Source organism: Diceros bicornis, chromosome 18, assembly GCF_020826845.1.
Source record: "Diceros bicornis minor isolate mBicDic1 chromosome 18, mDicBic1.mat.cur, whole genome shotgun sequence".
NCBI lineage: Eukaryota > Metazoa > Chordata > Mammalia > Perissodactyla > Rhinocerotidae > Diceros > Diceros bicornis.
The window spans coordinates 49,782,305-49,885,632 of NC_080757.1; the positions used below are offsets into that span (position 1 = coordinate 49,782,305).

Sequence of the window (103,328 nt, forward strand, 5' to 3'; positions counted from 1 at the left end):
CATTTTTGGTAAGAAAATTGTTCTAGCTTCATGTAGTTCTATTTCCCTTTTGTTTATCCTCCAGGATTTACTACATTTTCATTAATTATTCAAACCTTCTCTGCTTTGTGTTAGAGAGTATTCAGTTTTGTTCAACAAACCTTTATTGGGCACCGTTTCTGGGGTAGGAACTGTGTTAAGCACCCAGGTATAAAGGTGAATAAACACAGTCCTGCCTTTAGGGTATTTCCAGTAGGAAAGAAAGATATAAAATATAATTCTGAGATAAAGAAGTAGATGATAGTGGAGTATGTGGAAGGCAAAAAGAAAAGTAAATAAAGGAAGGGTGGTGAGAGCCTGCTCAGAGGCATAGAGATAGGAAATGATAATAGCAGTACACGACAGGTATTAGCATACCTGCTTCATGCATTTAGTCCTCACTCCAACTCTATGAGGTTGATATCTATTATCAATATCCCCATTATCAATATCCCCATTCAACAAACAAGTAAATTGAGACTCAGAGAAGATAAAAAACAAGCTGAAGTTCATGCACCTATTAAGCAGCAGAGCCAGGATTGGGACCCAGGCAGCCCGGGCTCTGACTTCTTACCTTACCTCCATGCCCCTCTGGGATATTCTGATTGGGCAGGCCTGGGTCACGTGCCCATCCTGGAAGTGGATTGAGAGCTAGCTGGTTTCCCACAGAAAAATCACCGCGTTAAAATGAGAAAAAAGGGGTCGGCCTGGTGGCCGACTTAACAGCGGTTAAGTGCCCGCGATCCGCTGCAGCGGCCCGAGAGTTCGCAGGTTCAGATCCCAGGCGCGCACTGATGCACCACTTGTCAAGCCATGCTGTGGCGGCATCCCATATAAAGTAGAGGACGTTGGGCACAGATGTTAGCCCAGGGCCAATCTTTCTCAAGAAAAAAGGGGAGGATTGGCATCGGATGTTAGCTCAGGGCTAGTCTTCCTCACAAAAAAATAATAAATAAATAAAATGAGAAAAAGAAAACTGGATATTGGGCAAGCAAAATCAACAGTTGTCCATTGTAGAATCACTTCAGAAATACAGCTTTTCCTTTCTCTTGGATTATTTGTTTAGGACAAATTTTCCTGGGTACGCACCATTACCATAGCTAACTCTGGGTATGGATAGACTGGGAGGGTCCTTGCTAAGCCCATTCTTATCAAAGCTCTGAAAACCAAGTAAAACTATAAGTTACCCTTTGTAAGAGACATTTACATTTATAAGGGAAATCTCCATTTCTAAAGGTATCTCTCTGTCTGTACCAGAAAGAAGGGGGGATGACCTTATCTCTAGAAATTCTTATCAGTGTGGAAGGCGAGGACTTAAATCTGCATACTCTTGTTTACTGTGGTTTCCTGGTAGTCTCCCATAGCTGACTCCCCGCACCCCCAACATCCTCCTTTGACTTTACCTGAACATGCTATTTATGACGAGATAAATAGCATGAGAACCTCTGCCATTTGTGGAGTTACTCAGTTTCCCTGGGTCACTCCCATGTATACATGCTATTAAACATTGTTTTATTTTCTCCTGGTAATCTGCCTTTTTAATTATTTGGCCAACCATAAGAACCTTAAAGGAAAGGGTGGAGGGAGGTGGGGGTGGGTATTCTCCCTCTTCCCCAACAACAGATTATATCTCATTGGTCACAACCTAAACAAGTTTAATGAGTTTTGATATCGAATGCCAAGTAGTTTTTCAACAGGATTGCGTATTTACATTCTGTTAGCCTAGAATGAACTAATTTCACCACACCCTTATCTGTATTGGATGCTATTACATTTTTTAAACCTAGACAATTCTAATTTTACTAGACTCTGTATTTATATTTGCATAGTTTTCCCTTTCTCTTTTTAGAGCAGAAAATCCAAATAACAGAGTACATAAAAGTTGGTAATATGAACTTCTGAATCAACAGATGAGCCAGTTGGGGCCCCAAAGGTGAGGGGAAGAGCAGGTGTACCCATCATCCCTGCAGTATTAGGCGACAAGAGAGCTGGGTCTGTGCGAAGTGGCAGGAGCAGCAGGTCCAGCCCAGCCTGGGGTTCAAGTTTAAAAGGTACTTCAAATGCAAAGCCTCTTTTGGGTCATTTTAGCAGTGTTATTGCATGAAAGTTAATAAAAAATGTATGTGTGCAAACACTAATTAAAAACGGCTAAAAAAACTCTTGAGGAGTTTTGGGGTGTCCTATTGTGTTCCTGTATCTCCATTTTCAAGAGTCTTGAGGAGGGTAATTTCCGACTCTCCGCTAGTAGTGCTGCCAAGTACACACAAGTAGAAAAGCGTAGCAAAGTGTCCCGAAGACACTGACCGGCGCTCTACGCCGTCGGCCCCGGCACCAGCTTTCCTTCCCGGCGTAGGGCAGCGCGGGGTCCAGACCATAGAGGTGCGGATACCTCCAAACTCCTAGAGAGGAAACGCAGGCTCCCGGGAGACGGGCTTCCGCTGGCGGCCCACTTCCGGCCCCGCCCCGCTCCCCAGCTGCGACTGTCTGGGCGTGATGGCTGGGGGCTGTGTCCGTATTTCGGGTCTTTTGGGAAGGGTGCGGGGTGGGCGCGGCCCCAGAAGCCGGGCTCGGGACCGCGGGCGGCGCCTGCTCCACGGGACCCGCACGCCGCGGAGTTGAGGGGCGGGGAGGGAGGCTTCACGGAGGCGCCACCTCGAAGCCACGGCCGGGATCCTTTTTCCGGGAGTGATGCCCCGGGATCGGCCTCTGAATACTCAGAGCTGTGGACTTATTTCCGTTTTGTAACTGCTCGAGGCCGACTGGCTCGCAGAAAATAATGGCGACACCTCAATTTAAAAATACGTAATTTAGGGCCCGTTTTTGTGTATCTGGGAGAACGACCGACTTGCCCGTTTAAAAGCCAATATGACCTCAATAAAAGAAAGAAAGAAGAGTCAAGTAACTGAAACAAAAAAATGTACCGTAGTATTTGATTGCGGCCAGATAAGGGAGAGCGGAGTTAGGTCAAACGAAGAGAAACTATGGCCCTGGCAGAAGAATGGGGTAAAGGGGAATACGCAGAGTGCAATTTGAAAAGAGGACAGAAGATACCTGGGTGGAAAGGGTCGGAACGCCCTCCCTGTGGATTAAAATCAAGGTCTCTCACCAAGGAGAAATGGGATCATCGCAATTTTAGGTTACTTGCAGAATACCGGCCTGGGTTCTTTGCCTTGTAGGGCAGCCACTTGCCACAGGCCCTCACTGCCTAAACTTTTTGAACTTGAGTGCCCTCAATTGTATAAATGAGGATAATGTCTGCCATCCTATCCTACTCTGTGTGATTGTACGGTGGTATATGTTCTTTTATAATAAACGGATTTACCTTCTCTGACACTATTTTATAAGATTGTGTTGGGGAATATTTCATACAAAGAAGCTTTTACCATCCTGTGTTCCTGAGGGGAAAATAAAAGATGGACAAATAAGTGTGGGATTTGGGCTATGGTCTCTTAGCACAGTTAATAATAGAATATTAAATTGTTCTGAGAAGCCCTGCGGTTAAGGGAACTCGCCTAACTTTGTTGAGCCTGGTGTTGCTCAAGCATTTTGACCACAGAAACTTTTGAGTAACACCCTATTAATATCTCGGCTACTTGGTTTTTCCCAGAACACATTTTGGGAAATGCTCACATAAAGAAATCATTCATTCCTTTGGGCACAGACTTGCTCAAAAGGCACTCTCACTTCTCACAAGACATTTCAGAACTACTTTTTGAAAATCATGCGACTGGATTTCAGTAAGGATAGTTTCAGTTTTAACAAACGTTAGAGAAAATGGTATATAATTAATGAAGCACTAACAAGCCATATAATATTTGGAAAGGGAAGTGAGCCCTCCTTGCTGTTCCTCCTGTATACATCATGGACAGTAGATGATGTCTCAATATTGAGCAAATATGATCAATATATAATTATTTATAAAACAATTGAAATATTTGGAAAAAAAATATTAATTATTCCAAGTGGATATTCTACAATTCAGGGCTTCTAATGACAAACGTAGGAAATTTGTTCATGGACTGCTAGAAGGACCTACAGGAGTAAGACATGATTAACATTTTCTCCTATAAATAGAATGTAGCTAAAAACTATTTAAGTGTGTTGTATGTTTGTATTAAGTGACATTCACTGGAAACTTGCCCTAACATCATGAAATAAAATTTAGTAAAAGGATTATCTTGAACTTCATTCAAGATCGCTTAGTTACTGAAGTAACAATAGAAACTCTTACTGAGATAGTTTCACATGCTTGGCACAAACTTCTGTCAAGGAGAGCTTTGAAGTGACTTCCTAGTTTGTTACTAAACTTAGTTTCAAGCAAGACCTGCCTGAGGATGACAGTAACGTTGGAGCGCCCTTGTTCCAGTGTCCGATCATCCATTCTACAGGGCTGGAAACCTAGTTGCATTAGTTCACATACGTAAGCAGGCTTCAGAAGACACACTAATGCTAACCAAACTCAAAAGGGACTAATGTATAAATCTAGAGTGTGAATTAATTCTTTTCTAGTGAAAAATACAATTGTCAGTCAGCTGGATAATTGTATTTGCCAACAGTGTGTTCCTTCTTGAAGGAAGATCTACATGGGAGTCCAGAGTCTTATACTATGGTAGATTACATTGGAGACACACGGCATGGAACCAGAACAGGGAGAATGATAACCAAGTCTAATGGCATCAGGTGTCTTCACTCTACAGATGTACCTGTCAGTTTGGCTACATATTCATTTTCATGGGTAAAAAGAGAGGTGAGATAAGTCATTTTGTCTTTGAACATCCCTTTCAGAGATGCTCTCCCCATATTCTTTCTCAAGCTAGGGTACAATGCAGTTGACTTAGTTTAACCTTTTCTCTTTACAGCCCCTATCCAGCTGTGCCTCCCTGAAGGTCACCAAGTTTGGATCTGGGGTGTTCACAGACAGTCTCTTGGGTCCTTTCTATTGATGACTGATTTCATTCTATATATTTGGTCTCTTTCTAAAATTTAAGTATCTATGGGCCCATATAACCCATCCAAGAACCAAGACCTGTATTAATCTATTTAATAATCTCCTTTCCTCTGTGACATTGTACTTGATGTTAAGATTAGCTGCACATAACTTTGTAATGAAATAATACCCTTCAACTCCACAGGACAGATGGTCAAAACCCATTTTGTTCATTGTTGGGATATTATAGCTATCATTATTTTGGTACCTTTTAGGTATTTTCTCCATTTCTAATTATAAATTCCAGTTGTGACTGGCTTTGTGTATATTTTATACGTGCCCCCAACAACAGTTGTCACTTATCTATATTGGTAATAATTTATTATATTTGAAGAGTGGCCCAAAAGAGAAGTCACCAGGAATTTGAAGAACTCGTGGGGTTTGAGCTCAGCAGAACCCATCTGGGACAAGTGAATAATTCAAGGACCCAAGAACCTGGGATCCCCTTGCTCCACCTGAGAAAGAGGGGCCTGGTATAGAGAAGATGGGAAAGGACGACAATTGGGGGCAGAAATGCAGCCAAGAAAATAACGCCAGCCAAGAGATCTTATGTCAGAACTTTAGGAAATTCTCATAACAGGTGATGCCAACATCCCATGAGATTTTGAGCAGACTCCAAGAGCTGTGTCATGAAAGGCTGAGTCCAGACATTTATACAGAAGAGCAGATACTGGAGCTGCTCACACTGCACCATTCTGCCAAAGGATGCCAGACTCCTGTGGAACATCATCAAGCAAGTACAGAGGGAGCTGTGATTGTGTTAGGAGCTCTGGGGAGATGCAGCATGATGCAGGATAGTGGTGAAAGGCAGGAGGTTTGAGCATGTGGAGAGTTAGGAAGGGAGGGGGTGCAGGGAGCTCGGACCACCAAGCTCGAGCAAGGTGCATAGTCCCAATAATGAGAGGAGAGATGCTAAAATGGTCTCTGCTAGGCCGGACTGAAAGTATTGGTCTCTCTGATCCCTTAAAGCTTGCCCTAAAGCTTACTGCCCTTGGAAGTTAATGAAGATTCTGACTTCATTTTCTTTTTTCTTGTATCCTTGGAGATATTGTGTTTTCTTCTAGAGTTTTCACTACAATTCTATGCTGATTCCTTTACAAGCACAACATTACTACCTGTTCACAGGTCTCCCTACGCATGGACAAGAAGTTGTTGCTTCTGGAAAAGACTCATGTGTCATCAAGTATGTGTCCCAAGCCAATGGAAACAAGAATTTCAGGACCCCCAGCTCTATCTAAGCATTACAGATAAGAAGCAAAGACTGCTTTGAGAAGAGTTAAGGTGAGAGACTATCCAGTATGAATACAGAGAACTCCATCCAGGTAGAAAAAGAAGTAAGGAACAATATTCTCTCTAAGGCAGAGGGTTTCCTAGACCCCACTCGTAGCACATACCTTTGTGTCATTGTCGTGCCAGTCTCCCCAAAGTTTTGCCTTCACATTTCTTTCTCCTTGTGAAAACACTGCTCTAATATACTTGTCTATTTTCTTAGTGGGGAAAAAAAAAAGCTGAAAGCCATATCAGGCCTCCAGCACATCCTCACAGATACTCTTCACTCCAGTCATACCAAATATTTGTAGTTCCCTGAACATGCCATCATCATCTTCGCATACGCTGTTCCTTCTACCTGGAATTCTCTCCACCTCCAGCCATCCAGCTAACCCCTGTCTAGTCCCACAGGGCACACTCAGTCCTCCGTGATCTGGTCACTGATGACCTCGCCAACCTTCTCTCTCACAATATCTCCCCCATATCCATGTGCCAGCCACCCCACTACACACACTTCTCCAAATGCATCGAGTTCTCCCCACCTCTCTGTCTTTGCTAACAAGGCTCCCTCTGCCTAAAGCCCCCTTTCTCCTCTCTTCAAGCTGTTAATTATCTCTTTAGCTTTCAAGGTTCATTCCAAGCATCATTTCCCTCTAAAGCCTTCCCAAGCTTCCACCACCCAGAGGCAACCATTTCTAGTGTGCAATTTCAATTAATGGGTCCTGAAATTAACTTGGAGCCAGCATTTGTTAATGGATTGGAGTGTGTCACATGTAAGTACATCAAAAGTATTATTTCATAAAAGCTTTGTTTCAATTTTATGTGTACTGGATGACAATGGAAAATGTATTTCTTGTTGTAAAAAATTTGAAAAATAAGGTATTTGAATATGATAGAGACTGAACCCTTTTTCCATTGGTACAAAGAGGATAGTATCACTTTCAATATTTCACTTTTACAGCTCTTGTCAAGCCACAAAAAGTATTATTGCATAGAATAACTTGCTGGGTAATTAAGCAAAGACCAAGTAATTCTGGTTTGGTTGGGTCCTGTCAGGCAGGCCTTAGGAACAGGCACTCTTGATGGCAGCAGCATTGCAATCTCAGCAACTGCCAGCAAAATGGGGGAGGCGCCAGCACCCTAAAGAAGATGAGGACAGGTGACATCCCAGGGAGAAACTGCAGTCCCCACCTCCATTCCTAACCTGGCATGACCTGGAGTCCAGAGCTGCTGGGCACACTTGAAGTTCAGTGTCAGAGAAAGGCAAGCTTGGGTCAAGGCTGCCATCTTCACCCCATCCTCTTGCAAAAGAGGAGAAAGGCAGTGGAGAAAGCCAAAGATGGGGTAAAAGAAGGTCACGGTCAGGGCTGAGCACTCCAGCTTGAGAGTCAGAGAAGCAGCCATTGCACTAATGACCCAAGGTGAACAATTATTGACACCCTTCTGAGTAAGGAAGTGAGAAGGTGAGATAGAGACTGACAAGCTTCCTGTGCCCTGGGAATATAATTAGATCCACAAAGTCCCCAATAGGGAAGTAGTCGTCCAACAACAGCCACCAGGAGGAGAACACAACTGAGAGCAGACAAGAAGGGTGTCCAGAGAGATGGGGACAGGCCCTGCCGCTGTCTGCAGTGTGACCACGGTCAGGCCGCTGACCTGGTCCAAGTCTCAGTCTCTTCCTCAGTGAAATGACAAGGTTGGCCTGGATGACCTCTGAGGTCCCTTTCACTCCTGCACTTCCAGGGAAAATGTCCAGGGAGTGTGACCACGGTCAGGCCGCTGACCTGGTCCAAGTCTCAGTCTCTTCCTCAGTGAAATGACAAGGTTGGCCTGGATGACCTCTGAGGTCCCTTTCACTCCTGCACTTCCAGGGAAAATGTCCAGGGATAGCTGAGTCAGAGTGTCAGCAGCTGAGATACAAGTGGAAGACATAGCTAGACATAGAGCAAAGAGCAGGAGTTAGGCCTGGTCCAAACGCTCCCTGCAGTTTACTGGGTGTATGACCTTAGGCAAATTACTTAACTCCTCTGAGCCTCCATTTCCTTATTTGTAAAATCGGATAGTAATAGCATTTTCTTCACAGAATTGTTGTGACAATTAATGTGACACCATACATAAGTCTCTGGCAGAGAACCTAACAACAGTAGGTGCTTAATGAATGCTGAAATTTTAATATTCAGTCTTCCCTCCCAAAGAGCTTAGAGCTCTTGTTGCCAAATTAGTCATCAGTGTCACCAGCCTTTCCTTCTAGCCCTTCTCCACAGGAGGCAGAAGCACAAGGGACAACAGTGCCTTCAAAGGGAGGCCTTGCTGCCATGACTAGGCAACTTCTCAGAGCAGCCCCGAGAAGGCTCCAAATTGACTCTGGGAAGAGCATGCAGAAAGAGATGCTACTGGGGGTCAGATGGAGACTTTCCTCCCTAGGAGCAAAGGAAGCCAAACGCTGACTGGGAGACCCTGGCTCAGTTTACCTGAACCAGAGGTGAATTGAATTGTGGAAGGCACCTTGACAAGAAGGAAGTGGAGGGAGAGGAGAGGAGGGGAGGGGAGGGAGACTGTGACAGGACAGTCAGGGAGGTCTGATGAAGACAGCCACATAGTGCAAGTTCACACACATTTCTTCAGGAAGCCATCGGCTTGAACACTAAGTAATGTGTTCGTGCTATGCAAAATTCTGCTTCTTTAAACGGAATTTAATGATTTAAAATACATGTGCCACATTCTGTTTATGAAAAGCATGTTTGTGCAAACATGTACAGAAAAATCTGTACATATTTTCTTTTCTGAGTGAATATTATATTTCAATAAAAATATATACATACATACAACATATTAATCCTAATGCATTTTCCTTTGATCTCCCTCGCCTTCATTCAGGATTCTCAATGGATGTTTTCCAGGCCCTTTATCCTTACCCCATAAGAGGCTTTACACTGTTCCCTAATTTTATGATTGAGAATGATGTGAATAGGGAAGGGGATAAGAAAAGGGTCAAATATTTTGGCCAAATGTAATTTTTCTGATAATTAATTTCATAAAACAACCAGCAAAGATTTTTAAAATAATTTCCCAGTCACAGCAGGCCAGAGAGAATTCATTCTCAACAGGTCTGCAGAATGAAAATGAACGATCCTAGTCAGAAACATGGAAATGCAAGAAAGAATGGAAAATATCAGAAAGGACAAAAATATGGGTAATTATTAATGAATATTAAATGTCAACCCAACAATTATCATGTCTTATGGAGTTTAAATATATGTGCAGAATTAAAAATGTATGACAACACCACAAAATGAGGAAGAGGTTGAACTTTCAGGAAGCTAAAGTTTTCTAAGTTTCTAGCAGTAGTGGGAAACTAATAAAAGTATTCATTTTATTAGACAGAAATAAGACAAGATTACATGTTGTCTAATCTCTAGGATAACATCTAAAAGAAAATAATGTGTAACAACAGAATATTAACGTACAAGTTTAGGGTGGAGAGTAGAGTAAGAGAGAATATTGTATTAATCCAAAAGAATGCAAGAAAGAAGGAACATAAAACAGATGAGTCCAGGAAGTTAGTGTCAAAATTGACTTGTTGGACACCCAGTTGGTGTCAGAGAATGGAGACTTGCTTGGTGTCAGGAGGAAAGAAAAAAACCTCACTCGTGAATATAAATGCAAAATCCTAAATAAAATATTAGCAAATAAAATCAAGCATCCAACTAGGGTTTATGCTAGGAATGCCAGCGTGATTCAGTATTCTAAAATCAATCAAAGTAAGTCATCACATTAGTAGAAAAAAAGTAAAATCATAAAACTATCCTGATAGATATATGAAAATGATGACCTCAGGGAAAGTAGTTTCAAGAAGTGACAATGGATTCCTCTTTCCTTCCTCTCTCTGAGTTCTGTCCTTCTAGTTTGAATTAATTTGTGGAAGACCGTAGTCTGTTCCAGGCCTGGCCTGAGCCATAGGCTGTACCACGTGTTATGTTGCAAGGGCGCCCGATTCTCAAATCACAGGATCCTCCGGCTTTGCATTTTGATCCCCATCTCTGGTCAGCATGTCTTTTACTGATGCTTGAATCTGCAAGACAAAACAGAAGGAGGCTGGCAAGCAAGTACTATTGAACAATTAATTATTGTACCAGGTACTCTGGTAGGTACCAGAGGGCCAAATATGAACCAAGGTCCTGGAAGATTAAGTAACTCATCAAAGGTCCCGCTGCTGAGAAATGGCAGGGCTGAGATGTGAACCCAATCAGTCTGGCTCCAGAATTCATACTCTTCATCATTCTGTGTCACCAACTCACATCTACATAAATAACCATAATACTAAGCAATTAGTGTCAAATACACATAAGTTACATGCTGTGAAAGCAGAAAGGAAAGAGATTAATTCTGCCTGGGGATGGGTTGGTTCTGGAAGGCTTTTAGAGAAAGAGGTAGCATTTAAACTGGGACTGAAAAGATGAAGATTTTAACCGGCAGAAAATGAGAGTATATTAGTCAGGACAGACTTGGTTATGCCACCATAACAAAAGTTTAACACAACAAAGATTTATTTCTCTTATGCAAATGCTAATTCAAGTGGAGCAATGTCCAGGGCACTCCCTCAGTGTCATGACTCAGCCACCCAGGCTGCTACCACCCCTGATCCCTCATTCCATCACATGCTTTCACCGTCACTATGCAGGGGAAGGGACAAAAATGTGGAGAATTCGCACCTGTCTTCCAGTGCCTTCAGCCTGGAAGCCACACCCATCACTTATGCTCCTGACCTGTTGGTTCTAGGAGAGCACATGGAATATTTGGTGAGAATTTATTGCCTCTGCCACAGAGAAAAGGGACATTCCAGACTGAGGAGCTAACGTGCAAAGGCATAAATGGATAAAAATGCATTATATGCCTGGGGAAGAGCAAATAGATCTAGAACCCAACAGGCCTTGAATGTCATTTCACAGATGTCTTAGTCAGTTCGGGTGGCCATAACAAAATACCACAAATTGAGTGGCTTAAACAACAGAAATTTATTTTCTCACAGTTCTGGAGACTGGAAAGTTCAAGATTAAGGTGCCAGCAGGGCTGGTTTCTTCTGAGGCCTCTCTCCTTGGCTTGCAGATGGTCGTCCCTCTGTGCACATGCCCCTGGTATCTCTCTCTGTGTCTTAATCTCCTGTTCTTATAAGGACACAAGTAAAAGTGGATTAGAGCCCACCCTAACAGCCTCATTTTACCTTAATCACCTCTTTAAAGGCTCTATCTGTTATGGCGAAAGTTTGCATCCCCCCAAAATTCATATGTTGAAGCCCCAATCCCCGTTGTGACTACATTTGGAGATGGGGCCTCTAAGGAAGTAAGTAAGGTTAAATGAGGTCCTAAGGATGGGGCCTTGATCTGATAGGATTGGGGCTTATAAGAAGAGACACAGAGACCCCTCTCTGTCTGTGTATACACAAAGGGGTCATGTGAGGACACAGCGAGATGGCAGCTGCCTACAAGCCAAGGAGAGAGGCCTCAGAATGAAACCTACCTTGCTGGCACCTGATCTTGGACTTCCCAGCTTCCAGAACTGTGAGAAAATAAGTTTCTGTTGTTTAAGGCACCCAATCTGTGGTATTTCGTTATGGTAGCTCGAACAGACTAAGACAATCTCCAAATACAGTCACATTCAGAGGTACTGGGAGTTAGGGCTTCAACTCATCAATTTGGGGGGGACACAATTCAGCCCATAACAATAGGCAGCTGTCAGAGACAAGCATGATAGTTTGCCTTGTTATATGAGATTATAGATGGTAGCGAAAGGGAAGGCATGCAGAGTAGGAGCCCAGAGAGCTGGTGACAGTGACCGTGCAGGCAGAAGCAGTGAGAACAGGAGAGAATGGAGACTAGGAGCACCGCAGATGTGGACTCTTGTGCTCGATGACTGGATACGATTCGGTGAGGGAAAGAGATCATAATTCCAAGGTTTCCGGCCTCCCTGCCGAGCAAAGAGTGGTATCAGTATCCAAAATAGGAAACACAAAAGCAGCAGCCTGTTTGGGAAGAGAAAGACTTCTGTTTGTGCCCTGCTGCTAGAACATACACTCAGAAATGTCTGGGAAACAACTGGAAATACAACCTCAAGCTCTGGTGAGTGAGGAAGGGTAGCCCAGGATGAGGGCACAGCTGAGGGACAGGGGCAAGAAACACCAGGGTACGTGCAGACAACTACAGTAAGAACAAAGGTCTCTCCTGGCCTGTGACCTCAGCCCTTCCCGCCCTCCTCATAGCCACTGCCTCCTGCCTGCTCCATATCCACCTGGAGGGCCCTAAATGCAACCAACACCCTGACTCTTGCCAATCAAACCCAGAACCATCCAAACAGATTGCTGCCTCTTCATTTAACTGTTTCCATCTTACAGGAGCTATTTTTCTGCAATTTATCATAATTCTATGCGACACTGTATGAGCCCTCGTTCACAAAGCCCTTTTACATGCATGAATGTACCTGTGGTCTGCATGGGACCACTGGTTTTCCCAGCATCAGGGAAGCTTTCTGTGTCAGCTGTGTGACCCTGAGCCAGTCATATACCCTCTCTGAACCTCAGTATTTCCATCCACCAGGGAAAAAAATGTAATACTTTCCCCATCTATTTAAAAGGGTAGTTGTAAGAATCAAATGAAAACATTGAATGTGAAACAGTTTATAATCTCTAGGGCAATATAGGAACGGTGACAGCTGGGATGGAGGTGGGAGTGATGGAAGTTATTGTCACAATATGCCCTTTAGGGGCCAGTCAATAAAGCTACATAACAAAAACTCAGCTAGATAACCTCATCCAAAGAGAGAGATTTAGTGGAATGCTTCTTATGGATCCAATTCTATGATTGCTACAAATAAACAACATAATCTTTGTCCTCTGGGAGCCGGAGAGGCCAAGTATGTAGACAGACAGAGATTAACACACAGCCCAGGATAAAGCATGCCCCATATGGGTCGTACAGATCTGAACTGCACAGGAGCTCAAAGGGAGCAGAGATCATCAGGATGGTCAAGAAACGCTTCCTGGAGGAAGTGGACTTTGAAGGGAGCCCATGATGTAGGCAGGTAGAGAGGAAGGAGGTGTACACTGACCTGGCTGCATTGGAGGTGAAGGGTCATGCAGGGGAGCCCTGATTTGGAAAATTCTACCTGCCACCTCCCACTCAGCCAGCCTGCTCCTGAAGCTGGAAGGCTCCCGCTCTCCCAAGGAGAGAAGGGGTGAGGGACGATGTCCTAAGTCAGCGCTGAGGGCGGGGATTCCTCTTTCAACCTCTGCTGCTAACCCAGCCTTTGCAGCTGAGCCACGGTCTCGGGAACAGCCGGGCTCAGGTGCGCGGTCGAGGCCGCTCCGGGCCCAGCGCCAGCCGCTCAGCCCACGGGGAGACCGGCCGGGGCTCCTCGTGCACACTGACCGCGAGCTTCACCCGCACCGACACTCTCTTGGCTCACAGAATAGTTCTGGAACAGAAACTCTCCACTCGGAGCTGCAGGCCTTGGCCTTCTGAAACGTCAGGGCCCGGCAGCGTCTCGGGCCCCTGGGGCAGCCGAGAGGCCGCAGCAGCGAGGGGGCAGAGACGACCCCAGCAGGGTGTGGGGGGCCGGGAGGCGGCCCCCTTCTCCTGGACCCGGCCAGGGGACCAGGGAGCCACGGGCTGCGGGAGTCACTCCTTCCAGCAGCAGCCAGCTGTCCCTTCTTCCCCAACACACACACACACACACACACCCTGTTATGCTAGTTTCTGATGACAGGGTTTAAAACTTCCTCCTCTTTTCACTCGTAACTTTTCCGGTTATAAATAACGTTCACTGAAATGCAGTGCTTCACTGGGTGAAACGACCATCTTCTCAGTGGGGAGTCAAGGGAGCTAAACAGTGGAGGGAGGGGTCTGAGCTGCTCTGCCAGTTAGAAATTCAAACTTCTCTGATAAAAACATCAGTACGTTCATTCCTTTCCCTTTGTGTTAAAACATATCAACCTATGAAGAATTTGAAACTAAACTAACCTTCAAAGGAGATCAAGAAGAACTATTTTTAAAAATACAACAGAGGCAGATTTCTTTCCAGCAGGGGGGATTCCACTTTGTACAAAGGAATGTGTTGCCAGGAAGAGGGGACATGTGCGCTGTGTATGTTTATAGGGGGTGGTTATGTCTGAATGTTCGTGTCCCTGAAATTCATATGTTCACACCTAACCTCCAATGTGATGGTATCTGGGGGTGGGGCCTTTGGGAGATGCTTAGGTCATGAGGGCAGAGGCCTGTGAATGGGATTAGTGCCCTTATAAAGGAGACCCCAAAGAGCTCCCTGGCCCCCTCTACCATGTGAGGACTCAACAAGAAGTCTGTGACTGGGAGGAGAGCCCTCACCAGAACGTGACCACCCTGGATCTCGGACTTCCAGTCTCCAGCACTGTGAGAAATAAACATCTGTTGTTTATAAGCCACCCAGCCTGTGGTATTTTGTTATAGCAGCCTGAACAGACTAAGACAGGAGTCTTCCTATCACGGTACAGAACAATTTTCCTCAGACTTATTCCCATGTAAATTCACTGAAGTGGTTCGCTAAAAAAACATAATAAATCTAAAGTGCAAAAAATATGACTGACTCGTAGGGTCTCGAAGAGGTGATCTTGGCCATCTCCTTGTCTTACACGGAAACCCCGTCCACCTACAACAGAAAATCTACCATGATGTTAGAGCTCTCCAGAAAGGGGGCTGCTGTGGCCTTTCTCTGGGCCCCTCTCATCTTTGTGTTCTGTGTGCATCCCTCCTGAGGTATCTCCTTTCATCAGACCCAGTGAAGACCCCCTGGCCCTTCCGCACTGTCACCCCCCCGACACACACACACACACACTGTTGACCAGACCACAGCCACAGCTTCCTGGCTCTCTCGGAATCCCAACTTCTTCATGACTATTTCCTGAGGCCACAAACAAAAGCTGCAAGGAAGAGGTCATCGTTGGCCCCCACAGCAGGCCTCGTGTTTCCCCTCTCAGATTCCAGCTGACTGAGGTGTGACATCAAGCATTTCAAAGAATCCAGACAGTTACTGAAAGTATCAGAAAGCGATGGCTCCACATCCGGTCCACCCAGGCTCACGGTTTCTTCTCACAATCAGTGACTGTCACTCTCCATAAGATCTCAGGGAGCTGAGCGCTCCTGCAAACCAGAGGGGGCTCCCTGGGGACAATACCAATCGCATGCTTTGCTATGCAAAGATGTGACAGCATCTAAAACCACTGCACTCTCTTTCCCAGGAGGACCTCATGTCCCAACTACCAGTCACAGTCCAAATGCCCAAGTCCCATATGCCCTGTTGGCTGTGTCCAGCCTCAAAAAAGTCCTCGTTTTTGTTCCATTCTCAATAACCATTGAGAACCCTTCTCAAATCTTCCAGAACATCCCTCCAGAAACAGAATTGCCCATTGGCCATCACCACCCGGCTTCAGTCAACAACTGACACACAAGAGATCCACTGGTAAATGCACGTCCCTCCTCCTGTGTCTAGGCCCTCTTCCAGCACCCCATGTGCCTCAAGAACACCCTCACATCCTTCAAGACCCAGCTAAACCACCACCGAAACTACCAGCATTTTTTCATCATATTCCACCCAGGATAAAGTGAATGCCCCCACTTAGGCACTTCCTCTACCCTCAGGTGTCTGTCATGGCACCTGTGACGTGCCAGTGGGTTGGGGTATGTAGCTGTCTCCCACTACTAGACTAGAAGCCACTTGAGGACAGGGGCCATGTCTTGAATATATTTGTTATCCCAGTGTTTAACAATGTCTGACACACAGTAGGTGCTCAATAAATGTTTGTTACATGGAAGAATGTATAAAAATGATAGAAGAAATTCTAAATGCGCCCAAGCCTCCTGAAGATCCCTATTCCTTGTAGTCCTCACTCAGGCCCAACTGTTTCCTCAAACGGAAGAGGAAAGCATTTTAATTTTATTTATTTATTTTTTTATTTATTTTTCCCCCCCAAAGCCCCAGTAGATAGTTGTATGTCATAGCTGCACATCCTTCTAGTTGCTGTATGTGGGATGCGGCCTCAGCATGGCTGGAGAAGCAGTGCTTTGGTGTGCGCCCGGGATCCGAACCTGGGCCGCCAGCAGCAGAGCACGCGCACCTAACCACTAAGCCACGGGGCCGGCCCGAAGAGGAAAGCATTTTAGAGGGCTGGAGGAACTTCTATCCCACCTCACCCCTAGACGGTCAAAGCTGCCAGGACATAGGAGATAACAAGCCAGAACTGGAACAGAGCCAGAGGCCACAGCAGGCTGTCTAGCCATTCTCTTTGGTCCACTGTGTGTCATCAGCTAACTTCTCCGAGGCAAAGCTTCTGGACTATGGACCCTCCACCTCTGTCCACCACATCTTAAACAAGCCCAGGACCCCTCCTGGTGGGGTGCCAGTCACCAGGCCTTGCAACAGAAATCAGAGATGGTGGCAGTGTGGCTGGCGGGCCTGTCTACCCAGGGTTGCACTGGGCCTGAGATAGAGGCATAGGAGTCACAGGAAAAGAAGGGCCCTTCTGACCAGCACCTCTCCCAGGCCCTGTGACAAGCCTGTCATTTCCTAGGCAGCTGGAGTTGTAAAGGACACAGGAGGACCCCGAGTGAACTCTCTTAGCTCAGGGAAAAGAAGACACCCATCCATTCCTCCTGCTCACATCAGAGTGGTCTTTTGAACTTGAATCTGACCACATCACTCACCTGCTCCAAATTTCTCAGTGGCTTCTTTGGGGAAAAATCAGATGACCTTTGTAAGGCATAGGGGATCTTTATGACCCATCCTTGCCTGCCCGTCCAGGCTCACACTCCTCCTGTGTAGGAAGCTCAGCAACAGCGAGTGGCTTGCCTCCAACACACCAGACTCGCACACACCTCTGCTCTGGCACGTGCCGCTCCCATGGCCGGGTCTTCCTTCTGCCTTTTCCCAGCCCAGCGGAAGCCCCGGCACACTTCAGTCTCAGCTTCAAAGCTCTCTCCTCCGGGGTGCCTCCCCCTACTCCCCAGGTAGAATGGTAGAATTGGAAGCTCCTTCCCACTGCACACTGTACTTTATGTTTCTACCACAATAGAGACCAGCTTCACTGTATCACACCGACAGTTCCTCTAGGGTTGGCCCTTACTAGCCTCAGTTTCCTTTCCTGTAAAATGGGGGTAATAACTGAACTTACCTCATAGTACTGGTGGCAAGATTGATCCTGGGAAGCAGTAGTATGGGGTTGGGGAGAGCCAGGGAAAGAAAGGAGGGCAAAAGAGGGTGCACTCACGAGCAGGTTACCCCTGTGGGCCACTGGAGTTCTATCCTCTTGGGGGCCTCTGAGAGAAACAGAGTGGAACACCCTCAGAACAGTCCCACTGAGAGAGGAGGAAGCTCTGTACTGAGCGACTCCCTATTGCTGTCAGCTTCAGGCTGATGGGCAGGGAGGGGCAGCATCCACTTCCTGGCACTCTGGCCACACACGTGCCAGTCACGTTCCTATGGGCAGCGAAAAGCCCCTGAGCAGAGAGGCTTGGGTGCTTGCAGTGGAAGTATCTGGACCTGGGCAGGATGCTAACAGCATCTGATACCATCTCCCTCCAGCTCTGCCAGTGGCCGGCTGAGTGAGCTTGGCTCCTCCAGAAAGTCAGTGTATCTGATGAGGGGTGCCCTAAGGTCCCTTGTGATGGGTCCGGTCCTCAGTCAGCCCACATCCCCCACAGCTGGGCAGCCCTCGGGTGGGTCACTGAGCCTCAGGGGCCTTTGAGGGCAGGGCCATGCCTTCTTTGTTCATCACTGTACCCCAGTACCTAGGGCAGTGCTCTGCGCACACTAGCCTCTTAGTACCCATTGGTTGACTGACCTGCTGCCTGAGGGCAAATGATGCAGAATGAAGTCATGGACAGAGAAACCTGACATTTAGACTCAAACTCAACCATGGCCCCAGGCGATGGAAGATGAGAAGCCTTTTGAGCTGCATGTATGCTGTGGCCTATGTGTGTGAGATAAGTTTCAACTTTCAAATATCGCACTTCAGATCCAGAAATGGCAACATATGGGAGCTATGAAGTTAATATCTGGCCCTCCAGTTACCTTTCATGGCTCAGAGCTGGAGTGGGCCCAGCTGAACTGCAGTCCCCGCACCTCTGCTCCTGGTAACAGGCTCTTCATCCTCCAACATTCTGCCCAAGCAATGCCGATTCTTCAGGACCAAGAGGCAGCCTGGAAACTTGAACAGATATTGTTATCACAACCCATACCAGTCGTTTAATAGCATAAATAGCACTAACGGACCACAGGGGATGCCCTCCACTCCTCCACTGCTGCCCACACGCTCCGAGCCTCCCAACATCTCCTCGGACACTTCCCAGAGTTGGGTCCCAGCGCACCTCCCAGGGTCCCGGGGAGGGGACCACGCTCACCTTCTGGAGAAATGCCATCCTCGGCCTGTACTGCTGGCCCTGGTGTCGGATTGTCATCCTGGACCCTGGATGAATTCAGAACCAGAACACAGACGGGAGAGGAAAGGAAAAGCCCCCAAGTGCAAGAGCCAGCGAGCCCGCACACGCCCTGGCGTCCGGGGGGAACCGGCTGCGCGGGGCGGGGCGGCTGCTGCTGTCGGCGCCCCCTTTACTCCCGCCCGGCACACGCCCCCGGAGAGCAGCTGGAATCCGCGCCAGCCAATCAGCGAGCCGCGCCGCGGGCTTATTAGCATGCGCTGCGCTTGCGCCCACCTGCCGCCAGGGGGCGGCGTCCGGCTCCGCTCGGACTGGGAGCCTCAGGTGAGACCCGCGTGTCCCGGACTCGTGAGTGAAGGATCTGTCGCAGAGGGCGAGCCTTGGCCCGCACCGCTAAGCCTGGGGAAGTGACAACAGTATACCACGGGCTTTGGATCGCTGGCTAGCCTGCCACCAAGTCACTGGATGGACCTTAGCAAGTTGCTTCAACTTGCTGAACGTCCGTTTCCTCATCTAAGCAGAGAAAAGCAAATGAGTGGATGGGAAATGACTCCTGTCTGTCAGGTGCTGTGAGGCGGCAACGAATAACCGAGGCGACTGGCAGTGGAGTGTGGTTGGGGGTGAAGAATGCTGCTCACCTGCCAGGTGGGCTGGCTCTGAACCCCGCATTTGCCACTAGCTGTAGGATCTCAAGCGAGTTACGGAACATTTCTGGGCTTCGTTTTCCCCATCTGATCAATGAGGATACTATACCTCCTCGTGGTTTTTTTTGGGGTTTGGTTTTGGTTTTGGTTTTAAGATTACTGAGCTAATGCATGTAAAAGCATTTAGAACCATGACTGAGGCGAGGTGAATGTCGGGTAAATCGTAGTTTCTCTTATGTCTCTCGGGACTCTTAAAAGTCGACCCATGCCTAGTGAGTCGTTGTATACACAGTCAGAATAATATGAGAACTATTGGAGTAGTAAATGGAGATAAGAGTGTAGGCTCTGCAATCAGATTGCTTGGGATCAGATCTCAACTCTGCTGCTTACTAAGTAGCTGTGTGACTTTGGGCAAGTTACTTAACCCCTCTGTGCTTCAGTGTCTGTAAAATGGAGATGGCGCATTGACTGCCTACCTCATACGGTTGCTAAGAGGAGATAACAGAGTAAACAAATCAATAGATATCAATTGTTGTTACTGTTATTAATATTAGTATCACTAAGGATGGTGTCATAGAAAGAGCACAAAACCTGGAATGAAAAGAGTCTCAGCTTGACAGTTACTTCCTTCCCCCTGTTCTCAATTTCTTCATGTACAAAAGGAGGGGCTAGAACTAACCAGTCTCTGACAGGTTGAGACCTCCCAGGTTGAACACTCAGGATTCTCAGGTTCGGGGATGTGCCTGTTTCTCATTTCTAGACCTGGGCAGCCAGAGTGTGGAAGATAAAGCTGACGTCAGAAAGGGGAGTGTAGGGGGCATTTGCCATAAGAGGTGCACTCAGGCAACAACTCTTTTGATAATCTGGTTCCCATCCTGGTTGAAGAGCCGGGTTCCTGCCGAGCTACCCAGACATCTTAACTCTGACTTCAAGAGCCGGAGCAACAGTTTCAGAAACCGAACTCTGAAGTCTGGTTGACTCATAGGGAAATGACTTGGAGGAAAGCCATGAAATGTAGCTTCCAGCCCCAGCTAGGCCACTGCAATGGTGTATGACAGACAGCAGGGAAACCACTCATTTCTTCCAGGTTTTCAAATTTATTGGAATAGGTTAAGCAAAGTAATTTCAGAATCGTTTTTTTTTTTTTTTAATATAGGATGGCTTTATTTTATTTATTTATTTTTCCCCCCAAAGCCCCAGTAGATAGTTGTATGTCATAGTTGCACATCCTTCTAGTTGCTGTATGTGGGACGCGGCCTCAGCATGGCCGGAGGAGCGGTGCATCAGTGCACACCTGGGATCCGAACCTGGGCCGCCAGCAGCGGAGTGCGCACACTTAACCGCTAAGCCACGGGGCCGGCCCCAGAATCGTTTTAAATGTGTGTGTGTATCCGTGGTTGTTTCCCCATTCTCTTATTTCATTGATTTGGGTTTTCTCCCTTTTTTCTTGATTATATTACATTGTGATTTATTTATTATAATGAGATAGTGTGTGTGTGTTTTTACTTGAGAACCAGGTTTTATTCAATAGTTAGAACTTTATTTTTTGTTTTAAAGATTTTATTTATTTATTTATTTTCCCCCCAAAGCACCAGTAGATAGTTGTATGTCACAGTTGCACATCCTTCTGGTTGCTGTATGTGGGACGCGGCCTCAGCATGGCCAGAGAAGCGGTGCGTCGGTGCGCGCCCAGGATCCGAACCCAGGCCGCCAGCAGTGGAGCGCGCGCACTTAACCGTTAAGCCACGGGGCCAGCCCAATAGTTAGAACTTTAAGATCACCTAGTCATTGGATATTTATGCTGCTTACACTAGTGAACAGTTGGGAGAGGGCCTATAAACTAGAAAAAAACGTTAGGAATGTAGAGTGACCCCCTGTGTCTCTTTGCACCTTATCATCATGAAGTAGTTGACGGCATCCTCTTGCACTTGTATCCATTTATTATTGAATGATAAATCATATGGTCCCCTAATCACATGTCAATTTCCTGTTCTAACAATAATCTAATCAAGCCTCCTTGTTTCCTAGGTGAGGGAGACATCATGGGGTGGTAGAAGGAGAATATGACTAGGACCCGGGACACCCAGATCCTGATCCCAAATCTATTACTGACGCATTGGGGGACTTCAGGTGAGGCACGTCACCTCTCGAAGCCTCGATCCCTGGTCAGAGTTGTTCAGCACTTCCCAAAGTTTGCTCTACAAGCCGAGCTTCTCAAACTGTAATGCACAAACCAGTCCCCTGGGGGCCTTGTTCAAATGCAGATTCTGATTCATGAGGTCCAGGTTGAGGCTGAGATTCTGCATGTCTAACAGTCTCCCAAGTGATGCCCATACTGACCTCAATCTGAGTAGCAAAGGTCTAAAAAGACTTATTCCACAGAGTATAAATCAATATGACATTTAAAAAAAAAGTGAGGAGGGGATTATAGTGAAATACATTCAGAAATCCATACGCCTAATATGTTTAAAAGAGATTGTTTACTGCAGGGCTCCCCAAAGCCTCTAACATACTTCCAAAGAGAGTGACTTGAGCAACTCAGAAGAAAAGTTTTTCAGAAAGACAAGGTCTTTGTTTTATAAACGGATGCAACAGAGGCAAGAGGGCAGCTAGCTTTCCCACACTTGTGCTCAATCCCTCTCCCAGATGAGTAGATGAAGTCTCTGATTGCTGGCCATACTTAAGCCTCATTGCAAGGTTTCACCCACAGCTCCCTGCACATCCCCACCCACCCCTGGCTCGTGGTTTGGGTCATGTGCTTGACCCTCTGCTAACTGACCAGGGACACTGGAGTTGCTGACCCAGGCCACCAGTCCATAGACTGGCCAACAACCTGCAACACGGCCAGATATAAAAGGATGAACTGGAGCAACCAGATTATCACTCTTGGAAATAGCCACTTGAGCCGGCTGGTACAGGTGGCCAAATTTGAAAAGAAGCCCCAACGTGGAATCAGGCCCATGATGAGGCAAAGCCATAGGGGAGCTAATGTTATGAGGGAGACAAAGACTGAGCGGGTGGTGGAAGCCCGGAGTAGAAAGGAGAATGGAACAGCAGCACAGAGCGCTGCAGAGATACCCCAAGAGCTCTCACAACGGAAGTGGAGGCCCCCACCAGGGGTTGTTGTTGGGTCACAAAGAGCAAATTTTATCACCCTTAGTTGGTTTTCCTGGTGGGGATGGGCTACAGATTAGAGAAACGATGGAAACATAGTATAGCTGTGTTTCAGCAAGACATATGCGGACCAGAAAGAAAAAAGTGAGTGTTGCCCCATCCCCTCCAGGAAGCCCAAAGGAAATCTGCAAATTTGTGGCAAATGTAGGACTTTAATGCCACCATATCTGTCCAACCTCACCCTATACTCACCCTGGTCTTGACTCCATATTTAATTTGTTTTCCTTGCCCTGATTGTTAATTTATAGTATGCCATTTTATATTGTGCATCTCCTGTATGCCTGATTGATTCAACTGTGAAAAGAGACATGGTATAAATAAATAAGCAGATCAGATGAGAACTAACTTAAGTGGATTCGTGTCTGAATAATCCAAGTGGAGACATAGAGATAGGTCTCTAGTTGCATGTCATAATATTCGCTCCAAATTGCATCCTGTTAAAAATCATAGTGATTTGGATGACAACTTTGATGACACAGTGTTTACATTTTCAAACAATGATGCAAAAGAAAGGAATGGTTAATACATTAGAAAATAGCAACTGCATCCAAAAGTTCTTGCCAGCCTGAGCATAATGCAGTGTGCTTTCAAGAACTGATCAAATGCCTGCACTGAATCAGCACCTCTGGGCCAAACTTCAGTGTCAGGATTTCTAACTATTATCAAAAGTCACTGTAAGAACTTATGTGAATTTCTTTATAAAAAAATTCTGATTTGAACCAAAACTGTTGTCAAGATATAGTCCATTCTATGCCTCTACCGTGTACAATAGGAGAAATTTCTTTCAAAGTTTAGTACCAACAAAAATTTAGTCTTCCTAAAACAGGAAAAAAAAAACCCACAATGCTTCCTTTCCCCTGATCAAGAGAGAGGTGTGTCATATTTCTTTTTCATTTCGACCAGCAGACCACTTCAAATCTGGCATTAGGCTTCTTTGGAGCAATGGGAATGAACATTCGATTTCTAATTTTGTCTCCACTCTTTTTTCCTATTTGAGTTCATATACCATCGGTTTTATCATCTGGGCTTTTTTCTTTTGGTAAGCCACCACAACCCCTTTTTTGGAATGGCTAGGATATAAATAAATTATATTTGAACGATGAGTGGGAGATGGCTTGATGAATTGGACAAGGTGAGGGAGAAAGGAAAATATGAGCAATCTCAACAGTCTTCAAGATAAGTAACTATATTTATCGGAATGATTTTTTGAAACCACATTGTTTTGTTTTGGTCCAAGATAACTGCTAAAGGGAGAACAATGTGGTGAAAATATACTCAAGTTTGGTAAACATTCTGCTCTCTTTACAAGACAATTGATTAGAGCACTCTGTCCACCTAAATTGATCAGCTCAACTTAGAAGTAACAGGATGTCTCATTCCCTCAAGCCTGGATCTCTTCTCTCCCCAATGCACCTCCATCATTTCCAGGAGAGGTGGGTGAGTGAGTAAGTGAGGAAGGGAGGAAGTAGGTAGGAATGTGGATGGGTGCCGGGACTTCTGGGATTTTACGTAGAATGACCTGATGTAGGTGAGACCTCCTAGCCCTCCCAGTATGCTGTCCTATAATAAGAAATGTTTCTCCTCCATCCTTTCCATCCTAAGGAGTGGAGTTCCTGCCATGAGTCCAAGGCAGAAAATTCCCAGAAACACTTTCTAGAAATTATCAAAGGTGCATATGACAATACTGTGCCATCTCTGTCCTCCTGAGACACCACACTATGCCTCCTTTAAATGGAAGTCAAATGGGTTCTGTATAATAATATCGACATCTTTGCTTTTATAAGTTTAATTTTTCCACTGTAAAACATACACGCTAACTACTTAAAATTTAGAAAATAGAGAAAAGCAAAATTTTTTAAATGTAATAATATCTAATCTGGGAAAATAAGTTTGAATGACTTGAAATGGAATGCATGAAGGAAAGGGACGTACTGGAAGTCTGGAGACTTGGATTCTGATTCCAACTCTGCTATAACTGGGGTGGTCTTGGGCAAGTGACTTATTTTAGGTGATTTTTTTTCACTTGTAAAAGGAAAAGTTTGGGCCAGCCACACCCACTCTTCTAGCACCTCAGGATCACAGAATAGTTAAATAGGCAGGTGCTATAGCCTGACTGCCTGGGTTTACATTCCCAGCACTGTCATTTATGAGTTGTTTGAGCCTGGGTAAATTTCATAGCCTATCCATGTTTCAGTGTCTCCAACTGTAACTGCAGATCATGATAATATCTCTCACATATTAATGATTCAGTGAATGTTGGCTACCATTATTATCTTAAATATGGTCCAGCCTGCCTTTCCAGCCATATCTAATGTCACACAAGACTTCTTTTCTGAGAGCCACACGTCCAACGTGGTCCACTCAGCATCACCAAGACCTCACATGTCATTTGGGATCTCCACTTTGTGATGTCCAAACCTGAGGGAGTAATCCCTGTGCATCTCAAACCTATGCCTCCTTCACTGTTTCCTGTCTCAGCAAATAATACCAACATCCACCCGCTTGCTCATCCCGCAAACCTGGGTGTCAAACAGATACCTCTTTCTCCCTTTCTCCTGAGATCTAATCAATCATCAAGTTATGTTGACTCTGTCTCAATATTTTTTTAATACATCTACTTCTGTCATCTCCACTGCTACCAGATAAATCCAGGCTACCGGCATCTCTTGCCTGGGCAACTACAATGGCGCCTAATTGGATCACATTCGTTCCTGCCCCTCACCCCCTTCCAAGTCCCAATTCATTCCTCCCAGTGTGACTGGAGTGATTTTTTTAAGTCTATATTTGGATATTTCACTCTTTTGCTTAGAGGGCTTCAATTATGCACCACAGCTCTTAGGAACAAGCCCACTTGTAATGAGTCCTACAAGGCCCCTCAGACCTATCCCATGATCCCCTCTCTCTTCATCTTTATGCCCCCACCACACTGGCCTCCTTCATTTCTGGAGCAACCCAAGCCTCTTTCTGCCTCGGGGCTGTTGTGTGTCGCCAAAACTATTCTTCACTTACTTTTTACCTGGCTAACTTCTCATCCTTTGGGTTCCAACCAAATCGTCACTTCCTCAGGTGAAAATCTTCCCTGACTCCCTCTCCAAACTGGGTTAGGTCCTTCCATCATGTCTTTTCTGGGTCCACTTTCCTTAATTATAACTTTTTTCACTTGTAAAAGGAAAAGGTTGGATTTGTGCACCCATGTTCATAGCAGCATTATTCACAGTAGCCCAAAGGTGGAAGCAACCCAAGTGTCCATCGATGGATGAATGGATAAATAAAATGTGGTATTTGTATACAACAGAATATTATTCAGCCTTCAAATGGTTGCTGATTGGGGCTGGCCCAGTGGTGTAGTGGTTAAGTTTGGGCACTCCACTTCAGCTGCCCGGGGTTCGCAGGTTTGGTCTCGGTGGACCTATGGACCGCTCACCAAGCCACACTGTGGTGGCGTCCCATATACAAAATGGAGGAAGATGGGCGAAGATGTTAGTTCAGGGCTAATCTTCCTCAGCAAAAAGAGGAAAACTGGCAACGAGTGTTAGCTCAGGGCTAATCTTCCTCACCAAAAGAAAAGCCCCCCAAGAAACAAATTGCTGATTATTATGTGAGTCTCTCTGTATTGTCTGTCTGTCTTCCTAACTGGACCATCAGTCCCATGAGGACAGGGACTTGATCCTCTTATTCACACGCTTTTCCCAGCACTTGGCAGCTGCCTGGGGTAGAGCAGGCTTTCAATCAACACATGAGAGCAGAAGGAGATTTGGAGACATGCAGAGAACAGAAATGAGGGACCACATGGCCCCAGGAGCCTCAGTTTCTATCTGTTCAGCTCCAGCCCAGCTGTCCATTGACTTTGCTGCCTGTCCTTGTATGCATAGACATGTCGTTACAATCCCTTTACTGAAGGCGGCCTTTCTGTTCCTGGAGTGCTGGAACTGTGGCTTCTCCTTCAAAACTCCCTCAAGGCCTTTCAAATAATAATGATAACAATAACAAATGCTCATATCATCAACTGATTATGAGCCAGGCACTGTTGTAAGTGTTGTAGAGACCACTCACTTAATCTTCATGACGACCCCCGGCGGGAGGTACTGTGATCCAGTTCCCAATGTTCAGGTGAGAATCCAGAGGTGGTGGGACATGGCATGAGACTAGGAAGTAGCAGAGGTGGGATTTGAACCTAACAGTCCAGCTTCAAAGTCGTGTGCGTAACCATTATACTGCATTGCAAATCCCCACTGTAAGTCTGGCATAACTGTCTGTGGAATAGAGACATGAGAGACGTGGGGTAGCTGAATGGTAGGGGAAGGCTCATTTTCCTCCCCCGATGTTTTTTCCCGGAGTATGGCCCAACTAGCTGCAACTCTCCCAACCTGGCTCTGCCCCTTTGCTTGCTCCGTCCTGGAGGAGGTGAGTGACTCACTTGGTTGGCAAATTTGGGAAGAACTATTGCCCCCTTCCACTTAGACATTAAGCATTACCCCACCCTAAGAAGCCCTGCCCTGGGCCAGCACCACCGTGACCAGTGTGAGGTCCTGCCTCCTTCGGACTTCAGCAGGCCCATTTGACTCTCAGACTGGGCTCAGGTCTGCAGCTCAGCCTTTATCAGAAACAAAAGTGCTGTTTCCATGCTCAATCTATCCAATTTAGGCAAAGGAGAAGGCTCTGCTGGATGTCCCATCGGAGACCCCACACTGAGTAGGATGTTAAGGGTGTCCTGGGTGGTCTGGGTGGAGGAGTGGGTTTTAGTGCTAAGCCCCTCTGAGCTTAGGCACCATAAGCTGAATTCCCAGTGGCAGGCATTTCAAAACAGGGACCTCCATCCCTGCACACACTGCCCCAGCCTCCCTCGCCCAAGAATGAAGAGGGCCAGAGGTACTGCTCTAAGATGGGAAGTGGACAGTGCCCTCATTGCACACGGGGAACCCAGGCCTGTGGAGCGGCCTCCACCTTGACCTGGGGCCTCTCTGCTTTGTCAGGGCTCCCTGGGGCAACACAGATGGTGCTGAAGGAGAATACCCCTCCTTTACTGGATTTCTGCAGGGTGCCTAGCCCTTATGCCTTTCAACCCACTGAATCCTCATGACATCCCTGTGGGGAAGCTACAATAATGATCCCCCTTTTACAGACGGGGAAACTGAGTCAAAGAGGCTTTAGGTAACTAGCCCAGGTCAGGTAGCCTTGAACGGTACGTGGCAGAGCTGGGACGTGGCCCCAGGAAGGCTGGTTCTGGAGTCCACACTCCAAAGTCTGTCCTGGGCTGCTTCGGCCCAAATGGACACCAGCTGATGACCCTCAGGGACGCTGGCCACCAAGATCTCCCCCGGGGTTTTGGCATCCCTGGTGTTGCTGCGACAGGCTCAGGCTCAAGCTCACCCCCTCCTTCTGCTTGAGCAGGCACCATCTTTCCTGAGGAACAGGAGCAGGAGCAAGTGTGTCTGTCCTACTGGAACTTTCCAAAGCAAGGGGCTTTCCAAAGTTCCCGCCCTGCTGCTCTCTGCCCCTGATTTTCCTGGGAACGGGCAACGTCTGGAAAGGAGCAGGAAGATGACAGATCCAGGATACACAAAGGAAATGAAAACATGAACACCTGCGAGGATTTTGTTTAACATCCACAAGTTTCACTTTCTTTATTAGACAACGAGTTTCAAATTCCGTCTCCCTCACTCTTATGTCTCTTTGCTCCCACGTGGGTCTAAACACTGCTTTTCTTTCTCCCTTCTCTCCTCCCCCGTTCTCTCCCTCCCTTCTCTTTCTCTTTCCCCAGTAACAGCAGCTGGCACCTTCACCTTGGAAACAGTGGCTGTGCCCTTTTGCCTTCTCTCTCTCTTCTTTGACTGGCAGCCCTTCTAGGTTCAAAGCCAAGGCTGCCCTGCAGACACCAAATGTTTTTTTTATCCAAGCACAGAGAATTTCTCTTCCTCGGGGATTGCTAGCATCCCTTCTTCCAAGATATTCTGTGACTCCCAACTGCCTCCCAGATGAAGACCGCGACCCTCATCCTGGCCTTCCAAAGCTGGCCCGAGCTGCTCTTGTTTTCCCTAAGAAACACTCCCTAAGACCCTCTTCTTCAGCCCGTTCAGGCAACTTGCCTTTTCCTGCACACATGTTGAACCTGCTTTTGGCTCTTGCCTCTCCCTCTGCCTGGAGCCCCTCCTCCACATCCTTGGCAGTTGATGCAGCCCCAAAGCCCCCCTTCCAGAAAGTCTCCCTGTGCCCAGTGCTTCCTTCCTCTTCCTTCTTCAGCCCTGGTTCCGTGCTTGCTTGTGACACTCACTGCTCACAGGGGCTCCATGACCCCTCTGGACTACAGGCATCCACAGGAGTACAGCCAGGGGCTCAGACAACTTCCTCACACCCCACATCCTGCCCCTCATTGCACACTTCTCCGCCCAGCCTGCTCCCTCCCCATCACATCTGCAGTGCCCCCCGAACCCCCTTCCTAAACAAACCCCCTTCTGTCCTCCTAGAAGCACTCTGTTAAGTCAGCAGCCCTGAGGGCACCACCTCCCTAGCCTCTACCCTATCTCCCTCTCCCACACCCAGAGCAGTGGCTTCTCATAGCTTCCTCCGACACTCACCCACTCAGATGCTAAAAGCTCTCCAACTCTGGGGCTCACTTCACCCAGCTTTGCCTCCTTCTACTCATCTAGGTATCAGCCTCCAGGTTTCTTCCCTGTATTCAGTCTCTTGATTCTATCATGCTCATCTTGGGTGACTTCAGGGTCCCCCTGGGTGACTCACCCGACTTCCCAATCTTAAAGATCGCCGAGGACCTCTGCTGCCCCTTCACTTCAGCCACCCACGCCCACAACCACTCTCTGGACTTTGTCCTCATCCAGAAATATGCTGCCTTCAAAACCTGGATTTCAGCTCCTGGCCCTGTGAGCCACCTTCCGGTCCCTCCAGCTCTCTCTCCCTCACTCTGCTCTCAAGTGCCCTTCACTGCTAGGGCCCACCCCTCCAGGCCCTCCAGTCACCAGGCCCTCCCCAGCCGCACTTCCCACCCCACTCAGCCTGCACTCCAGGTCAGTCACGTGAACTAACCTCACAATAGCCTCTTTGGTCCTTCCCACACGACCGACTCATCCTCAAATCCCCCAGGAGTGGGGCAATTCTATAGGCAAGTGAATAAGGGACACTGGCGGAAAACACGACTGTGAAATCGGGTCAGTACCATCCCAAGGTTACCATCTAACTTGAGTCCTCAAACTACACGTCCCCTCCTTGAACTTGGCAGCTGCCTCTGCGGCTCTTCCACACATCAGCCCTCTTCTCAAGTCCCCAACCAGACTCCACCCCCTTCATTCTCCGCACGCAACATGGCATTTACTTGGCTAAGCAGCTGGCAACCTTGACTCCCATCCCCCCACCCCCCAAACTCATCTTCATTCACTCCCGTCAGAGAGTGAGGTATCTTTCCTCCTGTCCGTGGCCACCACTTCCAGCTGTGTGTGCTCTTGAGTGTGTTTCCTGGTATCTCTTCCTTGACCTTGCTCCGTTCTGTTACTCTCCTTTCTCTCTCTGTCTGTCTCCTTCTCCCTTGGCAATGGACCTTGCCAAGAATAGTCTGGTGAGGCTGTTGATACAGTTGAATTGTGTCCCCCTAAAAGGTATGTCCTAAGCCTTGACACCTCGTACTTCAGAACGTGCCCTTATTTGGAAATAGGGTCTGTCCAGAGGAAATCAAGTTAAAATGAGGTCAAGTGGGCCCTAATCTGATATGATTAGCGTCCTTATAAGAAGGGGAAATTTGGACAGAAGGAAGACGATGTGAAGACACACAGGGAGAAGACAGGCACGTGAGTGGAGTGCTGCGTCTATGAGCTACGGGGTGCCAAGCAGGGCTGGCAAACCCCGGAAGCTAGAAGAGGCAGGAAGGATTCTTCCCTGGCACTGTGAGAGAGAGTGTGGCCTGCCCACACCTTGATTTAGGACTTCTGGCCTCCACAACTGAGATAATACATTTCTGGTATTTTAAGTCACCCAGATTGAGTGCTTTGTTATGGCAGCGCTGAGAAACTCAGAAAGCTGGGGATGCTGACCCTGAGAAGGGCTTCAACACCTCCTTGCTTTGAGGCCAGGGTCTCGGGATGCCAGCTGAATGTGGAGTCTCCTGGGGCCTCTACTGGGAATATTGAGTACCTCCTGGCAGTCACCAACTTAAAATTGTGCTCCCAACTGGTTTTAGTGACCCTGGAGGTTTGTGATGCGAGGCATCTGTAAACCTGAGGCACCCCCCAAGGACGTATCCTAAGTACCTTCAAATCCCCAGCTCCTAATGTGGGTCCTAACACCCCGCAGGCTTCCAGTGCCATGGACTGAGTCAGTGAATTCTGCTCAGCTAAGGTAGCAGGAGTCCGTGCAGAGTTGGGGGTTTCAAGGGGTGTCCACAAGCCGGGCATAGCTTTTGTGCCCATTCACACAGGCCCACCCCGGGACACATTCGGTCTCGCGCCAAGGTCAAGACAACCAAGTAAAGTTTTGGGATGTTCTGGTGGGCTCTGCAGACTGTTTCCCAAGGGTGACTCACAGCTCCATGGAGAGAAGCAGACTGGGACTCAAGACCCTGTGCTTTCTTTTCCTTTCTTCTGTCTTTCCAGGAAGCCTTTGCAACAGGATGTAAAAGCAGCTTTTTCCATCCAGCCTGGCATCCTGCTTCCAGATGCAAGAGGCTGAGCAGGCCACTGGAATAACATTTAAGTGGCTGTGACCACGATGTCTCTATTTGAAAACTAGAGCCAGGCAATCGCCCTCCCCCTCCCCTATCACGGCCTTTAAAGTGGTCTGAATAATATATTACACTTTCATCCGTCTTCTTTGCTAGCTGTTAGCACTTTGAAGCAGGGCCCCTGTCATAGTCATCTTTATGGTCTGGGGCTCTGTTCCCGGTAGGTGCTCAACAAATGTTTGGTAAAATGAATTTTTTAAAGCAATTGTGGAGTCATCAGGCCAATGCTGGCATAAATCAGTCAGAGTGAGACTCTTCACAAGTCTATCTACAAAATACATTTCTCCATACAGTGCTGTTGTCTTGGTCGCTCGGTGCAGCAGCAGTTCTGCTCATGCTTGGAAAAAGCTGTCCTGTGTTTACATGTGATAAGTGCCACAATCGACCATTTGAATGATTGAGTGTGAGCTAAGGGCTTCGGTAGATTTGCAAGCGTTTATCGAGCCCTTATTATTGCACACTGTGGTGAGGGATCAAAGTCAAAAGACACGGTCACTAGAAAGAGAGTTGGCTTGTCTTGGGAGCCAAGACTCACACAGAACAGCACAACAATATAGGGAAGAGTGGTCAAGGCACAGGCTTTAGAGCCAAGCTAGGTTCCAATCCCAGCTCTGCCACATCCATGCTGTGTGCCCTGGAAACGTTACTGAACTTCTCTCTGTCTCAATTTCCTTAAATGTAAAATGAGAATGATACTAATGCTAGTACCTACTTCACAGGGCCACTTCTGAGGATTGAATAGAATATGTGTGAAGCACTTAGAACAGTTTCTGGCACTTTATCAGTGTTAATTGTTGTTCTCATTATTATTGACTATACTGTTAAATGAGATATTATATATAAAGTACTAAGCAGTGCCTGGCACTTATCAAGCACTCAGTAATATTAACTGCTATTATTATTATTATCATTTTTATTTTTAAGTTCTGAATTAGTTACCTATTGCTGCATAACAAATTACCCCCAAATTTAGCAGCTTAATACAGCAATAAACATTTATCATCTCATATAGTTTCTGTAGGTCAGGAATTTGGCAACAACTTATAGCTGCATGGTTCTAGCTCAGGATTGCTCCAGGGTTGCAGACAAGCTGTTGCCTGGAGCTTGACTAGGATCTGTTCCAAGATGGCTTACATGGCTGGCAAGTTGGTGCTGGCTATCGGCAGGAGGCCTCAATGCTTTCCCACGTAGACCCTTGCACGGGGCTGCTTGAGTGTCCTCACAATATGGCGGCTGGCTTCTCCTCTGGTGAGTAATCCAAGAGAGCAAGGCAGAAGCCACAATTTCTTTTATCTTAAAACTGTGTGCACAATAACTGATTAGTTACTCGGGTCAGCCCTGTCCATTTTGGGAGGGGCTACACAAGGGTGTGAAGAGGGGCTACACAGGAGTAGAGACTCACTGGGGGCTGTCTTGGAGGCTGGCTACCAAAAGTCCTAAACTGTGTGGCTGAGACTATGAGTTCCTTTAGAGTTCAGAAGAGAGGGAGAAAAATGAAGGTTAGAGTGCTCAGGGAATGTTCTGATTTTTTTAAGCCAGATCTTAGAGGGACGTCCTTCACCATTTCTTTTTCCTCACATTCTTGACTTCTACAGCACTAGGAAAGAGAGGAAGGGAGGAGTTTTACAATCAGAGGGGCAAGAGGGAAGCAGGGGAAGTATGAGGAAAAGTGTAAAAGAGGTGAGCAGGACCCATTTGAGGGATAGTAAAGGGGAGACTGACATTGGGAAGGAAAAAAGTCTGGAAATAGGGTGAAGGAGGTAGCCTGGGCCTGCTCGGGGAGAGCCCCCAAAGCAAAGTGAATACGTTTAAACTCGCTGAGGTAGAAAGTAAACATTAAAGATACCCGGCTTTGGCAAAACACCTTTTCAAAATGCCTGCAGCCTTGTTTGATGTGGGGGATTTGAGGCTGGGTAACGGATTTTTGAAGTTGAAAAATATTCTCCTCTAAGGGACATTCGCTTCAATGCAAGCATGCCCTGGTGAGGTCAAGGCAGCACCAGGAAACGGACTTTAATAGCTTCCTTATATCAGGGTAGGAAGCTCAAGTTGATAAGAAAGTTGGAATCAAGTATCCCCACTGAAGGAGGAGCCTCCCCAAAGGAAACGTTGGAGTGGGAGATAGTCTGTGTTTACACAGCACGCCGGCAATGTCTGCAGTTTATACAAACTGCATCCTCGGCCCGGCTGCAGATAGAACTGCCTGACCTAGAAAAACCCAGAGCTGGTGCCCAGCCAGCGCAGGGAGGAAATGCCTGCCCAGACCCACCCTGCCAGGGGGCTCAGAGCTGCTTGGACACATTGGAGGCGGGGGCTATCCTGCACACTGCTGCCCTGATATTGGACACTGCAGTGCTGGGCAGAGCCACGACGGTCACTTAAGTATCCCCTCCATGTCCTGCACGGACTATGTGTTCCTACCTGTTCAACTCTTTCAATTATTCCAGTCAGTAACAGGGAGCACCTCATGACGCCCCTAAGACATGACTGTGGTCCACTCATCAAGACGATAATAAACCCTAATGTTTATGCGTCTCTGTGGGGTCCCCAAGTGCTCCCAATGCAACCTGAATGATTTGCAGACCCTGGAGTGCACTCTGCTGCTGAGCGGTGTGGCATGAAGCAGGCATTTCTGGATTTGAGTCAGCACCATCCTTCGAGTGTGACTTTGTCGAGTGACGTTACTGCACAGAGCTTCAGTTTTCCCATCTGGGAAATGGGGAGAAGGCTAACAGATAAAAAGTCCTTGGACAGTGCCTAGCGCATAGCAAGAGCTCATAGACAACGACTATCACCACAATCTCATTATTATTCCATTACTATTCCATGCCTCCCAGTCTTCATTCATTCAGCCCAGGATGCCCTCCTTCCCATGAGCCCCTTCTCTTCTTTCGAAACTCAACTCGAATACCACCCACCTGCTTTCAGAGAAGCCCCACACCGAGCACCCAGGCTGGTTGGGATGCTCTAACTCTCACGGCCCTGGGCAGCTGTCCCTGCTCCCATGATGGCACAGAGCACTTAGCACAGTGATGGCTGGTTGACCAGTTGGCCTCACCCACTGTAAACTCCCTGTAAACTTATTCTGTTTTGTACTCCCCAACACGTAGCACAGTGCCTGGCCCAGGCAGGCACTCCCCACACATCCAGACAATGCAGTGTTGGGCTTGTTTCACAGTCCATAGGTCAGTCCCTGACTGTGTGCCAGCAGCCCCATCAGGTTTGCTTTTGACCTGGACCAGCTGCACGTGGAGACTGGAGACTATGATGACTCAGGCCACTGGAGGATTAGAGGAGCCTGGGTGGCGTCAGGGAGGGGTGAGCAGCTTCCTTTCCAGCAGAGCCTTCCTCCTTACAACACAGCAATACCTGCATTCGGTAGCACTAACGCTTTTTCTAGGGCAGATATTAGGGGCATAAAAAACTAGCCAGGGAGCAGAGGATTGCAGCCTAGACCTTTCCTCTGACTTCTGAGGAAAAGTCAGCACCTACAAGGAGTTCCCTAGAACTAAGGAGTGTCTTCACAACCTCAGAGACTCTGGGCAAAGTCCAGGGTCACCGTGTGATTCAGAGGGTGGCGCAGGTGTTATAAATTTGCTTTTTAAAAAATCCTTGAAAAATACAGTCTCCTGGGCCTGGGTTCAGCCATTTGTCTTAGGGGATTTTCTTTCTGAATAGCAGACACCTCCTGGTCCCTTAAACCTTTCAGTGTCAACCCAGCCTCCCAAGCATGCAGTCCCCAAGCATCCCACCATCTCTGCCCCTTTGCTCGCCCTCACTCTAAAGAGCCGCGTTGCTTTCTAAGTCCTGTAGAGTCGGGATTTGTAAAGTCTCTGGATGGTTCTATTCACTCTCAGGCTAACCAGGTCCTATCACTGCACACCTGAATCACTGCAGCCACCTCCAAGCTGTTCTTCTTGGTTGCTGTGTCTCCCCCTTCCTTCCCGTCCCGGGCACCAGGGCCAGATGGATGACCTAAAGCAGTGCCCATGTCTCCCACCATCTACTCAAAAATATTCCAGTAGTTCCTGTTTAGCGACAGAATAAAGTCTCAACATCGTAACCCAGAACACAAACCCTTCCCAATCTGACTCCGTGTGCCTTTTCAACCTCAGCTAATTGGTTCCAATCAAACCGGCTCCCACGTTGTCCCGGGCACAGAACGGAAGCGTGCCTACTCTCAGGCTGTTCCACCTGCCTGTAATGCCCTTCCTCACTCCTTTCCTTGTAACCAATCATTCAAGGCTTCTGTCCACTTCCCATGGATTGGTCCAGGAAATACCCACTAGCTCCATGTAGCTATTGAGCACTTGAAACGTGGCTAGCAACACTGAGGAACTTAATTTTTTATTTTATTTAATTTTAATTAATTTAAATTTAAAGACTGATACTTGACTCGGTTATTGGAAAATGCTTAAGTATGTTGGAACAACTTGGTTTTGTGAATCTTTTTCAACTGTAAATTTTATGAAATCTAAAGACAGACCAGATATCTCTGAGGAAAATTCAGCGTCTGAATTGAGATTGTTGCAAATATAAAATGCACACTGGATTTTGAAGACTTAGTACAAAAAAAGAATCTAAGATATCTCTTTAATAATCTTTGTATTGATTACACGTTGAAATGATATTTTGGATATATTGAGTTTAATAAACTGTATTGTTAAAAGCAATTTCACTTTTTTTTTTACCTTTCTAATGTGGCTACTAGAAAATTTAAATTACATACGTGGCTTGCATTATTTCTATTAGACAGCCATGCTCTAGACGCTAGATTGTGAAGCAATGATCAGTTTAGTTCATTGAAAACTTCACAAGTGCAACTTAGTATGTTTTTAAATCTTTATATGTATATAACAAAATCATTTTAACTGCTTTTAATCCCCAATGCGCAGCAGCAAATGCTACTGTTTCCTGACATCTATTTTGAGCCTGGTTCTAGGTGCTTTGCATATGTTATCACACTTAATCCTCTCAGCAACCCAGTGAGGTGTGGGCATAACTAGCTCCATTTTTCAGATAAGGAAAATGAAGCTCAGAGAGTTGAGGTGGTTTATGCCAGATACATGAGGTAGCAGAGCTGGGATTCAAACCCACACCTGCCCAACTCTCCCTGATGCTCTGTGTGACCCTGGGTCGTGCCTGATCGGAATGGGCACTCACTAAGGATCTGCTGTTGAGAAGGATGGCTCAAGTTCTAGTTTCTCCTGGCCCACTCAGCCAAGCTCCACTGTCCTGCTACTTGATTGACTTCCATTGTGTGATGGTGTGCCCTATGATGTGTGTCCTAATCGTCCCCACCCCACACATGCTCCAGCTAGTTCAAGTCAGTTAATAACCCACAATGCGGTATTATCTAGCCATTCCAAGTTAGCACCGTGTGTAGCAAGATCCAGGACCCTGGTTCTGACAAGTGGAGCTGAGCCAAAACTTTCCTCTCTAGTTACTGCATAGGTCCCTCCAGTCCTGGAGGGTTGCAAATCTAGCTGGCAACCCTTAGAAATGCAGGAAAACGATTTGGGAATAGGCAGATGGTGCATACTCATTTAAATCATATTTGATTAGCCTTTATGATATGCCCTGCTAGCTGCTCACTGAGCCTTTACGATATGCCCTGCGAGATGCTGAAGATATAAGGTAAGTTAGCTGTGTCCCTTGCCTCAAAGTTCCCACGTGCTGGTGCAGGAGGTGAGGGAGGGGACAATTAGTCTAGCGTGACCTGCTGTGATGGGGGAAAGTGAGGATGCTGCAGGACCTCAGAGGCCAGGTACCTTGACCAGCCTGAGGAGGGAGAGAGGGGAGCAAAGGAAGGGATGGGGCTGGGGGAGGGAACAGGAGAAGGAAAGGAGCTGGGGAAAGAAGGAATGGGAGATAAGGAAAGAGGTCCAGGGAACCAAAACAGGGATGACTCTGGGTGTTTCCTACCACTGCTGGCCAAACTAGAAAGATGGCTGGCACTGTTGGAATAGGCATGAAATTCACCAAAAGAGTAATTTGTCAAAAGAAATGTCTATCTAAAAAAATGCTATTATTCCATGAAAGGATTATACTAGGGGGGAGGAGTCTTTTCAGAAACACCTCCTAGTTGCTGGCTATTTGATAGAGTGCCCACTACTATTATTCATTTCTTCATTTATGGAGAAGAGTCAATAATTAAGAATAGGGCGGGGCCAGCCCAGTGGTATAGCAGTTAAGTGTGAGCGCTTCGCTTCAGCGACCTGGGGTTCACAGGTTAGAATCCCGGGCGCGCACTGACACACGGTTTGTCAAACCATGCTGTGGCGGCATCCCATATAAAGTAGAGGAAGATGGGCACAGATGTTAGCCCAGGGCCAATCTTCCTCAGCAAAAAAGAGGAGGATTGGCATCGGACGTTAGCTCAGGGCTGATCTTCCTCACACAAACAAACAAAAAAAAAACGATAGGGCCATGGAGGTGCATGTCATACCTCAATTGTAGGTATAGTTTGTTTAGAGTTTCCAGCAGAACCCATTGGCTTTCAAAGTGAGTCTGTGGATCAAGTACGTCTGTCCCAGGGGGAGTTAAATAGCCCCTCAAATCGAAATTCCTTAATTATCGTAACAAATTAGCCAAGAGTCTCTGTGATTTGCTGGATTCTTAGAGAGAAAACCGCCTAAAGCAATAGGTGTCATAATCTGAGCATCCAGCCCCTCTGCCCTCTGAAATGCACACCCAGCATAGAGCTCCTCAGTTACAGAGGAGCAGTTTGCCTTCCAGGCTTCACACCCTGCCCTGCCCGAGGCAGTGCTGCAGAATGCTACCTCCTCTTGGAGCTGGGTTTAGCTTCTTGTGGGTAACTTCCTTCGCTTTCCCTGAGGCCCTTAACAGAAATCCTGGGTTAAGGGATAGCTGAGGATTGGTCCAAAATGCATTATGTGTCTGCTCTTCTATAAAATGCTCATTGACTTCTTGCCCAGGGTTGCCTTGGGAAGGCTTGCCTAGAGCCTCAGCAAGTTCCAGAGGGCCACAAAAGTCCAAGGAAGAACTGGCTGATAAATGACTTAAATGCAGTGTTTCAGTCAAACATTCAAGTTTCCCCATTGGGATCCACTTCAAGAGCCCAGGAAGTAGGACGTTTTTGAGGTCTAGTTTAGGCCCCATGTTTGTAAAATGAGGGCAAATTAGATGTTATCTCATTACATCCTGCCAGGCGGTACCAGCCTCAGCTCCAGGCAAGAGAAGGCCCTGCCTCTGCCTGTGATTTAGAGGGTCCTGCTCTGGCCCTCTCCTAGTTCTGTCCCTACTCCTAGGGCAAGGCCAAGGGAGCCGCCCAGAGCCTGTGCTTCCCTGCAGTCCAAACTCCAGGTACCGGGATTCCAAAGTTCCTTATTTAAGCAGGCCAAGCCCGTTTCCCTAAGGGGGGATGTGCCACAGGCTCGAGGGCTGTCCAGTGGTGGCTGTTAGTGGGGGCGTCACACAGCATGGCCGTGTGGACTGAGGTATCCACATGCTTGATGATGAGCCATCCCCTCCTCACCCATGACCTTGATGACATAGATACCAGTTCGTCAGTTAGACGAGTAAACACTTTGACAGAAGGAAACGTGGTGACATAGACTGAAAGCCTGCTCTGTCATCTTATATAACTCCCTTAAAATACTCTGAGATGATTATACCCACTTTACAGATTAGAAAACAAAGCCCATGCTCCTAATTCACTATGCCAACATCTCCACTTGAACCTCTGCTCTCTGGCTGAGGTGCTTATGCTCCGGGTGCTGGTGGGAAATAATAAATCCCATCCCTCTTCAGAATTCAGATTTGGGGGACCATCCCTAATATGCACGTATTTTTCTCATTGTTATATATATATATATATATATATATATATATATATATATATATATATATATAGACTCTTTCAACCAGAAACAGATCCTGTTGGGGGACACGTCAGCTGCCATGAGTGAACTCAAGCACAGGAAAGAGAAGAGATGCGTTTAAACCATAGAAGTAAGGGCTCAGGAAAGGTACAGGAGAACATTCTGACCATGATGATAGTGCTAAACCTTCAAGGGGCTGGTAAAGAAGTTTGGTTGCTCCTTCCTCAAATAGTCTAAAACTGAACTCCTCATTTATGGACAGACACTGAGTGCATTTCTTCTATAATTTAATCCTCACGACAAATCTTTATGTGAGGATTAGTAGTAGTAGTGAGGATATAACCACTCCCATTTTACAGATCTGAAAGGCAAGGCTCAGATACGTTAACTGACTTCTCACCAAGTTTCCGCCACTGTACCACTTTCCCTCTCTGGAAAACAAAATGACTAGCAAACAATCTGATGCGATTAATATGGTTTAGACAGAAAAGCAGATTACTTCACTATTAAGGGAACTTTTCCTATTAGATTTCTGTTTACTAGCAAAGAAAAGGAAAACACAATTACTTGACACACACGGAGCAGCTTCTCTTTGCTTTTATTCCCTCCTCTCATCTTCTCATGTGTGGGCCTGGCATCACCCTCCCACAGCCAGGAGAAAGCTAATAACTATAGTAAGAGAGGACCTCGGCGACAGTGCCTCATCTTCTAGACCTCCAGTTCTGTGATTCTGACTCAGCAGTTGTTGCCTTTCCCTGAATCCTACCAGGAGCTAGCCATCTTTTCCTCAGCAGCTGACTCAGGAGTTTGGAGACAGATGGTCTGAGGACATTATTGGCTCCGGGAACCAGGCTGCCACAGTCTGACAAAGGCTATGTGGACCATTTCTCAGGGCCCCTGGGTGAGCTCTTATGCTTAAGGGTCAACTTGACCAGCTGACACGCCCTGGCATTTATACTGAGGCAAAGGCTAAGTCTACAGGCCGTGACGTGTGATGCTACCTGCCAGCCAGCTAGCTAGGAGTGTGGCTCCTGGAAGTGGCAGGTCCACGCCTGCTAATCCGGTGTTCCAAGGGAAAGAAAACCCATACCTCCGGGTTGGGAGCAGAGGATTTTAAGTTGCAGGAATAAATTGAGACTCTGCAGACTTAAACTTCCCTGGAGAAACAGAACTTATGTTAAAGAACCCTTACTGTTTCTGGCAAGGGGCAGCCCATTTACGGGCAACAAAACATAAAAAGTATTTCTCATCTTTAAAAGCTGGAAGGGAAAATAAAGGAGAGAGACTGAGCAGGATGTTTTGAGTTTCTCAGAAAGAATCTCAGATTTACAGGCAAAGCCTTGTGTTTAGTGTTATATAAATAGATTGCCCATAAACGAGTCCGATGCAGTCAGCAAGGTGTAAGAGTTTATATACGCGTGCTGGTGTGTGTCTTTAAGATAGCACAGGCTTCTGACTTTGGATAAGCTGAGTGAAGTCACAGCTGGTCAACGGCAGCTCATGGATCTTTCTCAGAGGCTGAGAAAAATACAACCAGCAATTAAAGTCATGTTTTCCATTAATAATAATAACAAAAAACCCACCAACAATGCAATTCCACATGTCTAGTTTCATAAGAAACTTTCCACATGAGAGGCTTATTCTGGTAAGGGCACCATCAAACTTCATTACAAAAAAGGTGCCTTTTCATATCTAACTCACATTAAGGAAACGTCTGGGGCTTACACACCATGTAAATATTGCCATAAGCTTGGCTCTTCTTTTATTTCTGCATCAGCCACCTGGAACATTTTACAAACCAGAGGCTGAGCTCAAAGTACAGAATATCTTACCAGAATCAGTCTAAGAGCTGGTAAACTTGGAGATGGCAGTCAGTCCAAAAGGGGCTGGAAAAACAGACCAACCCACCAATCAACAAATAAACAAACAAAGAAAACTACTGGACTCTATGGTGACTCACAGTTAAGTACAGTTAGCTACTTGTTTCTTAAGTTTGAACTTCATACACGTGGGCATTAGGGGCCTAACCACCATTTTGGCAAATCAGAAAGAGCACTGGATTCAGAGTCAAAAGAGGGTGCTCTGTAATTGGCCAAGCTGAGTTAAACTTTTCTTCCTCTCAGCTTCCTCCTGTGTGATGGAAGCGAGGTTAATGATGGGTGTTCCTAGTCAGGCTACTGTGAGCAGAGAATGAGATAAAGTAGGTCAAAGTGCTTTGGGGCGTTTAAAACATTACACAAACGTAAGGGATTTGTATTACGGGAGGGCTAGGGAATTCCCTTTCTCTTCTAGTATGGAAAGGAAGGAAGATAGAAAAAAATCCATGCCTGTTTTATCTGTGAGAAAGGATTAGAATCCATCTATTTTATATGAAGATGAGATAGAGCAGAGTTGTGTAACAAGAATGCTGGATGTGTCATCATTCTTACTAGAAAATTAACACAAGGTTTAATAACATCAGTAATGTGACTGATTTTTAAGTAAACATATCCAAATGGGTGTTGTCCTATCCAGAGCAGTGAGCAGTCATCTTGGCAGGTGAAATACTTATTTAAATTATATTTCTCATGATTCAAAGAAAAATTTTTTTAACTCCTCTTTTGGAATTATTCCTAGAGCCTCTGGCACATTCTTTTGAATATGTCTGAGGGTGACAAATTTTTGTCTTTTGTGGCTAATACTGATTTCTGTAAACAGCCCAAAGTTATTTCGCATGAAGACAGTAAGTGACCTAAGCAACACCATTTTTTTTAATTGAAAAAAAGCTATGACTATAAGATAGGAAGCTGATCTTTCTTTCAGTTCAAACAGAAGAGTTAAAAGTAGTAGATTTCAAGAATTGGCAGTATTGTTGGGAATGGCTTGTTCCTTCCTAAGGTGACCACATCAGAGGAGAAAGGCCATTTGGAAATGTCCATTTCTACATTTTTAGTCACACATTCATTATTTATCTTGCAGGACTGTTTGCCATTAGATCTTGAGTTTCCAGAAAGAAAAGAGCATAGGAACAAATCAACCATTCAATCATTTTATCACAGCTCCTTGGGGCATCTGAAGCCCTCATTTGCACATGGATTAACTGGCTAGCAACAATACAGATGTTTCCAATGAATTAACAATGAGTCTACTGGAAATATAGCACTCAGCAGATCCAATAGACTCTCTACTCTCTTAAAAAGTTTGGATTTTTTTTTCAGTTATGAAACAACCTATCTGAAAATTAAAACATCACTAATATCATTACACTGTAACAATGCAACTGCTAGGGTAGATTTGCTTCTGGTGCAAATAATTTAAATTGTTAATGTTATTTCAAAATAAACACAATTGTACTTTCATTTATTGAATATTACACATTGTGGGTATTTCAATGTTAAATGATGTCAATGACATTGCTTTTATGGAAAATATTATTTTCCCTACCTCATTTTTTATTGTGGTAAAATTCACATAACATCAAATTCATCATTTGACCATTTTAAAGTGTACAGTTCAGGGGCATTTATGTTCTGCAACCACTACCACTATCTAGTTCCTAAACATCTTCACCACCCCAAAAAGAAACCCTGTACCCGTTAAGAAGTCACTCCCAATTCTTCTCTCCTCCTAACCCCTGGCAATTATTAATCTGTTGTTCCTATGGATTTATCTATTCTTGACATTTCATATAAACGGAACCTTACAATATGTTGCCTTTTATGTATGGCTTCTTTTGCTTAGCATAATGTTTTCAGCGTGCATCCATGTTGCAGCATGTATCAGCACTTATTTCTTCTTAGGGCTGAATAATTCCATTGTATAGATATACTACATTATGTTTATCTGTTCCTCCACTGATGCATATATGGGTTGTTCTCACCTTCTGGCTATTCTGAATAGTGCTGTCATGAACAGAGGTATATAATTTTTTGTTTGAACACCTGTTTTCAATTATTTTTGATATATACCCAGGAGTGGAATTGCTGGGTCATATGGCAATTCTATGTTTAACTTTCTGAGGAACCACCAAACCTCTAACTCATTTTTATGCTTACAATTTCAAGGTGGCCTGATTACCAGACAGTTAGAAGCATTTGTACTACTGTAGCCAAACCCCAGGCTGGGCCCAAAGAGGTCTCTTTTTCAGAAACGCTGATTAGAGCAGCTAGGCTTGATCCGAGCCAAGCTGTTCCAACACAAGGTTACGGGCAGGGCTTTGAACAGCTTTCTCTGCTGCTCTACATGTCACAGCATGAACTGGCTGGGCAGGAATATCTTCCTGCCTCCTAGGCATCCTTGGTTCTCCATTATGTTGCACACGCTTTGGGTGGAAAAAAAAAGATGTTAACTACCTAGCTTACAGGCTTCGCTCCTTCTCTTTTTGCAGAAGAGTTCAGATTAGCACCAGGAGTCCATGTAGGAATGGTGCTTCGGAGGCAATGCTACACCTCAGTTCTGAGCAGAGATTCGTCCTTTCATGATGGGAGAACAGGGCCTCCTGAACACTAGTTGAGACTAGAGAGAGATCTTCCATCCATCCGGGGTAGACTTGTACCATACATTTTGCTTGAAGGCACTGCCCAATGATTCTGACCCTATCAATCTATAGATACTGAAGTTGAACCTACCCTACTCTGTATGTTGTACATGGTCCACCCTATGGTCTTGGCCAGGACAACAGGAGATAATCTTACTACATGCATTGTTTACTGCAGCTAATTTACTGAGTCATGAGTCTCCTCAACCATTAACCCAACCCTGACAGTACACTGATGAGCACTGATTTTTTTTATTTAAACCTGTTCATGAGCCTCAGAATGCTGATCTCTTAGCTCCACTGCCTAACACATAGGTAGTTTCTGAGCTACAGGAGCTCAAATCAAGAAGTATTATGATTGCACTGCCAAAAACAGACATGGACCAAAACGGCTTTTTCCCCTTGAAACTAAATATTAAGAATGAAGAAGTTGGCTTCCGGGGCCCTTGCTAAGCAGTCTCTCTTCCAACTCAGCTGTCACTTGTCACTTGTCTCCTGGCAGCCCTTTCAGGTGTCCTGGCCTGAATCTGCTATTAGAACAGAAAAAAGTCCCTTGGCTGGTCATATCCTCTGTAATCTGGCAGGAAACCTAAAATTTGCCTGCTCCCGTCCTCGGTCTGTTTGCTTATCTGCTTCCTTGTAGGGAAGAGTCTGCATCACAGTGTCCGGTTCAGGGGGATTTTCACCATGACCTCACCCTCCTCCAGCTACCATCCACTGATTTCAGCGCGGCAGCTCGGGGATCCACATTAACAACCCCTCCTTGCCCATCTCAGATTAACATCAACTCGAGTTATTTCTCCTCAACGGAGGGTCTTTGCAGAGGTCTGAGAATGCCAAAAAGAGCTGGGGGCGGGGGGAGCTGGGGCGGAGATTGACGACGTTTGGTTATCATTCTGGGCTTGGGAGAGCAGGATGTCAAGGGAGCCACCTTAAGAAAACGCATCAGAAGTCTTCCAGGCTTGCGCCCACTGTTCGAATAACTTTCGATCCAATGGCCTCGAAGTAAGGCGCGCGAACGGTGACAGCAAGCGGCGGCGGGCACGTAACCCGGGTGTAAGAACGGCGGGAGCGGTTGGGAGGCCCAAACGGAGTGTCCGGGATCCGGTCTCCGGCCTCCAGAGCTCGGGGAAGTAGCCTTTCTGCCCCTAAGTGGGCGCAGCTCATTAAAGGTAAACAAAGTCGAGCTCCGCAGACTAAGAGCGCCCCCGACCTGGCGGGAGACCACGTGACCGCTCCTAGCGGGGGCCCCCCCCCCGCCCACCGCCCCCGCACGAGCCCGCCGGCGGCCGCGGGCACGCGAGCTAGAGCGTGGCTCGCCGGCCCAGAGCGGGAGGCGGGAGAGCGGGCGCGGCGTGCGTGCGCGCCCCCGGGAGGCAGCGAGCGCGCGCACGCCCCTGGGGCCACCGCCCCTCCCGGGCCCGCCCTCTTACCCTCCCTCCCCGCTCGCCTGGCCCGCCCTGCGCGGCCCGCCCTGCGAGTCAGTCGCTCGTTCCCTCCCTCCCCCGGCGCGCTCGGGCCGCCGCAGCGCTCCCCGCCCTCGAGCCGCGGAGCCGGAGCCGCCCGCCGCCCGAGGAGGAGGTGGAGGGAGCCGGAGGGGCCCGCCGAGGCGGCGGCGGCGGCGGCAAGATGGCGGACTTCCTGCCGTCGCGGTCCGTGCTGTCCGTGTGCTTCCCCGGCTGCGTGCTGACGAGCGGCGAGGCCGAGCAGCAGCGCAAGTCCAAGGAGATCGACAAATGCCTGTCCCGGGAGAAGACCTACGTGAAGCGACTGGTGAAGATCCTGCTACTGGGCGCGGGCGAGAGCGGCAAGTCCACCTTCCTGAAGCAGATGCGGATCATCCACGGGCAGGACTTCGACCAGCGTGCGCGCGAGGAGTTCCGCCCCACCATCTACAGCAACGTGATCAAAGGTGCCGGGCCGGGGTCGGGGGGCCGAGGGCGGGGGCCGGGGGCGGCCGGCGCGGGGCCGGGCACCGCCCTCGTTCGCTCTGTCCCTGGCGGAGGAGCGGGCCCGGCGAGCGGGCGGGAAGGGGGCGCGGCCAGGGCACCGTCCCGCCTGCCCGGGGTGCCGTCGCGCCCCAGGGAGAGGATGTCGGGGGGCCCCTCGCTTCGCCCTTCCCGTCGGAGTGGGGGTCACGGCCAGCCCCTTACCCCCCACCCCGCCGTTGGCCTCGCCCCCTCCGAGGGGGAAGTGAGGCGAGCCCGGTGCCCGGGCTCCGGGGCGACCTCTCCTGTCTTCTTCCCTCCAGACGAGGCGGGAAGACCCGAGAGCCAACCCCTGCACCCCCACCCCCTGCTCGGGCGCTGCCTGCCCAACCTCGCCGCCCCGGGTGGGTGACCCGAGTCAGATGGGGTCGGGTCTGCTCCCAACTCCCCGCTTCCTTGGCCGCCTCCTGAGCAAGGGATTTCTGGAACCGTTGCGATAAGAAAACTTTTGCCTGAGACTCTTGTCAAGGGCGAAGAGTGACAGGCCCTGGGGCATTTTTGGGCAAGGATGTGAAACTTGAGGGTGTCATGTTTACTGTGCTGGCATCAGGAAAGGGTAGACCCATACAGTTCGTCTGAAAAAATTAGCATCAGTGGTTTTTCGCCTCAGTGTCACGGTCGGGCAGGATGTTTGCCTGTAATCACTATGCAACACGTTCCACTCTCCTTTTTGCTTAATAACTGGGGGCGGGCGGAGGGGAGGGGGTACCCACCACTTGCTTCTACTATTTAAATGAAGTCGTGCTTTGATAGGAAGAATCTTTGGCCTAAAAGTGATGCGGAGCCTGTACAGGTTGAGTCAATGAATCGTCGGCTTGAATCATAGGCTCTGCTTCTGACAGTATTTTTAAAATTAAAGGTAAACTTTGTCCTTGAGTGAAAAGTTAACAAGAATTTTATGTCTGGGCTTTCAAAGAATTAGAGATGATGGTTTTTATTTTGTCATTTGAACAGTAATTAGAACTCATTTTTCTTAGTATCAGATGTTTTCTGCATAAAAGGCATTTTCGCAAAATTGAGATGCAGAGCCTGGTACTTCAGGTGCATCAGGATTCTTTTTATTTTATCTGGGTAGCAATTACTTAGGAGTTTGCTACAGATTTCGGGTGTTTTCAAGCAGTGTTTTTTTAAGTGGGATTCTTTTATTCTGGAAGTACTTAAGCAACTCCTTTGTGTGGCTTTTTTTTCTCCCAGGATTGGGTAGAGGAAAACTGCTTGGGCTGGGGGGAGTACTGGGGGGTAATGGAGGGGAGTAAAACACAGGGCCAGGAGTTCACAGACCACAGCTAGCTCTGAGCCCTAGTATCGCTGCAGTTAAGCTGTGCGAAAAGTTGTGCTTATCCTATCTTAATGTTGAGCACAAAACTAAGGTCCCTTTCAAGGCCGAAGACTCCGCCTTGCCAGTCTTTAATTGAAGGTACCTTTGTATCCTGATGCAGCTGATCTTATGGAATTATGTCAAAGAATAGAGTCAACATGTTAACTGATTATGAGCCAGGTAAACACCTGGTTCTTAATGTGCACTAGGTCCTAAGTGTGACCTACTTTGAGCATTGTTTGTGAGATGAAGTCACTAGACATCTACTTTTTTTGAGTTGGCATGATGAGAAAATTGACAGCAAAACAATTTTTCAGTTGTCCAAACAAATGACTTAATAGTCATGTGACTATTAAGATGGACCAAGGTAACAGTTTAGTGATAGAAATATTGAGTTTGAACTAATCTCTGTGAGTGGAAATCTCTCTCTCTTTTGCAGTTGATCTTCCTCCCTTTTAGGGAAATCGAAGGCCATCCTGTGACTTACACTGATTTGAAGCTTGGTATGAGAGAAGTGTTTGAGTTTTGAATGTGATCCTAGAAGACTCAGTGTTGGCTTATAAGCAGGGTGCTCAGGGAACAAACAGAACACAGCGATAATGTTTGGTTCTTGGCGTTTCATAAATAAATGTCTTTGAGAGGCTCATAAAATCTTGGTTGCAGCCGTTTTCTCCAGAGCCTGGACATCGGGCTATGCAGTATAATTTCTTTTTCCTTCACTAGTTTTAGTTCTCTTGTGACTACCTTCTACCCCAGAAGTTATTTTATAAATTAGAAATGTGAAAAGTCTTCAGAAAGAACAATTATGTTAATAGTATTTGCTTTTCAAGGCTCTAATTTTATGACTCTGAACAACTGTTAGTTTTTTTAAGCTCTGAGAAGTTATGGTGTTTGTTTTGATGTTGGTCTCCATTTTGGAGGTGGTGGGCCTGGAGCAGTTAAGAAGTTTAAGAAAATAATACTGGAATAGAATCTATGAGAATATCTAATGACTCCTATCACACTTTTTTTTTTCTTTTTAAACAAAGGTATGAGGGTGCTGGTAGATGCTCGAGAGAAGCTTCACATTCCTTGGGGAGATAACTCAAACCAGCTCAATGGAGATGTGATGATGGCATTTGACACGCGGTCCCCCATGGCGGCCCAGGGCATGGTGGAAACCCGGGTTTTTCTACAGTACCTTCCTGCTATAAGAGCCTTATGGGCCGACAGTGGCATACAGAATGCCTATGACCGGCGTCGAGAATTTCAGCTGGTGAGAGATTTGTTCTTTTAAGATGTGATTTTATTTTAATGACATTTTTTAATATCTGATTCTGACACACCATTTTTGCTGATTTTCACAATATAATGTATCTATCTAGAATTTTAGCCTCAGAAATTTGGATTGCTATATAGATGAGCTTTTTAAACCAAGCAAGATAAAAATAAGGTAAACCCCGTAGATTTGATGAAGCTATTATATTTAATTGGTCCTTTTTCCTTTTTGAAAGTGAGATTAGAGTGATTTTCTTAGGCACTTCTAATTTTGTTCTTTTGAGAATAATTTCCTCTCGATTACAGCAATAATATTCATCCTTCTAGAAAAATTGACCTTTTACTCTTGGACTGAGAGTTCAGTAACCAACTCTAATTGTTCAAATGTGCTATTTAGTCTTTAGAGGTACTCGTTTTATGATACAGATTAATTTAATATATAGAGAGATTAAACTAATGTTTAACAGTCATTGTGCTTTTTATATATTTGCATTCTGTGTTTTTTTTAAGGCTTCTAACCACACTGAACAAAATGTTCCTTTTTAAAAAACAAAATAATCTTAGTTACTTTTTGTACCTCTGTTTCACATGGGAAGCACCTAGAATTTACTTTACATTTATTTTTTCTACTTTGTCTTAAACCCATAAAACTTTGTAGCTGTTACACAGCATTGAAGAGAGGGTGAAAAAGAAAAGATCTGATCTAGGTTCAAGGTACAAAAATAATAATTGAAATAGAGATTTTTTTATCAGTGTTTTGTAATTTAATTGTGAACGCTTTGATTGTATTCTTGGTTTTATTTGCCAAAGACCGGAGAGATCCCAGGAATGATAGCAATCTAGACTGTATGCAATTTGAAGGTAGTTCAGATCAGAAGTGTTTTACTGTAATATGATCAAAGTAAAGTGACAGTTAAAAGTAAAACTGCTTAGAAAGTTGTTTGATGATGTCACCCGTGTTAAAGTGATGCACATTTATGGGTGTGGCTACAAAATGATGTGTAACCAGCAGTCTTTGCTATTATAATTTGTACTCAGAAGCAGTCTTGGCTGTAAAAGTTCTAGAAAAGTGTTCATGATAACCTTTTATAAAACTGACACAGAATCTTTACTTTGAATTATGGCTCTCATGTGTACCATACAGCCTAGCACTTCATTGTGTACTGTCTTATATAGTTCTCTTCTTCTGTGTGTGTATCTTGTCAAATAATTTGTCCATTAATGAAAGCAGAAACTATCTCACATTATTGCTAAAATTGAGTAGCTGGCGGCATTATATTTTGGAATTATGCATTTAACTTGACAAGTGACCGCCATCCAATTCTCAGACATGTGGTTAATTTTTGTCCTTTGGTCAGTGTTTGTTATTTTATTTTTGGTAGTCTCGCTTGCATAAGTTCCTCCATACATCCCTCCTCCGTCTCCATTCACCCTCCCTCATGTTTTTAAGTGCTGCTTATTCTCCCTTTTTCTTAATTCATTTTCTCAACAAACCACACTTTCCATTCTGAGTTTTCCGTTCTAAGTATTCATTCTTCTAGGTCAAGGAAGAAACATCCACCTGTAATAGCATCCACTACACATTGATTGAGTGAATAAACAGATGACTGTATAGTCACACATCACTTACAATGGGAACACATTTTGAGAAATGCATTGTTAGGCAATTTTGTCGTTGTGTGAACATCATAGAGTGTACTTACACAAACTTAGATGGTATAGCCCACTACACACCTAGACTCTATGGTACTAATCTTGTGGGACCACCGTCATATGTGCAGTCCGTCCTTGATCCAAACATAGTTATGTGGCCCATGACTGTACTCTAAAGTTCTCTGTAGGAAGGTTCCATGAGTCCATTTAATTGAAGTTGGGCTTCACTGACTCTTCTTGAATTTGGACATTCATGTCTTATAGTCTCATATCAAGACTGTCATGTCATTGTTGAAAAAGCATTCCTAAAGGTTTATTTGCCATTAAGAACAAGTAGGTACAACCTCTCAGGATGAGGACCTGCATGTTCTTGACTTGAGCCAGCTGTTGCTTTAAGGGCAAAGAAAGCCTGAAGGGTGAGGAGAAACAAGTTCCAGAAATACTTTTTTTCCTGATAAAAGGTAGGGACACAAGAAAAGAGGAACAGAGAGAGATCTAATTTTAAACTCCTGGAGGACAGGAATTTTTTTCCTGTGTGTATGTTAATGGTATCTGGCATGTATAGTAGGTGCTCAGTTATTACACTGAATTAATGACTCTTACTTTTGAATGCTCTGTGGTGTTTGGCATAGTATTGGACCCCGAGAAGGCACTTGGCTTATTTAAAATTTTCCTCAAAGTCATCTTCAGTTCCTTCTCTTGTTTACATACGGCATATCCCCAAGGCCAGTCTTTTCTACCCCTGAAAAGTCTCTTGCATCCATTGCCTCCTTTCTTCCTTTACATTGTTGTCCCAGTGCCTTTTGCTTGGACTCTGAGGTAATCTTGTTCAAACACAGCATAGGTTTGCTCAAAACACTTTGCTATTCTCCGTTGCCTCCAGAACAGAGTTCAGCCTGTCTAAGTGAGTCAGTCTAGCTAGCTTACCCACGATGCCGACAATGTGTTTCATTAGACCACTGCACATACCCTGTAACTTCTCAATTCCCACGTAGCCCGATTTTCTACTTCATAGTTCTTTTCACAAAGTCCTTCTGTCAGGGTTTTCCATTACCATATCTGTTCATTAGGTCTTACCTTTCACTTAGAACAGTGGTAATCAAGTTTTAATGTGACTAAATGTGGTCCATGGACCCCTTGCATCAGATTCACTGGAATGCTTGTTTAATACAAAACAAAGATTCCTAGACTCCAACACAAGAGGATCTGATTCAGGAATCTGGGATGGGACCCCATGATCTGTATCTGTAGCCGACAGCCGTAGGCTATTTGGGTGAATTTGCTCCTTGGTCACACTGAGGAACAGTGTGTCAGGTCAGAGCTTTCCCCAGTCCTACCGGCTGGAATGCACTCTCTGCCCTCCCTGCTTTCTAACCTCGTCTAGTCGCCTGTGTTCAGGTTATTTGCATTCGTGTTTGGCTCTCCCACTAAAGTAGAAGCTCCTTTGGTATGCCTTGTTTGTCTTTTTCTCTCTCACTAGCATAGGGCCTGGCACTTATTTTATTTCCTCACTTTTTAGACATTCTGAATTATAAGATTCTTCTACAAAAAAAGAAACATCCCACATTAAGTTCCTTTTGGGATGAAATGTTTCTACATGCTTGTTTGTTAATTTTCCAGGAGATGGGAAGTCCTTGTATCACAGAATCTTAATTTTTCTTTTTTATTATGTTTAACAATGTATATTCTTAAATCTTGGATAGAAAAAGTAACATCGGGAAATGGGAAGAGTTAGCAGATAAAATAAAATTAGCCTTTTTTGTTTCAACTAACGATTGATTATTAAACTTAATGCAAATTGAAATGCAAAAAAAAAATGGGGACAGTTTTAAGCCTCTCTGTGGCTTTTTTGCTTAACGTGAATGACTGCCCTGTAATTGGTCTTGGGGACAAGGGATAGGGTAGTGATATCACAACTTAGGTTTTTAGCAGGCCATTTGTTTGTTAGTAATAACTTCAGATGCAAACATGAATGTTTTCTTTCCCAGTTCCCAAAGGCAAACATTTCCTTTTCTGTGTAGTTTCATTATGGGTAAACTAAATAGCTACTGTGGAAAAAGAAAAATCTAAGCTTCACGTTGTTGTGATAGCTTAGGGTACCTTCCTAGTTCTTATAAACTAGCACACTGCAGGTAATCTATCCTAAGAAGTGGTCTCTGTTAGTACTGGATTAAATATTTGTACTGCCCCGCTTTGACTGTACCTTCACTGTAGCCTGCCACTGGGCTGGTGAGAGACTCTCTCTTTAGAAAAACTTCGTATGTGACTATAGCTACAGAATCTGGTAATTTGGATGATTAAAGAGATGGGAGTCAAGCATTGGCTGGGAAATGATACAACTGGAGATATGTAGCAAAAGTAACAAAATGGCTAGGAATCACGGCGAGTTAATTTTTTTTAATGTTAGTATAAACATTATATATGGTTGTATTTATTATACATATAGTATAATGTATATTATATACGGTTACTTATTCAGAAATATAAGCAAAATTTATTGAACTGGTTATATAGGACGGGAAAGTGTGTGACAGTGGGAGGAACACTCCAGAGCGTCTTAGTTTCTATAAACACTTAAGCATTGTCAGCATTAATACTGCTTCCTGTAGTGACCAGTCTTTGCAATTCCTGAAACCAAAACTGTTTTCTTTGTTATCATGGTACCTTCAGTTAGACTTAATTTTTCTTACTCAAGTAGTACAGTTTGTACTTGATGATAGTTACAGTTCTCCAAGCTGATGAGGTAGTTTTTCATTAAGACAGAGCTTCCCTTACTCCGTATAACAAAGTAACTATTTAGCCTCATGCGTTAGCTTGTAAAAAGGAGCTGAGTGGTAAGTAAAATAGGAACTTCAATTTGGGCTACGATACTTATTTCTTTTATTTGTACTGCAGCGTGGGTTTGAAATTATAGTCATTGGTTTATTTAACACTAATTTGGATTTGCTTTAAAATGAATCAGTCACTACTTTCAGTTGTAAACTGTTATCATGTTTCTAGTTGAAGAAGGATTTGGTCCATTTTCTCTGAATAAAATCGAGAAAGGACTTTTACTTCAAGTTGTTAAAAACGTATTGTCTACTGATTCTAGGGTTAGGGTAAAATATTTCAACCTATATAACATAAGGATTTTATATAACATTAGAGACTGTAGAGAGTTTAAAATTTAGGTCTCTTTAGATAGAATTTCCTTTTGGTGAATTTGGTCAAATGTCATAGTGGTTACATTTTAGCTGAACCTTGGAAACCCAAAGCTATAGTATTATTTACATTAGAAACAAAGAGGATGTTTTGGCATGTGCTTATGGTTTTAATACAACTTGGTGAGATAATGTTTGTGTGTACGTACATATATACAGGCATACATAAGTGTATCTCTTGATGTATTATGTTGACGTGTTCATGTTTATATCTTTTTTTTTTTTTGGTAGAAACTTGACTAGCCATGGGATGTCTGGGCTCTAGGTGCTAAAGAGGGGTTGTAAAATACTGTGCTTGCTGCTTTCTCTATTACCTTTTATTGCTGAACAAAGCTAGTGGTACAGCAATTTATGCTGCTCTGAAAATGTTTATTAAACAACTAAGAGATAAAGCAAGGAAATAGTTTTGTTATGAAAACTAGACTTTGGTTTCAGAATTCTTTACTGGAGTGTGGACCTAACCTGGGAGAAAGGTTTGTGAGCTTGCTTTTAAGAAAAGTGTAATGGCCAAAGGACTTTCTGGATTGAATTTCTCCATTCATCTTTCACAAATAGGTGGCAGCCCAACCAAGTTGGGGTATCTCGTCATATTAGCCCAAAACAGGTGCCAGTTTTTTCCTCCAGAAAATTAATTCAAATGCTGATAATTTTATCACTTTTTAATGCCTTATGTTTTATAAAGATTGCTTTGTACTTTTCAAAGCTCTATTGCATACATTATCATATAATCCTTAAAAAAAAAACAACTGAGAGAGAAACAGAATACGGGCTATCGTCCCCATTTCACAGATTAAAAAATTCAGATGCAGAGAGGTTCCTCAATGCCTCAGATCACAGAGAGAGTGTATGATGATAGGATAGACACTGGAACCTCCAGCTGCTGACTCCTGTCCAAAGCGCTGGCCGCTGAACCATTTTGCTAGCACTCAAGCCTTATATCCGTGGAGCATTCTTTCCTTTCATTCCCAGCCTCTTCTGACCAATATCCATACACTCAAATAATTAACACTCCCCTGGGAAGTTCTAGCACATTGTTTTAAATATATGTAGTGTTTTATTAAGAATACATAGCATTGCACTGATATTCACATAGTTCTTTTTTTTTAAAGATTTTATTTATTTATTTATTTTCCCCCCAAAGCCTCAGTAGATAGTTGTATGTCATAGCTGCACATCCGTCTAGTTGCTGTATGTGGGACGCGGCCTCAGCATGGCCAGAGAATCGGTGCGTCGGTGCGCGCCTGGGATCCGAACCCGGGCTGCCAGCAGCGGAGCGTGTGCACTTAACCGCTAAGCCACGGGGCCGGCCCCACATAGTTCTTTTTATGTTGTGAACTTTCATAATAGCTTGTGCTATTCCTTTTTTACTTTATTAACTTAAATTATAGTTATTATATAAATAATCTTAAGGGAACTTTAATGGTAAATTTACTAACTTAGAGTGGTACAGTTCATCCTAACCACCATTCATCATGGTAAAGGCTGTTTGAATCTTCACCTCCTTGAAAACTAACTACTAGTAATCCTCAGCTGATGTTCCATCAGTGAACGTGGTTTATAATGTACCCTGAAAAATAGAAGTTTAATGGCAGCTAGTTATCTGAAAGGCAGCCATATATTTTTCTAGGAAAGTATCATTTGGAAATTGGCACATAACTGGTATACAGTTGCCCAGATTTGCTCTGGTTTGGAGAAGGAGATATCGGAACATTTTTATTCTGTTATTTTTATAAACTCCTTTGCAGTGTTTCTCATGTAGTTGTCACAGTTTTCATTCTGCTTATGAGCATTCCAGATTGCAGTTTGTTGCAAATTTTTCTTCTGGTTAGAAACTACGTATTATTTTAGAGTATGTATTTCTGGAAATTAACAGTGATTTTTATTTCCTTATTTGAAAGTACTTCATTTTTTTCTAGCTACATGATAAAATTCACTTTTGTCTATATTGTGAACGTATTTTTTTTACAAGGTGCCTTTTTTCAAGAGACCTTGTTAATCTACATTAGCAGAGCATTATTAGAATGGGCTGACATGGATCAAGGAAATCGTTTTGTTTTAAGAACTGTCCTTTAGTGGCCTTGGCTAAAGTTACCAATCCCTTGCAGTGATACTAGTTGTTTATCTTAGTCTTTCAAATTTAATCTCTCTTCTTTTGGCAAAACGAAAAAAAAAGATTTTTAAATCAGTGCAGTGGGTGAACTTTTTCATCCTCAACTGCTCTGCAGTAGCTGCAGAATACTTTACTAGACTTACCCTGCATTGATTTATTTTGGTTTTGAGTACTTGGTATTGCTATGTGGAACTGTATTTTGTATCTTCAAACAAATTAGAAAATAACCATGTTCAAATTTATTGATTTATATTACATATTGTAAAACATTTTTAACAAGTAGTTTTAATGTGATGACCTTAAAATTTGATGTGGTTTTTTGTTTTGTTGTTGGATAAAGTGGAATTAGACGGCCAGCCAGAACTCGTGTCCTGGCTCTGCCACTCACTGTGTGAGCTTGAGTGAGCCCCTCAGCCTCTCTGAAGTTCTCTTTCTGCAACTGTAAAATGGGGATGGTCCAAGGACCTACTGTTATTAGTTGTTGTAGGGATTACATGAGATAATCCATGTAAAGCCTTTGGCACAGTGCCTGACACGTATTAACTGTAGTATTAACATTATCCATTAATATTCCTAATATGCCGTATGCACAAACTATAAGTAGCTTTCTAAAATATAAAGCACTGTGAGCTTTGATTTGATTCACTCTCTGAACTTGATTACCAATATAAAAATTCTGGATTCTAAATAATGCAGAATATGACTTACATTCTCCTTAGACCATTTGTTGTCTCTAATAAAGGTAGCACGTCAAAGAGAGGTTGGAGGTTTTCATTGCTACATTGGTTCTTGTTGCCTTGTAATGTCACTTTGCTTGATTTTCAGATTGAAAATTTATGATACGATTTTTCATTTCTTCATAGTACCTTTTTAACATTTTGTGAAGGTAGGGATAGTATTTTCTGAACTTTTAACGTTAGAAACGACAGAGATCCAGATACTCCAGCCCAGTATCCATTTGAAAGTCAGCTCTCTGCTTATTTTATATTGACTATTTTTTCTTATATAAATTATCATACTGATTCAGATTAGCTAATTTTACCTTTACTTTTCACTATATTGATTGTATATTTTCCATCTCCTTGAACAGTATGCTATAAACTTTTAAAGAAATATTGCATAATTTGTCTTCCTGACAGCCGTAGTGTTGTCATTTTTGAAAGCCCTTTGCTTATACGTTCATTTTAAACAAAAAACATGTTATAAATGATGGGACTGTATCTTTATGGCTAGTCCTTCTATATATTTTCAAATGATTTACAAAGCATTTACAATTCTAAGGAATCAAATAATGAAAAAAATACTTTGAAAATAATAAAATAATTATTAAAATTTTAAATTAAATTATTAAAATTATTGAAAATAATAGAGATAATAAACATTGTATAGATGTATGGTGAACCTAACCGGTGTTGACCTTCTCTATTTTCACTATGAGATTTATAGCCGGAGTTATTTAATTGTTTGGAGAGTGTGTTCCTGAAACGCTTCAGATGTGTAGGCCAAATTAGCCAAATTGCCCTCTTCCTGCTGGAGGCATGATGAGATAACCCTGGGCATAGGTGCCGGCGCTCTGCCACTCCCACTGAATGTGCTTCTTTCTCTTTCTTTCTCTCTGCCTCCTTCTTTCTCTCTGCCTCCTGCTCCGTTTCTGGGGCAGTCTTCCACCTGCACGCATTGCTATGCTCTTTCCCTTTCTGCTGTTTCCTGTGCCTGTGGCTTGGCACAGGTGTTGCGAGTACTCAAGTTAAAGAGGGTATTTAACCTTTTCCAAGATGAAAAAATTCCTTATATTCATAAAATATAGAATGATTTTTTAAGATTTCATGGTACTTTTTGTGAGATTTTAGAACTCCTGACCATTTTGTGTAAAAACCGACTAAAAACATTAGTCTAACAGAATCTCTACTTTTTCTCATGGAGGAAAATAAACATTTCAAATTTGTCCCCCTAAAGAAAAAAAAGCCATTTTACTGATTCTGGCATTTAAAAACAATGTTAGCCAACAAACAAAACTCTTCCTTCACCCCCTCTCCCCCGCAAAAAACAAGTGTCTTTGGGTTCTTTGAGCCAGAGCAGCTACATTTACCCTGTTAATGGGACATTTCTCTTCTCTTTAACCCTTCTAGAACAGTTAAAGAAAAAGAGCCAGAATAGTGAATAATTAGGGCAAGAGACTTGCACTTTCCTTTTCAATGTCCTGTTACTGTTTTCCTATTCCCTGGATAATCTTTTTAAAAGTTATTTTTCTGTTAAATAGGATGAACTGCCTCAATAAAAGTTGTATAGAGAATCTGTCGTCTTATATCATCATGTGATTTTCATTTTAGGCTTCATGATGTGAAGTGTGGTTGTATCTGTTTACTGATATTAAGCAAAAGGAAAACTCATGGAGGCTACTAGCAATGAGCAACTGCACTAGGTTTTCTGAGTTGCTAGAGAGTCGCTCATAAGTTATTGCCTGACCAACTTTGTACTACATGAGGCCTAACAAATGAGAAGATGTATGTGCATTTTAGAGAAATAAATTGCTATTTAAAATATAAGATGGTCTGTAAATTCATTTTTATTGATTTTTAAAAACCTAAATAATTGAATGCTGTATAGTCACAAAGCTGCAAATACTATTTATCCTAGTTGAAATATTTTAAAAAGAGTAATGTGATTTAGCCTATTGAGTTAAAATATTGCAATACAAATGACTTGCTGTTTTGTGTGTGTGTGTGTGTGTGTGTGTGTGTGTGAGAGAGAAAGATCAGCCCTGAGCTAATATCTGCCAATCCTCCTCTTTTTGCCGAGGAAGACTGGCCCAGGGCTAACCACCGTGCCCATCTTCCTCTACTTTATATGGGACGCCGCCACAGCATGGCCTGACAAGCAGTGCGTCGGTGCGCGCCCGGGATCCGAACCGGTGAACCCCGGGCCACCGCAGCGGAGCGCACACACTTAGCTGCTTGCGCCGCTGGGCCAGCCCCGTCTTGCTATTTTTAACTGTTACTAACTTGCCACCTGTGCAGTAAAACTGTCTTTGTTTATTAGCTACAGCTTCAAAAATGATAGGGACTTTAAAATGTTGCCCATATAGATTATATACATTTCAACTCTAGACTAGGGCAAGGAGAATTACACTTGCTTAATTTTTTTCTTGACTTTTTAAATTATGTTATGTTATGATTAAATGTTGCAACCAATTTTAAGGTTAGTGTTACAACTTAATAAGAAACCAAGGTTCCCACCTGTTGCATAGTATTTTGCATATTTGGCCTTAATGTAAGATATGAGAAGCCTCTTTATTTTTAAAAAAATTTCATTCTGTGGAAATGCATTCTTTTGCTAGGAATATATATGTCCATCTGATATTTTTATATGTAATTATATTTTATACTATATGTAAGTATTAAGGTTTAGAGCATTACTTTGAGTATCTAGTTTCGTTATGATAATCTGAATTCTTTTCTCCTCAAACGTGAGAAGTGAAGAGCAAATGTAAGAGGTGATGAGGGCAAGAAGGCCTTGGGTAGCAGATTTCAGGACATCTGTTGTTCTTTAACAAGTCTGATAACAGTTAACTGGCAGCTTTCAGCAGCCATTCAGTAACATGTTGTTGAATATCTATTAATGAGCCAGGCACTTTTTTGCAGGCTGGGTATTTGCCAGTGAACCAGATGAAACTCATTGGTCCCATTGATCGTAGATGCTAGTTGGAGGAACTTAACATTAAACAGGCAAACAGATAATCACACGTGTGATAAATGCTGTGAAGGAAAAAAAGGGAAGCAACGAGAGAACAAGAGGATGGTCTGAGGAGGTGACATTAAGTTAAGACCTGATGGATGAGAAAGGGTCAGCCAGGCGAGGAGAAGAAAGAGCCTGACAGGCAGAAGGAGCACCATGTGTGCAACACCTAAGGTGGGAAAAAGCTTGCTGGAGTGTGGAAATTGGAGGAAAGTGGAGAGAACAGTCAGTAAATACTTATCGAGAGCCTTTGTGCTGTTCTGGATCCTGAGCAGTTCCAGACTTAGGAAACTGTTGTAGAATGAACGGCTCATTGTCGGGTGGTAGCCATAGAGATGAAGAGAAGACAATGGATTCAAGGTATGCTTTGTAGAGAAAATCATTGGGATTCTGATAGATTGAGTATGAGATGAGGGAGCAAAGTATCTGTTAAGAGTGACTTGGGTTTCTGGTTTTAACAACCAGGTGGATGGTGGTGCTTTTTGCTGAAATGAAAAGATTGTGTGAGAAAGAGAATGGAGGAGAAAACATAAGACTTTAGTTTGGTCGTTTTAGGTTGAGATCTCTGTGAGACATATAGGTAGAATCAAGTAGACAGTTTGATACATGAGTCTGGAATCCAGAGCCAAGCTTTGGGCTAGAGGCAGAAATTCAGGAGTTGTTTGTATTCACGTGATATTTAAAGTCTCTAGTATGTGTACAATTACTCAAGGAAAGGGTGTGAAAAGAGATTAGGGCTCACAAGAGAGTCTTGAGGAACTCTCAGAGCTTCTGAGGATGTTCAGAAGAGGAGATGCTACCAGAAATGGCCAGAAAGGTAGGAGAAATTCAGGAACAGGTAATGCCATGGAAGCCAGGAAAGTGTTTCAAAGAAGAAAATGTGGGCTTCAGTGCCACTGAGAGGTCTAGTAAAGTGAAGACTGACGTGTCCATTGATTTGGGCAACAAAAAGCTTATTGCTGACTGTGGCTGGTGACGTGGTGAGGGACAAGCCAGGCTGGAAGGGCTTTTGACGAGGGAAGAAAGGTGAGGAAGTGGCGAAGATTCACTTGAAATCAAGCTGACTGTTCTCATTTCCGTTTTGCAGTATTTCAACCACCTGGCTTAGTAGGTTGGGTTTTTTCAAGCCTTTTTAAAGTTCAAGAGGACATTGAGTTTATGTTAACCAATTTCTTTGAATCTCACTTTCAGAAGAGTTAATACCAGTTAATAATAGTTAATCTGTTAGGCCAGGCAAACACATAAGAGTTTTGTACTTGATTGTTTTACTTATGACCATTTCTTTTTTTTTTTTTTTTAATTTTATTTATTTATTTTTCCCCCAAAGCCCCAGTAGATAGTTGTATGTCATAGCTGCACATCCTTCTAGTTGCTGTACGTGGGACGCGGCCTCAGCATGGCCAGAGAAGCGGTGCGTCGTTGCTCGCCCGGGATCCGAACCCGGGCCGTCAGTAGCAGAGCACACGCACTTAACCGCTAAGCCATGGGGCCGGCCCACTTATGACCATTTCTTATTTAGTGAGGTCAGTAACTTGATCAGTTATACACATGGCGCTCATTCATTCCTTTGTTCCTTCAGCCAACATGTATTGATTACCTGCCCACACCGGTTCTAGGCTGAATAGCCCTGTGGACTCAAGAACTGCCTAGCTGGCTGCCTTAATGGAGGTTCTCAATCTAGTGGGGAGCCAATAAGTCAGCCAGCAGTGGTTGCAAATGATATGATAATACTGTAGTATACTGCATTTGTTGCTTTTCTGCCGAGAGTACGCAGAATCACTAAGTATTTACTAACTTAGAAAAGACCTAAGAGAGTATGTAGTCCAGTTCCCTTCATCTTGTACGTAAAACAGGCTCATAGAGGTTAAGGTCACAGCTAGTTCTGGTCATAGAGCCATGATTCTAACTCAGGGCTGTAGGACTCCATAGCCCATGTCTGATACTCACTACCATGCTTTCCTGTGTCCCTTAATAACACAATTAACTGAATAGTGACTTGGAAACAGGAACTGATATGCCAATATAAATTTGGAGCTATTACCCACATTCATCAGTATTTAGAAACATTCACAGGTTGCATTTTTTTGCTGTCTGACATGATTGATTGGCAGGTGGGGAGGGCAAGGTAGTTAATGCTCACGTAGGCTGTGTGGAGCTTCTCTGCTGGCAAGAGGGTTTGCAATGATGGATTGAACACTAAACTGGAAATGAAGTAATCTGGATCTTCCCCTCCCCTGCTGTGTGATTTTAGGCATAGAATCACTTCATTAATTAATGTTGATTGTTAATTAATGTTGACTCTTGCATAATGTTTGAGTTGTGGGGATTTCAAAATGCATTGTAGCACATCATCATAGAGCTGAACTTTCATCTGGTGTGTGTTCACAAGGACTTCTGGGTATTACGGAGTGGTGTTATAGGCCCTCCATTTAGATAGCAGGGGAATTGAAACTATATTTGGGAAGTATGTCATATGTTGGAAAACTGCATATTGTTTTTTTTCTTTTTAACAATTGAGGTCATTTCTTTTTGAAAATCAGAAAAATTTTATTACTGAAGAGTCCTAATTCTAGCAAAGCTAAATGTTTCTTGATATGCTGTTGGGATTATATATGATTGACCCTTTTCAAAAAAGTATTTTAACTTTGAGGAGTTTTGCAGGGTTCAAAACTCTAAACAGCTTTTTAGTGTTATCATTATGTAAAAACTGAAAAGTAGGAAAGCTGTTTTGTTTTTAAGGGAATTCTTTATAGGCTCCAGAATCCAAATTAGCTTTTTGTAAAGTTTAAATTTTAAAACGTATATATATGTCTGTTGTAGCAAATCATCCAGTTAGCTGCTGTACCACCACCCCAAGACATCTTTGTTGACATTTTGGTGTATTTCCTTCCGGTACTTGAATACAATATTGGATGTTGAGATAAACTTTTCTGTACTTTCTGTACAATTTTGTATCCTGTTCATTTAATGTTGCAACATTAGCATTTCCTGGAGGAGGTGTTTTTCTCAGAGGACTGGTAAGCCATTCTTCTGGAAGTGGATGTGAATTTTTGACTTAAATGGAAAATTCTTTCCTATATATATTTTTTATGAACAAAAGGTGGTGGTGCTAAATGGTAACATAGAATAAATATGGGGTAAATCTTACCGTGTTGGTACCATATTGAGCAGCATTTTGTACTATGTCAGAGCTAGCCCATCTTTGCAATATTAAACTCCTTCCTCACATTTAAAATTTGTATTTAATTTTTAAGGGAAGATTTTAAAAAGAAATGCTGACCTCCACTCTGAAACCTGCATTATTTTATTTTAAAGAAGCAGCTGTAATTCTTATATAGGTTTTTGAGAATTATTGATACTTTCTTAAGATAACAAAATTGAACAGCTTATAAGTATAAGATACATATGTATTTATAAATGCTTACATATATGGCTCAACTTCTTTCTCTCTCTCTCCAGGATGAAGCATTTTAATAAAATAAGGTCCTTTTTTGTGACTTTTGTAGTAGGAGAGTTACTAAACTGCATTGTACATTTTGTGTTATGTGTAAATTGCAATTTTGTAGGACTACAGGAATAGTCTTAGAAAACTAAAATCATCAGGCTTAAATTATTTCATTGTCTAATTGAAAAACTTGGTATAAAAAGGAATTTATTAATTTGTGAGCAGTGACAACAAAAGGGAAGTTTACAAAATGAAGTGATAACTTAGTTCTTTCCCCACATCTCTTATTTCTAATGTTGTGCACTAGTTTGTTTTTATAACTTATAAGCAATAAAAAATTGAAATTAATTGTCTAAATTAGACAAAGATATTCTTTTGGAAATTCTATTTAGGCTACCCTAAACTATCTTAGATTAGTCTGGAAAGGTATCTAATTTGAAAAAAATGTTTTAAAAAATTGGGGTGGTTTATAATGTAACTGACTAATTTTGGCTCTTTTGGAAGTTTTAAGTGATGCACATAGAAAATGCTAGCAAGAAATTTGAAACTGTACATTCAGTTGGAGTCTGCTTAATTTTGACCTATCTACATAGCGAAGGAAAATAGCTTATGTTTCTTTGAATGTAAGCAAATACTGTCTTGCTCCTGTGAACGAAACAAAAAGACATGAGTGCTAGTACGTTAAGTATGCTTTAATAATAAAGAGGATGGTATTACTCTTATTAAAATCACGTGCTGTGCATCACATCAATACTTTGTTTTTTCCAGAGAAAAATGAACAGGGAAGTCTTAAAAAAAAAAAAAAAGGTAGGTCATCTCAAAGATAAGGAACAATAAAATAGGTCCTTTGTGAAGACCCGGCAAAATGAGAATGCTGGAAGGGCACTAAATGAAAGGCGAAGTGAGAACTATTCACAGTGGGCTCTGAGAACCAGAAGGAGGGTTTGATGTCTACTCTGTGTGTAGAGCTAGCCTTTTTATCATATTTTATTTTGAAATAAAAATTAAGGGGGGGAAAGACATGAAACTCATTATAGAGGTGGTATATTTCAAATAGGATGGTTTCAAGATTTTTTAACTTGAGTCATTTTCAAAGCTATGAACAAACTCTTAAAAAAATATATAATTAGGCCTGGTTTTATGTTCAGTGTCTTTAAGGAATTAGAATGTTAGAATCTTAGACTTGTAATAAGTAGTGTGAATAGAGTGATATTGTGATATATTTCATATGTTCATGTGAATATGTGAAGAGACAATAGAGAAAGAACAAATAGGATGGGAAATTGTCTTTAAATAATAAGAAGTATTACCATCTGTCTTTGTTATTAGCCACATCCTTAGATTGAAATGAAGATTCATTAACCAGCTTTAACCCTAAACTTTTCCATTTTGTACTTTCCTTATATTTGGCATTTGATTCTACCTGTAAACCTTATACAAGTAAATGCCAGATGGAAAGAAAGGCTTATGTTACAGAAAGTCTATTCATAGACTATTGCCCTAAAGGCTCCTTATTTAGATGTGGCTTCACCAAGATATTTGCAGGGCTGAAATTATATACAAATGTGAATTATTGATTTTAAAAACCTACTTCTGAGTCACTTTTAAAGGCAACTTAATAAGTTTCCTGTTGAATAATTTCTCCAAACACATGCTTAATGAAGCCTGTCTAATGAATATTCAGAAAACATTTTGACCTGGCTTAGTTTGGGGATTATAAGACTGATGAAAATTAAAGGCATGTTACAGGTATACAAAAACTTTATTATGACAATAGAGGCAATGCAATATGGCAATACAGTTCACAGTTGTAATCAATTTAAGGAGTAAACAGAGATTTCTGGTTTTCTATCTTATCTCTTGATTCTTTTTCCTCTTTGAAATATTCCAGACTTGCAAATGGAAGGACTTAATATGCGTGGAAAATGTGTAAACCACTTGAAACCATTGGACTTAGCCATTTTAGAACACAAACATCTATTTTGTACTTGACTAGTACTTCTTCAGGAATGTTTTGCTGTTTATAGCACTTGGCTAGTGGTTGGTTCTCTATATAAAGAGAAACTGGACATTAACTTTGAGTTATGCTGTCATTTTCAGAATCACATGCATACTTAGATTTCAGAAGTACTTACTGCTTAATTATCTTGGTAATACAAATTTTCTCCCAATTTTAATATTTCTTGTACTATTATGTTTACTTTAAAAAAAAAAATCTATTTTAGGTGATGCTAGTCTGATAACTAAAAGGGCCCCAACACATAAAAATGGGATACTTTTTAATTCACTTGTTTTATTTTTTCTAATTGACTTATTTTCTTCACAGTGAACTTTCTGCCGTTTACAGACATACTTAATTGGCCTGCAGTTAAATTCTGGACATTTTAAAAGAGTAAGAAATGGTACTTCATTTTAGTAGCAAAGTAAAATTCGATACATTACTTATAGTTTTTTTTTAAACTTTGTAAAATATATTAACTGAAGCTCTGCTTTCTGAAGCAGACTATGCACAACATAATTTGCCATTTGCTAGGTTGTTCAGTGGTTTTGCTTGTAAGATTAATTATGAGAGCTTTAGGTAACACAGTAATGTCCTTGGGGACTACTGATATGTATTAGCTCTTCTGCTAAATGATGTAAGTCTAATGAGTGTGGGTAACATTTTTGTCATTTTGTAGTTTCACAGTCCGCCCTAACTATCAGATGACTATCTGTCACTGCTTTCCAGCGTTAAAAGTGCCTACCTCTACAGGTCCTATCTTTTTATGGTTAATTTTTTATATGAAAAATTTCAGTTGAATCCAAAAATAGAAGGAATGGTATGAGTGAATGAATTCCCATATAACCACCACAGAGCTTCTCCAATTAGTAACACATGGCTAATCTTGTTTCATTTGTACTTCACCCATCTGGAGTGCTCTTTTCATTCCATAGTATGATTTTTACCTGTTTACCGGGAAAAAAGATGGAATCCTTCTTATTAAGCACTTTGAATTGCTTTATTTACCTATCATGCAAAGTTTAGGTGTCTACTGTAGAAGCAAATTAATTTTGTAAGTTTGAGGTTTTAAGTTCCTTAGGGTCCTATTGCTAAAATATAAGTAATAGTTAAAATAATTTTTCTTGTTTGTGCTTTTAGCAGCTTAACAGTGTCACAACTGGAGTACCAGTTTCATTAATTTTTAACCACAAAAATCTCAGGGAGTTAGTTGTGAAGGCTGTGGACTATGGTAGACATTTGAAAATAGGCTCTAGGGATGTGGGGAGTAAGGCAGCTAGAACTGTATACAGTATGTCACAATTACCAAATCAGTTTTGAAAAGAGAAAGCTCTATTTGTAGACTGAATTCTGCTGTTTATAATTCAGATATGTCAAATGAAGGCCTGATGTTTTACTTGTGAGACCAAGTTGAACATAAATATTGTTTGAAACCTACTTTTGCAATAGGATAATACTAAATAAGTTTCTAATCTAGTTTCTTAATATTCTTAGCATTTTTCCAAGGCTTTAGAAACAACCCAGCTGATTTGGTGTAATCAATACCAAAAGATGAACTTAATATAAAATCCAGTTTCAAGTAAAATGTATGTGCGGACTGAAGTGATACTAGCGATGGCTCCATCAGAATCACTTCTCTTGGAGCTTGTTAAGATTTTGATTTGGTAGATTTGTGGTAGACCTGGGAATCTGTATTTTTAATAAGCACATTGAGCAGTTCTGATGCACTGCCAATGTTAAGAACCGTTGGTTTAGAGCAGAAGTCAGAAAACTTTCTGTAAAGGGCCAGGTAGTGTATTTTAGACTTCACATGCCAAGAGACAAAAATCAAGGGCATTATGTAGGTATTTATATAACAAGAGAGAACACAATTATTTATTTATTTTGCTGAGGAAGATTGGCCCTGAGCTAACATCTGTGCCAATCTTCCTCCATTTTGTATGTGGGTCACTGCCACAGCATGGCTGACAAGTGGTGTACGTCTGCACCTGGGATCTGAACCCGCTAACTGGGGCCGCCGAAGTGGAGCACACGGAACTTTAATCACTCGGCCACGGGGCCAGCCCCACAGATTTTTTATCGATGAAATTCAAAATATAATAATAAAATTATATACAGTGTTTTGTAGTATAGGTTTACTAATGAGAAGAATGGGATTCCTTTGGAGAGGGATAACATTTTGCTTAATTGAGATTCAAAGTTTTAGTGTTCTCTGTCATCAAAATCAATTGCAAATGTTCATCCATTAATGCCGATCCGTAATGAGGTTTTACACATTTCATTCTTGAAAGTGTCTTTTTGCACAGATAAGTACTGCCAAATGAGTGTATGATTTTAATTGAGCATAGTCATTCCTTGGAAGACTTTTATAGAATTCTGTTAGATACTTCTTGATGTTTGCCCCTTGGCATGTCATTTACAAATTAACCATTTCCACTTGAGGAGTAGGTGGAAGCTCCTCATGGCACAGTGAAATGGATTTTGAAATATGGAAATTTCCTTTGCAGTTGCGTTGGGGTCTGAAAGATGCGCCTAGAATGATAGTTTGATTTTGGAAATGTGTGTCTGCTGCAAATTTGTGTGAGAATGGAGGCCTCACTTGTTTTAATGTTTGACCGCAAAAAAAGTATATAAAGCAGTTTGACATTGCTTATGATTCAAATAATGCTAGTTGTTGAAATGACTTTACCACAGTATAAGTTATGCAAAAACTGTTTTGCCTTTTAATTTTGGGTTGAATTCATTAGAAATATAATCAAATCTTAACCCTAAAGCTAATTTCCAAAGCCATTCAGTAGTCTCCATTAGTGGTTGAAGGTAGTTCTTGTTCGGAAAAAATTTAGTTTCATCCATTAGTTCAGAAAATCTTAGTAAAACTTTACCTCTCCTAAGCCATTGAGCTGTGAATAGGGCAAGTCAGCATCTTCTGCTTCTGTTTTTTTTTTTTTTTTTTTTTTTGTGAGGAAGATCAGCCCTGAGCTAACATCCATACTAATCCTCCTCTTTTTGCTGAGGAAGACCGGCTCTGAGCTAACATCTATTGCCAATCCTCTTTTTTTTCCCCCAAAGCCCCAGTAGATAGTTGTATGTCATAGTTGCACATCCTTCTAGTTGCTGTATGTGGGACGCGGCCTCAGCATGGCCGGAGAAGCGGTGCATCGGTGCGCGCCCGGGATCCAAACCCGGGCCGCCAGTAGCGGAGCACGCGCGCTTAACCGCTAAGCCACGGGGCCGGCCCTTCAGCTTCTATTTTTGACAAAAATTCGTGGAACGGATGATGGTCAAGTCCAGAGAGCGAATTAAATTAATTGTTGATACTACTGGTTTAATAACACACGATAGATTCATATATTTCCCACAGAGTACCTGCTGGTGAATAACACAATGCGTAACCCTTTCACAAGCTTTGTAAATTTGTCCCTTTTCTGCTCCACACATATCTTGACTACCATCAGTTGTAACACACCGTAGCATATTACAATTTAAGTTGTACTGATTTACTGTTTCCTCAGCTTCTTTGAAACTATTCTCATCGGTAGTCCTTCCACACAAACTGTTCATACAGGCTAATTCTTTAGTTGCTTCAGACTTGGCATTGATTCCTTGAGCAAACAACAACTGAGCAGTAAATGGTAGTCCTTGCTTGGCTAACAAATGTGAACCACTTGAAAACTTACTTTGGTTGCAGTCTCATTTTCCTTTTTTACTTTTGTGAAGAAATTCTGTTGTGATGAACTGTTTCATTTTAAATTTTGTAATTTTTCTGACCATTGCTTTCCTGTCTGTTGGGATTACCTTGAAGAGTGTTTAGTCTGGTAATGTTGACATACGTTATATTCTTTTAGCATAGCTACAGTGTTATTATCACATAATAAACACAAGGCTTTGCCATCTAATTTCATATCAAAATCACCCACATTCCATTGTGCCTCAAAAGTGTGACATTTAAAGTCCTCTTTTCTGGGGGGAGGGCAAGAGGGGTAAAGGGGCATATATGTATGGAGATGGATAAAAACTAGTCTTTTGGTGGTGAACACTGCAGTCTATACAGAAACTGAAATATAATAATGTACACCTGAAATGTACACAATGTTATAAGCCAATATGACCTCAATTAGATAATTAAAAAAAAGTTCTCTCTTCATTTTGTGTGTGTGTGTGTGAGGAAGATTGGCCCTGAGCTAACATCCATTGCCATTGGCCCTGAGCTAACATCCATTGCCAATCCTTTTTTTGTTGAGGAAGATTAGCCCTGAGCTAACATCCGTGCCCATCTTCCTCTATTTTGTATGTGGGACACCACCGCAGCATGGCTTGGTAAGTGGTGTGCAGCTCCGCGCCTGGGATTCGAACTTGCGAACCCCGGGCCGTCGAAGCAGAGTGCAAGAACTTAACCACCAGGCCAGCCCTGGCTGTGCACTAGTAATAAAAAGAAAAAGTCATGCTGTGACCATATTGGTGACACTTGAAACATTTTCAAGTTACAGCTGTGTCAGTGCAGTGAAGAGAGTGCCACATACAGCCTCTCTCGTGACTGTTCTCATGGCTGTTGTGGCAAGGAAGCAGCCATCCACAGTACATAAACACTTGAGCACGGCTGTGCTCCAATACGGTTTTATTTATGGACACTGAAATTTGAATTTCATATTATTTTCAGATGTCTTGAAACATTCTTTTGATTTTTTCCCCAAACATTTAGAAATGGGCCACACAAAAACAGGCAGTGGGCTAGATTTGGCCTGCTGGTCATAGTTGGTCTAGAATAGAGATATGTAAAAGGAATAATCCAGTGGCTCTCAACCAACCTTTCCTTCTGCCACATAGTAATTCACTACCACTGTTGTACTTGCATATACTTTTCCCATAGTACTGTAATGAGGACCATTTTTAAAGCTCTTGTTACATATTGCCAAATTGCTTTTTAGAAGATGTCCCTTGCTTTCAAAAAAATCTGTTTGATCCGTATCTCCACAGACTTTAGAAGTTTAGATCAGACTTTGAAGTTAAAATCTCGGCTTTGTACTTATATTGTATAAGTAGAGTTGCCCCCTTGCTATTGAAATAAAGCTGCCAGTATTTGAGTAGATTGATCTTTTTTTTTTTTTTTTTTGTAAGGAGGATCGGCCCTGAGCTAACATCTGCCAATCCTCCTCTTTTTGCTGAGGAAGACTGGCCCTGGGCTAACATCCATGCCCATCTTCCTCCACTTTACATGGGACGCCGCCGCAGCATGGCTTGACAAGTGGTGCGTCAGTGCACACCCGGGATGCGAACCCCGGGCCGCTGCAGCGGAGCGCCCGCACCCAACCGCTTGCGCCACTGGGCCGGCCCCTGAGTAGATTCTTCTAAAAAAGCAGATAATTTCTTCTTGTGTATTCTTTGCCTGTCCAGCTTAAATTCTATGTCCTTTCATTTTTATTTATTTATTATTTTGTGAGAAGATCAGCCCTGAGCTAACATCCGTTGCCAATCCTCCTCTTTTTGCTGAGGAAGATTGGCCCTGGGCTAACATCCGTGCCCATCTTCCTTAACTTTATATAGGACGCCGCCACAGCATGGCTTGACAAGCAGTACGTCAGTGCGCGCCGGGGATCCGAACTGGTGAACCCCGGGCCGCTGAAGCGGAGCGCGTGCACTTAACCACTATGCCACCGGGCCGTCCCCAATTCCACATCCTTTTCAAGTAGTACATTCTAAATCCTGTTCTTTAGATATTTTAGCTGTGTAGAAGACAGCGTTGAATAAATCTGTCACTTGTTCAGTAACTGAGCAAATAAATTGCCAGATATCCCTTTAACTATACATTTGTTTAATAGAAATTATTTTCTAATTTGTGTTCTCGGCTTTTCTGTTACCTTCAAACTCAGAGCTCTGACCTGTTTTGTCTCTGCAAGCAAAGAAATAATCTTTGTAAAGTGATTCTTGTGAATGGGGGACAACGTTGAGGCCATTCCTAGTTTAGACACAACTTTGTAAAGCTGTTAGAAAATATAGTTCATAGAACGAATAGAATTTTTAAATTCAAAGGGACACTGGAGCTAATTTCATCTGTCATCTTACGATTTTATTCTTGAGTTAACTTAAGCTTACCCGTGTTCGTTGGCTTTGTCAAAAGCAAAGCCTATCTTGTGACGAGAACCCAGGTCCACTGGCTGCTATGGCATTGTTTAGATGGAACCTGAAGATCCACAGGGTGAAGAAATACTGGAGGACTTCTTCAGAGTGCTGTGCTACTTTATACTTTACAGGCTGACTGCAGTAGCTTAGAAGGTTATCTCAGTATTCTGAACAGAGAAAGAACAACTAAGGGATGACATAAAATATCTTAAATTTTATCCTAAGTATGAAATGACTTTTCTTTGGAATTTTATTAAAATTCCCTTCAGTAACATAAAACAGACTGGAGAAAATTATAGTGGAGTTTCAAGTCATAACCAACAAAAATTGAGCCTTAAACCCATGATATTGCTTGCCTGATTCATGAAATTATTTCTGTATTAGCCAAGAGACTTAGCAACGTAACTTGAATAATAAGTCACAACAAAAGTGAATTTAAGATTAATAGACGTATAGATATAAGGAAAGAAGAACTTAAATTTAAATCAGTTGTACAAACTGAAATTGTTGCCTAGGGCAGAACTTGAGTGATTATCCGTCAAACCACGGAACTTCCTCATTTTACTGATGGTTAAATTGAGGCCTGGAGAAGTTTAGAGACTTGCCAGATCATTTAGTGTTAGAGAAAGGACTAGAATTTACATCTTTTCCTTGCCATTAATGTTAGACAATTGATAGACGTTTGATCACTTCTGAAACTGTTAGGAAAAAAATATTTGAGGGAAATTTCTCCCTAGTAATTCATGCGTTATTCATCCAGCACTTGGGGAGCAAGAGGGGGAAGCTCCCAGGTGCCTGGCATCAAGCTAGGTGTAAAATTTGTATACGGCACTAGCTCACTGACAGAAGGCAACCACAGAAGCTCTGGGGCGCGCTGAGAACAGATGCCATTATTCATTTTCCATGTCCTTCGTGGTTAAATTGCAAGTAACACACATTTTATATTTTTTAATTTGGAATTTTTTTAACATTGTAAAAAGACAAGTTTTCTCTTTTGTCTTGTTGTTGTTGTTGGTTTTGTGTTTTTTTTTTTTAGTAAAACTGTTTAAAGCTACCGTGAGAAATTTCCCCTAAATTACCTAATTCAGAAAAGTATTCTTCCTTTTATAGCACACGTGTGTTTGCACATGCACGTGTGCATTTGCATGTATGTGTGTTTAAAATCATTTGTTTCAGAGTAGGTTAGTTTGGGGAACCTAATCTCTTAACAGTATGAGGCTATAGGTTCCAACCACACACAATAAAAGATCATTAAGCTGCTCTTATGTCTCCCGCTCTCAGTTTTCTTACTAATGGAAGGATCAGTACTGTCACCTATGATATAAAATGGTGAATTAACATAGCTTTTTTGATTGAGGAGTTATTTTAAATCAAAATGTATTTTTCATAGGAATAATGTTTTAAAGTGTTATACTCCTTGAATAGATACTGGCTGAGTGGTAGAGGAGAAGGCAAAGTGTAGTCAGTTGGCATAGGGCACCTTATTTAGATCCTAAAATATTAGAGAGAATCCACGTATTCAAACATGTGAAAGTGAATTATAAATATTTTATATAGTCCCAAGTGCACAAAGGATTTCGTGAATTATACTAATGAAACTTCCTTCACTAGAAGTTGAAATTTAGTAACAGGAGCATGTGCATATTTCTGTTAATTATTATCATTTGATTTTGGTGAGATTATGAATTCCTAATAAACAAAGGCATGTAGTAATTTGAACCTGAAAGATCTAAGATCCCCTCTTAAGGAAGGCAGTTAAATCAAGAGGCTTCAGTGAAAAGGACTTTTAAAATATTTTTTTATATTCATAATACCAGGAGAAGAACAAATAGGGGCGATTTTCTTTTTTCCTTTTTCTTTTTTTAAAAGAGAATATAGTTACTCATAGAGCCACAGTTACCTTTTCCATATTTTAAATAGCTAAAATGAAAGCATATGTAATGCAGATCCATTCATATCATAAATCCTTGAGTCTACATTTGTTATGGAATTAAGAATTTTTTTGAATTTCAGAAAAATAATACAGTGCATGTACTGTTTATTATGTAATATCTACGGCCAAACTTTTTTTTTTTGGCAGCAAAATTTGAATAGTTACGCTAAGTAGGAGAAATAAAGACTATAAAGAACCGCACATCAATTCAAGTCAGATTTTGCCACCAAATGAGTGTTGGGGCCAAGCTTACAAAAAACTTGTGGATAAGGAGTTATGGACCTTCGTTTGTAATCTGCTACTTTAATTTAGCATTTAATAGTATAGATATTTCATATGCAGCAATTATATCAAAGTAATTATTTGATGACTTATGTTAGTGTAACAAAATTTATTAAATCATTCCCTTAATAAGTGAAAAAATGAACTTCCAAATCTTGCTACCATAGGCAGCACTGAGAAAAATATCTTTTTGCTTGTATCATTTTGTTTTATGTTTTGAATAAATTCCTTAGAATGGGTGAAAGTTCATTGAAAGTTTTATGCAGTATGCTACTCATAACTTTCTAGAAAGTTTGTATAAATTTGCAAGGTCACTACAATGGATATACCAATTTCCTACTGCTTTCACAAACAATGGATTGGGTATAAGCATTTGTTTTTTAAAGGGGGAAGTGCACTTGCTTCATCTTAAAGTTACTTTAACTTTTATTTATTTGACTATTAGTTAAGATATACAGCAATATTAATCGAAATAAATTTTTGTATAGTTGAACTTTTATTGTTGATTTGGATAGAGAACGTGTCATTTTGTCTTTTAAACAAAGTTCCCTTGCTCTGGGTTCCCTGAAATGATAAGCATCAGTCACCACAATGTGGAGCCTCTCTGAGTTTGCGCATTAGTTTGTTATAGAAGCATCTGCGGAACGCTCTTACATGATCTTGGCTTAGTTTATCTTCATCATAGTTTCACTATTAATAAACTCAGTATTTCAACTGTTGAGTAGGAGAGAATCAGTACAATCTTGTGGTAGTGATAGTAGGCATCTTAAAAATGTTTACCCTCTTTGCCTTAGTAATTCTTCTGGGATCACTAAGGACATAATTCAGAGCACATAAAGCTATACACTCAAAGCTGTTTATCACAATATTTATTTTTAAAATATTAAAACTGTTTATTAAAAAAGGAAATAACTCAAATATTCAACATTAGGTTAGTGGTTTTATTTAACTTTTTAGCATATAAATACCAGGAATTATTTTGATCATTAAAATTTACTTACAATTACTTAAGTGGAAGAATCGAGATGCAAACTTGTCTCTGTTATTTCAACTGTGTTAAATATACAAGAAGTTATTGGAAGGAAATATCCTCAAATGTTAACTGTGGTTATCTCTGAGTGGTAGAATCAGTGGTTATTGCCTATGTCTTTCTTTATACCTTTTTCTAGTTTTGAAATTTTACACAGTGAATTTATATTAATTCTAAAGTCAAGAAAAAAGCCCATAAATGCAATACACAACACTACCAGTCAAAAAAATACCTTTTTTGAAATGTGTTAAATTTCATTTAAGATATTTAACATCACATAAGTATTCAGTACACACATTACTGAAAGGGTAACAGTTTTGTTAGTCTGACTCATACATGAATAGAGTGACTATCTTTTATCATATTTGTCCAAGAGACTCTAATGTATATACTTCAGTGCAACAGAATTGGTAATATTTATTTGATTTTACTTTTTAAGTACCTTAAATGTATAACCTCATTGGGGTTGTACAAAGAATCTTATGAGTAAATGTTGATGTTATTTCAAGATTAAGCCCAGATTCCCTTTGGCCTTTATATGTTATCCATCAAAACACAAAAATAATATTTTTCTGTTAAAATGGATGATATAATGCAAAATATCCATACAGATTTGACCAAATAATCTCTTCGTTAACTCAAAATGAATTCCTTGAAGATTTTTATTTTCCCTTTCTCCTAAAAATCATCTTTAGATGCTGTGAATACTGTACCAGGTCCAGCAAGAAGCAAAATCATCTACCACTGTTTAAAATCACGAGGAAATCACAGACACTCCCCACCCCCACCACAAGCACACCCACCTGTGTACTTCTCCATGCTAAACTTTAAGGCAGCAGCTCTTAAAGTGTGGTCCACAGACCCCTAGGAGTCCCAGCAACCCTTTAAAGGGAGTCTTCGAGTTCAATGCTCTTTCTAATGATATTAAGATGTTATTTCCCTTCTTCACTGTGTTGACACCTTACACTGATGGTACAAAACAGCAGTGGCTGAAACTGCCAGCCATCGCCTTGGCACAGATCAGGTCATTGGTCCCTGGACAGACAATACTAGTTGTTGTCTTCTTCACCAATATGCAGTTGCAATTTAAAACACGTGCGTGCGTGCACACACACACACACCAACCTGTTTCACTTAATGTTATCCTTAATTAAGCAGTAAACATTATTAATTGTTTTCAATCTCAACCCTTGATGACACATCTTTTAGTATTCTGTGTGATGGAACGGGAGACACACTAAAAACACTCCTGCAGCACACCGAAGTGGGGTAATTGTCTCAGGAAAAGCACTTTTGCGACCGGTTGTGTTGTGAGCTGAGCTAATACCTTTCATGGAACACCGTTTTTACTTGAAAAAAACAACTGACTTATTCAGACTTGGGCATTTGACAGACATTTTTTAGAAAATGAATGAAGTTAGCCTATCATTTCAAGTAAAATAACTGAGAGTATTTGCTGCCATTGATAAAATTTGTGCTTTCAAGTGAAAATCAAAATTGAGGAAACTTGTGTCTGCCCGCCACTGTGAGCTTGTCACTTCCCGGTACTCAAGACTTCTGATGAGATCAAGGTGATATTAATGAATATGATTTCCTTAATGTTGTGTAATGAAACGTGCCAACATTTGAAGATCTGTATAACTTAGTTATGCACTATGTTCCATGATGTCACAAAATCGTAGGTGGGTAAAAGATCCATTCAAAGTACAGGATAGACCAGTAAATTTTAGTGTAACAAAGTAGGAAAAGGTCATTGGTAGGGTTTCTATTCCACAGTGAACTAACTTGTAAGAAACTACCACTTGTCAAGTTTTGGTGTAATAACAAAAATATCTACAATTATCTATAAAATACTGCTCCCCTTTCCACCTACGTTTCCGTGTTAGGCCAGATTTTCTTCATATACTTCAACCAAAACAACCTATAGTAGCAGTTCAAATGCAGAAGTAGATGCATGTCTTGCTCTCTTTTATTAAGCTATACTAAAATACGTTAACATGTAATGGGTTTGTTATTGATGTTTTAAGATGAATTAATAAATAAAATATTTGTTAAAATTTCTTAGTTTTATTTTCTAATGTGGTAAATATTGATAGCTATAACCACATAAACAAAGTCTCTTTGGGATCCTCAGGAATCTTAAGATGGTAGAAACTAGTTAAGGTTGCAGAAACCACGCCCCCTCCCCCACTAAATCAGAACCTACAGTTGAACAGGATCTTCAGGTGATGGTCCCGTACAGTAAAGGAGCACCGCCTTCAGGAGCTTGTGGAAGCAGATTCAGGCAGGGAGTGCCATGGTGGTGGACATCCAGTGGGAAAGTGAGCACAGAGGGAGAGAGTGCTGAGAGGCTCCAAGACACAGAGCCCTTCTTTCCCCAGATGTTTCCCCTCTTCTCTTCCTCTCCTGTGTTCCACTGTTTCCTTTTAGAATGTATTCTCTTACCGTTTAGATGTTCGAAAGTGTCTGGAGGTCTGATAGAAATCTGGGCTCAGAGAGAGTAGGCTGGTCACTCGGGACAAGAAGACCTGGTGGAGACGCAAGCCTGCAGCATTGTTCACAGTCTTTCAGAGCAAGGCTTGTTGGTCCAGGCTTATTCCTGTTACTGGAAAATTTTATACCATGTTCTCACCTTGGCTCTGGTTTGCTCTTGTCTCTGAAGATAACCACCATTGGTGTAAAGTTAAGATAAAAAGATGTATACAAAAAGAATTCCACTTAAATTTTAGTATGTTTATCTCAAAAGCAGTTTTCACCTTTTAATTCCATCCTCTCTTTGGATACGTAGACAGTTGTATCAAAAAACACACATGTGATGTGTCCTCGTGGGTGATCACTTGGGACGTTGCCTGTGTGAAGCATTTATGAAATTAACCAGAGGCAGACATTTTATACATTTTCAGTGAGGTTAGCTGTTCAGTCTGAAATTTGTGACTAAACAAAGTATGTTTGGATTAAGTGAACAACCAGATAGTTTAATATAAACTGTTGTAACCAAATCTCCATTTCTAAGCCCTAATAACTTTATTTTCTTTTTGTTTTTAGGGTGAATCTGTAAAATATTTCCTGGATAACTTGCATAAACTTGGAGAACCAGTAAGTTTTTAAACTGAACGTTTATGTTTATTGCCATTTGAAAGCAGTGGTCAGGATATCGATGTTAGGAAATTTAGAAAAATTATGTATTTGCTTCTTCCTTTTTCCTAGTGGCAGTATTCTGACTGTTCCTGCTGCATTTTTTCTCCCTCTACCGTCCAGATCTCTGCCATTTCCTTGCAGAATGCCCTATATTCAAGAAATCCACTATTTCTTGAAAGTAAAGTTGTTTAGAAAAAGAAGTTTATGTTTGAAAATGAGATTGCACATTATCTAGTCTACTTCAGTGTCTTTTGTATTTTTTGTAAGCAGAAACAGAAAGAACACAGTGGGTTAACTGATTTCAAAACCTTTCAGCAAACAGTATTTTCCTGTTTGGAAGCCCTTTGTATTGAGTTACAGTGTAGGATGGCTAGCTTCTCAAGGCCTGCTGAACCAACTCCATGATGTAGGAGAAGGGATGACCCTTGGAAGGAGAGTTTATGGTTTTCCTGCAGTGTATCCCTCAGAGCCAGCAACTTTCAGCTGCCACTATGGCTAGCTCTGGCTCCCAGGCCTGCTGCAGGCAGGGCAGTGCCACTGTCTGTTCACCGTGTTGGAATCATGAGAAGACTTCATTGAAAGAAAGATTTCTGCTGCTTAGAACATGTTTGAATACCATTGCCTTAGAGTCATTTGTTACCTACTAAATTTCGTACGGCTTCATTTGCCTCCTCTTACAGCAGATTTCTATTATAAATTTTAATATGGTCTTATGGGTTCTTTGAGGTTTTTAACTTTAAAAATAGGACTGAAGGGAAGCACAAAATGAAACCTGTTGCAGGTAGGAAAGCCACGTACTAATGTATCTAGGACATGTGAAAAAGTACCTTCTTTTTGCTTTATCAAGATAATGTTTGCACTTTCCCTTATTTTGTATTTTGCTGAATTGCATTTGTCTGCCCTTAAGCCAGTATGTTTTTCTCCTGCCTGTTTCATAGGCACAGGTGTTCCAGAAGTTGAGATCTCTATACTTCTCTAGTTTTACTCACTCAGTCCACATCAGTGAAACCTTCTGTTAAGACTTATTCATTGTCACTTTTCCATCTGGTCAGATAGTTAGCCTTAAAAAAAGCTAAGTATAGGCCAAATGGAGAGAAGCCTTAGTAGATAAACTAATTTTTAAGAGTTATTTCATGTTTTCCAATCCAAACAGTGCTGCCTTGACCTGCTCTTCTTACTTTGCGTTTTCAGATAGGCCTTTCTTGAGCACACTGTTCAAAGTAGGTCCCCTCCTCTTGTTTTCATTATCAGCCCTTGCTTTTTCAGACTTCATTGCTCTTATTACAGTTGGCTTATTTATTTATATGTTTATTGGTCTTTTACCCACCTCTTTCCATAAGGGCAAGGACCTCATCTCTTGATTGTGAAGAGTTGAGTTCTTGATGCCTAGTGACAATGCCCGGCATGTAGTAGGCACCCAACAAATAGCTTCTGAATGACTCCAGGCTGACTCCAGTCAGTTTGTACTAGCTGCTTAGCATCTTATGTTGAGAACAATTCTGAGACCCTATCTGGAATAAAAAGAAAAAAGTGTTGTGATCAGAAGGTAGTTGTAAAGGAGCAGAGAATAAACCCTGGTGTACTATAGGTTGGCCACCCATTCAGACAAGTCACAGGATTGCTTTTGCTTCTCCATATCTGACTGAAGTAGCAGGGCCATTGAAGCCCTGCTGTGTGCCAAACCCTATGACCTCTGGGAGGTGGAATAGCACTGGGGTCAAGGACATCGGTTCTGCAGCCGGACTACTTGGGTTCCAATCCCAGTTCCATCACAGACTGGCTCAGATTGGCTCTTTGTGACCTTAGGCATCTCTAAACCTTGGTTTCTTCATCTGTATCATGGACATAGTAAGAGAACCACCCTCATAGGGTTATGGGACAATTACATGAAATAAATCCCTTGTCTTGGTCAGCTCGGGCCGCCAAAACAAAATACCACAGACTGGGTGGCTTAAATAGCAGACGTTTATTTCTCACAGTTCTGGAGGCTGGGAAGTCCAAGTTCAGTGTGCCAGCATGTTTGATTTCTGGTGAGGACTCTTCCTGGCTTGCATACTGTGGCCTTCTCACTGTGTCTTCCCATGGCTTTTGCTCAGCACTACATGTGGGGAGAGAGAGAGAGAGGGAGAGAGATCTAGCATTCTTCTTCTTATAAGGCCACCAGTACTATCTGATTAGGACCCCACCCATAGGACCTCATTTAACCTTAGTTACCTCCAAAAAGCCTTATCCCCAAATATAATCACATTAGGGGTTAAGGGCTTCAACATAGGCATTTTGAGGGGGGGGAGGGGAGGACGGCACAATTCAGTCCATAGCACCCAGTAAGGTGTTCAGAATGGTGCCTTGCATGTAATAAATTCTCAGTGTTAGCTGTTTTGTTCTTTGATCCATGTATTTAAGGAACTCATTCTAGTCAGAGACAAAACTAACATAAATAAAACAAACAGAGGACAGTTAAATGATACTGATCATGAAGATAGTATTAGTTCACAGAGTGGAGAGAGATGATTTGGCTGGAGAAGTTGGAGCTAGCCCATAAGAGTAAGTAAATCTGAACTGCCTGAGGGATGGATGGGATTTAGATATTTAAAGTGGAGATGTGGCCCACCGAGATGGGAGACAGCTGGATGTGTTTAGTCTTAGAAGGCATGTCTGCGTGACAAAGGTTATGTGAAGTTCTTGGCTCTACCTTATAAACACAAATTTCTAGAAGGCAGTAGCTTGGGTTGGATGCACCGTTCATTGCACTTGCACTGCTGTGCAAATGAATGGACATGTGATGGTATGAAGACGTGCAGCTTTGGGCAGGTCTTGGTGCTAGGCTCTGTGGGAAGCCTGCACAGTGTGGAACCACCCACCGGTTTGGTTCCAGGAAACAGGGAGTAAGGAGGGCCATGAAAGCCAGTCAGCCACGTTTGGACCTGATGCAGTGAGGAACCGCACCATAAGTTTTGAAGTCACCATATAGGAAGGTTAGCCTGGGAATGGCTTAGAGATGGATCCAAGAGGTGTGAGACCTCCAAGGCAGAGAAACTAGTGAAGAGATGGTAATCCATGCCTGAGGTGAAAAAGATGGGGACAGTGGAAATAAAGAGGAAAGGGAAAATGTCAGAAAGATTCAAAGAAGGAGCAACAGGATTTGATAGAAAATAGGAGACAATAGAGAAGAGTCCAAGGTGATAGGGAGGCATAAAGAATGCTGGGATTGTTGGTGGGGCAAGAAGTAGAAAGGAAAGCATACTACTTGGACTCACAGGAGTTGAGGGAGAAAATGAGTTCTTATTGAACATCTTGTGTTTGTAAATAGATTGTCAAGTGCAAGTGAATGGTGAGCATTTAAAAATGAGAGACTCAAGACTCGAATGGAAGTTTACTTCGGTCTCACAGCCTTCTTGATTTCCCTCTTTACAGCATTGGCGATGGTGGTGGCCACAGTGGTGGTGGTAGACACAGTAGGAACAGCTAGACTGGTAACACATAAACTATATGCTGAACACAGTTCTTAAGCACTTCACCCATTTAACTCATTTAGTCCTGGCAGCACCCCTATGAATGTTATTGTCTGTATTTTACAAATGAGGAAATTGAGATACAGAGAGGTTAAGTGACTTGTCCAAGGTCACACAGCTAGTATGTGGAGAGCTGCCTTTAGAATTCACAGTCCTAATCACTGTTACTCTGCCAGGCCAATTAGCACTTGATTGAATTGTCTTGTGTTTTGTGCCTCATGTGAATTAGTCTTTAGCCTCCTAACTAGATTGTTAACTCCTAATTAAGGCAATAACAAAGAACTTTTTATTTTTATGGAATTAGAAAATTTAAAAGAAAAACAACAACTCAGGGCTGGCATGTTTCTGAGGCAGCTGGCACACATATGCGTTGTAAGTTGATACCACCTTTCTGGAAAGCAATTGGTCATTAAGTCCAGGGTCATCAAAATGTTCATAACCTTGACCACGTAATCTTATTCCTGGTTATTTAGTCTCAGGAAATAGTCCAAAAGTATGTGCATGAGAAATATGTGCAAGAAGAGAAAAGTATGTGCATGAGAATTTTAATTGCAGCATTTCTATTAATTAAAGCAAAAAATTGGAAACAACCTAAATGACCACTAGTAGGGGAATGTGTATGTAAACTATAGCACTTTAATCCATTTGATGTATTTTATACTCTTAAAATGCAATACAACTGTATCAGCATGTGGAACAGTTCTAGATAAAATGTTAAGCAGATAAGCGGGGGCAGGCTAAAAATTGTGTAGGTATGCTGATTATGAGTAAAGGAGGTGGCTATGTGAACAAAAGCTAGGAGGAAGCATGGAAACACCAACACATTTATGAGAGTCCTCAAGCTATTTAATAAATGCTGTGGGTTACAGATATCTGAGAACTGCCTGTTTTTTTTTTTTTTTTTTTCTTAATTCCATTGCACCATTTTGAGGAGATAAGTATTACATTGTAATGAAATTTTAAAATCCTATTACACTATTTGGAAAGGCATAGAATAGAGGATTGTGAACAACAATCGACATTGTTTTAAAATCTTGCCTCAATTGAAAAAAGCATTTTGACCTTGATGATGAGCATTAAAAGCTCGTCTGTTCAGTATTGCCAAAAAGCTGTGTCAAAGTTTTGGAAAAATACTAGCCTAGGAAGAAAGAACTGAGTTACGTTGCATAAGGAAGAGCGCTGTCGGGGTCGCTGGTGACTTATGAGACCAGCAGCTTCTGTCTGTTCAGGGGCTTGTAGTTGACTGATCGCGGTCACAGAGAGGGGCACATTTGATCTTTGCGTAAACTCTCCCTCCGAGGCAGGTAGGCCAGGTATGGTCACCTTCACTTCACAGCCATAGGTGTTGACAGAGTAAGTGACCACTTGTGTCAATAGATGAGAAAGCTGGAACACAGCCACTTAGACTACCTGGAGACAAACCTAGGAAGTGGCCCAACGTAAATCTGTTTAATTAGTTGTAGTAGAGGAACTGTTTTCCACACATGTAGTATAGCAGCAGTGATAACATGGGGTGATCTGTATAGAAGTTCTTAGTCATGAAGGCGGGGGCACAGTAAAGGAATGTTTAGAATGGGCTAGAGAGAGACGGGCAGAACCTTGAACTGGGAAGTGATCCTCACAAACGGGCATTTCAAACCTCATTGCTTTTAATAGAGGAGCAAGGAACAGGGGGATGTGCCAGCAGGAAGGTCACTGCTGGAGCTAAGAGTAGGTAGTGGTAAGGAATAATTACAGATACACAGCAGTGGGTGGGGGCATAAGGGCAGTTGGTGGATAAGACTTAAATTTGAGTAGTATTGCAGGGTGAAAAAAATAGTAGGTGCTGCTCATTTGCAGTGAATTTTGAACCAGTCTTTGTACACTAACATTTTAATATATCTTGGCATTTTATAATGAGTGTAATAATGGTATTGATGCTTTAATGTTATCAGGAGATGTTGTTAGGAAGATAATTTTATTTGCATGTTCATTCACTAGACCAGTTAATAGTACATTAAAAATTCTAATTACTTCTGGGTTACTGAGTATAAAACAGTTTTTTTCTTTTCCAGGATTACATTCCATCACAACAAGATATTCTGCTTGCCAGAAGACCCACCAAAGGCATTCATGAGTATGACTTTGAAATTAAAAATGTTCCTTTCAAAATGGTTGATGTAGGTGGTCAAAGATCAGAAAGAAAACGTTGGTTTGAATGCTTCGACAGCGTGACGTCGATACTTTTCCTTGTCTCCTCAAGTGAATTTGACCAGGTGCTTATGGAAGATCGACTGACCAATCGCCTGACAGAGTCTCTGAACATTTTTGAAACAATCGTCAATAACCGGGTTTTCAGCAATGTCTCCATAATTCTTTTCTTAAACAAGACAGATTTGCTTGAGGAGAAAGTGCAAATTGTGAGCATCAAAGACTATTTCGTAGATTTTGAAGGGGATCCCCACTGCTTAAGAGACGTCCAAAAATTCCTGGTGGAATGTTTCCGTAACAAACGCCGGGACCAGCAGCAGAAGCCCTTGTACCACCACTTCACCACCGCTATCAACACGGAGAACATCCGCCTTGTTTTCCGTGACGTGAAGGATACTATTCTTCATGACAACCTCAAGCAGCTGATGCTACAGTGATGTACAGAAGACTTGCTGTTTTAATATCTTTGTCTTTTTGATTGTTTTCTATTTGTTTCGTTTTGTTTTTTAAAATAGCAGTTTATAACAGGAATTAGAAAAATCTTGATTCTGTCTTTAACTTCTTGGAAATTTTAGTCCTTCTTCTTCAGACTTGGGTTTGTGGCTGAAAGCTGCTGAATGACACATCGCCAGTATCTGCTGAAGTTCAGGCTTTGATCTGTTCCACTGTGGCTTCCATTCCAGTTGAGTTGTAATTTCCTGCCGGAACTCAAACTAGGTATATTTCAGGCTAAGTTCTTCCCCTTTTCAAACTGACTTCTCCTGTAGTGCCAAGTATAGAAGGTGTCCTTAAATATTTGTAGGTATGAGCTTAAGAATATTCAGTTCTAGAACAAGTAAGATAGCTCTTGTCTGCCCTACACAGCAGTGACACTTGTGCTGCTTTATGGTGACCTATTTTGAAAGGGCTGTTGGAAAAAAAGTTTGATGTAGCGGATGGCATTCTGTAGATTTACACAGGTTTAGCCTTCGTATTTTTTTAATTGCTTATAAATACAACAATTGTTTTGTTTTAAAATTTCTGTGGTTTCTGAAGGTAATGTTCTTAGTGTTTTAAAGTTTACATAAGGATTTCTGGTCTGATGCTAATGAAAGTTCACAAATGGTACGGGAAGAGCAGAAGGCAAGCCAATGCCGTATATAGTTATGATCAAAAGGAATGAGTGAAATATAATTTGCCCTTTGCATATTTAAAATTACAAACAACTTGATAACAGAACTTTCTAAATAAACATACCCTTTCCAGAATGTTATGTGTTTTACTCTCAGACTTTTAAATCCTGTCTCAGATGATTTTGGTCCTCACTGTAGGAAATCATTGTTGCACCATCACAACCATCTTCTTTTTGCTCTCCTGTCTGTTCCCATCAACTCCAGACTGTGGCATTTATGGGACTTTTCTTGTTTATTTGGAGCTTGCCAAGGGTGGTATTTTCCTGTCCGACTATTAAAGAAGGCATTATTTGAGATTCCTGTTCATTTTTGGTGTGTCTCTAAAAGATACAGTATGTACATTTTTGTGTCATTATTGTTTATGAAATTCCAGCTTTATGGAGGTATATTTTGAATGTTTTGAGGATACTTCTAAGAAAATGAGTAGTAATTTTTTTAGTTCACACCAAAAGATGACTACATTTGACCTCCCCCCACCTCTTACCAAATTAAAACGGGCCTGTGAAGTAGCTTTGTGATTACAGATACAGTGATAGTGAACTCATCAGAATGGCTGGTTTGCAGTCCTAAAAATACTGCTTTGTAGGTTAGGTGTAGTGTTAGAATTGGATTAGAGAAACAGATGCACAAGGCTGGTGACAGTTTGGAAAATCTGACAAGTTTTGTCTTTTTCCTGAAAATTGTGATTGACTGTGATATCTGTCACTTTACTGTATAACTGACTGTGTTCTCAGGAATTTTATTGGCTAGAAAGTCCTTGAAAGATTGGTCAACATTATGGATCACCAGCCTTTCCAAGACAATGGCTCTTGGTCTGTCTTGCTGTCTACTGTGAGAGTAGGGCTTTTCAGAAAGTGAGCTAACCAGGGATTGTTCCTAATGTACCTGACTTTTCTTGCATTTGAAGTTCCACCATCATTATATCTGTGGTAACCTCCAGTGGCGTCATGCCTTCGTAATACATGAGCGCTACAGACATGTAGCCCCACATCGTAATGCAAGTGTTCATAGTATAGTTCAGGTATGTTTGAGTATGTTTGAGTAGTTCTACGTCTAGTGCTTCTTGCCAGAAAGAATACGTTGTTTAAATTCACAGAGTTAGAAAAATTTCAGTGCTAGTGACTATCTGAAAATGTGCACAGTAACATTTAGACTTTTTGGTGGAGACTGTGTAAATTTAGCAAATAGTTTTATTGAATGGCCAAAACATTATTTAACTCCAGTGAAGGTTAAAGTAAGTTCCCTGTATAAAGAGGAAGCTTAGTCTTATTTAAGTTATATTTAAGATCTGTGATATGAACCATAAATATTGCCTGACAAAGCAGAAATCACAAAGTTTCCTTATTTTGACTACTACCAAGAAATGTTAAAACACCAAATAGATACAGTATTATTTTGGGCGTTTGCAATTTTCTTTTCTGATGTGTGTGATGTCTCAGAGTCAACATTCTTTTAAGATTTAGGGTATATTTTGAGGTAATAAATTACTTATATTTAATGGCAGGCTTGTTTAGACACTCAGTGAAACTATAAGGTTCAATCTGAAGGCTTTAGTTCATGTTTTTTATATACTGTATTTTTAAACCATTTGCAGGAGTCTTACACGTATCTCATGAAAACTGGATCCTTTTGAAATACCACTATATGAAGAGGGAGATGAAATTTAGTGAGCAAAATTGAAAATGTGTGCATAGTTTCCACTATGCCAATTTCCCCTATCTCTAAAAAAGTATATTTAATAATAAGTTCTTTGGTGTGCTTGATTTTTTAGGTCTTCATGGTTGTGATTTGGAATAAAATGTGCCTGATTCTCTTTTTACATTCTGTTCTTAAATCTGAATGTCTTCTCATTTGATTCTTGAGAAATGTCATACAAGTGTCTTCATTGACCTTGAAGATATTTGTAATATATAGAGTTGCCTTATAAATCAAAGAACACCACATATTTGGGCCTTGATTTTAATAGGGAAAAGTTTTTGTCAAATGTTTTCTGAAGATCCAAATAATTTAAGGCGTGCCTCTGCCACCTTAAATGTTATGTTTAATAACCTAATCGTTGTCTTCTGCCAAATATTGTATTAAATTGAAATCTCCATTCCAATTTTACTGTCTGGAAAGGGCACTTGATAGCTGGAGAGTAACCACAACTGGAGAAGGCAGTGTGGAGTGAAAAAGATCATTTGTTTCTGTTTTGTTTTCTTTGAAGTTGCATTGGCGTCTATCTTACATAGTGAAGATCTGCTGGTTAATCTCTCAAGTGAGGTTGTTTAGGGAAATCCTTGCTCGGTTGGTGGCAGTGGTTGGTTTAAAGTAAAAGGAAGTACGGTTATCTTCATACCAGAAATAATTAGAAGTATTGATTTAGATTCAACAGAAATCATATGCCCTATAATTTTTTGTAAGAGTGAATAAATTAATCTTAACTTCCAGTGTATACCCAAATACTTGTGTTTATGCTTTTGATAAAATGTATTTTCAGCATTAGTACACATATCCGGTTATGCCTTATTTATATGAAGAATAAAGTTACCAAGTTATGTTCTGTTATGATCTGAAACTCAAATCACTAGTTGAGAAGCCCTCAAATGGGTGCTTTGATTATATAATGATACATTTAGACAAAACCCCAAACCAAGCCATTTGAAACAAGATTCTCTCCATTGCAATTTGTAGCAATGTTATTTCTGTATATGTAATGAGAAGGCTAAATATCAGTGTGAACTCTTAACTTTTTGTTTGAATCCATGAAATCATGCCTGTAAAGCTCAAACGTTTGTAACAAACTCCCTAATAAATCTAGAGGAAGTCACTCTGTTACCTTTTCATTTCTTTCAGTTTTGAGGTATCAAGATGACAAATTTTGCACGTCTTTTTCATTTGGAAATCTGACTTAGTACCCAGTCACTTTCTCTCTCTTTCCCATCATTTCAATCTATTAAATTCCATTAGTCACAAATAATCTGTCCATATGTTGTGCTGCTTGACTAAAAGTCCTGATTTTTTTTTAACCATGGGATATAGATCGGCTTTTCAGTCTAGTAAGCGTGAGGAAAAGAGGGATTGTATGTGAGTGGGTGTGTATGTGTCTCCATGTTCCAAATAAAGTAAATAATGTAGTACATACGCATTATTTTACGGTACGAGGTTAGGCTTCATAAATTTGTGCTAGAGATTGAAGTATAAAACGTTTTAAACAAGTTGGACTTTATGGCTTTTTCAAGTACCATCAGTCGATATTAGCCTTAGGCTGGTAAGTGATGATTAACATAATTTGAAGTACAGTGTTGTACCACTAGCATTCTTATGTCTGTACTTGAATGTATAGTTAGCATTTAACAGTATGTTCCAATATGTTCATTCTTGTGGCATCCAGGTCTAACCATCTGATTTCAAATGCCAGAGCTTATGTGGAAAAAAAAAGTGTTATGATAGGGCAGTATTTTCTGGGTTGATAAGAGATTCTGCGACCTATCCATATCTGCTATTGATAATGATGAAAATTTCCAGATGAATCAAAGTGTGCTAGGACCGACTATGCATCAGTTTTCAGTCAGTGAATGTCGTGATAAGAATATGCTCCTTACTTGGTATCTGACTTGGGTTTGTGTTTGGAAAGCCTGTGTGTAATAGTTCTTGCCATAGTAAGTGATGCATTTTTCCTCACTCATGCCTATTTGATGGCACCAGGGAATAAAAAGGGAGGGGCGGGTAGGGGTTAATTCTTGGAAAGTATATGTAACAATGCAACAAACTACGCCATTACCCTTTCTTTACCTCTTTCTTGAAAGCAGAATCGCAAAATGTTTTAAATGGCTTTTCTATTCTACTCTAAAGTGAGAGCTCATTTGCCACAAGGAGTTTTATCAAAAAGTATATTTTGTAACAACCTCATAGATACTGTACCCAAAAAAACATGATTTGTATTAGCTCTGTATAAAAGTATCTGTGGCTTAGAATTTTTTATACATATATCTTTTTATAACTTTCCAGGAACTAAGCACATTATCTGATATTGTTGTAAATTTTTTTCTGTCAGTGCTTTAGTTCAGGATTGGCAATAAATTATTTCTAAAGGAGGGCTGAAAGTGGAAAGAATGGTTTGATTTTATAAAATGAGTCACTAGTTCATTAAGGCTTTTTACTTTTGTATGTATTTTGCCAAATCTTTGCCTCTTGCTATTAATATTTGCTTTGTAAAAATTACTGACATTTAATAAACTTTTATAAACTATTCAATACTACGATGTTATTTAAACTAACAGTTCGGTAAATGGAAAGTGTAAAGCAGATACTTAGTTTAAAGCTTGAAAGCAAAAGTTTCATCTAGTGACTTAAAGCACAGAAATCTCTATTTCAGCAGATCTCCAACAATACTTTGCCTTAATATTAGTCTATAAACTTTTCCTTATTAAAGATGGAGTGGTGGACTTCATCCAAGGGAGTTCCCAGACACTTAGTACGTTTTGACATGGGCATGGGGAAAGGGGAACCACTCATTTTTCTCTCCGCTCCTCTTAAACTTGCTGAAGCCTCACGAGGGTGTTTCCGGGCTCACGGTTTGTCCGCCTGCGGGAGCAATGCTGTCATGTCTATTGTAATTGGAATGGTGTTTTTAAAACAAACCAACGTCACCACTCATTTTTTGTTTCCGTAAATTTTATTTTAGACTGTGACTTACAAATTGCAAAGATAGTAGGGTTCCCCTGTCCCCCACACCCATTATAATAGTTTCCCCAATTAACATCTTGTGTTGGTATGGGACATTTGTCATAATTAATGAACCAATATTGATACTTTATTATTAACTAAAGCCCATACTTTATTCAGATTTCCTTAGCTTTTCCCGTTCCAGAATCCATCCAGGAAACCATTTATGTGTAGTTGTCAAGTCTCCTTAGACTCCTCTTGGCTGTTGGAATTTCTCAGACCTGCCTTGTTTTTGAGGACCTTGGCAGTTTTGAGGAGGAGGCATACTGGTCGGGTATTTTGTAGATCGTCCCTCTTTTGGGATCTGTCTGATGTTTTTCTCATGATCAGACCGGGTTGTGTGTTTTGGGGACCACAGAGGTAGAGTACCACTCTCATCAAATCGTATCAAACATCCTTTCCCCCTACAACTTCAGCTAACTTGGCAGTCCTTGAATAATTTGGCATGTTGATGCCTTTCCTTAACTGACATTTATTGAAAGCTGAGCATGCACTTTTCTTCCCCAAAGCAGATGAAGGGCCCTTCCCCACAATTGAATTGCAAAGCAAATGGGAGTAAATGCTCAGTGGCAGTGGCCGTGCTCTGAGACTGCTTGGCTCCAGGCCTTGCGGGCCAGTGAATGTTCTGCTCCAAGGCTTCACCTTGAACGTGGGATTTCACTGTTGGTCCCAAGACAAACTGAGATAGAAAAATTTGGACTTAAAAATATCTGTAAATTTCCAAGTATCAACAAATCTGTAGATTGGAAACAGGTCGTTAAAGGCTTTCTTCAAGAGATTTAAGAACTTTTAAAATTGAAACTAAACTCACTTGAGTATTTGAATCCCCAAAACAAAGAAATCTTTTAAAAAAATTCTTATGCTGTTGTTGGAACAAGAGAATATTCATTTGTCAAAGGAACAAATGAATTTGTTTGAATAGTTTAAGCTAAAACTCAAACTATTGTCCAGTAAAGTATTTTGGCACCATCGTGGTCTGGCACAATCACGTTATCATTGGCATGGGACGCTCTCTCACAATGACCTGTTCCATTGCCCACAATGTGGGTCGCTGAAAGAGAAAAGAGAGACTGTGGTCTCATGGGAATGCAGGAAACTCAGAGTTTACAGGTTAAACCAGAGGTTTGTTTTGGTGATGGGAAATTTGGCAAATTCTCAAAAAGACTAATGACTTAGGGCAATGTTTTAAAATACATGCTGTAATCTCTCCTGAGAAATTAGTGGGGTACCTGAACTACAGTATTGTGGTTAGAGCTGGAAGTATCTGAAAACACTCTGCAACTGTGTTTCACAAGTGTCCTTTTTTCAAGTGTGCCAACACAACAGAAGGCTCAAACAAGGTTTCGATACAAACTATTTGAGGCAGCTGTGTTAAGCTTCTCTGCTGGCCACAAGAATACTGAGGGAAGTTGTGTCCAGAATTAACATTTATACTGAGTGGAGTGGTGTGTTGATTTGTATTTTTCCTCATGAAGGTACATGATAGGAAAACATAAGCAACAAAGTCTATTGAAAAGTTGATCATTCTTGTGTAATTAACTATACCGTGGCTTTAGACTTGGGCTTGATTTTCTGCCCCTGTCAGACGTGAAGAAGAGAGGAAACAAGCACGCAAGGTGTCGCTGGAGGCCAAACACTGCTGACCTTGGGAGAGAAAAAGTATAGTTGTTTTATTTTCCTATTATTCTACATGGAAAAATCTCAGGTCTTGTAAACTTTGTGGGATTTAACTAGCTGGTTTATTTTAATGCGAAAATGAGTTCATCGAAACTTCATCCTGAAAAAAACAACATCACAGCGCCCATGGCTCAGCGATATTGGTGAAATTACATGTTAAAGCTAAATTTGTACAGGCAATCCTTGCATTTATGTAGCAGGTTATAGTTTGGGGGAGGATGCCATAAATCAGTGTAAAAGAGGAATACATTGCAAACTAAAGGCTGGATGCCCAGCTTTATGGAAATCAGTAATGAGTACCAATTTAACACAGGTATGCTGTACAGCGTTATCCTTTCTAACGTGCATATGACAGAATTACGTTCAAACCCCTGCCTGACATTCAAGGCATCTAGCGTCAACCTCCCTTGCCAGCCAGCCTTCCCTTCCTGCTTCCTTCACTCCAACTAAACCAGATCGCTGTTTTCCTCCTGGTTCTTCTCTCTGGTTCTCTTTGCCAGAGGCCAAATCCTGCTCATCCTTCAAGGCTGGGCTCTGAGGAAGACTGCTGGATTTCTACCACCTCGAGGCTAGGAGCAGTTTTCTTCCTTTGTGTACGTATCCCACCTTATTCCTCTCTCAGGGCACTTAAAACGTCCTGCCTCCAGTGTGAGAAGTGGCTCTCAAGTTGACTGTCACCAGTTTGAGGAGTGGCCTGATTAGACTGAATATCTGAGAAATAAGGAGGTTGAGCTAAATGGCTTCCGTGTTCTTTACTACATTCAGATTCTTGAAAGCCTTCTAGAATATTCCAACTCATAACAAAAATTGTTTGTAGCATGGTATAGCATTATAGCTTATAATACAAAGTTCCTATGATAAAGTCTTCAAATTTTTCTGAAAAAAATAATAAAGGGAAGGACTTCATGAGAAAAATTATAAGTATCTTTGACTTAATAGGTTTTTCAAAAATTGATCCCCAGTGGTTTTAAATTTTTTTCCTGCACTCTTCTTAATGGGGAATTTCCTTGTAACAAGCCATGGACATTCAAGAGTACGTTGTTAGTCTTCCTGAGGTGTTGAAAGTTAGGATCTGATCGCCTCAAAAACACATTGGCGCTTTCAGATACGTGAAGGTCAGATTCATTTGTTTTATGGTCACCATCTTAGTTTGGCCTGCTATAAAAAGTGCCATAGACTGGATGGCTTACAAACAACAGAAATTTATTTCTCACAGTTCTGGAGACTGGAAGTCTGAGATCAGGGTTCGAGCATGATCGGGTTCCGGGGAGGGCCGTTTTCTGGTTTGCAGACTGCCAACTTCTCCTTGTAGCCTCACTTGGTGGAAAGAGAGCTAGTTGGCATCTCCTAATTCATTCATCAGGGCTCCGCCCTCATGACCTAATCACGTCCCAGAGGCCCTATCTCCAAATACCATCACATTGGGATTAGGGATTCAACATATGAATTCGGGGGGCACACAAACATTCAGCCCATAACAGTCACTAAAATGTCATCAAGATTGGCATGAATCTAGTTTGACTTTCTGCCTTTTTTTCTCCAAGAACCATTTTTTTCAGTGATCGGTGGAGGGGTAAGAATCCAGCAGCTCCTGAGCATCTTCTGTTTGACAACTTTTTGGTATAAACTTTCTCCATATACTACCAAAAACTAAATCACCCCTAATCTTAGTACCCTGCCACAACCACTGTAAATAGCTTTGATGTTTCTGTCTAATTATCCCTATATATGATTCATTAACATGTCATTAGCATAAGTCCCAATGATAATTGTTCTAAATAGTTGCATATTTCACTTAGTGTCTGCCTGTATCTTTCTGCGTGACCTTCTTGCCCAAACTAGTGTTGTGAACTGTTCTTAACGATAGTAGCAATGATGATGCCCAATTTGTTTTCGAATTCTTGCAAATCAGATTACTTCTGAACCAGACTTTTTCTCCCAGACACCAGTGATTTTGGTTCTGAAATCTCCAATGTTCTGATAAATCCAATATCTCGAAGACCTTCCAGATTTTCATGAGTTGAACCACGCCTTCTTTGTGGCACCAGAGAACAGAACAGAAAATTTAAAAACTGGTGCCGTATTCTGTGGATCACTGGTATTGCGTGAATAATTCTCAGTTTGGGGAAGATATCTCAAAATTTGATAGTAAATTTTACCCCTTTAGTAATGAAAAGTAATGAAATGATTTTATTCCACATTGTAAGATGAAGCTTTATTTTAGTTTTACTCTTATGGTCCTCGAGTTTGGGGTCTTTTTTGTTGTTAGTTTTTTGTGTCCAGGGGACATTCTCTAACAGTAAAGGGCTTCTGTCCAAGGATGTCCTCATAATTGTTTACAAAAGCCAGCTCAAAACTATCTGTGAGCGGCGCCCAGAAAGGGCACTTGGCTACCAAACCGCAGGCTTTTTCACCAGTGAATACTGTATTCACCAGTGAATACTGGTGACTTGAAGTAACCAAGAGTTTTGCAACAACGTCCAAATCAGAATTGGAGCTTTGAATAAACACATGAAAAGATGCTCAACATCATTAGCCATCAGGAAAACGCAAACCAAAACCACAATGAGATACCACTTCACACCTACCAGGATGGCTAGAATCAAAAAAATGGACAATCAGAAGCGTTGGTGAGGATGTGGAGAAATGGGAACCCTCATACATTGCTAGTGAGATTATAAAATGGTACAGCCCCATTGGATGACAGTTTGGCAGTTCCTCAAATTGTTAAACGTAGAGTTAAATGTAGAGTTACCATATGGTCCAGCAATTTCAGTCCTAGGTATATACTCAAGAGAATTGAAAACATATATCCATAGAAAGATTTGTACATGAATGCTCATAGCAGCATTATTCATAGTAGACAAAAAGTGGACACAACCCAAATGTCTAACAACTGATGAATGGATAAAATGTGGCATATCCCTACAACGGAATATTATTCAATAAAATGAAGTACTTACATGTGCTACAACATAGATGAACCTTGAAAACATTATGCTGGGTGAAAGAAGCCAGTCACAAAAGGCTTAATCTTTACAATCACATTATATGATTCCATTTATATGAAATGTCCGGAATAGACGAATCTATGGACACAGAACAGAGATTAGTGGTTGCCTAGGGCTGGTGGCGGGGGAGATGGGGAGTGACTGCTGATGGTTACCAGGCTTCTTTTTGGAATGATGAGATGGTTCTCGAATTAGATTATAGTGATGGTTGCACAACTCTGTGAATATACTAAAAGCCATTAAATTGTACCCTTTAAATCGATGAATTTTATAGTATATGAATTATATACACAATAAGGCTGTTTTTAAAAAAGAATTTGAGCCTTCAGTCACCCCACACAGTTTGCAAAAAGACTGAAAAGAGACACCGCAATGTTAACTTTTTTTTCAGAGTGATGGTAATCACAAGATATTTTGTCTTCTTTTACACTTTTCCATTTTCTAAATTTTCTGTAGAGAGCATCTGTTACTTTTGTAGTAAGCAAACAAATCAATATATATTCAAAAGCAAAAAAGCAGCCCTGCGTTTGACCAGCAGAGTGTAAGCCTCTCTGTGCCTCCTATAAAACAGTTCCCCTACTTCTCCTTTGATCTCAGTCATCACATGTGTAATTACTTGTTTTCCAGTCTGACTTCTAGAACAGATGGTAAGCTTCCGGAAGGCAGAGATTACTGTGTCTGCCTCATTAACCTCTGTATGTCCAGAATCTAGTAACTTGCTAGATACATGTAAATGCTCAAAAAATATTTTTGGAATTTAACTGAATTTATTAAATGTCTACTTTGTCACCTATGTGCTAGGTACTTCGGGTGATAAGAAAATGATCCACTTGTAGAATTGAATTTGAGATGCTCACAGTCTTGTGGGGGATAAAATATAGGCACATGAATAATTAAACCACAATATACAGTAATAAATAACGCTCAAGGGGACTAGGTAAAGTGCTACAGGCCTTCACAGAAAGGCAATTACTTCCATCTAGATGGAATCAGGGACGCTTTTGTGGAAGAGAAGGCATTTGGGCTGGACCTTCAAAGATGATTTAAATATACCTGGACATAGGGAGCAGGAAAGGCTGCATGCTGGATGGATGGAACAGCGTTGAAATGAGAAAGCATCTTTAATTGAGCAGCTTTCTGTAAGGCACTGGAAGTAAAGAGGAGAAACAACTCCCTATTCCCACCCCAATAAGTTCACTGCCCAATAGGGGAAACCAAAATATGGAAGGCTATGATAAAAGGTGAGTGGGACATAGGGAGGGCTAGGCAGAGGGTACAGCATGTGCAAAGGCACTGAGGCATGGTAGAGTTTTCAAGTGGGGGTAGCAGCAAGAACTCTCCCTGAGAGAGATGGAGAGAGACAGACAGAGAGATAAGGCAAATGGCAAAATATTAATTGTTCATTATGCTATTCTTCCAAATTTTGTGTATGTTTGAAAATTTTCATAATAAAAGGTTAGAAAAAATAAAGAGACCATGGCCTCATGGGGGTGGTGTTGTAAGTGTAAAAACAGCTTCAAAGCCTAGACTCGAGTGGGGTCCATACTAGAAGGCGTGCAAGTCTGAGTTATGCCAAATCCATGACATCAAGATGCTTTCATCTCAGCCACAGTCCTCGTGTGGCCTCATTACAACGAAACCCCAAGAGGCTGCACTTTCTCACCAGTCTCTGGGTGATCCATTTCTTTAATGGCTTCTTTGCTCAATAAAACAAGAGGTTTTATTGAGCAATTGCCAATTCCAGCAGAGGACATAACTCACGACATTTTTTTCACCCAAGCTTTAAACTCTAAATTGACATTTTTTTCACCCAAGCTTTAAACTCTAAATTATGACTTTTCTAGAGAATTACTGTGCTGCTTTTCCCCTTGTTTTCTAAGATTGTTACAAAATGACTATAGATGATTCTGTGATTGACAAACAAGAACATGGGCTTTGAAGCAAGAGGAACTGGATTCAAATCCAGGTTTCTCTTACTAAGCTGTGTGACGTTAGGCAAATGACTAGCCTTTCTGGGCTTTGACTGCCTCATCTATAACACCTGTGCAGTAAGATTGTTATTAGACATTAAATGCAGAAGCTGCTACAGTGCCAGCCACCAGTTAGGAATTGGGGGTAGCTATTATTAATTTTACCTTTTTTACTTTATTCTTTTTCACTCCTTTCGCTTTCTATGTCTTCTTTCTTCCCTCTCATCCTCCTCTTTGTTTCCTTTTTCACCTTGACAATTTTCCCCTAAAGAAATTGGAAATCAACATGTGAAATTCTCAGGCTGTGATCTTTGCCACCCAGAGGTGATACTTGAGCTAAAAGCCCCCTGAGAACGGAGTTGTGTTGATGTTGGTGGTTGTAGGGGAGGGTGCAGTTGGAGAAGGTCAGCCTTATATTAATAGGATCTGTAAGCAAAACACACGTGCACCCCAATCTTGTGACTGGCTGAGCACCACAGGTATCAGTCATTATCAGATCAATGACTAATGACCAATGGAGTTTAGCTCTACTCCATTTTTACTATGGGAAAACCAAAATAGGTATGTTTTAAAGTTAGCATTGTCTTCAGGCAGATACTAAACATTCCTCAATGGGTAAAGGGTTCGACATTCATTTTTCAAATATTTTTAATTTGGGCAAGATTGATATAGAGAAAATAGGGTTGCAGATTGCATGGCCCCACCCCCATCTCATTTGGTCCTTCGAGTGTGAAAAAATAGAACATGGTGTGCTTTCTGCCTGCAGCTGGGGCCCGTCCCGGGACCCGTCTCAGGAGAGAGGACTCCCCTGCAAATCCACCTGCCCAAGGCGGATTCACTAGCGTGACCGACAGTGAAATAAATTCAGGAAGGCATTTATATCACCTAAGAAGGAATTAAAAGCATAGATATCTGAATGCAAAAATGCAGAGCAAACAGGCTGGGGGGAAAATCAGCTAATTGTGTAAGTTTGCCTCTGCAGTGGCCCTGTGAGCTCTGTAGGAGGCTCGCGTCCACTGTGAGGAATGGAGAATCACCGAGGCCTCCTGCAGGATGGGGAGTGAGGATGTGCATGCCCTGTCTGAGAAAGCTTCCAGGATGCAAGGGGACAGTGTGCTCTGTCTCGTCTCTCTCTCTCTGTCTCTCTATCTCTGTTTCTCTGTCTCGTCAATCCTCTCCACATCCTCCAGTTCATTACAGGGAGCTAGTCTGATTAATCCAATAGCTTGCCCCATTGGAGAGTGCCCCCATGGGCCCCCAGTCAGCTGATGGATGGGCCTGTTTTGGTCAGATGACCTCTCTGATCTAATTGGTCATCTGGGAAATGCCCAATTTTGCTTCCCTGTGCACCCTCTGGTGGGTGGCAGACATCACACCTGACACGCCCAGTGTGCATAAGGAAAGTGCATTTGACTTATTTTAATTCTGGAGAGTGGTCTTGGGACTGTCTTAAATAGCAGGGGTCATGTAACCAAGCCAGCCTTTCTTTTCACTTTTAAGCTGCTTAATATGCTCCTAAAACATACTCAGTGCACTGGGTTGGGAATGTTCTGAACTGGCTTCTGGTTCCGGCTCTAACATCAGGGGACCAACTTTAAGACCTTGAACAAGCTGCCCCTTCTTAGGATCCTAGTTTGCTCCCCTGTGACATATCAGGTCACAGGAGATGGACGCTCAAAGGACCGTGACAGGTCTAACCTGCTCTAACCCTGTGACTAGCTGGGATTTTGAAGCGTGATTGTTACGACTTAGGGCACTAGGAGAGTAAGGCACTGATTTCGCTACGAGACCCTGAAACCTGGCCAAGGCAACATTTTTAGGAATATTTGTTTAGCTGGGAGATAGACTAGCAGAGTGGTCAAGAGGATACCCTCTGAAGTCACACCCATCTCAGGGCAATTGGGCTCGGTCATGGGTCAGCTCTGGGAACTTTGGAACGTTATCCGACCTCTCTGCACCCCGTTTCCTCCTTTGGGAGTGGGGATACTAACACTTCCTGCCTCACAGGCTCATCTGAGGAGTAAGAGATAACAGAAGCAAACACTAAACCTGGAGCCCGGGTGAGGGGACCTGGCTGTGGGTTAAGAGTCAGTGATTTAGGGGGTGGCCAATGTATTCATTTCCTGTGGCTGCTGTAACAAATTACCACAAAGTCTGGGTTAAGACAACAGACATCTTTCCTCTCACAGTCCTGGAGGCCAGATGTCTGAACACAATATCGCTTGACTGTGCTCCCTCTGGCAGCTCTGGGGAGAATCCGTTCTTTGCCTCTTCCAGCTTCTGGGGGCTGCCGGCATTCCTTGGCTTGTGGCGGCATCACATCCATCTTCAAGGCCAGTATCTTCAAATCTCTCTCTGCTCTGTCCTCACATGGCTTTCTCCTCTGTGTGTCAAATCTCCCTCCACCTCCCTCTTATGAGGATACATATGATGACATTTAAGGTCCATCTGAATCATCCAGAATGTTCTCCCCATCTCAAGACCTTAACTTAATCACACCTGCAAAGACTTTTTCCGTATAAGGTAACATTCACAGTCTCCAGGGGTTAGGACAGGGATACCTTTTGTGGGGGCCACAGAGGGAAGGTCCCAGCTGGCTGTGGTTTTGTGTCTCCACTGCCCATTTGCTCTGCAGACGTGCTCTCGTCCCCTCCAAACTTCCCTAACAGCAAACGCATCATCTTTCCCTCCCTGCCCAGCTCTCCTTTCTGACTTCCTATTTCTGCCGACGGCCACACCATTTTCTCCACAGCCCTCTTCAGAACTATCTGTGACCCTTCCAGCTCCTTCCCTTCCCTGACACCACCCCACCCACACTTCATATTAGTCACCAAATTTCAGAATCACAAAGTCTCCAAGCAGAAGAGAAACTTCTTCTCTGACACCTTTGATTCACAGAGACGGAGCTGAGAGGCGGTGACTTGCCCATGTCACATGGCGATTTAATGGCAAGGCTGGACTAGAGCCCAGGGCTCCGAGACCCCCTCCTACCATGGTTGCCCATCCTGGTAAAAGTCTTCCTGAGGACCATGCTCCCTCCATCCTTTATCTCCAGCCCTGCTGCCCCCTCCTTGGCCCTGCCCTCGTCTCCTCTCATGGGGACACTGCAGAAGCCTCGTGGGCCTTCCTCATCCAGTCTCCCCTTCATCTAGTCACCCAGCATCACTGCTTTCACTCGGGTTACCCTTGTGGAAATAATTCAATGTCTCCCCATGACCTGGAAGTGACATCCATCAATTCAGCAAATGTTTATCCAGCATCTGTTACGTGCTAGCTGCTGGGGGTCCATGAGGAACCCTGCCTTCCATCACAGTCTGGTCTGTAGGCTGCCCTGGCCTGGCATTCATGGTTCTCCCCTGCCTCTCTTGCCCCCCAAAGCCTCCGCTGTCCCAAGCCCACCTCCACAGCTGGGATGCCCTCACTCCCGTGCCCACACGTGCAAGGGGTCGTCCCCTGTGTGCAGAACACCCTGTCCCTTCCTGACCCTGTCGAAGCACGTGCACTCTTCAAAGCCCAGCACCTGCTGCTGCCCGGGAAGCCTGCCCTGCATGCCAGTCCAGGGCCCTGAATTCAGCCCCCTCCTTGGTGTGCACCTTCTCCCACCCTCCGTCCTGCTTCTGTCCAGGCCTCACTGAAGGAGCCCCTGGCAGCAGCCTTCCCGTCTCTGGGGGTTTTTTCTGCCTCCATTCACCCCCTGCTCTGCCCCCACTTGTTGTTACCACCTGTTTCTTTTGGTTTTTGCTACTGCTCGGAAGGTGGGGGGCATACAGTGGTCTGTCTAGCAGAGGGACCCCTGATTCTGTGGCCCCGATTCTGTGGCATCTGGGCCAGTGCCTTGCTGGGGAAGCACAGCTGTGGCTGAGCAAAGTCGGGGCAGGTCCCTCAGCCCAAGGGTGCTCTGAGCAAGGGCTGAGAAACTCCTCTGGGGCCTGTCACCCAGTCCCACCCCAGAGTCCAGAAAACGGGGGTCCTCAGGGGATTCCTGTTTGGTCCCCAATAGTACACACTCCTGCCTGTGGTTAAACTGGGCATGTCCTTTCTTTTGACCCTGAGAAACCTGATCAGCCAGATGGCACGGATTCCTGACATTTTTATGGGCATTTGACCTTTCCTGAGAGTATGGGGTTTGATTACCTAGTGCTGTGTAACAGACCCCAAAACTTAGTGGCTTAGCACAACGGCGATGTTCTTTGCTCACAAATCTGTGGGTCAGGAGTTTAAAAAGGCACGGCAGGGCGGCTTGGTCTCTATCTGAGTGGAACATCCAAGATGGACATCCCTGTCCCCATGTCAAGTGTCTCAGCTGGTTTGGCTCTGGAATCTGGGGGTGGCTGGATGGGCTCGAACAGGAGGCACACGTCTGGCTGAGTTCCTCAGTCCTCCTCCACGGAGTCTTGGGGCCTCTCCCTCTCCACATGGCCTCCCCACGTGGCCTCTCCAACAGGATAGACAGACTTGTAAGATGGTAGCTCAGGGCTCCCAAGAATGCAAAAGCAGAATCCACCAAGCTTTCTTAAGGGATAGGCCTAGAGCTGGTACAGTGTCACCTCTGTCACGTTCTATTGTTTTAAGCTGCCCAGATTCAAGGATGAATTCCTTGAATACCAGGAGGCATGAAAACCAGGAGGTGTGGATCACTTTGGGCCATCACTGGAACAAACTACTTTGTATGTCTTGTCTTTCCAGGCAGAGTCTGATTCTTGGAGGGATGGAGGGATGGTTCTACCCCTCAGCACCCTTCATAGTGGCTGGCTCCTAGGATTTGCTTAATCTACATTCATCTTATTGAGATTGGACTAAGGGGACCGCAAGTACCATGGGGCCATCTGAGTGAGCCTGTCGTACTGCTAACCCCTTTGTCACCAAGAGCTTTCCTTTGGATTGGCTGGAGGGAAATGTAGTAATTTGGGCCACCGTCTCATTTTACAGATGAGAACAGAGAGTCCCCTCTGACGTTTTAGCTTATACACTTGCTAAAGGCCACATGATAAATTAGCAGATTAGACTTGAGAGCCCAGGACTCTATTTTTTATTGAAAAATAGGAAATGAATTTACTTTTCAGAAATTCATTCCCTGGCCAACTTCTCTGGACTGTGTCTAATCTGTAACGCGGGGCATCCATGTTTTCTTCCGCGGGCCACCTTCACCCGGACGTTTACCGCTTTGCTTGAACACACCTGGTTATTTCTCGTTCCCTTTGCTTGACCCCACAACTGAGTTAAGTGGTGGCACCATCTGTTTGTGAATGCCACTTACTCTAGATGTGATAAAACCAGTTCCTTAAAGGACAAGATGACCCCCACCTCCTACCCCAGGAGAATATTTGGGGACATTTCAGTATCTGAAAATTATACTCACAGAAAGTTTGGGTGACTCTCGGTTCTTTTTCTGGCTTGTTTTTTGTTTGCATATTTATTTAATCTAACCCCCTTTTTCTGGCCTTATTCCCTTCTTTGCCTCTTTAACTCTTTTATGCTCTGCCCAAAGGAAGCCACCAAACATGCTCATTCTCTCTCTCTACTTTACCTGTGCTCAAGTCACTCTCTCCACCAGGAATGCCAGACTACTCCGTCCCCACCTGCTGGTGTTGTTTAAGGTGCATCAAATGCCACCCCGACAAGGAGCCTTCCTTCATCCACCCCTCCAAGCAGACGCGCCCTCCCTCCCCTCTGAACTTGGACCATGTGGAGCACCTTCCACACGGCTCTTGCTTCTGCCCTGCATGGTGGCTGTTTATATATTCTCCACTGCAGCCTCCCTGAAAGCAGGGCTTGTGTGTCTCCCGGAGTCACCCAGCGCCGTGCCTTGCACGGGGAGACATTTGCTATTTGTGTGGAATGTGTCTTTGTGCACACAGAGTGATCTTTCTTACCTTCCCAGAACGGTGTATGGGTTACATGACCAACCATGAGGTCACCACCACCTCCAAGAATTTGGAAACAGGGAAATAAGATTTCCCTTGGAGCTAGGGTTGCCAGATTCAACAAATTAAAAGACAGGATGCCCAGTTAGTTAGAATTTCAGATAAATAATGAATAATTTTTTAATATAAGTATGTCCCACGCAAGCTTGTTTATCTGAACATTGTTTGTCTGAAACTCAAATGTAACTGGGAATCCTGCATTGTATCTGGGAACCCTACTTGGAGGTTTGGGTATGAAACTAACACACAGGGAGTAGAAGGAAGAAATATCAAGTCACCTTAAGAGGTCAGAATGGGTCCTTCAGCAAGACTTGATTGGAATTGCAGGATATAAGAAAAGCATATTTATGAAAACATTTCGAACCTTTTGTAACATATCTTAAGAATGTGCCAGTCAGAAGGGGGTTGGCCAACAACAGAAAATGGAGGGTCAGAGAGACAAACTTTGGTCGTTCTCGCATAGTCCAGGAGCACCAACTTCGAGGTCTGGGACAGCTCTGATCTCATCATGCAGAGAAACTTACCAGGCCTTTGAATGGCAGGGACCTTGGGTGTCATCCAACGGATCCCCCATGTTTACCAAGAAAACTTGTTAGAATTTGGCTTCCTATGCCTCCTGGGAATGAATGTGCGGATCTAGGAACACATGGATTCAGCCCTCTGAGGGTGACAATTAAATAGCACTGGGCTTTTTCTACATCATTCGGTCTGTGAACTTGGATAATAGCAGTCTGACCCACCTTGCTGTGCTGGATCATCCCCAGGTGACACCTAATGTCAGTAAGTTGTGTTTTATTTCAACTGCTGCACTGTTTCTCTGGGTCTCTACTACAGCAAACGGCAGAATCCATTTCTTCAGGGTCCAAGTGCAGAATCATAATAAATAGCATTTATAGAGTGCTTACTATATCTTATGTAACCCTATAACAACTCTCTCCCAGTTTCAGAAATAAAGAAATAGGCTCAGAGAGGCTGTCCGAGGTCACAAACTTCAGACGGAGGCACAGCTGGGACTCAAGCCCATGGCTTCTTCTCATGATTATTAACCACTATTAACATTTTGGGAAACATGTTCTTTACACACACATTCACCCATGTTTTTATATACATACGCCCAAGTTATATATACTGTTTTGAAACCTCTTTTTAAAATTCAGCAAGATCTTGGGGCCATCCTTCCACGTATGTGCTGCTAATGGCTGTGCCACAGAATCGGGCAAAGGAGAGCTTTCACTGTTAACAAACACCTTGACGATTCTGAAAACAAGCTCCAGAAGACTCCAGATAAGAAATCCAACTAGCAAGGAGGAAGACATATACACCCTTGAAAGGAAGTAACATTCTCTCGCCCTCTCGCACCCAGGGCCGTCAATAAAAGCTTAATCGGTTTGAAGCCATTTTATAGCCATCACGTTAAGCAGAATCTTCTCGCGTTTTGTGTTTTACGAGAGGGCTGAAGTTATTTGAATTAGCACTGAAAATATTTCCCCCGGGTTACCAGGCGGGATCCTGAATCAACAGACGTGAGTATGTAAGACGAGAGACTCTAAATAGGAGTAAATGCAACAGAAGGCGCTTCAAGGAAGTAGAAGGAGGTGACTCTGGTGAGTTATTTTTACCACGCGCTGTTTCAGAAGCCGGTTCCTGTCAGGACTGTAAATTGATCTTTCTGGGTGAAAATGATTATAAATCACTGCTTTCTTGTTGTTAGAACGTACTTATCTCCACCCGGTCTCCAGCAGAGTTCCCGGCCTAGGAGTTAACGCCGCCCCGGTGACTCAAGACAGCAGGCTGCTCCGTCAGAGAGCGTTTCCATAATTAGAGCTTGTGACCGACGGGTCCAGCCACGAGGATATATCACAAGTACTTGTCGTGAGTGCCGGTTTCTTGGCCAAAAATGACCTGCTGAAATGTCAGGGCTTCTCGTTTTGCCTGTGGGGTTTTGCCTTGCTGTCATATTGGAGGCAGCTTCTTCTGACCATAAACAGTTAGCTGTGAGGGTCATTTCCCAAGTCTCATTTAATCCTCTCAACAGCCTGATGGGGTAGAGGTTCTTATTGTCCCATTTTGTGGATAAAGATACTGAGGCTCAGGGAGGTAAAATATCATGTCTGACACAGGCCATCGAGGCGGTGGTGGTGTCTCAACTTGAACTGAAGTGCATTAACCGTGGATTCTAGGTTCTCTCCCCGTGGTGCACAGGCCTGAGCCCCTAGAATATTATGAAGCAGGCTAGTTTAATCCTCCTGATCTCTAAGGAGACCCCACCCAACAAAACCAAGGCCATTAGCCTGTGCCTCATTCCCTCATCCCCCGCACCTGCCC

General features: G+C 42.7%; 1 protein-coding gene across 1 annotated transcript; it reads left to right on the forward strand.

The window, feature by feature from the left end:
* Window positions 1-45,120: 45,120 nt before the first annotated feature.
* GNA13 (G protein subunit alpha 13) lies at window positions 45,121-86,523 on the forward strand. The gene is made up of 4 exons (XM_058561428.1): window positions 45,121-45,547; window positions 47,970-48,196; window positions 76,748-76,798; window positions 82,407-86,523. The coding sequence occupies exons 1-4, from the start codon at window positions 45,265-45,267 to the stop codon at window positions 82,977-82,979; spliced, it is 1,134 nt and encodes a 377-aa protein (XP_058417411.1). The 5' UTR covers window positions 45,121-45,264; the 3' UTR covers window positions 82,980-86,523.
* Window positions 86,524-103,328: the final 16,805 nt, after the last annotated feature.

Bases quoted from the DNA above. Each gene is read 5' to 3' on its own strand.
- GNA13 (XM_058561428.1), top strand. From the start codon at position 45,265: ATGGCGGACTTCCTGCCGTCGCGGTCCGTGCTGTCCGTGTGCTTCCCC. The intron at 45,548-47,969 runs GTGCCGGGCCGG...TTTTAAACAAAG, and splicing joins CTACAGCAACGTGATCAAAG to GTATGAGGGTGCTGGTAGAT. The intron at 76,799-82,406 runs GTAAGTTTTTAA...TTTCTTTTCCAG, and splicing joins TGCATAAACTTGGAGAACCA to GATTACATTCCATCACAACA.